At 33.1% G+C, this 116,774-nt stretch overlaps 8 protein-coding genes and 2 long non-coding RNA genes across 12 annotated transcripts; 5 read left to right on the top strand and 5 right to left on the bottom strand.

The window, feature by feature from the left end:
* Positions 1 to 22,688: 22,688 nt before the first annotated feature.
* LOC135130742 (uncharacterized) lies at positions 22,689 to 70,700 on the top strand. 2 transcript variants are annotated; one of them, XM_064058164.1, is made up of 4 exons: positions 22,689 to 22,959; positions 23,300 to 23,366; positions 47,943 to 48,514; positions 68,524 to 70,700. In XM_064058164.1, exons 1-4 carry the CDS (start codon positions 22,894 to 22,896, stop codon positions 68,596 to 68,598), a joined length of 780 nt encoding a protein of 259 aa, XP_063914234.1. In that variant the 5' UTR covers positions 22,689 to 22,893; the 3' UTR covers positions 68,599 to 70,700. The 2 variants fall into 2 exon arrangements, with proteins under 2 accessions (XP_063914234.1, XP_063914238.1); XM_064058168.1 differs by lacking the exon at positions 23,300 to 23,366.
* A 66-nt stretch (positions 70,701 to 70,766) lies between these two features.
* On the top strand, positions 70,767 to 71,938 carry LOC135130729 (uncharacterized). The gene is made up of 2 exons (XM_064058155.1): positions 70,767 to 70,940; positions 70,994 to 71,938. Exons 1-2 carry the CDS (start codon positions 70,869 to 70,871, stop codon positions 71,876 to 71,878), a joined length of 957 nt encoding a protein of 318 aa, XP_063914225.1. The 5' UTR covers positions 70,767 to 70,868; the 3' UTR covers positions 71,879 to 71,938.
* On the bottom strand, positions 71,924 to 76,305 carry LOC135130713 (malate dehydrogenase, mitochondrial-like). The gene is made up of 5 exons (XM_064058154.1): positions 75,999 to 76,305; positions 75,767 to 75,952; positions 75,507 to 75,707; positions 75,232 to 75,454; positions 71,924 to 72,155 (listed from the first exon to the last, which is right to left on the bottom strand). The coding sequence occupies exons 1-5, from the start codon at positions 76,293 to 76,295 to the stop codon at positions 71,944 to 71,946; spliced, it is 1,119 nt and encodes a 372-aa protein (XP_063914224.1). The 5' UTR covers positions 76,296 to 76,305; the 3' UTR covers positions 71,924 to 71,943.
* Positions 76,306 to 77,242: 937 nt separating this feature from the next.
* LOC135122577 (peroxiredoxin-5, mitochondrial) lies at positions 77,243 to 78,252 on the bottom strand. The gene is made up of 3 exons (XM_064046848.1): positions 78,063 to 78,252; positions 77,786 to 77,920; positions 77,243 to 77,705 (listed from the first exon to the last, which is right to left on the bottom strand). Exons 1-3 carry the CDS (start codon positions 78,168 to 78,170, stop codon positions 77,382 to 77,384), a joined length of 567 nt encoding a protein of 188 aa, XP_063902918.1. The 5' UTR covers positions 78,171 to 78,252; the 3' UTR covers positions 77,243 to 77,381.
* A 4,899-nt stretch (positions 78,253 to 83,151) lies between these two features.
* On the top strand, positions 83,152 to 83,759 carry LOC135122582 (uncharacterized). Its single transcript, XR_010279417.1, has 2 exons — positions 83,152 to 83,396; positions 83,451 to 83,759. It is a non-coding gene; the product is annotated as an uncharacterized LOC135122582 (long non-coding RNA).
* A 492-nt stretch (positions 83,760 to 84,251) lies between these two features.
* Positions 84,252 to 85,629, bottom strand: LOC135122589 (growth/differentiation factor 3-like). The gene is made up of 4 exons (XM_064046868.1): positions 85,423 to 85,629; positions 84,971 to 85,363; positions 84,750 to 84,918; positions 84,252 to 84,700 (listed from the first exon to the last, which is right to left on the bottom strand). Exons 1-4 carry the CDS (start codon positions 85,627 to 85,629, stop codon positions 84,369 to 84,371), a joined length of 1,101 nt encoding a protein of 366 aa, XP_063902938.1. The 3' UTR covers positions 84,252 to 84,368.
* A 1,250-nt stretch (positions 85,630 to 86,879) lies between these two features.
* On the top strand, positions 86,880 to 88,346 carry LOC135130755 (RNA-binding protein Rsf1). Of its 2 annotated transcripts, none has more exons than XM_064058177.1 (2): positions 86,880 to 86,990; positions 87,376 to 88,346. In XM_064058177.1, exon 2 carries the CDS (start codon positions 87,380 to 87,382, stop codon positions 87,929 to 87,931), a length of 552 nt encoding a protein of 183 aa, XP_063914247.1. In that variant the 5' UTR covers positions 86,880 to 86,990; positions 87,376 to 87,379; the 3' UTR covers positions 87,932 to 88,346. The 2 variants fall into 2 exon arrangements, with proteins under 2 accessions (XP_063914247.1, XP_063914253.1); XM_064058183.1 differs by lacking the exon at positions 86,880 to 86,990 and adding an exon at positions 86,997 to 87,255.
* On the bottom strand, positions 87,952 to 88,829 carry LOC135130769 (uncharacterized). The gene is made up of 2 exons (XR_010280841.1): positions 88,750 to 88,829; positions 87,952 to 88,698 (listed from the first exon to the last, which is right to left on the bottom strand). It is a non-coding gene; the product is annotated as an uncharacterized LOC135130769 (long non-coding RNA).
* A 2,444-nt stretch (positions 88,830 to 91,273) lies between these two features.
* LOC135129901 (uncharacterized) lies at positions 91,274 to 93,217 on the top strand. The gene is made up of 4 exons (XM_064057193.1): positions 91,274 to 91,892; positions 91,971 to 92,088; positions 92,346 to 92,445; positions 93,194 to 93,217. Exons 1-4 carry the CDS (start codon positions 91,274 to 91,276, stop codon positions 93,215 to 93,217), a joined length of 861 nt encoding a protein of 286 aa, XP_063913263.1.
* A 5,422-nt stretch (positions 93,218 to 98,639) lies between these two features.
* On the bottom strand, positions 98,640 to 101,067 carry LOC135130775 (mediator of RNA polymerase II transcription subunit 17). Its single transcript, XM_064058199.1, has 5 exons — positions 100,892 to 101,067; positions 100,153 to 100,841; positions 99,892 to 100,097; positions 99,627 to 99,843; positions 98,640 to 99,576 (listed from the first exon to the last, which is right to left on the bottom strand). Exons 1-5 carry the CDS (start codon positions 100,978 to 100,980, stop codon positions 98,858 to 98,860), a joined length of 1,920 nt encoding a protein of 639 aa, XP_063914269.1. The 5' UTR covers positions 100,981 to 101,067; the 3' UTR covers positions 98,640 to 98,857.
* Positions 101,068 to 116,774: the final 15,707 nt, after the last annotated feature.

Below are 116,774 nucleotides of genomic sequence, written 5' to 3' on the forward strand. Positions count from 1 at the left end.
AATAATATAAAACGACATATTGAATTTATAAAAATAAAAAATGACGTGTTAATACTAGAAAAAATTACACAACATAAAAAAGTAAATCCAAAATATGTAATATTTCATAATATGGAAAACTTCATTTATTGATTGGACACTGCTAGAACATTTAAAATAAATGTGAAAAATTCAGCCTAACCAGGTACTGTGTTTGGAAATTAAAATGGAACGAAGATTATAATTTGTTTTTTTTTTTCAATGTTCAAATAAAGGCAATAGTACAGATATTTGAAGAGGAGATTTGTCACGGGGTTGTACCCTTTAGCTCCCCTACAGGTCTTTCTTCCGTTAAATGTTTCTAATACATCGAAACATAAAATATAATTTGCGAAAAATTGTATCTGCCTGCACCTCAAGCCTGTAAGGGAGTCTAGCTACGGTTAGACATGGGTGTAACATTTTACATTTTTACATAAGTAGCAGAGACACAAAATAGTAAAAAATATTATGTGGATAATGCAACAGCCAGATGAAATTGTCTTTCTAAGAAAAAAGAAAAACAAAAAGATATAAGAAATAGTTATAAAATTAAATCATTACTTCAAAAAAGAAGATTTAACAGTGAGTGTAGAAAAAAAAACAAAATTAAATTTCCAAAAATAAATCTAAGGGTGTTTAGCCAGAACTTGCCTCGCCTCCAAAGCATGAACAAGTCTAGTTTCTGAGAACAATTATGAAATTGATTTTGTAAATTTTATTTACTTTTTTATAACCTATTTCTGTCGGCTAAAATAAAATATGGAACATTACATTCTAAATAAAGAAGCATATCCCCATTATCCCCCTATAAATTTCAAGACAACTTCATTCTGTTGTCCATTTTCAAAGTTAAAGTATAATTTCTTTTTACTTAGAAAAATTTGAGATGACGTCATCAAATTTTTGGTGGGAATAATTATATAAATTTGGTTAATATTTTACCATCTACACAATGTTCTTAAAACATACCTAAAATTTAAGTAAATCTAGAAGTTCCGATCTCTCTCTCAAAGTGATCATGTTTAAAATTATGTGGAAATGGTGGACAAAATAGTTCTACGTCACAATATCAAGAAGTCTTTAATAAAAAAAGTACGTCGACAAGTCAATTAGAATGCAAAATAATTACACTAACATAGGAAGAAAAACATTAAACATTACATAATTTTTACTATGTACGTTTAATGTTTTTTTTTGTTTTTCTTACATACCGTCGTTTTGATTTTTTTTTAAACGACTGTATTATAGGTGATGGCTGGACATCAGTATTATACAAAAAAAAAAACAGTGGTTAGGGAGCACACAAAAAAGAAAATAGAAATAAAATTTTAACAATGCAGGAAGGAAGAATATACAAAAAAATATTGGTAAACACAAGAACAGCTTGAAGAATAAGAAAAATTATTAAAACAAGATATTGGAACTTCAAAGCATACGAATATGTATCTTTTCCGTTTTCGTCTACACATGTGTGTTGAATTTTTTTTTAATTTTTATATTATCATCATATTAAGATTGGTTAATGATACTTCATTGAAATTTTGATAAGATACAAAAGTGTTGGCCAGAATTCCAGAATTTGCATGTTTATTTACTCCTTCATAAATTTTCTAAAAAAAAAAAAAAACGTTTGAATGGTCTGCAGTACTTGTTTACGCTTTTATGCATCGTCTTTTCACAACTTCTTATACAAAATGTGTAAAAATTTTAAAAACTATGAATCGACTTTTTGTTATGATGATCTCAGAAATCACGCAACCAATATTCCAGAAATTGTGAGGACATAGTAACCTTATACAGAGTCATACAGTATTTATCAAAATAAATATCAACATTCATTATCCCAGGCAGAACATGATGAACTCATCTGAAAAGTTAATATACAAGATTTTGTATTATGTTATTTTACATCAATTTGAACATGTCTAATCGAAGTCCTTTTTAAACAGTAAGAAATGTGAACAAATGATATATATGTCGAACATAAATCTGCTTATCCAGAAGTAATTAAAAAAATTGTAACAAAAACTGAATAATATTAAAACGCTACCATATGTCATGTGTTTGACTAAATTAACGAGGAGTGTAATATTTAACAAAGCTAGAAAAATTAATAGTAGAGCATAATTTTGCAGAAAACGGTCATTAATATTGCATAAAATGTGTAGGGTAGGAAAGTTCTAGAAAAAATATAATTAACATACTTGTTTGTTGTTTGAAATTTCTACCGTGTGCAGCGTGCGTTTAAAAAACTTTAAACCTTTAGTAATCACAATAAAAATGACTTAATAATATCTTGGTGTAATCATCCTTAAAATTGAGTACATATTTTTTACAATTGTATTAGTAGTTGCGAAATAGCAAATTTTGTTTGTATCTTTAAATTTGAATCGATGTTTCCTGCCGCACTTGTCACATGTAATAAAGTGACTCACCTAAACTTTTGCTTCGCTCATCGCTGTGGAGGTATTTTTATCGATTTTATAACACCATTTTGAAAAAAATGCAGTTATTTTAGTCATAAAAACCGAAGCATAATGCAGAGTTGGTAATTATTAATTTTTGCACATTTAAAATAGAACAAAAGAGGAACAGTTAGTTTATTACCAAGAGTATGGTAACTAAGAGTATGTATTATGCGAAATTATAATAGTTAATTCATCATACTTGACACTTGTTGGATTAAAAAATAATAAAAAAAAGATCACTCTGTTATTCATTAGTCGGCTGATAAAACTCCGGTTCAAATTTTTCATTGATTTTGTCACACAGATGGCACTTATAGTATGGTAAAAATTAGAAATGTAAAAACTATTCCAGGTGCATAGTGTTCATAGTATTTTTGTTTATACAATGGTACCGTAATAATTTTGACCTTTATTGTTCGGTCACTTAATAAATTGCGGCGTGTGCTGAAATTACATTGTGTAGGTCATCATAAGTTGCCTTGACCGACACGTTATGATATTTGAGTAAATAAACGGTTTTTAAATAAAAATATATTTCACAAAAAATCGTTTGATTTATGTAAATCACGATAACTTTTTATGAACACATTTATATATTTCTTTCTATTAAACTTCACGCAAAAAACATATCTGCATGTTGCACGTAAGTTCACGCAATAAAGTCCTTGTATATATGTAAAAAATGTTATCACGTATTTAACACAGAAATGAACTGCTATTTGCCTCATTATATTTTGGCAACTTTTATTAAGAATAATTTAGTTCCATGTTCTGAAAATGACCAGGAAGATTAAAATTCTTTCCATTTCAATAATGATAATATTAAATGGGTTTGCTGTTGTTTGTATTGAACCTCCCTCTTCTCTGAAACCAACTATGCTATACGCATACCAGGAAAAGTTTATTTAATATTTTTCTATGGAAATAAACAAGTTAAACTTGATACATTGTATGCACAATCGTAACGTTACTACTATATTTAGCAATCAATTAGCTGAGCTTTTGAAGAATTTTTCCAGACATCTTGTGTTACAATTACAAAAACAAAAGAATGTTCGTGACGAACAAGTAATACCACACTGTAAAAACAATGTAATTTTACCGTACGTAACTGCAACAATTACCCATATTAAAGAAGGAATTTACTTTAATTTTGAGGTAAAATTTATTTTATCTCGAGATTACACCCCACGTTTTGTAGAGAACACAGAAGTTTTAGTTAGAATTTTACACCTTCATAGTAAATTATAAATTATCGATTAACAATAGCAGATTAAAGTGATTAATGATTAAGATTGTCCCAGTTCGTAGAAATTTGCTTTACTTATGCCACGCACACTTTTGAGTAGCTCATGTCTGATTGAGATTCCTTGTTAAAAAATTCCAAGTCTCCTTGATGGGTTAATCCAATTAAATTCAAAAATATGTAAATATATTTACAATAACAAAAAATATCGATAAAATGGACGTCGAACAAAAAACTGGTTTACTGTTCTAAATTTTAATTTATAATACGTGATAACCTACAGAAGGTGAAGTCAACAAAGAAACCACGATTGTGTAACAATTTTCAGCATAATAGAAAAGCCTGGAAGGGTCGAAACGCACCTATAAAATTATTTTATTTCGTGGCCTAATGAAAACACTTCCAATTTATAAATTCTGCCGAAAATACTTATGGCCGTCGTAACTTGTGGTCATTTTTGGCTTTATTGGCATCATAAATTTTCACACAAAACCCGTTCTTTCGTGTCTAAATGGTCGATTTTTATTAATTAAGGTCGGGACTAGAGTTTTATGTAATTACCACCATTACCTTGTCTAATAAGATTAGATCATACACATACATGGCTTGTCTGGGTTGTTAAAGATGCATTTACTGTCGAATACACATTTTTCAAATTTTGCAGATAAAAGTGTTATTTAGATTGTTTTCTTTGGCTTACAACTTGTAACGTTTATATCTTAAGCACCTGTCAAATCAAAATGTTATAAAACTTTCATAAGTAAAAAAGAAAAATAATATTCCAGTTAACATTTAGGAACGCAAGGTAATAATTCCATGAAACAAGAAAACGATGGTAATAAAAGTATGACCTCCAGATTTATCTTTATAAAACAAATAACAAATTCGATCATCAAGTTATAAACGGGTACATTTTTAACAGTGATTATTTACGTTTACATAACATATAGCTTAATTGAGTAATATTATCTGTTAATTTCAAACTAAATAATTTTATCAAAACATTATCTAAAATTATATCACGAGACCGTAGGTAATATTTTATTTACCACATAATGATTACCCTAAAAGCTTTTTACATTTTGTTGTTACAATTTTAAATTCAATTACTGCCATAATACTCGTGATTTATTTCACGAGTTACTCTCTGGGGCGATAAATACAGGTGTTCCAGCGAAAATTCCTAGTGGTGATATGATATGAATGTAACAATGTCGCTTCTTTAACAAAATGATGAACTGTTTCTACGACAATCGTTAACTTAACTTTTTAGTGAAATGACAATATTTGTGTGAAACGCTTTCTCAGACTCTAAACTTGAGATATGTTGACTAAGCGACCATGTTAATAGAGTCGTCTTTTTATACCTTGTTACCCTCACCGTCTTAATTTTCAAATTAGCCATCGCTTAAGTGGTATCAATTATTACTTAATTGGAAATAAGTAGCTAGGTACCTATCTTTTTTAGAAAAACTTTCATTTTTGATTACATTTTATTTCCCGAGGGTAAACCTTCTTGTCATTTTTTTTACAAAATTTTTCTCATATGATAATTCTGCACTATTAGGCATTGATAATACATATCAACACAAAACAAGATTTGGGTAATTGATGCCCTCTAGTGCCGGGGAAAACTTTTTGAAATGGGATGACCATATGTATGCGTCAACGGATAGGAATGAAGTTGATTATGCTGATAACTAATTGCTTGTCAAACTTTGACGGTCTGAACACCGCCTTTATTATAGTGAAATAACCTACCGTGCATTTCCAAACAATCGCTAGTGTAATTTATTCTACAGATTTATCTGTCTTGATTTTTGATAATAACAGTGGTTGTGTTGTAGTTACTGCGGAAAATATCATTAACATAAATATGAATACATTTACGAAAATGTTTTAATGTTATAAGTTATAACTACATTAATTATTATTTTTTATTATAATAAAAATAGTATAGCCACTAGTCTTTGCAAGTTTTGTCACCTCCAGAGTCTCATTTAAAATCTCTATTCTGAAATGCTTCCATTTCTCAAACTCACTTTAACCATAACGTCCCTGACTTCTAACGCATTAATAATGATTGTGGGCAGCCAATATATCTGCTCAAAAGGGTGTTGTGCTTGTGTTTGAACAAATATTTTTTCAAGTTTTAGAATTGCGTATGTACGTATACATATGAATTATTTCAGAACGGGTCTATTTAATTTTCTTATTAAAATTTTAAAACCACGCTGTTAATGTCGACCTCTATACACCTGTTATATATTAATAATGATTCTCTTCCATTCTATTTAATCAACAAAAACTGTGTCTTCATATATCTATATTTCTTATAAAGTATATGTAGTAGTGTTAATATTATCATTTGATCATTCGGTGACCAAACACCATGATTGTTCAAATTCATTAAAAGTTTAACAAGTAGTGGTAAGCTTACTGAAAATAGGGAGCGACATAAAAACTACTATTTATTTTGGAGCACGTAGTAATAATGAGTTACTCACATTTACATCAACAGATGAGTGGACGTGGAACAGACATTTACATAAATTTAGAAATGATACTCAGCCTGATTATGGAAATAAAGCTATATTATCCACAGGATACGACTCAAAATGTATAACAAACTTTTCTAGATTAAAACAGATAGTGCCTCTGTTTCAATACACATTACCATATATAATAACAGGTTATTAAAGTTATCACCATAAGTAAACTACTTTTTTATGAAAAACATACCGGAAAACACACCTTCAAAATGAAATGTTACTGAAATGACTATCCACAAAACAAAAAGTCGAAAGATAACTTTCCTCAAAGTAAAAAAATTTGCAAATTATCTAAATTATGTGGTGGATATGAACTGGTTTTCATTCCTGACAAAATACCGTAAAATTCCATCCTCATTAAAAATATTTTCCTAATTTAAAATAAACAACGGCATCTCGAGTTAATCAACAGTACCGTCGCTACATCATAAAAAAATCTTATTTCTCCGAATATTATTTCATTAACCTGTAAGAAAGTGGAGATATTTCTGAAATTCCGAGTACAAGAATCCCATTCTTAGAATAAAAAAGAACGATATCAGGGAACATTTTTCCCTGAACGAAGTGGAGAAATGGGATAAATATAGAAATAATTTCTCTTTACGGTTTTTATGTTCGTACATTTCATGAGTGAGGCGAAACGCAATTAAATTTGTCCGTTAAATTGATAATCTGCTAATTACGATCAGGCTGCACAATGGTTTCAATTAAACGCTTCGATTTGAAAAAGGCATTATCTAACAGTTCAGTGAGGTAAGAAACGTGAAACGAGTCTCTCGTCTATGTATTTTGGTCCATTGAGTAATAACGACAAGAACGCTTTCATCGCATCAGGCTCTCATCGCAAAAAGTTGTAGGCTGCGTGCAAAGGAAAAATGGCTATCAAACAAAAGCAAAACCTACTTTTACCGCTATATCACTGGGTGGTCAACCCTAGCTTTTGGGATAGGTCAAAGAGAAATAATTCGAGCTCCTAGGAATAAAAAATCGTTGTACGTATAAATACTTTCAGTACACTGTACAATACTTTCCTTTTTTAATTTTTTTTTTTTTTATATTTTGTGTGTCACTGTAGAATAACATACCTGTGTTGTGTATACAATGTTTGTTAATAGAATATTAAAAACTTGAAACGGAGATTGTTTTCAAAGTGAATACAAAATGAAATTTAATTATATGACATGACATACAATTTTTAAAATAGTATGTAAGCTATAAAATGTAACTAAGTTGATATTTTAGAGAGTGTAAATGATCTTCATGTAACATTAAACTTTTGTAAATGTTGGTAGTTACGAATGTACACGTTCACCAGTTGTATTTTTATACTTGGTCGATGCATGATGCAGTTCTTCTAGTGCACCCGCTGATCAATCAGAAGAACCTAACACACGACTTTTTTGTTTAATAATTGCCACCAATATCACGGTAAGACTCACAAGTAGGTCTAGAGCTAAAGATAAGTATATAATTTTTGAAAAACTATAAAGTAGATAAATGTAAAAATCGTGCATGTGCTGACAAGCAAAGGACATAATGTCACAAATTCATTATTAATTAATTTTCACCGAATTAAACTTCCAATTACATGTTACAAATTGCAAAATGTGTACGAGTATGTTTTCGTCAATTAAAGGAGAACCTTTTTTTTCACAACAGAAAAAGTTGAAGATATGAACATAAACGTTTAAGAACCTACTGCTGAAAATATATTTATCCGTCGGGTAACGAATTTACAAAATATTCCACAAGGGAGATTTGTAACGAGTACTCATCAATTCTTTGCAAAATAAAAATTGTTTTTACGTTAAGATAAATAAGGGCAATTAATAATTTTGTGGCTATTATATCGAAAAACTTTGATTACCTGCTGACTTATTTTTTACCTATTAAATTGATAAAAATCCTGTAACTAACAACTACATTAGAGTTAAACTGTATATGTTAAATTTTACTGTGCTAGCAGCAATTATGATATGGGACAGAATTACCGATCATTAATTTTAATTTTTTTATTCGAGAAGATGCCAACATAGGAGTAGAAACTCGTCGACATTTTTGTGTTAAATATGACATGCCAAGATCTCGTGTCAGGATTCTCAAGTAGCTATAGATTAAAATAACTTTTTCCTTTCTCATTATAGTCAAATTTACAGGCACTACAAATCTGTCAGTTGCTTCTTTCACATTTCTCGTTAGATAATTGCAAAAATACAGATTTTGAAGATGTATTTTCTTTGACATTATAATAACTGTTATGTAAAATGACCCGCACTATGAGGTATTATTAAATTTTTGTTTTTGAAATTATGAGAACATTTGCTAAAATAATATTTTCCGACTTTTTGAATGACTTTGGGGAAATTACAGCGGCTAAAACTTGAAAACTGACATAAATCGACTCCTTTTTCAAAAAGGAATCGATTCTGTGGCCCACACAACTAAAGATGCTCAGATCAAACTGCAATATACCACACAAATCTCACAAACTTCACAAAGATTGAGTTTTAGCTGAAATATGAAACTTGTCTGTAGGGTGGCAAAGACGTTAAAAGTTATGAGAAAAAAATTACTACTTAAAATAACACTTTTTTAGTTTCTGGACGATTTTATGGAAGGTACAACCATTAAAATACGAAAACTGATCTAAATCGACTTCTTTTTGGAAAAAAGTCGCTTTGCGGATCACAGGTTGATTTGGCAAATTAAAAGGCCCAAAACAACCCCAAATGTAACTCAATCGTCGCAAATTTTGACAGAAAACTGACTTCTAGCTAAAATATAAATGCCTTTTAGATGTTTTGTAGCCCGCAGGGTGGTGAAATCGTTAGAAATTATAAACAATTTGCTTAAACGAAGAATTTCGTAGTTTCTGAACGATCGTTTATGCTGAAGTTACAGCCGCCAGAACACGAAGAACTGCGAATTATACCTTGTTGATAAAATTTAAATTGTACATAGAAATTTTTGTTATGCAGAAAGATTAATGTAAATCGTTCTAGGGTTTCTTTCAATTTACAAAACAATAAACAAAACATTATGAAAATAAAATGTATTTAATAAATGTGATTCTTATACATCAGACTACACAAAACAATATTTTAGAATATAAAAGTATTGTTACGTTGGTCGGTGATTAAAAATCGGCGTGGGTAAAACTCAACAATTTATTTCTTAGTAACTCGAATTTACACGACTAATTACACAGCGATTATGTACAAAATAATTCCGGCTCGACTGGAATGGATTCGACTAGACTCTACTTCTCCCGTTGTCTGGACATCACTTGTTGGTTGAGACTGATTCGTTCCTCGTTCCCGAAGGTGGCCTCTATTTAAACCCATACATAAACTTCTAGATGTTTTGGGATTGAGGTCTTTCTGGAATACCCAGCGCGACTTCCGCTTCCAGGCTTTTCTTTAGCGACAATGAGTCACCCATCATTGCCGTGCATACTTGAAAGCCCATAGGTGAGGTATCCGGGCGTCATATTGGTTTATTTCGTAACAGTATGCTTGTTCTGTTTTAAAAAAGAAAATCTATGTATAATTAGTAACGAATAATGACTTACCTCTGTAGGCTCTAAAAATTAATTTAGTTTTTGCCAGCTTTTAATAACAAATATTTTAAACCATATTCTGTCGGCTTGTGTAGAAATAGTAACAACCTAACAACTAATAAGTCTTAAAATATTTAGCTGTATAGATATGTAGGTACATAAAATATTCGTGTGATTAGTTTTAGGCTAAGTTTATATGCAAAAATTCCACACCGAATTACTTTTAAGAAAATTTACGTGTTTAATGGAAAAGGCCATTGAAGATTAAGTCTTGCGTTTACCTACATTTTGGTTACCAATAGCTGCCAACACAAAAATCTATATATTCTGAAATTGTTCGTGCCTGCAACCAAGGTTTATTTGTAGCGTCACGTTGTAGGTATTGCCACGTGTACTGTTAGCTTAGACTCTTGTTACACATTTTGGAGAAAAAATAAGCTTTTATTACAATCATTTAAGTAACCATATAAAGAAACTGAAGTATTATTTCACTAATGCAAAATGTATGTTACTTTATCTGCTATCCTATGTATAGAAATTTCCACGTGCGTAAGATTAGATCCTTCTTTACAATTTTTTTTTTTATTTTTTCCATGAGACTTAGTAAACTATGTAAAACAACTTGTATATAAGTATGTAATATACGTAGTAATAATGTATGCTTATTGCACGATTATTCAAAGAATGCCTATATAAATAACATACGGAAGGCTAATGTAAAATAACTTTACATGTAAATGTGTGTTTATTTTCCTGCTAAATACAGTTCCCGTTTGTCATCATCTGATTGCTATACTGGCAACCACTGACAAAGGGAAGATTTCAATTTTGGGCAGCTGCTTTATGAGCATGAGTATGCAAGTTCATGTACAGCTTTTAAAAGGACACTTATTAATAATTTATCGTTTTCTATATGTTTAATAGGAGTATACACATCTATTTTATTTCCAAAATCTATAATTTTAAGTAAGAAACAATAGACAGAATCTTTTATTATTCAACATTCTTGCCTGACCTTGCCAAATAGTTAATAATTCGATGCTTCTTAATACGTATCTAAACCTAATAATAAACAATAATAAAGAAAAATTTATTTTACAATCTAAATGCATCCCATAATTCAACAAAAAATATTTATAAAGTTTTAACCGATTTAGGCATCTTAATCATACAAAATTGAAGGTAATTTTTATGTACTCCTAACATTTTTGTAAGCTGTATAAAAATTTATCTTTAAATTGGAGGTAGAGCGAATTTTCCGCACAAAAAAGTTTCATAATAAATGCAATGTTTATCGGTCTTTTTCTTTTCTTCTTTGTTTGTTATAGGTTGTAATGTTGTTTAAAAAACTGCAATTTGTTAATTCGTTAATTCTAAACAATATTTCTTTATTACTGGTTATTTCATCGGTTTTGAGGTTTAATTCTCTTCTTCAGCCACCTCCGATTTTTGTTTTTTTGAAACGTCGTACTAATTACATGACGCATATTAAAACATGACAATTAATTCAATTGAAACTTTAGATTACAGATTATTTAACATTCAAAGTTTAAACGAAAAAACTACCTACTATTACCATAAACTGATATTCCTAAATATTCATTTTGTAAAAAAAAATAATTCAATGACATAATTTTATTTGCTACATGTGTTAACATATGAATTATGGTAAAAAAAGTAGTTTAATAGTCAGAGTGACGTATAACATGGACAAATGTTAAAGTTAAAAAGTAAGACGTGGGTTGCAATGGTGAACTTGTTATAAGCGAACTAATAATGAAAATGAAAATGTGTCAGTAAATGATATATTATGACGTTAATATTAAACTGGTGGCAAATTTCCCCATTTTTTTCTATGTATATGTATATTTATAACTGACGTTAAAAGGTTTTCCCAGTTATCAATTAAATAACAAGCAATGGAAATTATTTCGTGTTCAAAGAAAAATTTGTTATTGATAACTCTTAAACTTTTCTGTTAAACCCATGAAAGGTTTATTGCAGATGAAGATTCTATTATACTTCTTATTCTGTACATTTCATAAAAAATATATATTTTGATAAACTATACAACACCGTTTTCAATTTTCATAATCATGACATCCTCAAGCATGTTACTCGCAACCACGTACAAAAGTGTAGGTTGATTATAAATCTTTTCTACTCAAAAAGTGTTAAAGAATTTTTTTTATGATTTTTAACATAATGTAATAAATAAATAAATAAATAAATAATCCTTTATTATCCAACAGTTATTACAACTCATTACAGGATAATATTACAGCAAAAAAAAGAAAGAAAGAAACGCGAAGCTAAACAAATAAAAAAAAGAAAAAGAAAACGAAAATCCCTAAACTAAAACCTGGAAATAATATATTTTTTTATTCTATCTAAACTAACTGTAAAAATATCAATTTCAGCGCAAAACTGATCAGTTCTTCTACACATAGAAATAATCGGTGATTGTGCATAATGGCGCGTCGAGGCCGTAGGTAAATAAAATAACTTAGGAGCCCTACAATTCACACGGGGCACTAAGAAATTTACAAATTCCAGTAAGTACCCATCAGAAATTTTACCTTGTATAAGTTTAATGAGAAAAATAACCTCAGACAATATCCTACGATCATGCAGTGACTGGTATAAAAATTCATCCAACAGATTTTGATAAGCATATCCATGTTCCAGAAAAGTTTTATGTTTCCTATAATACAGGGTTTTTAAGAATTTACGTTGTACAGCTTCAATCATATGTATATATTTATCATAATACGGATTCCAGACACAAGAACAATATTCTAATTTGCTTCGAATGAAAGCATTAAAAAATCTAACAAGCACCCTATTGTCAAAATCCCTAGTATTTCTAAAAAGAAAACCCAATAATTTATAACACTGTAAACACAATATTTCAATATGAGCATTAAAGGTCAGTTTGATATCAAAGGTGATACCTAGATCCTTGAATGTAGTACAACGCTTAAGAATCTGACCATCAATATTATAATCATTGATAATTGGAGTATTTTTCCTAGTATATGTCATCACCGTGCACTTGTCTTTATTCAGTTGGAGGCGGTTGAGGGTACACCATTGAAATAAGCGCTGCAGATCAGACTGCAATGTCTCACAGTCTGAGACAGTTTTTATGACATGATATAGCTTTGAATCATCTGCGTAGAATAAGTATTCTGATAGGAAGCATTTCATAATATCATCAATGAAAAGTAGGAACAGCAACGGACCAAGTACTGAACCCTGAGGAACACCACTTTTGCTTTGAAATAACCGAGATTTGATACCCTGATATTCCACATAATTCACACGACCTGTCAGATAACTACGAAGAATTTGTATTATAGCATCAGATAATCCAAAGCGATGCAACTTTTGCAAAAGCAACGAATGTTGAACCATGTCAAAAGCTTTAGAAAAATCACAATAAACTGCGTCAACTTGCATTCTATTTTCCAACACACACGAAACAAAGGTAGTAAAGGAACAAAGATTTGTAACAGTTGACTTTCCTTTGAGAAAACCATGTTGTTTTGGCGACAACTGATGACTAACATGAGGATAGATTGATTTGTAAATTAAAATTTCGAAGACTTTGGCAAAATTGCAAATGAGAGATATCGGTCGATAATTTTTTATCTCATTTTTATTTCCAGATTTAAAAACCGGCGTAATACGTGATTGTTTCCAACAATCGGGAAAAACTTCGTGACGAATTATTAAATTATAAATATGTAATAATGGTTGACAAAGAACATTTCTACAGTCCCTAACTAAAAACGCTGGTATTGAGTCAGGTCCCATAACACAACTGTCTTTTAGACGACCGACAGCCTCTAGAATTTCATACTCGTCAAAGTTTTTTATAATGCAGGTGTCATTTACACAGTATTTGTCAAATTCGCAGTTGTTCCCCAAGTCATCCTGATACACAGATTCAAATTGTGTCGCAAAACCATTATTAATATCAGCAGGAGTATTAAGCAATTCATTATTTACACCTATCATACAACCAGGAATGCGTGTTTGCCCCTTAAGTTTATGAATAAATGACCACAATTTGCCAGGATCTTCTTCAATGCAATGAGATATGGATGCAATGTATGCATCATAATCATTATTTAGACTAGTTTTAACTAATTTTCTATAGTATTTAAATTTTCCAACAAAAATATCAACTCTATGCCTACGTGACATTTTCAAGTAATGTTTTTTAATTCTGATTAATCGCTTAGTCTTAGATGACACTCATACAGGAAACGAGGATTTTTTCGGAAAACATAACGGAACGGTACAGTCTAAATGGGAAAAGAGTAAATTATAGAATGTTTCACAAGCCATATTAACCTCATCATGTATCAATACTGGTTCCCAGTTCGTATTTAGAATAAGATTATACAATTTATTGAAATCAGCCGCTTTAAAATTATATGTCCGTGATGCAGCATTCTTAAAATTCACATGGATGTAAGTTTGATAACTAATATCAAACACAATGGCCGGATGATGAACATCTTCTTGAACCAATGCAATATCAGAGCGATTTAACTTAGCGGAGATATTTTGTGAACAGAGAACTAAATCTAATGACCTATTATTAATATTTTTTACATCATTAATTTGGATAGCATTAACAGAGTTTATAAAATTATTAAGACTTCTGGCTTTTGAACAAGTTACATCGTCAATACAACGCACATTAAAATCACCAGCAAAAAGAAAACTGTCATCAAACAACTCAGCCATTTCCAACTTATGAAGAAAATAATAAGGTCGTTTTAAAATATTTTAAAACAGTAATCTTCGAAACCATTGAACGGATTAAAAACACCAAATTGAAAATTTTTGTTTTAAAATCATGGTAAAGTAAAATGTTCTTCATTCCTTTTTTCCCATCAGAAACGACACACTGTTTTTTTTAACTTTGCTATGACAGTAAAGTTGATTTAACAATTGTAGAATATTAAATATATTTATACTTTTTCTTCTGAAACAACCATGTTCGTGCTTCTGCGTGGAAGGGGAGTTGAAGAGTTCATTTTCCATTTTTTTCCGTACACCAACAAAGAATAAAACACAGAAAGTGAAATGTGTGTTTATCTTACGAAACCCAAATTAAAATATTAATACAGTTTTATTTATATTTGACTGTACTATTTAACATGATAATTCGTAACATTAATTTAGTTTGTGCACGGGACGCGTCAGCATTAATTAGTGATTATTCACATTCTCACTTTGCGACGAAATTATCAGTAGAAGTAAAATGCAGGTGAGGCAGCGCCGTCACACATGTCAGTTGTCTCGCCATTGCTGATTAATATTCATTTCTCTTCACTGTATGCATTTTGTAAAAGGAAGTTATTGACTTATCCTTTCGTCTCTCAGACATGGCAACAAAATTAAAATAAACTCATTATCAAATATTACGAATATAGCAAATATGTAGAACAAAGCGACGCCAAAATCAAGTAGGAAGTTCTAAGAATGACTTAACTCTGTATACGCTTACTCAGAATGACAGATGTAATTTTTTAGAGCGCGGTGATTCAAAAAACCACAACTCGTTATGGTAGTTAGATTTGGCTGCACTTTGCAGTTTATGTAACAATATCAATCGCCTTGACAATGTTGGCAGAACTGATCAAAGACAATTAAATTTTTCAAGTTGCGAAATCGTCGAAATCGGAGCAAAACGATACATAACAAGAGAAAAGGCCAAAGTAGAAATGTCCATAATGAAGATGAGTTTTCATGAATCCAGGATCTGAGAAAGGATTAATCTTGTTCCTTCCCAATTAAAATCGCTTCAGATGAATACAACATAGAATTTGACTGATCTGCCAAAAGTTCTATACTTTATAATAAACAGGAGGATACTCACATCTTCCAGCTGTACACATGTTTACTGGAGCAGTTTAGCACCTACGTAATTTTGAGAAATTTCAGACCCTTGATCAAAATCGAGGCCTTCATCGCACAGATCGGGTACTGGAACTGTAACCCGAAATTTTGGATGTTGTTGCCGAAGAGCCCCATATCACTATTCGTCGATTGGCATCTTGTATGGGTATTTCGACTTTATTGTATGGCGGACTCTTCAAGAATAAGGAATGCACCTACACGACCTTCGACGTGTGAAAGCGCTGGAAGCTTATGTTAGCTAATGGTTAAATCTGCATTTTGAAAGCAACTGCATTGGTAGAAATGGACCAATGCTGTGGTCTCCTCGTTCCTCGAACTTAACTTCCTGTGATCTTGCCAAATGGTGAAGAATTATATATTTCATAACGAAGCCAAATATGTATGGTGATGTAAATGTAAACAAGTACATCATCATAATAAACAAAATGCAAAAAAAAAATGTATTAGTGACTCATATTTTGACGAAGATTCTGAAATATGTCCCAAACATCGAAAGGTGTGTTTATTTCTAGAATGGATTTGCTAAATAAAGGTGTTAAAACTTAAATATAAAAGCAACCCATTAGACAGTAACAAGTGATCGCCTCGTTAGTTTGTTGATTATGTTATATTTGTGAGTAATTTTGCTTTTATAATTACCACACACTAAAATCACAACAACCGTTATTAAATATATTTTGTAAACTCAGTATATTTTTGTCTATTTCATGTGTTTCTTAATCTTTGGAGAGAATTTATAAATTATAAATGTTGAATTTCTAGCTTAATTTCAAAGACAAACTACAATTAACATATATGTTTTCAAGGGTTTTTAGGTGATGTGTTTTGTTAAAGAAATTGAAAAGGAGAATGGTCCAGTTATTACACAAAGACATATGTCTTTTCCAATTGTAAAGAGTTCGTATAATTCGTATAATTTAAAAATATGTATATGTACTTATATGAAATGATTTCTGTGATACATTGACCACGAGTGATATACGAGTACATCATCTCTTGGAACCTGTTTAAATCAGTTCAAAAATCACCGTCCTGTAATTCTCTGTATAAAACACTTAATGACAGAATTTTTAGTAAAAACAATCCTGTTGACGCACTTTAACAACTGAGTTCCTAAACGAATAGGGAAGTCCGTCACTGTCCATGATTCTTGTTGTTTGCCACCTGCTACGACTGTACACAACGACAAAAGTAAATTCTCAGCCCTCGAAATTGTCGCTCCATTTTTTTTGTGAGGAAAAAGTATTTTGGCATTTATTCAGTCTACTACAGATACAGACACATTTTTTAAATTTTACCTACCTTCTTTTTTGTAGTTGATAGTTTAGTTATTGCTACAGACAAAACTAGAGATAAGAAGGTCCACTAATAATTTTCTGTGACGAATACTGAGCCATTTAATCGTCTGTTTACCGAAACTCTCATATTTTAAATACCATCATTTTCTACATTGTAGCCTTCATCTTGATTGGTATTTTAAGTAGCATAAACCATAATTCACTTTTCACTGCATTTTACAGTAAAACTTGTAGGGGCAACGCATTTTACTTGCGTACCGGGGCAACCCGGGATAGGTGAGCCCTCTGGTTGTATTCGTGTTATTAAATAGAAGTAATTTTTTATTGTTAAAAATTTGTGTATACCTGTGGAGCGAGTCTTTAGCAGTGAAAGCCAAATTCTTACACCAAGAAAAATAATTTAGGCAACAACACATTTGAAATATTATTAACTTTAAAAGATTCATTAAAAAGTAAATAAAAACTTATTATTATCAGTTGTTTTATTAGCCAAAGTTTTAAAAAGTACCCGTTTTTTTTTTTTGTATATATTGGGTATCTAGATACATTTCGAAAAAATTAAAACAATCTGTATCTAGATAATTTTAAAAGTATCTGTCCCCAACTCAGCATGTTGTGCTATATTTTTTACACTGTAGGAAACGACAAAACAGTGTTCACAAATATGTTTATTAAATAATAATATGAGTATACAGCGTGTTATTGAAAGGTACGTACAAAATAAAATCGGCAATTGGTCTCGAAGTGTGGATACTAAAAGTAAAAAAAGTTCAGGTGAAAGTATTCTCCTTTTAGAGATAAAAATTATTAAAATTTATGTCCAAATTCGTTGTACGCCTCTGATAAAAAGGTCATCTTTCGTTTCTATAGTAACAAAAGAGTCTCTTATTTTTTTATTATTGTTACAGTTGCTAGGATTTACTAAAATAAACCTATTTATCCTCTAGTAGCGTCTAAAAAGGTTGGATAAGGGTTAATTTTCCCCTTATAATTTTGATAACACAAAATAAGTTTTTCAGACGTCATAGACTTCGCGAAGAACTGTCAATTTTGTTGTACGTACCTTTCAATAACACCTGTATATGAGAAAATATAAAATAAAAAAAATACTGATAAATTAAAAAATATTTTTAATGCCATTTTTTCGCTGTTTATCAAAAACAAGAAATGAGATTATGTAGAGATGGTTTTTGGAAATATGTAATTATAAACGGTAAATTACGTAGTCTCTTTACTTTTTTATTATTTCTATCTCGTGGCCTAATTATTATACGTAATAATGAGAACAGGGAACAGAAATATTTTAAAAATATAGTGGCGAAGAACTAATAATTAAGAATAATAAATCAGTCCACTACAAAAAATTTGTAAAAATTAACAGATTTTGCAAATTAATTTTGCCTTTCATTTTTATAAAATATGGACACTATGTTCATAATCAGGCTTCGGCATCAGGAAAGTGATGCTCATTGCCGTCCGATCGCCAGCACTATTGCAGTTGTGGTTGGTGGCCTACAATGTCGGGAATTCCTAATAATAATGACTACTTTTTCTAGGTTTTCCTCTGTTATACCAGTTACCCTAGTTGTTAAAATTGCTTTAAAAATTAAAAATGATTTGTACAAAAATTGAAAAACACCAGTTCGTACAACAACCTCATTTGACTACCTCCTCTTTACCAGTTTAAAATTTGAGTCAGTGAGAAGAAATTTTCATAAAATGGTGGTTGAAACCGTAAATGGGCATTTTGCAAGGTTTGAAGAAATATAATTTGCTGACGGAATAAAGAAATTGGAAACTCGTTGGACCAAGTGTGTAGCTCTCGAAGAAGATTACATTGAAAAATAAACTTGATTTTTTACAAAAAAATGTGTTTAGGTTGCTTTTTTACCACATTAACCAAACCGCTCTCGTAATTTAGCCTTTTTAGTAGCATACCTTTTTATAGCCGGCTTTTTGAAGCTGTTTTTGCGTCACTAAAATTATCAGTATTTCTAAATACGGTATCTCACTTTGTTTCTATTTTTGTCAACACTTTGTAGTTCTTAAAGCTATGGTATGTCTCACAGGCTGGAGCAGAATTTGTGACTATAGTTCAAGGGCGCAAAAGATGTAGGTATCTAAAAAATTTTCTTACGTAGTTGCGGTTTCGTACAATTGTAAATCAATGTTTGGTTTTACCTCTTTAAAAACATTTCTGCATTGCTTTTACCTGCAAACAGTGGGACATCGATAAGATGAAAACAAATTCCCAGAAAGGTCTTCTTTAGGATTAGAAGTGGAGGTCTTTGAGCTAGTTTGCAAAGAATAGAGATATTTGCTGAAAGGATTATAACTTACCCATAAAATGAGCTTACGAATGAGTTCTGAGAAGAAATTATTCTTTGGCATAATAGCGGCCCAAAACATCCACCTGCCTTTCGTAAACGATAAACCGATGAGTTTCCAGCAAAATTAAAAACAAAGAGTTCGACAGTATATATTTCACCCTCTGAAATGTTATTAATACTCTGTGTCAGAGCGTGTGTTTAATTACTACTACTTACTAGGTATGTGTTGTAATAGGATCCATCCGACGACTTGTTGCTTATCTCGACGTTTCATGACCCCTAAAGTCCGAAAAAATAGGTCTCCCGTTGCCGTCTGTCTGTCGTTTGTGTCAATTTTTGTTGTATGTTAGGAATATTATATATGTGATAAAACACTAAGCAAAAATCATCTAATTATCCTCACCAACAACACACCACGGGATGACGTCATCTTCAAAATTTACAGTTAAGTGCTACGAAAAATAATTGCAAACGCTGTCAATTACTTTATGAGGGGGTCTTAAGTACTTTGGACCGCAACCTGCAATAAAACCATTACGAACCCTTCGCACCCGAGGTACGGCTTCAGCCAAAACTGGACTTCAAATTTTGGAGCGTTCATATATAAATCATGGCAGAGTTCATTTTTATTGGGTTTTTCTATGAAATATGTATTTGCAAAGATTTAAAAAGTTTTAAGAACCACACTTTCATGTGTCGTTAAATTTTAAGATTAAATACCTTGAAAGCGGTCCGTTTAACAATCTACCTGTTCACGTATTGAAACAAATACAGTCCTGGAAAGGTAAGGGTGGCGAGTAATCTTGATTAACAGTTTTATGCTGGGTGTACTTTCCGAAGTATTTACATTTTATAAAATAAGATACTCCTGCATTTGTGGTTTATGAATTCGTCTTTAGTTTTTACACAAGACATCCACATTTTGTAAAATTTAATAATTTAACCTTGAAATTACAAGGCCGAATGCTCTGACATCTTGTAAACGTGTCACGGTTGTCGTAAGCATGACGAATTCTTAATCAATATTTATTCGTTTATCCCTCCTAAAAAAATTGATGACGTCATCTCAAAATTTTGCTGAATAAATTATGCAAAATAAATATTATGACTCTTCAGTTGTGGTTTAACAATGGATTCATAGTTTTTAATATTATTTAAAGAACGGCTCACTACTGTTATTAGTATTACACTGCATCTATTCACATTGATATATGTACGAGTACATGTCTTGATAAAATATTGTTGATGAAATTATCACAAAATTTTGTTACGGAAAAACTCACTTAAAACATATGCACAGCATGTTTATTTACATGTATTTGAACAATCCACATATACCTGTATTTTAACTCATAGAATTTATCATTAAAAATAAAATTTACAAAATTAAATTTTGTAATTATTCGAAGAAGCCGTTTTCTTGTGTAGAAGGGAAGGGAATTTCTGTAAAAATAACCTTCGACGATTTTTTTTATTTCCCTAAAGAGAAAAAACAGAAAAGACAAGCTAAAATTTTCTTAATCCCTTTTTTTATACAATTCATCAACTTTTTGAGATTGGTTCGAAGTTTTCAATGTTGCCGTAAAGTCACTGAAGAGCATTTTGAATGTTTGTTATATTAAACAAAGTTGTTCTTTGTTTTAAAATTGACAATTCCAAGCACCATTATTAACATATGCTTACTTATTTTCAAAGAATAAAATTATTGGCTTTAGAGCTAATTTTAAGGTGACTTGGACGTCTCATTATCTATCAATTATTATTATTATTATTATTATTAATGAAAATACTTTCCTATACAACAAAAATAAAAGAAAATTATGCATCATTGAAAATTATTCTATATCGCTATTTAAAAATGTAAATTATTTTCTTTTAATCCATAAGCACATCGTTAAAAGTACAGATACTTCAGATAAAGGAGCATGCAAAATATAAATGTCAAGAAGAGATAAGGTTTGGTTCACGTTTAAGCTACATTATGTACTTTAAAATTATCTACACGATAATCTTGAAGTACAACTAAAAGTTCAATAAGCAGTCCAACAGTGTCGATGATTGTATAATAAAATCGCTAACAGACAGACAGACGATGATACACAGGCGGTAATAGAAGACTGACCTTTTCGTATCATGCAAGCTCTGCAAGCAGGAATTGTTAAGTAAATATGAAGTTAAACATTCATCAAAATGATCTTCATACTTCATACTAATACTAATTTTCGTTACTTACCTTGAAAAAGTTTTAACTGTAGTCAGGTTTATGTCTATCTTTTTAATCAAAATTTTTCCAAGTGGTATATTCTTTAAGAGGGCGGTAACATCAGTCAAAGCCCTACCTTCTCAACCAAACCTCTCTACGTATTGCAATTTATAGTCTAAAAGAAATGAAGGTTTTTGTTACTTCTAAATAACATAACACATCCTTCTTTAAAACAGTCTGGACATTTTATTACTCGACATCGATTCCACTGCTTATCAAATACTAGTTTTTCCGAGTGCTAACTAATAAATATATACGTGTGCGAATTTAAGCTGTTCCAAATATAACAAAAAAGGAATAAGGAAGAGATGAAATATCCTGTATAGAAGTTCTAGTGCAGTTTCGTTTTGGCAGCATCAACCGCATTTTCGAAGACTTCCAGGAAGCGAAAGTTCCGGCGCCCCAACGAAGATGAAGATCCCCCTTTACCGCCTCCTCTCAATGACAGCCTTTTAGAAAAAAGCTCGGAAAGCATACTAACACATATAAGTTCATACGTCCAAGTTTACTCAATTTTACATCGTCCGTCTCTCTCCGACTCATGTTGAACGTGTACGCACTCCAGTCTTCGACCGGTTTTCCGCACACTAGCTTTACACTTGTAGTTTTCAGCTTACGCTACGCCATACGATGGAAGTCGCTTCGGCTATTATGCAACTTCTCCGTGTGAGACAGAAAAGCATTATGCAGACGAGAAGAGAGCATAACAAGCCGGCGAAGACCAATCACAGACCGCTTGGGAATCAGACCTACCTTTGTCATCAATGGGTTACCGACGAGTCCACGTTCGATCCGAGGGGAGGCCGCTACTGCTCAACGGCAAATCCTTTATGAAAAAAGCCGCCGTTTTCACTAAAAGAGGCCTTTTGGGTTAATTTTGGTGGTTCTGGTTGTCGCACGGCGTTGAAGGGTCTGTGAGAGACAATATCTGGGCGATTTTGAGGGAGTTTCGGAGCGACCTCCCCCCGGTAGTATTAATAGACTGTTTACGGCACGCAGCGCACTTACTAGACGTACAATCAGTAGTAGAACGTCTCCGCTGGAGAGAGGAGGTTCTTCGTGTTGGTGCTCTGAGATGCAAACCGGTTGCCTGTAGGTCGAATTTTCCGGCTCGCCGATGATGTTTTCGCGAGTTTGTGAGGATTTTCAGTGAAATCGTTTCGGAAAAATCGTCAAGGTGGCGACGAAAGCAGGAACCAAGTCCCGGAAGGAAAATATGCTCAAGTTCCTCACTCACAAGCTCCGGACGCACTCGATAAACGAAGATAATTACGTGGAAAAGGTGTGTATTAATCGGCGGAGATGCGATTTGTAACAATATTAACCTCATTGAAGGTCATATCCGAGTGAAAAATGGCTGCCCCCGACAAAAGCTCGGAACAAAGGAATGCATGTTCCGGGTCCATTTTTAGACGCTTTTAGGGACATTCGCTGTCCGGAAAGCGCTCCGGGTGACTATTTCGCCGTCAAACCGGCCGGATTCACGAAAATCGCCGCAGTCCGAGCGGCATTTCTCGCGATTATTTATAAACCGGCTTGCGATACAATGGCTGATATTTGTTAATGTTATTCGTGGTTCCATGAATTTAACCGTTCTCTCATTCTTACTTTCTCTAATACAGGCTGATGAAGATCGCGATTCCGGGACCGAATCCGACGAGGAAATAGATGACCCGGACTTACCTTCAGGTAAGTCCATTTTCATTTTCTCGTTCACTTTCACTCTTCATCTTCCCGAAACATTCAAACAAACTATTTTTACTCCCGATACCGGCGAATTCAGTTATTCTTCCTTCGGAGAGATCGCTGGAACACCCGACTGCTCCAAATGAACTTGTTAGCCTATTCAGCTGCCCACTAATCCTGTTTTCGGTTCTTGTCACGCATCATTACTTTCTAATAACCGTATAAATATTTCTGCACCCTACCCTATCTAAATATGGATTTCATGAGCGAGGTCATGACCCGTGCAGCTTTTCTATTTGCGATAAGCATAATTCAGGATCATGCATCAAAGGTAGACTTGTTTGTTCTTGTATCCTGCAGACACGACACGTCACCACTACACACTACTTTGTTTATACACGCATACTTATTCATACATGACAATCAAACGAATTTAAAAATTAAATTCATACCAATACGTCCGTTACAATGCAATAAAAACACGCCGCTATTATGTCGCCATCGTAAACGACAAACAACAATGCCGTTATTGAAAACTTATCACAAATAGTTCGCAAACTTTCCACGACGAGATTTTTCGTTGGATGCTAAAAGCAAAACGTTTCATATTCGTAACGAACTGAATTATTCTTTAACAAGGTTGTTCGTGCTGTAACAACTCCAATTTCCCTGTAAATGATAATGTGGCCCAGTAAGCGTTTTTTGTATACTAAATTATAATTACAAACTTTACTTGTTAGCGAATGTTTTTGTAATATATACGATATTGGTTTCAACATTCGAAAGAAATTTCGAAATGACTTTAACAATGTGGAACAGTGTGCCGCAAGTGCAACACAAAAATCAACACGCAACTGAACTTAATATTTTCGACAAATATTGAAAGAAGGTTTAAACCAAAATAAAACGCGACATCTCGCACGGCAGATTTTCCTTAATTACTAGGTGATGCACTGTTGCGCAACATAATTGTCAATAATATCCACTGACATTACTTTCCAACAGACTTACTTCATTCATTAATGGATTTTTAACCTTCTCAAGTAGGTACGTACGAGCTAGCGTTTGTTGTAATTCATGCCATTTCATAAAGCGTGTTCACTGACGAAAGTAAAAAAGTGTGCATTTAATTTTAAACTGTTAACTTTTTTTAAATATACATTGACGCAATAGATGCAAAGTTCCACATAGTAGGCACTACGCTTCAAATATTGTCAATTTTTTGTACGAAAGCTTTCTAAAATTAATTGCTATTAAAATCGTAAAAGTTTTTTCAATATTTGATATAATAGTTTGCCACAATTTTGTGAAAGTCAGGAAATTCACTACGACGTTGTTAATCAAAAGAACTCTGTTGCATTAATATATGCATATCTACATTTGGGGTCATCCAAACTAGTTCTTTTTTATTTGTAGATATACACCATGACAACTTGTTTTGTAGTTTTCAATTTTTCTATTTCTAGATTAGTCCTCGGTTTAATGAGAACGTAAAATTTCATTATTTAGACAATAGGTCATGAGACAAGTTTTTTTATTTACACGAAATTGTGTAAAATTACAAAATATGATTGCACAGTATAGCTAAAAATTGTCTTTCTTATTTTTCAAGATTTTCTATATTTGTTAATTTAGTTAATAAACCAGTGAAGGTTAAATAGTAAACAAAAAACCCATCAAGTACTTAAATAATTCATTTAATTCAGTTTTGTAATCCTTTCGGTGAGTCATAAGTCGTAACAATGATTACATTTAAAATATGTTACGGATAACATTTTGTAGCCTTTTTTTTTGAAACTAGAACCAAGTTAAATTTCCCTGAAGGCAAAAGTTTTAAGTTGGTTATAAGAGATAAGCTCAGTTAAGGTATATATTTTTTTTGTTAATAATAATAATAATATATTCAGTCTTGATTAAAAAGACACTAACAACACCATTGATCGAAAAATTTACAAACATTTTTAGCAAAGGGTCCTAGGGAATTTTGGTTTTTTCTAGTTCACTGATGCGCAAACCTACAAATAAAAATATATATTTTCTGTTACGTAATTGTTTGTTTAGATCAGTCATGAAATCCTGTAGGTTGCATAATAGGTTGCTATGTTCACTCTTGTTTAAGGTACTAACATCAAATGTCTAGAATTACAATCTTTCACAGTAACTTAGATGGACAGATTTTTTTTTTTTGGGTTTCACACGTTGCACTTGCGCAGATAAGACCCAATTGTCTCTTTTTTTCTAATGACTTCAACTTTCTTTTACATTAAGTTGAAAGAAGGAGGAAAATATTGGTGTTGAATATTTTAAACTTGTATGTTAAAAAGTATTAAATGTACGGGTGTTTATTTACGGAATTAACAAATTGTAGCAGTAACATTAATTCAGATTCAAGATATAAAATTATTTTTGGGCCAAATTTGTGTGTGTTTAATTTAATGAAACAAAAACTATAATATGACTACTATGACTCACTTCATATTTCCGAAAATTTGGAAATACAGTACTGTTATTGTTAGTATTACACTGCATCTATCTAAATTGATATACGTATCTTTGTAAAATGTTGATAACGTCATCACAAAATTTTGTAATAGAAAAACACACATATCTTTATTTTGATTTATAAGGGTTATCATAAAAAATAAAATTCGCAAAATCAAAACTTCTAATTTTTCGAAATACATATCTGGATTTGTTCTACTGTACCTCAGGAGCGAAGGAAGTTCTGTTGAAATAACCTTCGACCAATTTTTTAGTGGCTGTAAAACACTGACTAGTTTGCTTATCACCTAAGTTTGTGAAAACTGATGCAAAATAAAATAAGAACACTAATCAAAAACAACTAATTAGATAAACATTTGTTCATACAGTAGTCACTATGATCACGCTATATGTTTGATAGTTAATAATAAGATAAAAATAGTAATATTTAGAATCCGTACTATAGAATCAGTCGAATTCACTTTTGAGGTAGGCGTAAATCCTGTCATTAGTTCATTACCGTTATCTCTGCCTAAAACGAAACATATTTATTTATAAGCAACGTATATCAAATAATACAAGAGATTGAATTAAACCGTTTCAAATATACTCCACTTGCTATCAATTATTAATACTTACGATTAAAGGATCGAAACATTTTTAGGTAGCTTAGTTTTATCAGATATATAGAATTGATGCCGGAAACTATAAATAAAACCATTAAGTAATACGATTCATTTTCACTGATAAAAACATTTTCTTTAGTAGGAAATAAGTATCTAATGGTTGAGTACTTTGATTCCGTTGTAACGTTAATTGTGCGAACTTCAAAGGAATTGCAAAAACAATGGCGTTGTCATCATTACCAGACCACATTAAAATAGTTTTTAGATATCTTTTTTCCTTTAAAGGCAAAGCGTGTTTCAAATATTCAGTTGAAATGAAATTCTCGCTTAATAAATATTATACGTTGTTAAAATATTATGAGACCTGCAAAAAGTCGTCGAAGTCCAATAATAATTATTGTTTCTGTGGTACGATAACAAGTTTTATTTTATATATGTATATATATAGATAACGACAAAACTCAAATAGTTGTGTGAAAAAAGGATTATAGCAACATAAATATTCAAGTATACCACAAAAAAATTTCCAGCATTTTTTAATCTATAATACTGCTATAAAACATAAAGCATGTAGAATATAGGGTTGATTCCATTTGATAGTATCAATTTAGTTATTCTTAATTAATTTTCTTGATCGATGGTATGAATAGAATATATTTGAACTATGAATGTACCTATTGACATTTGAAGTTTTGTAGTGGTGTAATAACCATTATGGATAGGTAGATTTAAATATTAGCATTGTGACAGAAGTAGACAGATAAATATTATCAGTGAACAAAATAACAAAAGTGGAGAAGTTTCTAGCATCTTTTTCAAATTAGAAATGTGTCAACAGGTGCACTTGATTTTTCAAGATAAATTACATCTGTTGAAATTACAAGTTCAAGAGTGATACACTCATTTAACAATCTAAACTTACGACATAGAAAAATTAGTTTTTTTTTTATTTTTACAGTTTCTAGATTAGGAATGAACTTACCACCTATAGTTTGTTATTGTTTCACGGCAAAACTAAACTGCATTTACAGAAGTAATTTGCAACGAGAAATTCTAATTGAATAAAAATATAACATTAATGAGCAAAGTCGGAAGTATTTATTATTTTGTTGTCATTTAAGCTTAAATGATTTTGTTGTGTATTTTGGAATAGTATTGAGGTTGTACATACATTTATAACAATGATATATTTTGTATGTACATGTATGCCTATAATATTGTATGAGTTGTGTTGTTTGATTTTTTTTATTTTGCCGCAAATTTTCGTGGTTAAGAAGAATTAAATTTTGTTTATCCAAAAATTTCTTCCCTCGGAATGTACACTTTATTGGTTCGGTGCCAATTGCTTGTTTTTATATTTTGAATAACTGAAATAACTGAATGAGAGTGTAAATAGAAAACAAACATCTGTTTTTCCATTAATCTTTAACTTGGTGACTTCTTCGTAGATCTGATTGTGCCAAATATTTAATCAAAACTGATCTAACCACAAATTCTCGTTTAAAACCCACAAGGAATAATGAAGAAGAGCTCCACATATAATTAAAAACTATTTAATAAATACCTGCCATTTTAATTATAAATATTAATACCGACATGTTGGAAATAAAAAAGTTGAAGTGTTATCATAAAATAGAAAGTTCCATGTTCGTTTGACAATGAACGAGTGCTTCTGCAGTTCGTTACTCCACTTCATATTAGCCATATCCTTAAAATACTTAACTGAAAAAACAAAACAGCATGTTATCAACAATACGTGTTTTGACACAAAGTAAATGGAAAAACTTGTTGATGTGGATAAATGATTGAAGTGTTATGCGGTCTGAAAAAATAATGTCGTTGATCTTTGAATTTTGGCCAAGTTTCAAAAGAATGCATACTTCTATCTGTACACAGAATAAACAGGAGAGAGAACATTTGTCAACAATTACATGTTGCAACAAACCGTGTCATGATGGATTTGCTTGATACAGTCTTTTAGTTTTTATCGATTCGCGTTAAAGAAAATTCAACATGATACATTGTCTGTGATACGCTTTCTTAATGTTTTGAAACTGTGTTGTGTGTGTTACTGATAAAGTTATTACGTAATTACTTCGTAAAAATCACTAAACATTCAGATTTATGGAGTTGTATCGCTCGTGTTATTTGAATAAACATTTTTTACGCCGGTGGCGAAGCGATATTTTTTTGTGTTTACTGAACTTATTTCTGTTTTTGTGTGATATTGTCGGAGTTATTTTACCATTAGTTTTACAGGGATTTTTCAGATCAGAGTTATAAATAATATTCTTGTCACGGGAAAAATTACACCAACTATTTTTAAAATCTAAATTGCAAATGCTGGTTTTATGACTAATATTGGAACATATGTAGGTATCTCATTATTATGGAAATGAATTTTTTGCATGAAAAATGTTGCTATTTACCAACTTTTTTCTGAATTCATTAACACTGTGGCATAAAGTTACAAACTTTTTTTTATTAATTCGCTTTTCCAGTTATTTCGGCGTGGGAGCAACGTGAAAACTCTAAATTTCATTTTTTACTGCAACAGTTATTACTTCGATTTCTGACTATAATTCCTTTTATTGTCTATTGTTTGCTCAGCATTGTTTGCTGATGGGTCCATGTGGAGGATAATCACGTAATTTTAGATTTTGTTATTGTTATTATTATGTGCTTAGTTATTTTTCTAATCTAAAGCGTTAAAATAATTAAACAATATCCTCCGCTTTTTTCTGATTCATTATTGAAATATAAATCTAATATAATTGTTTATGACAAAACAAACTCCTCCTACACCGTTCTGCAAAACCGGTTTTGATTATTTCCTTAATTACGTAGTGAGGAAATACCCAGAAATAATAGCATTTGATTTTTTTCTATAGTTTTATTGTTCTTTGTTAAACCAATTAACAAAACGGTTTTATACTTAATTTTCTCAATTTGTATGGGTACTTAATTGGCCACTACTTGATAATGACTTTAAAAATTAGACAAGTTATGATAAGTAAAGGTATATACTTAGCTGCAACAAGTCTTGAATATTTTTAGAACCAGTTTAGATGTTGTGTAACTGTTTTGCTTTTCTAATACTTGTGCTTCGAACATGACCTCTGCTAATAATTATTCGGAGTAAGCAGATTTTATTACTTTTGTGATTGCACCATTTTAAAAATGACTGTGGAGTATATTTGCACATTTGCAGTGGATGAATTATTAATAGTTGCGCGATGTGTTGTTATAAACTCAATTTGTTATATACTTGCTAATAGGTTTGGCTAAATTTTTAGTGGAACCTGTTTCTGACACTTCTGCTAATTGTTGTAGTAGGTATCAATTTATCCGTGACAGTACTTTGAAGTTCTATAAATAATATAACAGCTAACGAGCTAAATGAATTTGATATTGACATAGTGTAGTAAATTTTTAAAATCTTTTGCCTTGAATTGTTAATAAAAGTATCGATTTAATGTGAAATGAGTTTTTAAATAAATCTGATTAATAAAATTATTATTAATTCATTTCATAAACAGCACATTAGCTTATCACGGATTCTAAATTCGCTTACCAATATGTATTTATACGAATCATATGCCACTTTAGTAAAGTACGTTTATGTACTGCATTGAAGTTATTTAAGCGAACGCATATTTTTTAATCCTAGTCTGTGAATTACAACAGAAAAACATCTTTTGATATTACATAGGTATTCAGCATGAAAAAGGGGAAATTTTTCTCATTACTTACGTGCCTACTGTTTCGAATGAAGTAAACGGATTATTAGAAGGCAAAATTGAAGTGAATTCATTTCTAGTACAATTACTCCGATTGGAAGGTAATTTTGAACTGAAGTATGGAAAAAAGTAGTATGAATTTATTTCTCCGGGATGTTATGAGTTTTTTCGATGTTCGATGTTCCGTTCTCTGTAATTCACAGATTCGCTGAATTCAAAGCATCACCGAAATGATAAAAATGTTTTTAGCTGAACGTAACAATTGAGACCGTGAAACTGGTACTAGACAATAGATATTGATCGTTGCAGATGTTTCACAGATATGGTGAGCATTTAAGTACTTTATTGTAATTGATTATTTTAAATGTGTGTAGACATTTGCTGTAATAATAAAACAAATCGAGGGAAGCTACATTATATGATTCTATTATTACGGTAACAGTTACGTCGTAAATTTTTAATTTTGAATAAAGTGTTTGCGATGTAGCCATCGAGCTTTTACTAGGAAGAAATGTCAATATTTCTGCATAGCTGCTGAAAAATTCTTATTGTGCTTTAGGGAGATCCTATCGAAATAACAAGCTCATTATAGTGAAAATTTTCTACCGAACCAGACACACCTACGATATTTGCTCCAACTTCAAATAACGCTTCAAAACATCTTTTAATATTAAGTGCTATTGAAGTCTTACTTCCGCGAGTTTGATAATTGGTACAAAGGTGAGTAGAGAATACTAATTAAGATATAGATATTTATGTAATTAATTTTAAAGCCCGTTGGCTATAAAATAAATCTAACTTTGTGCCTCTCGGTGTACTGGATTTTAACCGGAAGGAAATGGAGACGCAAAAAGAACTTTAAATTGTTGCTACGGGTACCATAATGATCCGCAAACGTGTGAATTTGGATCCATGTATGTTATACATTTATGGAAAGCTGGATGCCATTTGTTTAAATCCATCCGTGAAAGCAACGATTCTTCCGGGAGATGCTAAGAGAAGTTACGGTCACTTTCGCAACATCTAGTGGACAAAACGGAACAATAAATGCCCATTGCGAAGTGTCTTAATTAGAAAACATGGTTTTTAATAGTTGTAACTTCCTTTATGGTGGTCCCGAGTAGCAAGACAATTCTGTTAAAATTTTCACCACTATAAAGCAAACTTTTTCAATTAATTATTTAAAATGAATCAATTTTCAGTTTTCGGTCAGCGACTGCGAGATTTGCCAATTAATGGATGCGAGTAATTATTTTTCGAATCGAATATTACGCGGTTTAAATTTGCAGCTGGATTCAACGTTTAAAAAGCAATTTAATTATGACGTAAAGAATTGTTATTAAATTGCAGGCTATTTCATACCGTATTGAATTTTTTAGAATGGAGCTTTATTGAATATTATTTTGTCATATTTTTTAATGAAGAAATTTAAATTACTTTATTCATATGCCGGTTGACAGAGTGCGTCCGCTCACCCATTTTCTTTGTTTCATAAATATAGAGTGAGGTATTAACTCTAATACCTCTTTATCCCAGCAAGTTCGCGAGAATTGTCAGGAAGATTGTATTCAAAAAATGCATAGACTGGATAATTTTATGAATGCATCGTGTAAAGTCAAATTAATTCGAGCTTCTAAAATGTAAGGGAGGGTTTTTCAGGTCCAATTTGTATTCATTACATATCTGCAGGCTTGTAGTAAATTTTTCCGAGCTTCTTTTTTCAACTTAGTGTGATGAACGGCTACTATAAAGTAGATTTTTGCCTTCTCAATTTTTAATGCTCGAAGGCTCATATTTATAATTTGCTACGAGGAAGAAAACTTGGCCAAATAAACTGAAATGTTTAGTTTGAGTTAAAATGAAACATTTGCAGTTTTAAAAACGATTTAAAACGAGTTCTTTGTTCTTTTCCCTCTGATCAATACGTCAACATACTAGTCTGACTGAAAATATTTACACCTCTATTGTATAGAGGTAACCATTACAATTTGCAATTACATGACTTTGGCGTTCCTGTTGGTAAAATTGCACGATAATTACTGATAACTGGAGCACATTCCTTTTTTGAAATATTCGGGTCTGATCTGCTGTCGCAAACATGGAATAATTCCATGTATATTAAAGCGATATTTGAATGCTCAGCTATATAGGATTACTCTGGATTACTCCAATTAAACGTCATCATGTTCCTTTGAGCTCAAATCTATTTAGCAATACAGACTTAATAACATGATCATTATGCATTTCCAGTGTTGTGAAATAACAATCGATCGGTCGAAACTAGCTTATAAATAATATATATGTGCCGTAATTAATAATTAATTTAATTCGAGATTTCCACTTCACCTTCCCATTGGCCATTTTGCCCGCAGTTTTAATCAGGATATGAATTAGTTAGCACCAACCATCATTTCATCGCTAATAGCATAAACTACTGTCAGAAACGAAGATATATTATTGCGGAATTCCTGCTGTACCCATTAATGTGCAATTCAAGATGATTAGGATGTAAAAAAAACCGCTTGCAATTTTCTTCGGGATAAATCAGGTGGTTGCAGACAAAATGGCTCTACGAAAATTTATCGTCTTGAATTTGTGCAGGGAATAGTGTATTAGCACCTCCATGTAGAGGAGTGTCTTATTAAGCTGAAGTTGCAGCGACATTTTCTGCATCGTTACCTTTACGATTTCAGGTTACCAGACAACTGGTCGGTGATACTAATAATAAATTCACATCATAATTCAATTAAATTGGATAACCTGGACGCATTAGTTCCAATTAGTTCTCGCCAAGTTGGACTGTTTATTTCTGTGATGTTTCTTCCACTAAATTACAAGGTGCAATTTGGAGAAAGTTTGTGCTAGAGTAACGGTTTCTATTATTAATTCCTACCTTTATCTCCTGCCTCCTCGTGATGAATATTGACTAAATTTTTTCACTCTGTTTTCTGTAGGCGCTTTACTCATTTTTATTAGTTTACTTGGTGTTTAATTAACATTAACAGTGTTGAATACACGACGCGATCATTATTTTACACATAATATATTCATTGCTCGGATTACTTGCGTGATCGCCCTCACTTTATTAATATAGTAATTAACTTAGTGCGCAAGGCCTTTTTATTTAGTCTATATTGCCGATAATAACGGCATGGTACAGTATTTTTGTTTTTGACGCAGTATTCGAACTGGAACTAACCTACTATCAAACGAAAAATCAATCTATGCGAGTTGGGTAGTATCGTTACTTTAATGTTTAACTGTCAAAAAGAAAATGAGGTTAGAATCACAATCGCACGTGTCTTCCCATGACAACAACGTACATAATTTGTTAATTATAGATCCGTTCACGCCTTATTATTAAAAAACAGATGTGGGTTATTAGCTGCTTCTTAAATGAAAAATGTGTAATACATAGTTTGTAACGCATGATTTAAGTTATGGTTTTTAACTTAATTTTTTAGTTGTGATTTTTTGCTGTTACCGTTATTAGAAACAAAACTTATCATTATTGCCCTCATAAAAATGCAAGTATCGTTCGGAAAGTAAGAATTATAAGTTTTTTATTGTATCTCAATTGTTCAGCTAATACTTAAATGGCACTTTATTAAAAGCTATGGATGAATGAACAAATTTTGTCACTCTTGCTTCTTGTGGGAAATTCTTGTAAATTAGCAGTTGGTTATAGCGTAGTAGTAGTAAGACATTTTCTTACTTTTATGTATTTTGCAAAAGATTACGTCTATTATTCAAACGTCTGAGATAAAAAAATTGAATTAAAAACCGTGATATAGAAATTTAATATTAAATCACAATTTATTTTATCCATAAAAAATCCTACATTTAACATGTAAAAGAGCCTGAAAAAAGAATTTAGTAAAAAATGTAAAACACGTGTTATCAATTACTAATTACCCTCACCAGATTTCAGTACTACAGCTTGCACTGTTTTAAATTTTATTATTGTAGCCTTCAGGGAAATAATAATCCCTGAGGCATGTGATTAATGTTTAATTTTCCCTACAAAAAGATATATTTTTTTAAATACCGATTTATATATTTACAGCTATGATAATTGTGCGATGAGGATGTCCAATTATAATGAGCTATAAAAATCTTTGGAAGTTACGGATTCGCGAGAATAATTATTATTTAAACTCTATCAATGATTTATTCGTATTTTTTAAGTTAACTTTTATACGACGAAAGGCGAACTTTCCTAACTTAACTCCACTGTAACTTGTGTTGTGTTGACTTTGACATTTCGAGGTGTGCAGTAGCTGAACCTAAAACCTTATAATATTTAAGGAAATGTATCACTTTTATGAACTCTTTAGATGTAAAATAATTTTGAGAATTAGTAATAGATACTTCGATTTATTTTCTATGGCGTCATCTATCATAAAAGGGTGGAATTACAACGTGAAACGTCATATTCGTGTATTGGATTGTGTGTCGAAACAATCTGTTGACTGTTATGTTCTCTATGTACATATGTGCAAGGTTTTGCACCTAAGATTTACCTCCTGCCCCTTCTTCTGGTTTAGTTGGATCTAAAACAGGTTTGGATTTTGTGCATTCCTCACATCTGCAACGATCACACTTATATAACATCGAATGATTCAGAACTCGTAGCAGGCACTTTTTAGATAGGACTAATACATTATACATTATTATTCAAGGGAAGAGCTATCTGCGAATTAACAAAATGAGCAGTTTTGCCCAACTCGTCTTATAGGTCTTTTAGAAACGTATAAGTTACTATTAATCAAATATTGTTATCAATCATCACATGGTTTTTATATTGTTCCATGTCCATGCAAATCTCCGAAACATTTGACCACAAAACCACAACTAAACTTTCAAAAATTCATTAATTTTGTTCATATTTTTAACTTTTTGTTTGCGAAATTAGTGTTATTTTAACTTTAGCAATATACAAACTTCCGAATTATGTATCATCTCCAAAGTTAAGTCTCCGGTGAAACACCTTCTGTATAGTTAGTCGTAAAATCCCCAAATGGATGGAAAATTTGCAGATTGGCCGCTGATCAGATATTCTACGAAACGACTAGTTTATGTCGGATAAACCCAACTATGTATTAAAACGGATAAAGTTGAAACTTCACCAATGAACCTATAGCTGGTGTTCTACATATTGTTTTTTAGCTCGTACACATGTATGTAGTTCTTGACCCGTTAAATGAAAGTTAGTTAAAAAGTGTAATCACGAGTAGTATATGAAAATAGAGTCAAAAATGTTGTGACGGTTACAGTCCCCACGCCATCGCCCCCAAACTTGCTAATTTTAAATTAAACATGATCATTTTGAAAACTAGAAGCATTTGAAATGAGAACTGTTTTTTTTTTATTTGGAAACTTCATATGTTTGTGCAAAATAAATGAATACATTATCTGACAAATGTACATTTATAGATATGTAATTTGTTTTATTGATATCTTATGGTATAAGGTATAGTTCTTTTATGCTGCACTCATATGTCAAGCATGCGACATCAAAACAAATACAGGTAACATTAAGTTGTAATTGTCAAAATATATAAATTTTGTTTTTCCTTAAATATGTATTCGAAATGTGTAGTATATACCTACATGTGCCGATAGGCCAAAAAAAGAATATGATTGTATTTAACATCAAAAAGTGCGAATACATACTCAGCTTTCACTTGGAACTCACCACTGTGGACAAATACTTAAGTAAAACAGAAAATGCATGAAATGGCCACCTATTAAATAAAGTGGTAAGCAGTGTTTAAAGAAAGTCTTCCAGAATTTGAAAAACAACTTTTAAGCTCAATTATCTTTCTTTAAAGCAATCGCGATGGTTTCTATGAGATGTTTTTTAAGTGTAGCCAAGCGTTCTGCACATATTTCATGTACTACCTACTTGAATAAAATTGTTGAATGTTTCATTAGCGAAGTAAAAGTACCTAATCATAATTTTCACATAAATCTTATATACTAAATATCGGTAGGTATAATTAAAAAGGCAGATTTTACTTAGAGTGAGAGCTCGTTATTTTAGTTTCTGCTGTTTTAGTGGGCGTTTTCAGCTTTGTCAGAAATACACCAGATATTTCGCAAATTGTTTCATTCGGTAGCTACACGCATATTTTCGGCCGCTTTCATTTCAAAGATTGTTCAGGCGTCTACGAATTGCCTAATTTTTTTACTTTCCCGGTAACATGTATACACAACTAACACTGACGTGATAAATGATTCAAAGTGCTTCAAGGCAACTAAAAATATAAAATTTTGTTACAATTACTATGTTTGATTATGTAGATATGAAAGTAGACGCCCACGCAGACGGCACAACTATAATTCACAGATTTCAAGTTTTTCCAGAGAAATGAGGCACTTGGAATAATTTCATATATACCTGCAAGATGCTCTGTCATGACTTTAGATAGGACTGACGCCCTAACTAGCAATTTGCGTCCATTTTTGTTGTGTGGAAGGCTAAAGGGCAGAACGAACGTCACGATTTTAGCAAAGTTCTCAAAGCCTGTCATAATCACAAAGCATTAAAACGTTGGCATAATTGTCCATAGAAACCACACCTTTAGCCAAAGTGAAGTTAACTACTCGAAGATAGTTCAAGTTAAAATGTTTATCGTCATACGTGCTTTGAACGTAGCCGTCTATGAGGTCTGGGGGTCTTCAATTTTATAGGCTACCATTTTCCACTTAGTGTTGCATTTTGCACCTTATTGGCGAAGAGTACAAGCAAGATAATTTATGACTAAAGCGACTGCAGACATGCAACCGTCAAATGTGTTGTTATTAGTGTAATGATTTTAAAGTGAAAGCCGACGTGCTCGAGTTATTCCATTGTCATTCTATTTTTGCGATTATCTGTTTGCTTTTTGTATTTTTTGTTAGGTGCTTATTTTCTGTAATGAGGAAAATTGAAGCATGAAGCTTTCAATGTTAAAATTACAAGAGTGTATTCTGTTCAGTGGAATGGAACATCAGGTTGATTACATAGTATCACATGACGTAAATGATTGTTCTAGGATGGGTGAGGGATAATACGACAGCGATACAAGTGGACATGGTGATACACGAGTGATTTCTTATGGTTAGAGATACCTAAACTACTCAAGAAATGCATTAACTTGTTTTTAAATATGTCAGAATCCAAAGACATAATACATTTTTACAGGTAGACTAGTTAATGGAATTTTTAAACTACAGTATAAATTACAATAATTAAACGTTGTACGCCCGCGACATTTTACATACCTGTGTAATTGTTTAAATGATAACTTGATAACCAACAGAATATTTTAATGGTGTTGTTAATCGAAGGTCGTAGGAGCGAATAAAAATTTATAACATGGAAAGGACTGCTAGGTATCGCAACTTTGTGTAAACCGAAACATTCAATAATATTTGATGATGCAGTATAGTATATAAACTATAGACAGTAGTCATTTTGGCAGTAGTTTCGTATATAAACATTGATGGTTATGTTGTTGAAGCTATAGATATTTAATTGATCAGTGTTCACTGCCGCCCGTCAATATTTCCAGTGTTCCATATGTAATAGCTAGTAGCTATTACCCTAGTCTTCAACGTTATGTTTAGTTAATATAATGTTAATATTCGCCCGTGCAACGTTAGTAAATGCTTTATTGTAAATGTAGATAGCGTTTCAGTCAAATTAAGTTTCCGATGCACAAATCAAATGACATTCTATCTTGAGTACTTCAGTAGAAGTTCAGGAGTTATAAGAATTTGATTGATAAAACTTTTAAATTTTGTTGAGTGGGTAATTTTGTTTCAACAAGTGAAACTCGAGAACACCTTATTAGTTTTTTCATATGTAATCTAGAAACACATGTTCTCCAGTTAGAATAACTAACAGTGATGGGAATTGTTAAAGGTTGCCACTTTATGAGAGCAAAATACTTGTGTAACAGCTATTTATTTTTCAATCGGATAAACATCATCAAAATTGTTAGGATAACAAACTACGACGAAGTTGGTTGGTTCATCTGAAAAATGTAGTTTTAAATTGTAATTTATAACACAATGAAAATATTTTCAAAACAACAAAATCATCAACAAAAACGAACGTGATGAAATTATAATTTAATACTAATTAACTATAAACTAATCAAATTTAATACTAATGAACTAAACAAAAATAGATTTCTATAATAAGTAATACGATAATTGAATAATGTAATTCATCAAAAAATATCGTTAAATATATCATATGAAAAGAAAACTTGTCAGTGTCACACGATATTGACGAGTGAAAGTCATCCGAGGACCCTAAAGTTGCACATTTTTTTGTATCAGGCGAGCAACATAATAATCGAGTCATCCCTGGAAATGATTAGCATATCAGTGATTAAACCATGCTGTTAAATGTCAGAAAATGATAAATGTAAATAAAGTTACAAACAAAATTGGTAAAAAAGGAACTGAAATATTATTAAATGAAATTAAACTACAGTAAATGCAGAAAATGTTGGCCACTTTGTTATAAGTACAAAGGAATTCTTCGTCTAACTCCATTGATCACGTGCCTCAATATATCTGCATTATTATGTATCTCATTAATTATTACATCCTTTGGTATTGGGTAAATAATGTTCTTTCAGTAGAACCACAAAAAAAGTTTGCAGGAGTAAGTTCACAAAATTTTGGGCCAGATAATTTCTGCATTCCGGTTGTCAAAAAATTCCTGCAACATTGCTCTGGTGGCCCTAGCCGAGTCCACTGTAGCCACATTTTGTTGATAATAACTTGCTGCCATTTCATCATTGCAACAACGGGTATAGTCGGCAATGTTTTTTGGGAAATTCTTTCCGGAATTCATCCCAAGCCGTTTGAATTTAGTACTCCCACGCACCGTTTCCCTTCTATCCATTTCGAAAAGACGACTCAAATTATAAACGCTTTCTGTTCCAAAGGAACTACCATTTTTGGATGATTCCGCAAATAAGGTTCTGAAAAGAACTGTTTTTAATAATGTAAAGATTATTTTTCGTAAAATTTAAGTGAAAGTTAAAAGTGAGTTTATAAGAATTTTTGCCTTTATGGGTGTTTGTTTCAAATATTGATTTTGTTAAAAACTTTCATAATACGTAGCTAGCTTTATACGCACCGTCAAATGTATCATTTTAGAGACATACGGATTCTTTTCCAAGGATGACTCGATTACAAATGCTCACCCGGTACAATTAACTATCGTTTAATAAAAACAGTGTGGTAGAATATTGATTTGCCTATGACAGTTGTTTTTATGTATTTCATGTTAATTTTTTTTTTCATTTCTCACTTTCATATTATAAATATTACGTTTTAATAAATTACTTTATCATGCACTAATTTTCTTGAAAGTACGAAAAATGTGTTAATAATTTAATTACTTGAACAATGAATTTTACTGTATGCGTTAAAAAATCACCATTGAAATATTTTTGGATAAATACTATATGAACAACTTTGACACGGAAAGGATAGAACAGGATCTAACATGAGCAGTACGAGCAGTAGTAGTCTGGCAACGGACCAGCAGGGCTAGGCAGAGTGACACCCTCACTCTGTGTTTCGGTACAATGCTTTAGCTATTGTTGGATTGGAACCGATCCTAGCCAGTCCGCTCCGTTCTCAATGGAAGTCGTGCTTAAATAAGGAAACGAGATGAGAAACTTTGCACAATTGTGCAAGAGTGACAGTGATATCGGAGAAGCATTCAGGATTCCTCCGTTCAGAATTAAAGTACGTAAAATTTTCACTAATTTATTGTCCATAATTTTAAGGAAATGCGTTTTGAATACATTCAAATAGTTGACTGCGGTGATGTACAAGTATGTATTAGTTTTTGAATAAGTCATGATGTACTAACGGGATGTGTTGCAGTTGACAAAAAAAAAAACACTTTTCAGATTATTGATAGAAATTTTGTTGCAATTCTTCAGAAATAAGATCTGTGCCCAAGACAAAAGAGCTCATTGACTCGCAGTGATTATTATTCCGTTGCACAGGAGAAAATGTGTTAAAAAATAACTCTTCTAAACAAATTTACACAGTACTTATTAATTAAATAACGGAATATCCCATGACAGTCAGATTTGTAAACACAAACGTTTACTAAAAGAAAATAATCACGGACATAATTTTAATGTACCACTGACATTTTGTGCACTATACTGATAAGCTAAATATTGTTTGTTAAATAAGTAAATAAACTTTAAGATACAGTATCTGGTGTATGTACGTTTACGGACATATGCTGAAGGTTGTAGAAAAATAAAATTTCGGTGCTGTGTGTATTCGTACCTCAAAAGAAGCGAATGAAAAACTAAAAATATTGTCCAATCATCGTTGTCTGTATAACATCAATGTTATATTATGTTTAAAAAATATTCTGATAATAGAATTTCTTTTTATTTTAAATATTGTCTCGTGTTTCTGATAGTTAAATCAGACACTCATGTAATGAATTCACTATACCAAGGTCGAAAAGAAACTCGAGCGGTATACTCTTCACATTATCGCTGCTAGACCGCTCAACTCTGGTTTCCTCGAACAGAATATTATACCACCTATCTTTCTAAAATATTGCATGCCGACCTCACCCTCAAGTCTGAAATATATTGCACAATAATAATTCTTTTGGGGTAAAACGCGATCTAGTGCACAAATATCTTCCTATATTTTCACTAATAAAAATGTTTAATGTTGTTTAGGTTTTACGACTTCCAGGTTACTATATTAAAGATAACAAAAAAAGTGTTTAATACTTTTGTCTACTTATCGTTATTCCCTAGAGTTAATAAAATGTTGCAAATCATTTGCAAAGAATAATAAATTGTTAAAATTTACGATCTCTTGTTTAAAACAACTTTGTCCCTATCGTGCGAAATATTTCAGTTTTATTATTATATTTTTTAAACGACCAGAAACTGATTGTGTATAAGTTGAAATGTAGTCGTAATTGCAACGGCTACATCAAAGTGAAAATTTAATTTTCGGTTTGACTATCTTCTTTAGTTACTTGTTGTGTGCGTTATTTTTCGAAAAAAAAAGCATGCTATCAAAAAAAGGGGAAATATTTTCTCGATGAATATATAAATGATTGACACTAAACTATTGCCACTTTAATAAATATCAATTTGTGCTGATTTCCAACACGTGGTTTCTTTTGAACATTATCCAGTGAAATCGTTGCTAAAATAAAATGAATATTGTTTTCAGAAAAATGATAAGATAATTTTTTTTTTATCATGTGTAGCAAGTGCATACCAGATTTAAGAAAATTGTATTCATTACAACATACAATACAACGTGTTCGTTAATAAAGGAGCATGTATCTTTATTTTTCTAATAGACCCATATTAGAATTATTTTTCAGTTTGTTGTTGTTATTTTGATGCGATTGACTCAATTCATTACATAACTGCATTCGCATCGTTAAATATACTTCTCACCATTTCATTATTTCTAGCGGCGTACTTCCCTGTAAAATCAAAAGACATCTAATCTACAGAGTGTGACAAAATTAAAATCCAAAAGTCAATATTTAATCAAAAATGTATGTTGCGGTATTCTGTGATTGATTTTATTGGAGTGTATATCATGCTTAATGATTTTTTAATTTATAATTTTAGGACACAAGTAACATTTTCGTTAATTGTCATTGAGAAGAATATTTTAAATTATTAAATTCTGAATAAAAAAAGTACTAATAACATTATTCTGCTTAATACTGGTTTTAGATACTAAGTATACTATAAAAGTATATGACAACAATATGGGGAATGCAGTAATTAGAGTAAAGTGTCTCAAAACATATGTTTTCGCTTCAGCTGATAAACAATAACAAAGGATTGTTAAGGGTACATCATATACTTCAGTTACCCGAATATGCGAACATAGTGTAACGAGATTAATAAACCACATTCTATTGTTTTTGAAACTATCAATTACAAGTAGTCGATATTTTAAAAAATTCTTATACGTGTTATTATTCTCTCGTTTGCATTATGAATATATTAATATAAAGCAGAAAATATCTTATTGCAACGTAATTATAGTATTTTATGAACCTTTCCTCGAAGAGTTTTTATTTTTAATTCTTTCAGTGTCAGTCTCCTTTATACTGTATCTAGGTCCAATTAAAACCACAAAGGCTGAAACGCTATTGTATTTAGGTTTAAAAAACCAACGTGATTACAGTGCAGCTGAACGAGCAGTTGTAATAAGAATGTGAAGATGCAACCAATTAGAGATGCTGACTTTGAAGATGTTGATCGAATTCAGATCTCACCATGTCTTGCCAATCATCGTGCTGTAATTGATATCCTAGATTTGTATAGTACTCTCTTGTTTGATAACCCAAACAATCCCTATTATACTGATCAGAATACATCATTGGGATTTACGGTGGAGTTCATTACGACTATTACAGTTGCAGTAGTGGTTCGATTAACCACACACACTGAGCTTAACTCAAAGTAATCCTAAATTCATTTTGAGTTTTCTGTAAAATACAGCAGCGGTCTGCAGTTGCCGTAAATTGCACGGTAAAGGATTGGCTGAAATGCTTCTAAGTAATTATAACGTTTGTGATTTGCACATCTTTTCTACCATTCGGCTAGCCGTCCTCGGTGTAACATAGTGCTAGTGTGCAGGATTTATGTTTGTGTTTGAAATTAAGGTTGCTTCTTCACGATAATGAAAAAGATTCCCCTGAATTAGCCCCTTAACCACACAAGAAGTGTGTACGTGCAGAATATAAAATTAATTGTTCAACCGCTTGCATCCGGTTAAAGAAAAACGAAGTGAGCGACCTAAGCGAAGGTTCAAGTTGTGGTTTTGCAAAATTTGGTTTTTCGTTCGAACAAAACTGATTAATTATGAATTTGTATAAAGTAGACTAATAACGAAGACGGAGCAAACTAACTTGTGATTCCCTCGTCCCCTTTTCGAGGGATTTCGTTGATTAAGGAAAAGGCGTTTCCTAAAAGCAAGTTTGCTCGAATGTGTTCGACGTAAAAACTGATTTAGAATGTGTTTATGGAGATTGTAGTGGCGGAAGAGAATCAGAGCCGGCATAGAAATCGGGAGGTTTGCGTGATTTCGGGAAAGGTCAAATCTGGGAAGAAAGATTGGTTTTAATTTTGGTTTGTTATTCATATCGTGAATCGGGGCACTCCCATCGTTTGTTCATGCACATCGACGTCTCTGGATTTATTGCGTTCGCCATTCAGCCCATAACCATTCTTTCAGGTGTGCATTGTTTAGAGTTGGACATGATTTACATTAAAACAAGATTGATGGCGTATTAAAAAAGCAACGTGGTCGCAGCGCATATAATGCAATGTGAGCCATATAATATTATAGTTAAGATAAAGGGCAGTGAATTTGTTTGTGAGATAGCGTTGTATTTATGAGGATTCCAGATAAGAATGCCGTATGATATCGGACGATGGTTTACGCGAAGTTTACGGGCCGTATCTCTGCTGTTTCATAACCGCATATGGCATTTGGGAATTTATCTCGATTACTCGGGATTTCATACAAGACCGGTCGGTTCCACAATATTTATCTTCGGAAGGTACACTTTATTATAGGACATGCGCCACTTCGATATTTATCTCCACTCTGGTCCAGTCACTGCGGTTTCAACGAAATTCGAAAAAGTTGGCAAACCACACTATTAAAATGCAAAAAATAAAATAATACTTAGGTATATTAAATGCTCACAAGAAAATATTTATCTAAAACCGTGACAACCTGAAGGAGTAAGATTAAAATAAATGATAAGACACAACAGACAGAAAATAAGACTAGCAAAAAAGCCAAGACGGGACTAATTAAAGAGAAACGGTGTAATCAATTACGTCTTAAATATACTGCTTTCAAGAAAACGGGGATGTTTGCGTATTTTTTAAGTGTAACCGTAACGGCAGCAGCGTTAGGCAAATTTACTACCAGCCAAATTTTAAATTAACAAAATATGTACTCTTTTTATGTACTGGCTGATGACTTTGTTTCTGTTGCGATAACGAAATGAACACTGTAGGAGACCAGAACATAAAAATGTAGATTTCGCATTTCCATTGGTCTGTGGCCTGTTCATAAACGCTTACTTAACTACACGTGAAGATGGTAAAACTGATTTGTTTATTCATCCCCTCCAAAGTTTTATTACATAAGTTGCACTTGAAGTGTGCCACGTGACATGACCCCAAACATTTTTTTTAAGTGTGTAAGATCAAATTAAACAAGTTGTCGGAAAAACTACATAACATACTTATGAAGTTTTGGCAACATACTAACATTTATTTAGTGATTACAGCACGTGAACTAAAATTCGTTCATTCATTTTCACCTTACGGTCGATGAAATCACTGCAATTTTTTAAAATAAATTAATTAAATTATACGTATTAATTGAAAAATACGCCTGGAAGTGCCGTATTCCTTGCTCGTACACCGCTAGTCCAAAAAAAAGTAGTATCCGATTTATTGTATCAATTAAGTATTTTAGGAAGCGTTAATTTAATTTTCTATAGTTCTGCCAAGTCAGCACACGACAAATTTAATATTTTTGTTCTACTAATGTTTTACGACAAAAAAGTATTACATAAATCTCTAGTGCAAAGTAAGCTCTGAGAATCATGCCGTTTATATTATACCTACTTCAAAGGCGAGGAAAGTTCTGTATAAGTAATTTTATCGATTTTTACTTCTCGAGCGAAGGCAACTGCTCAGCATGCAGTGTTGCTTCTGCTACAGAAATGTGATTTTCCTTACGTAATAATGAGTGTTGCATTCTGTATATCAAAGTTTTACGTGAATAAATTAAACTTATAGTAAAAATACCACATTTTTAATGCAAATTTTTGCATAGAACTTGTTTCCTATTTGTTGCACCAAACATATACCTAATCGACAACTTGAAAACATTTTTTTCGATTTGTCTTTTTGCGTAACAAAAACGGGTTTGAAATGGTACACCTCGTATTCACAAAAATAAAAAGTGTATCCGAATTAAAGTTATTTAATAAGAGATTAAATCACTACTGATCGTTACCATATATAATTAATTGCTTAGTAGTAATTTACGGAGAATTGTGACTTCTGGCTATGCAGGTATTTGAAATAGTTCGCAATAAAACAAACTGTAATTTATGGTAATTCGTTACCAAACACCAAAAGACAAAGACCCGAACCTGAAATTGCGATTTTTATCACGTTTTCTGCGTTATTCCTTACTTCAAGTACATCATTTCCGTGAATTATTTTAAAATGTACACTGAAGCAGTGATTATGTTAACAAATAGAAGAAATTATTTATTAGTTTGACGTCCTTAATTTTAAATTCGATACCTACGTGTTTGAGTTTTTTAGCTCATTCATATTTCGGATGAAAACCAAACCCCTTTAACCAAGGAGATACCCGTTGTTTGAAATTTGGAAAAGCAGTTCATTTCGGTTTTGTTTATTTATTTTGAGTTTTGTATAACGGAGCAGAGAATGTTAACTAGAAAAACCTGATTTGGACGATCATAGTTTCTGATCAGTAATAGACTTGAAAAGATTATCAGAGAAAAAAAGAAAAAATAATTATGTTGCAAAATAAATGGACTTTTTTGCAGATTCTCTATAATATAATAATTATACATTTTATACAGATGGTAATTTAACAGTAATTTAATCGTTCTTTAATTAATTTAATCTTCCACCTGCTACCATAACTTGCCTTTTATGTTTGTTTATTCGCAAGTTAATTAGTATTTGTTCATTAGTTTACTCTTGTCAGTTTAGTTTTTATCAACTTTTAACTTCCCGACCGATGGCTAGACGAAGTATTTTATGTAACAGGTCATTGTCGAGAATATTTAACTTAATGTTTCTATAACGTTTCATAATTCGTTTAAGCGCAAGTTTCCCGCTTCCATCTGTTTGTCTGTGGTCCACTTTATTAGACAGATATTCTCATTAAATACGAATACAAATCGTTTACTTGGGAATATTTTAAGATTATCATTACAATAGTAAAATACTAACATTTGAAACCCTACATTCTGTGTGCGCTTTTATACTCCACCTCAATAAATACATTTTGGACCATGAAATTTTACAGGTGACATGTTGACGATATTTTGTGTGGTGCAAAATCTCGAAAAAAATTTCCAATAACTTAAAATCATGTGAAAATATTTTTGAAATTATCTGCTTTACGTAACCCATATTTATTGATCTTCTCAAATAATATTTGCTGCATTTTAACTCGCTCGTGGTCGTGAAATGTCGTATTTACATCATATCTCAGACGTTTTCAGGAAAAACCGGAAAACAATAGTCTCCATAAAGTTCATATTTCTGAAATCGACATTAAAGTCACACTTTTTCTACGATTTTGTCTCTGATTTTAGTGCTAGCAGCTCGTGGAAAATCTGATACCGTTAAAGTAAAAATGTGACGTTTTGGAGTTTCAGAATGGTTTAAATGGTCACCGTGACAGTTTTATTGCTCACACGATGAGCGGTTAATTTGTAACTAAAAATTTATTTTAATATCTTGATGAACAATTATATTATGAAAAAAAAGTTATAACAGAATTACCAAAAATGACATTGTGGTTACGACAAAAATAAACAATATAAAAATTGCGTGATGTTGTTCATCACAAGTTGATTGGAAAGATAAAAATAAGTGGAATATGTATGGATTCATTACTTCATTTCGTTTTCACTGATTCACTCAAATAGATTAGGTAACAAATTGTCGTATGTTACTGTTGAAGTCTTCTAAAAACATACATTTCGTTATAAGTATTGAATTATGGAGGTCGTACTTAGGATTAGTACAAATATAAATGAGAAGAAAAATTTGACTTTATGTGGGGTTGGAAATTGTACGGATAAAAACACATTTACAAGATTTTTCAACAAACAAGAGCACAGTTTCATATCAATTCGTCGGCCAGTGGTCGAACATAAAAAAGATGAATGTTGTTAACACTTTTACTTTTTTGGCGACTATACAAAAAACACAGTTGTTCGAAGCCTGTCAAACTTAATTAACGTAAAAATACGCTTTTAAATGAAATTTTATCAATACAGGTTTTAAGTGAAAATGTAAATTTTCAAAAAATCATAATCAAATTAAGTACAATAAATTCAGAAGAATAACCATATTTATAATATTAAATGTCACTGAACAATAATACATAGATCTCACCACACTGTTCCTAAAAGGTTGCAAACAGAAGCTTCACAGACACAGTTACTATCAAAATTCGGCAATTTTTTTAGCTGTACCACTGGCAGAGAATGTAATACGTAATACTTACGAGACAGCTAAATCCTAGATTAGTGATATAATGTTGGAACATTGATTTCTTCTTTGGAGAACAAATTCTGCAGCATAAATTGCCCATCCCACGTCCTACTATTTTTTTTAATTCTTTTAGTTGGCATCATGTTGCGTAAAAATTTAAAACTTGCTATCCAAACGCCATTATTAAACAAAATAATTTATGGCCTATTCTTGCATAACGACTTTCTCCATCGTGGCAGCGACTTAATTGTTGCCCAAATCTAAATCTGCCACATCCATCCGATTGTGTCTCTGTAAATACCAAACCTGTCCGACCAACTCTTATCCAAACACCGTCTATGTGCTCATCTCTTAACACTTCGTACACAAACTTCAACAAGTCCTCTGTTGTTCTAGTGATGTCAGACCGCATGTGTAGCGTCTCGCCCGCAGACACAGGCTGTTCGATGGAGAGCCCCGCACCGGACCAGCACGACCCCCACAGTTCAGAGGAGGAGCTGGAGGTGATCAACAGCAACAAAGAGGAACGTCCTACTCGACCGCTCCGAGCCACGTCGGTCTGTCTGCCGGAAAAGCGCAAGTGGTCCCAAGTCGGCGACTCGTACTCTCGCCACAAATACACGCCGGAGAACGAGGAAAACATGTCGCACTACGGCAACCTCAGCCCGTCGTCGCCGTGCTCCCCGTACAAGTGCTACGGGGAGGACGGCATTCACATCGAACATTCCGGCTCTTCGGACGAGGAAGTGCACAATCTGTTGGCCAGTATGGCCACCCCGGTGCAGTTCCGCACCTCGCCGCCCCTGGAGGCGGTCAAGCCGGGCAGGAGGACGCCGATGAATAAGGGCAGGTCGATGAGTCCACCGCCGAAATTGCTGCATTACGAGGAGTCGCCGAGGAAGAGGTCCAAACACACGAGACATGCGCATATTCAGAGGCCCTACTTGGACTTCGAAAAAATGCAACATGTAAGTAGACGACTGCTAGAGACGCTAATTTTTTTGCTAAAAAATAGGTCAAGGTCTTACTTAGCGAGGCACGCACTCCTTTGTATCACTGTTTATAAAACAGTGACAACGTCTTAAAAAATATTAAAATTTAGGGTCATCAGGATGTTGATATTGCTACCTGCTGCCTCTTCCTCTACTCTCCATGAAGCTGATGAAGTGAAATGGCTCAGCGTGGGCATTAAACACACTATTCATATTTTTAATAATTTCTGGAGATTCTAAAATATCTAGAAAGTTGCAGTTACTCTAGTTAATTTGACACAGTAGATTTAGATATCTTTTTTTTAAATCTAAATTTATTAACAATTTTAATTACTGGATTTATATTGCATCTTTAATCGTTTGAACTTTTTAGCATTTTTATTTATTGATTTAAAGAAGTAAAAACTCTTCTGTAACGAACAGTAATGAGAGTCAGAAATGACGTAAGGAAACGAACGAGTGTGTTTTCTGAGTACGTCGAATTCTAACCAAAAAACTATTATTACTTACAACAGCTGTGTCCAAAAATGAAATTTCGTAGTTCATTTCGTTGGGGTAGTATTTCATTGTTGTAACGACCGCACCAAGTGGTCAAACATATTTTTAACTTGGTGAATTTTAATAGACTCTTAATTTTCCGTAAGTAAGGTTAAGTAAGTTTAAGATTTTGTAAGCGAGATACATTAAAAGAGAAGCTGATGCTCTGGAGGTGTTAAGGTATTGTATCGATCTTTGTGAACTTTGGTATGTATCGGATCTAACAGTGTAAGGAAAATATATATGTTTTACAACATTTTACAGTGGGTGGGAAGTAAAATCGCGCGTCGAAAACACATCCATTTATTATATACTATACAACGAAACAATTTAGATGAATGGTGTAGTTACGCTGAGCTGAGCCCAAGATGAATGAAATGGATAGTACTTTCACGATTTTTCGTTGCATTTCACCTCATTTGGTATTAATTTTAAATAGATTATTATTTTTATTTAAATGGTCTGGTCTATCATCATATAACGATAATTAATTTATAACTTAGGGTTTTGTACAAGGAGTGGATCGTTTAATAATGGATTTAAAAAAAACAAACAATGTTTGACTTTGTTAGACATCAGGAATTAAAATTTAAGAAGAAAATAAAAATCTTATTGTGTCTAAGCTACTTCTCGTTGTTTTCGATAACAGGCTTGTTTTCTCAGTATGTACCATACTGAGAAAACAATTTCAAATTTATTTATTATTATTTATAGAAAAAAATCATATGATTTACTTCCATCTTTGACTAAGCCATGACTTTACTGATTTTCTTTTTAGTTATTATTCTTAAAACGTGAACACCGTTGCGTCTTTTAACGCATCCCGACATATTTTCAGAGATTGTTTGTAATTGCAAATATAAACTGAGAATAACACTCTTCATAATTTATACACTAAAGGTGACTACAGTGTTAGTCCTTGTATTTTTTTAGGTGAAAGATAAATAAGTCAAAAATGGGCCAAACAGACTTGTTCAGTTTTAAAGCTTTTAAAGTGAGCTCCTTTACACAGGGTATTGAATCCTATAAGTTTATCGTTCACAACATGCCTTTCACTAACTACTTAATAGTCATATCTCGTGTTCCAACACATCGTAATATTACACAAATTACCATTAAAATACAAGCTAATTCATATGTTTTAGTTTTTTGTATATAAAATTGCAACACCTAACAAAATGTGTCAATTTATATTTGTAAAGTTCCTATAGTATTTTAAGATTATTCCATAGTTCATGCGCATTAATTTTGAATTTGAAATTTTTGGCGCCAGTGGACAGTGAGAGGTACAGTGTGTAAATACAAAAAGCAGTGAATCCACATTGAAAATTATCACCGACGAAAAACAACCTATTTGCATGGGAAACAAGAGTTTAAATGGAACAAGAATGCTAACGGAGTCGGTGGTTCTTATTTTATTTTGGCAGACAGGTGTGCAGATTGCCGTCAACCAAGCTCTAGAAGTCAGTCACATTCATTCTAACTGATAGTTTCCATAAACGACAATGTGTTGGAGACCAGCAATAACTCAAATTGCTTGCAGCGAGAAGTAAAAGTCCGGACATTCATGGACAATAAAACTGTACCTCTTCAGGAAACTAACTAATTCTCAATATCCCTACTTTTTAATGACCGTCTGACATGCAACATTTTTTTTTCCGCAGCATCATCAGTGACGTTACAGCGCATTTTAAATAAATATTTTCACTTAATACTATGCTGTATTAACATAGTTGTATAAACCACACATCTTTAACACTGTTCTGCATTGCTTTTGCTCCGATATTTCGGTGGTGTGTGAGTTGAATTTGTACTTGAAACAAATTTGATAGATAACAGTTGCGTTTTTTTGTGCTGGTGTGGGGCCATAATAAATCAGAAGTATATTTTCTGACAGAAATATTAAAGTGCAATCGCCAGAAAATAGTGAGATCTGTGACGTTCACTTGAACAGCGGTAAAATGAACTGACACAAAAATATATAGTGAATGAAACAGCTTCAGTTGTAAAGTTGTCAGAATGTTGATCTATAATTTTTCTTAACGCCAGTCGTTACACATTCAGAAAGTAATATCTTCATTATCAAACGACTTATTACTATAAAATTTCAAATATAACCTCTGCACAGCTTTCTCTACATAACGCAAGGGCAGTTTTTAACAGTACTTGATTATCATCTGCTTTTTAAAATTTTGGTGAAATTTTTTATCATGTAGGTATCTATAAAAACCAACATCTCAAATATTTAAAGAAATTTCGAAACGCGGTTTTCACCACTGTTTTCAATGTACTATTTTAAGTTCTATTCGGAAGAACAGTTCAACATTGATTCTCCCTGTTGAAAGTTCCTCTTATAACATTTCCATTGGGAGACACTAGATTGCTTCAGTTATAATTTTTAACCCCGATTTGAAATACTACTGCTAAGATCGTACTGCTTTCCAATTTATCATACTTACTCTAATGAAGACATAGATGTAAAATAGCTGATTCTCCAACCAACATCAGTAATCGTTTGAATTTTGCTGCTCTAATTTTGAAGGAATTGTACGACAACGATAGACAGGTGTCCCAGATAAAACTCCACGGCATTATATTTTGAAAGCGGATATTGAAATTCTGTAAACGCTATTGTGTTAAGCTTTAAGGGGGAAGCTGAGCTAATTTTTTATTTGAAACGTATATTTTTAACAGATTTTGATTGATTAATAAATTACGGTTAGAATGGCATAACACATATGTGTTATATTAGTTTTAACTGTAAATAATATATCTTGTTCCTATATATTGTCGTGGAAACAGATGTGCAAATACAACTAGACTACTACAATATTTCCTTGCTGCGTGTCGAAAATGCTTGAATTTTTTAATTCTGAAAAATATTTATTATGAAAACTCGATGGTCAGCTCGTAGCCTAGACTTAACACCCTTAAGATTAATTTTTTTGGTGATATATAAAAGATTTGGCGTATTTATGACGCCTGCGTGATTTAGAAGATTAAAAAAAATTGAATTAGCATTAGGAATGTTTGTACCTCGGTAACACGAGATGCTTTTTTACCGCGAACTAATAAGTTTTGTGTTCGGTATGAAGGACGACAATTTGAGTATATGCTTAAATTACTGCTTTTGAAACAGATCTTATTAATTGTTTTAAAATAAAGTGGCAATACCTTATTTCACTCAACTTCATTTGTTAATATGCATACATTTCATTCTATTTGCCAAATTAAGCTTCCCCTTTCAAGCTAAAAGCAATGGCGTTTACCCTTTTTCAAGACATATGTAGGTATATCTATATTTTCTTTACCGTGGGTCGTGGTGTTTTGTTGTATAACTTCTAAGAAACCATCTACCCAAATACCTTCGGTAGGTTTTTTTGCTTTACCGGGGGATTATAGTCAACAGTAGAAAAAAATGACCTCTTAAGCGCCATACTGAGTAGTGTAATTTTTACAGCTTGTGATATTTAAATTTTATGAAATATGAGACGCGATGATTTTTCAAGATATTTAGAAATGTCGATGTGCAATTTCTTATTCGTACGCCCACTCGGCTGCTGCCGACAAAAATTAATCAAGTCGAAACCTTTTAGTTTTCGCATTCGTCGTTCAGTTACATAGAGGGCAACATACTTGGCAGACAAATGTGTTTTATCACTGTATTTACATTTTTCTGTAACACTGGTAATTTACCAGAAGTAATTACGTTTTTTTTTAGCTCACAGAGTTACAAAAAATGGTAGATGATACGTGCTGTTAGGTTAAAGGGTAAGATGAAATCTTTAGAATGAGGAATATATTTATAATGATTATGACTAATAGTTATAATACGACTCGGACCATAAAGAACCTACGATAGTACAAAACAAAATTGAAACAAAGTGTATTTATTATTGACTTATTTCTGTCTATGTATTTGATAACACTGAATAAACTACGTACACAAAAATTTGTTAATGATATGATGAACCCATGAAAATTACCGTATCGATGAGAGGTTTGACGTGATTAAAGATTTCTTGTTTGAAGGTTTTTTGAGATACCATAGTTAACGATCGTGTGGAACAACTTCTATTTCTTATACATTTCATATGTAATTATGTGTGATTAATGAATAATTACACATACACGTTCTTTATAACTAATTAAGAAGATAGAAACAGATATAAGACATAAGCAGCACGTTTTTCGATTTGTGATATTGGCGTTTCACTAAGCAGTAATGTGCATGTGTATTTTTTATCGTCATCAGCATTTCAGTGTGCTTTTCATAATTGCGATTAGAAAGTGGATAAGATTTTTTTTTCAGCAAGTTAATCCCAAGTTTGTTCACACGATATGATAAGAACGGCAATTATATACGTAAAAAAATATTCAGAATAATGTAAGTGGAAAATATATTTTTATTCTTTTTTATTAGGTCGGCCAATTAGAAATTTTTAGAACGTGACGCACTTTTTGGTTTGTTCTGTAGCATGTTTTCTTCAACAATTGATTTCGTATTTCCTAGAAACAAACACATTATTGCCTTCTGCACTGATGTGTTATTCATGATATAGTTGTTAATGTAGTTTTTTTTTCAACACGAAAACCAACTGATCAGCCTAGGATCAATAACACCTTAATAGAAATTTGACAATTTTTATCACATTTTGTTTAGTGCGGGTCGAGAAGATGACAGCGTAGCTGTTGAAACGAAATTTTCAGTATCGTAGGGATAGTAACGTGCTTTTGATGTTTGCATAGTAAAGGTGGACATCGTCTTACAAAATCAGATTAACGTGTCAAACCTGTTAAAGTTTGAGTTTTTCGAGTTTAAAATTATTTAATATGCATTTACAATGTAACGAGACCTGTTCGTGCACTTGTGGTTTAATAGTCCACTCTTGTTTTCACAATATCAGTGTAGATCTTTACTCGAAGTATGCGCAAAACTACAGTAGTATTTATACTTCATTAATATGCTTTTATTTTTAAAAATTATTTCTAGGTACAGGATATCTCAAAAAGAAAAAAATTGGCCGATTTATTTTATCAGATAAATGCTTTGCTTAATTTTTCTTGAATTCTTATAATGAAACAACACTCCATGTTAAAATTAAAAAGTTATGCAATGAATTAAAAATACTACATAACCGATATATTCAGTGTTTCAAGTTTTAGTGTAACATTATATAATATCTTAAACAAGTACACAAATAATCATGAAAAAGTATATCTATTCTTCAGGACATCGCTGGCGTGACCGAATAGACATTTTGATTAGTGTTCATTATTTCTTAGGTCTTTTTTTCTTGAGACACTTCCATAAATGGGTTTGCGCTTTGTTGTTTAAGTTCATCTATCATTTGTTGCATAATTATCTAATTTGAAGTGATAACCTGATTTTATGTAGTAGGTATTTTTAATCTATTAACATTGGGTCAATAATTTTAAATTATTCGTAAACCTGGAAACGTAATGAAAATTTTTTAATGTAAAGAAAATCGAAATTTGGAATACGAAAATGAACAGTCGAACCGCGGTGGACGCAAATCATTTTCATTATTAAAAAAATCAATACAGTTAATTTGCCTCCTCCATGAGCTTGCTTGCATACGTTGAAATGGTTTCAAATTCTGACAATAAATGCAAAAACTTCAGTCGCATTTAAATAAGATAGACATCTGGTCATTAACTTTGCATGAAAATTAGCTACCTGTATTTTTAGATATATTTAGAAGTGGAAACATACTTTTCTAAAAATAGTGTAAATTATTCATTGTATTTTTTTTATACTAAGTTCTTGCTCCTATTCAAAGAAAAACAGATGTTAGTCTTGTGTTACCTAAATAAAATGTTTAGTAAGAGTTTTAACAACTCATTTGACCATAAGGCGACAAAATGGTATCGAAGTATGAAGAATTGATCAATAAATCAATTTTTCGAATAAATTGTGCCACCGAAAAAGTTTCACGGTTTGCTGGTATAGAATTGTATAAACGACTGCAGATGTGTCACGTTGCGCGTTTAATATTAACCAAGTAAACGAAAAGTTTTTTCTAAAATGCTGTACTGTTTACTAAACAAAAACAACAGACAGTTTTTGCTAACTTCAGGTCGCCAACCAAAATTGAATAATCCCTTGATGTTTTAAAGTGTGCCGATTCGATGAAGTGCTCGTTTCAGTATTAAAATGTTTGTCGTAGGCAAATCGTGCTACAAAAATTTGTGAGATCAAGCACGCTTTAAACCATTTCACTAAAATCCCCTTTTAGAAAAACGTTTGATTAAACTCCAAAACCCTGAAATTTAAATATGTAGTATGTTTATATTTATGTACCGAATATCCATTGAACATGAAATAAAAGTCCACCTTGGGAATCTAAACAAGCTCAACGTCGTTTTCATTGATGTCAGTTTTCATGGTTTTTGCTCTTGTTATTTTTCATCAACTGTATAATCGTGCAAAGGGGATTTTGCAAAAGCAACTATTTTTAGAAATTTGCCAGTTAGATAAACTTAGATTTCGTCTGTTTCACGGGTAAATTGCACAATAACGGTACCACCTGGGAGAAAACAAAGTAAAACTTCGTTTTTCCTCACATAAAATTCTTTCGATTGTTTCAAATTTTTTATTTGAAAACTTGACGAATTAAAAGTTTTAAACTTTGTTAGCGCATTGAAAAACAGTTAAAGCATGAAGGAAAATTCAAGATCGTAGAATTGATTTTAGTAGCAATTAAAAGGAAAAATCTGTTTCGAATCGATTCTATTATAACCAGTTTAATGTTCCGATAAATTGTGCCTAAATTGAGGAATAATTACTAGACGCACCTAGTTTCAGACTCGCTGACTAAGGATCAAATAGCCCTGCAAAATTATTAAAGTTGTTTCAATTTTTGGAAACCTATTAACATTTCTCATGCTCCATATGTACTCACTCCACAGATTACATAGGGACATTCCATAATTTCCAACGCTAGTTACGGAATAGAGCATTAAAGGAACAAGCAGTACCAGTTCCCAGAGCGTCTTTTTCAGTAAAGATTGATCTAATTTTCACTTTTAAAGAGACGAATAGTAACAAGCACCGACAGACTGATAGAGAAAATCTACATTTTCGGATTCTACGACTTGTAAAACGGCAAGAAAACGTGAAATTAGACATCGCCAGAAATATCTAGCTGCAATATTTCACTTGGTTATCGCTCGAGGAATGAAAAGGATTTCTGTCTCATGTTAATTTGCAATTCCACAGTACTGAACCTAATGCAGAATTGTTTATTTCTAACAGAAATTGTAAATCCTGCACCGAGAACATTGAGCAAATAACGCATGGAGTTTCGAATAAGCTGGAACTTTTAAGCAACGTTTAATAGCCTCATGAAACATTACTCTTTACAATGCAATTAAAAGTTTCCAAATAGATTTTAATAGCTTATGGTATGGTAAAGTTTAAGCAAAAGAGAAGTGAGCTACGTAAATGACATACAATTTTCACTTTTTGTACAGGATGTTAATATTTTATGTAGACACCACAGACGATTTAATGCATTTTCAATGTCGTCAGAAAGACTTAAATTGACTGATAACTAATTGAAAAAGGGTAGTTGTTGCATAATGCATGCGACGGTTCGTTATTGACACGTCATTTTTTTAACAGCCAGAGAATCGAGTTGCGTAAACAAATGTTATTTTATTGAATGGTGCCATTAAAAATCCCTGTGTGAGCGAAGTATTGACAGTTAAATTTATCGAATAAATCGTTTAGTCGTTTTGGTAAAATAGCGCGTATTTCGAATAGGGAAGCAGTTAACATAAAATTTTAATTTTGTTTATAATTTTTATTTTGTTTATATTCAGTTGCGTGAAGAGTTTCACGTACAACTTTATTACTGACATCATTTCCGCTATTAAATTTGTACATTTGGCTCATTTTGAATGTTTTTTCAGATTCGTTTTATTGAAGCTGTAAAGCCGCCTTTTAATAGGTATATTATTTGGGAATAATTCACCCTCCTGTGTATTTTATAGAATATCGTTTTCTTGATTCGGCTATAACCGTCACAAATTACTTTGATGTAAAATTTAATTGAAAATACTTCCAATTCCGGTCGTTAGTAAATATTTTAGGAGAGCTATGATGGTAGAGTTAATAGGTTTCGTGTACTTTGCAGCTATTATAAATTTATAGATTTATTAGAGCCGATATTATCGAAGCGACAATTTTTTAGTCTGTCCACTTTCGTATCAATTGGTGGTAGGGTAAAATTATCGTCAATACGGTTCGCCACGATGTTGCAACCAATTTCCTATTTCCCTGAAACTGCAATTTTCTCTCAGGAAACGTTTACCGGTAGTTTATATATAAATTTATGTGCACTTCACAAAAAAGGAAAAATTGCTGCCATAGTTCCACGACTGAAAACATATTTCAGAGAAGTCGTAAGTTTTCGAGGGATGATTTTTTTCCATTGTGAAAAATATCTCGAAGCTTTCTTCTCATTTGCGGACGCTGTAAATAATTCCGCTGAGTGACTTCGTACTCGAAAAAATCCTTCAACTTTGCAGGATATTTTCTTAGCAAGGCCAGAAGTGGGCGGCCGTAATTAAACTAATTAAAACTGAAATATTTCGCGATGCAACTGCTTCTGAAAGAACTTTTCGGATGGTTGACAAAAAAGTAAGAAACCAAAGGCGCACTTTTTATCCTTTTTTGTCATTACCACCGTGAAGTGTTCAGTACTCGAAATATTTTAAAAGCTCTCGAGAGTCTGGTAAAAATTCACGCTGAAATGACCCCTAAACTCGTCTATTATAAAGGCCGGAATTAGGAACGCGTTTTGTTGAAAATCTGCCTTACCGAGCGCTATTCATTTCAGTGTAAATAGCAATGAACTTTGGGCCTCGCTATATTCCGCAAGAATGGTTTGCATGTGTGCTGTAAAAATATAACTTTCAGTGCGAGTAGGATGACTTCATCAAAGTGTTCTGCTGCTTTGTATGAAAATCGATGGTTTAGTGGCACTTCAACAAGTTCGTTAATATTTTATAAGACTGACTGCCACTCTTGACAGGGATGCGCGCTATTCTTTCCCAAATGCCACTCGTTTTTATACAGCTGAATAATTAACGTTCATTATCAATAGTGGAGTCGGAGATAACGCACAGATTAAAAATAGGTTACTGAAAATTCTACTGCGCATTGCAGGTTTACTTATTAAAGCATCCAAGTCTACAGGAAATTCGTTAATAAGGCAACGAACCGACTCAAAAAACTGTTTGATATTTTATTCTCATTTAACGTTTTCATCGATTTGGATGAAACTGTACGCCGGATGCCAAATATCTAGAAATAGATTTAAAACATTACGGTAATTACTGTTAATCGATCAAAGCCATACGTTTTTTCGACACTACGGAGCCTGCTTAAAAAGTTCTATATGTACCTAAATGGCGTATGCGCCCTTGCGAATTCTCTACACACACAAATCCATTTACTAACTTTGCTCAGCTTTACTGCAATTAGAACCCTCTAATGCCATTTAAAATTTTGATGTGTCAAATGTCGCATTGCAGTCTGTCGCCATTTGCCGATATACAGTTAAAAAGAGTCGACCGAACATTATTTACATCTTCGTTATGCATTTAAATAATCGTATTGTAAAATATATTCATATAGTTTCGCCAAGTATTAAGAAAAGCACGAGCTTCGCTCGCTCTCGCCACTTTTTACATTTGATAAGTTCCTGAAATTATTTTACCCATAATGTATAAACAAAAACATGCATTCCTCACAGTTATAATTACAATGTTAAAGTATATCTATATAAAATAAAAGTTAAGTTTGTTCTCTTTCTTGAATGATCGGATTTTCTGCCGTCACAGTTATATGTTGATCGTGTTTATATTTTATCATTCTTTGCTACACATGATTGTACCGAACTCTATATATAAGGTTTTCGTTGATTTTGTTAACCATAACGACTATTGCAGACGACATAAAAGTCGTCTACATAAAACCTTGCTTTCTATCATTTAAATATAAGGAATGTTTCGTCTTTGGTGAACGGCTCAATTTATGGTACCTGTATACGAATGCATTTGGTTGCAATACACATCAAAAAACTGAATGCAGCAGTATTAGTTTCACCGGAAATAAAAGACCACTTTTGTTTTTTAAATAAAACTACCTCTTTTTTGAAATATTATTGTTTGGTTAATTATACGTGAAATTTACAGGTTTCCACACTGTTTGTTAGAATTTGAATCGATTTTTTCCCAAACACTTTAAAAAATGTTACTTGTTTGGAAGTATGATCATTTCTCGCCCGACAAGGTTCGATCTTTTTAAACTTTTATTGTTACTACTGCTACCCCAAAAACGTCAACTTTCACACGTTCTTTGTTCCGGTATTTACCTACTATTTCCAGATGATGAAAGATTTCTGGGCGATGCTGCGGTCGTTGCCTTAAATTTGCTTAAGCTTCTAAAAAGTTGTCGCTTAGATTTCTGTTTCAACAAAAAAGGTGAGAAAATTGGTCTAAAGTTATTCAGGTAGAACTTGCCTTACCCTTGAGGCACAATCAATGAACACGTCCAGTTTCTTCATCCATAAGCTACTATAAAATTAATATACGAATTTTATATATTTTTCTTTTTTAGTTGTGATAGCTTCAATAATATAAAATATAAATAGGAGTGGGTTATTAAACTGCAAGTAAAAGAGCATACAACTCTTTAGAAACGACAAATATACTACTTTAGATAAATACAGTGCGATAGTGTTTTATTAGACGTTTCAGAAAATGAGACAAACCGTTCTTGATTTAATCAATAAAATAACCAGACGTACGGAAACGGGAGACCTCCCTTCTCATATTTTAGAAGCTACGAAATATCAAGAAAATATTAGTTTAGCCATTCGTCGAATGGATTCTGTTATAACATTTCCCTACCTTTAAATTATACGGTAAAATATTTCCAAGGATTTCTAAACTAAAAATGTAATTAACAATTTTTCATATGTATTATAAAGATAAAAAGAAAGAGATTCAAATGAGGTTCCATGTGAAACTCCAAAATTTATGTTTTTAGTTCAAAATTTGTATGTTTTGCAATATCTTAATTTTACAATCATTTCATCAATTAATCTGACATCTGCGTCGTGTCTTTGTCCTTGTTCGTGATAACTACAAATTGTCATGTTTTCTGAAAAGGCTTAAAACAAAAAAAAAAAAGCAAAACTACTCAACGCAAACAATGCATACTTTTTTAATTCCACATTCAGATAGCTACATATAAAAATTTACAATGTCATTCCCTGTGGCGATAAATGTTAATACATATGATAAGATGCCAACCTGTATGTTTAGACCAACACTACTTGATATGTACAGCGTAAAATTAATCATACACTTTTAAGAAATTTAGGTAAATCCTTTCCGAGATTGTTGATAAAACAGATTACTTCATACATAAATTTTTTTGGGGCAACCTGTGTACACAGTTCCAGAGATTAAAAACATACACAGTTGTAGTATTTACCATTAAAAATGTATTTACTCCTAATATTGTTTTGATGACATTAATGACTTACTAAAATTTCTAAAATATATATAGATAGGTATAATGCAGTCTAACTATATTTTGGGACATCTTTAATTCTTAATGAACAAATCTTGTTTACTCATCTTCGTGGTAGTCTTAAACTTGAACTTTCAAATGCAATCGATTTAGAAGTTGCAAAAATTGTCTATATAATAAAATCTTTAACAGCCGACAAACAGAAGCTGCATACTCATATTCAACAAGGGTGAAATACTAAGGAAACATGAAATTTGATTAGAGATTTGTCAAAGCGGCCGTATTGTAAAACTTCCCATGTCTGGAAAAGTAACAAAGCAAACATCATTTCAAGAGAACAAAAGAAAGTTTTGTTAAATCCTAAATGCTTACGTAAAATTGGCGATAATGCAGTTAATCTTGCGGTTACGATAAAACCATAAATATAACTATTTGCTGTGGGCAAAGTTTACTTCACCTTCTTTGGAAAAAAGATTTTCGATTTTTTACTAGTTACTAGTTACTAAGTAGTTTTCGTCAGCTTGTGTAATATATTCCTGTTTTCTCGACTGCAGTCTTCTTAAGTCGGTTTTTCTTTACTTATGTTAAGTGAAATTTAATACCAGGCGATTTTAATCTACGTTTTTTTTCCATCTCATTTCTTATATTACCTGCTCTTTTGATCTTTTCAGTTTTTATGGCGATAATTTTGTAAATATAGTTATTTTCACCGGTTCGACTAGTCGATTTGAAGCTATAAATTTTCCATTAAAAAGTATTTCAGGTTGCTTCTGCCGAAGTTTTCGCGCACGTACTTACCACGTAAAACGGTTGAAGGAACAGCTCCCTAGTTGTATGAGCCATTAACTTTTCTGAGTGTGCCAATGAATTTTGAGAACGAAACAGTTTTTAGTTCGGTAAATTAGTAATGGTTCTCTTTTTTTTTTCTCCTGACGAAAGTTCTTAGTCACCGAAACTTCGCCTTTATTGTAGAATTGACCTTGACCCAACCAGTTATTTGTGTGATGTTTTTGTATTTTTTTGCATTTTCTGGAGAGCTCTAATACCGAATACTGTAAATTGATTTCGTTATTGGCAAGGTATACCGAAAGTCATCAATAAAATTAGCAAAATAACATGAGCGATATGATCAAATTACTTAGTTTGATGCAAACTAGAAACACGGGAAGCTTCATATACCGTCCGTAGCTTCCAAGTTAAATTCGATGTTTTGTTTAGGAAAATGTAGCAGTGCGTTTTAATGTGTTTCACATGCTGCGTTAAAGTTGATTAAGACACTCATTTTCACGAAATAATAAATCTTCAAAGTAAACCGTACCAGATAAGAAACGGATACTGAATGATTTATGAAAATAGCAAATTAAGATAGTAGTAAATGTATTTTTGTTGTTATATTATTATTGTAAGATGTTCCGATTTTCGTCTTCGAATGTGTGACCCTCGAAAAGTGCGATAACGAAGCGAATGTTGTCAATAAGTACAATAATGGACAAAGAATTTGAGACAATTTTAGATGTGGATGTAAAATTTGCATGCCTGCTTTCCGGAGTAAAAGTATGTATGTATAAATTACCCGCAGCCTGAAAAAACCGTTTTGGCTTCACATCATGTTGATTTTGGCCGGTATTAACGTCATACAAACCGTCGTTCTTCTCGAGTTGTATAAATTACATGTAGTTCCCTTATCGATCGCATTTTCTTTGATAGTCGTCGCGCAGAAGGTGCGATTTCAAAATCTGATTTGGATTATTGCACTTGATGGATTAGGTGTTGTGTAATTTCTTGGTATCAGACTCTGTGGTTTTAAGGTCGGCTGGCCGATGATGAGCTGTGGAATCGCTGCTGCTAAACGATTTTGCAGCATGGAGCGGATCCGCCGCCGCCGCCGTCGGTTGTATCTCATTGGTATTTTAGCGTAATGTTTGTCATTACAGGAAGTCGCTGCAGCGGGCGATTTTATGAGGTGCAGACTAGAACCGAAGTCTATTGAGGTTGAAAAATTTTACAGCAGACCGTCCAATGAGGAAGTCTGTGGCACGGTAATAATAATTTCATAAAGTAGATATAAAATGTGTATATTCACGTTCCGTTTTTGTTCCACATCGCATCGCATTAATCCGCCATAAAAGTGACGTTCACGCGATTATTTTAAACAGCAAGTATAGTATTTAAGATACAATTTGGAGCTGGTCCAACAACATTAACAGATATCCGGTGATTACGCGAATTGCGATTCCACAAACAAAAAACCTGCCTCAATACACGGCTTGACCTTCACCGTCAAAATGTTCCACGAATTAGCAACATGTTCACGAATAAAACCACGCTTTCTTTTTGCATTCAGCTCGATGGAATTTATACAACCTATAATTATGTAACGTTACTCATTCTCCGGTGCCAAGTTTCAATCGGGTCCACTTTTTTTGCAGGGGCGTCGGAATTTCGCGCCCAAAAACAAGAGGACAATGCATTTCATTAGACCCCGATACAACTTAAAAGTCCATTTCATTTGCTTTTTGATTTATCGCTCTGTCTCTTTAATAACTTTACTAGCATTGTTCGGTCACGAAATACAATGTGACGTTGACTCTTTGTTGTGCTGTTTTTAGTTCACATTTGGCACTAGCACAAAACTCATAATGCTGAATGTCCTCCAACTTGGAATACACATGCCTACCGTGCACACCAAATGGACAGAAATGTTGGATTGCATCATGGCTGACAAACCTGCTCTTTTCTATAAGTCGACTCACCAAATATGAGAATGCCATTTCGAAGAATTCGTTAAAGGAAACCGCATAAAACGCCGATATTTTACCAAATACACTAAAATATTCACTTCGTAGTTGTATTTTTTGCATACTCGAACCTATGAATTACAAATATACGCAAATTGTTGCAGTTTAAATAAGATGCAAAGCATACATTACAAGGTGCCAATAAAAATTAACCTTGAAGGAATTTCGACTAGTTTTACAACTGTTCTTTTGCCAACTCGCCTGTAAGTCTCCCAAATACTTAAAATTCTGCATCTGCTTCAAATGATGCACAACAGAATAAAAACCAAAAACGCTTACTTTATCGAAATGTATTATAAACGTAGACTTTATTTTAGGAGCATTTGTATATTTATGTTCTCTTGTGATACAAGCTGCAATCAGCGCTTATATTAATTATTATTACTGATGTAATATCTTGGAAAAACTACTACTTCATAGTGTAATAATATCGGAAAACCTTCATCTGTCTTATGTAAGACAAAATACTAGTTTTTGAAAACCTAAATGTTATTTAATCCCGGTCTTTCTAGAAAAAGTACATATAACTGTATGACAATTACAAGTATTTTCTATGTTTAAGTGTTTTTGTGGAAATATTGCAGAATTTTCTTCATATGACGTTATACATTTTTTGCTGAGAAGAAATTATTAACTAATCTTAAACTTAATCAATATCCAACAAATGAAAACCTATAACTAAAGTGCAAGCATTAGCATCTCAGGTCTAGTTTTCAATAAAGACTTGTTTAAAGAAATTTTTGAGATTGCGTCATCAACTTTCTAAAGGCAGTTAAATTATGTTAACATTTTGCACTCTAAATCAAAATATTCTGGAGTCGTTAAATTTTTAATATTGAACTTACTTAAAATCTAGAACAAGATTAATAACATTTAGTAGTGAGTGTAAAAATAAATTAAATACTACTCCTATTTATTTCGAAAAATAAAAAAAACTATACGATATGCAGTATGTATGTTGAAAAATCATTAAGTTGGTATTATTATTTTGACAGAAGAAAACGTAGCAAAAAACGCATTTGTTTTATTAATACCTACTGTTGTGTATAACTGAAATTTGACAGAGTTGTTAAAAAGCGTTAATTTTATTATACGAAAAAGTGTGATTAAGTTGTACCACTTGGATTTTTGACGTGGACTGCTAAAAGATAAATAACTTATTCGATATTCACATGTTTTGAAACTATTTGGCCGTCAGATAGGTACGTCATATTTTTTTGCAATTTTCAAAAGTAACTTTTATATCTTTCTTTAAAGTAAGCAGAGAAATATGGTTTCTGATTCAAGAAAATGGCAAAAACAAATAATATCAACGGACCATCGGAGAACAAGAACGTTACAGTCAATTTGATGTTTTTTAGTCTGTGCATTACCATGGAACGTATAGATGAAATTGGCCAAGGTTTACGACGTACAAATTCGACGTTGACACTATAGACAGTTGATTAGAATAGGTGAAACCAGAACAATTAATTTATTATGTATCGCATTTATTGTGATGAACAAATCGCCTGTAATGTTATTAAGGTTTATAATTTAAAAAACTAAATCAAAAAGGAGCCGTGTATTTTAGTAAAAAAACAACTCTGTCACGAAAATGGTATACTTATTTAAAACTATGTACATTATTATTTTTTATAAAGTTTAGTTAATGTTTTAGGGGCACATTGATATAAAATTATACTACAAACGTAAAAGATTTATTTAATGGTGCGGTGGAAATTACTGTCACTCTTATCAGATTTATAGTACAGTTACAGTTACATAATTTGATACCGCGAAAGTAGTGGTATGTGTATTCTGTCTTCTACAAAGCTAAATATAGTGCCACTAAATTTTTACTAGAATTGTGTGAGTAATCTATCTAATTTTTTTTTTTTTTAATTTTTATTTATTAATAAATAAGTGTACTACACAAATACACGCAACTGCCTAAAATATTTAATGATAGTTTTTTCGTATTAGTTCACAATATCATTAGGTCATAACTTTCGACAAGAAACATTTGACGCTTTATTTACTTTTATCCAGAACTAAGTCGTAAATTTGACAGAGCTTTAAATTTTCTTTGTGAAACCCACTCCTCATACTCGGCATTAATTGCTGCCTGTCAAAATAATGTATTCAGTCTGTAAATATCGTTTGCAGATCGATACATTGATGATATGCGAACAACTTTCATTGTGGTTTAGTTAAGACTTCAAAAACAAAATTAAAAATAGCAAACTTTCTCTAGCATGTTCGACAATCGCGATTTTAGGAAGAACTAACTACTGGTGGTGTAGATGGTCTTGGTACCGAAAGGATTAAGTCGGGGAAATCAGAGTGGTTTGGTATTCCCCTGAACGTGCACATCAATTTGGTGCAGTTGGATAAAGCATTTTTGAGAGTAACATTTTAGCAATGGCTATGGTCGATTCCTTGTAATTAAACTAAACATAAAAAGTTAGCAACTTTACACTTCATTAAGTTAATGCCAAATAAAACTTATTTAATTTTGCTTGCATAACCACACCATTAGTCGATAAAATAAAGTTAAATAATAATATTAATCTTATTTCGTTGTGTCAGCAACATGAGCTCGCATATTTTTGTTTCACCGCTATAGATAACCAAAGTTAACATTGTCATTACGTTACCATACGCAATTAATTTTGTTTGGCTCAAAAAAATAAATTCCTGTAATTTATAAATGACATATAAAATAAATGAGCTAAAAGGTTTAAGTTGCAGTAAAATTATAATTCAGATGTTGTAAACGTATAGCAGAACAGCAAAAAAATGTGACATAAAAGAACTTCACAAATTGAAGACAAGGAAGACAAACAAGTAATGTTCTTTCAATAGTAATGATGAAGTTCGCCAGTTGTAAGATTCATCGTGTACGTGAAAATTCTATCCGTAGTTTAGCCTTGGATGGGTGACCAACTAGGCTCTGATCGCCCGTCCGTCTGTACGTCTGTGATAAAAAAGAAATCATAGTGGTTAATATTAATAATATTGTTGAAAGTTTTTTCAAAAATATTTCATATTTATAATGTGGGTTGTTCCGATTTAAAGTTAATTTTTAATTTTTTTAGAGTAGGTGTGTCCATTGTGTTGTATTTTTAGACTCTCATGGCTTTGTTATCTCTGTCAAATGCATTCACGACAAGACGTGAATTAAAAGTCCTCTGTACAAAGAATCGTCAATGCTCTAAATTTACATTGTAAATTTGACCTCGTTTTAGGATGTGAATGTAAAGAAAAACCACTTGGAACTAAGAGACTATACTTTTTAAAAGAAATTATGCTCAAAATTTTGTTGGAAATGAAGAATTTTGAACCAGTATTTTTATATTGGAGTTCATTTACAGACAAAACAATGTTAAAATGTATACTTTTTCCAAAAGAAGTAGGAATAGGTCGTTTGTCAATAAGGTTGGTAACTTCCAGATGGATAGTATAAAACAAGAAAAGTATAAATGATTAAAATTTAATTGAAAACGAGTGCTTAGTGTGAGTATTAGACAGTTACGGTTTACTGTAAAAAAACACAGATAGCAGTTGTAAAATGCATGACAAAACTGACTAAAACTTCTCTACACTGTGTAAACTCGAATTTAAAGTTAAAAATATCTTGTCCGTACGTTTGTTTACTTCAAATCACACTTTTAAAGTGCAAATCCGACTACAATTGTTTATATATGAATTTAAATAGTAATGCAGCAATGACAGTAGTAGGTACGCGTCCAAGTAAATAATTACACAGCTAAGCTAATAGCAATAGAAGCTTGACAGTGATTTGTTTTTGACATTTATGCATTATTACTAACTAAATGGGAAAAAATCAAATTTATATCATCCTTAAAACCCGCAATAATGATTTCTTTGTCCCGTTTTTGAGCAGATTACAAAGTGTGTGAAGTCTGTCATGATTGAATCATTGGAAAGCATTCTAAACATTCACTATTATTGTTTTACAACAAATGTAAAGGTAAAAAATCAGTTTCAAATTATAGGTAATTGATTGTTATGCGTGTTACAAAATGAAAAATATTGTAATTTGTTACCAGCTGTAGGTGCATTTGACATCTAAACATTACGTGCTATTTCCTATTAGCAACTAGCTGGTATGTACATGACTACCTGCCTATCAATTTGTTTGTAATATCGACTGCCGGCCCTGCAGGTGCGTGGAAATATGCCATAGATTGATAGTAACATTTTTAGAATATCTGTTTATATTTGTGTGTAATTCCAAGTAAATTGTTTTATCTAAGAACACGAGCATCTGGGAAAATTTAACAAAAATAAAAGTGATTAGTATTTTCTTCGAAATCGTGTGTAGTGTTTCCTGCAAAGTTTCATTTTATCAACAGTGTAGTCAGATCTGAGAATCTGTGATTCTCAAGCATCAATACTCTATTGAAAGCTTGTGTGGAATAAAAAGCTCTCAAAAAGTGCATGTAACGAAAGGATCATTCAAGATTTATAAATAACCTAAAACAAATATAAACATGATTAATTAAATGCAAATTTTAAATAGTCGACGATCTTAAATTTAGTATTTATCACAAGATTTTTGTGCTCAAGTAAACAAGTAAGGATAAGACCGTCTCTATCTCCAGGAAGACATACAATGTTTTAATAAACGTATCCCTGAAATATCTGTTATTATGATAAAACCCGTTTGTAGTTTGAAGTAAAATATATGTAATTACAATTTCACAATATCACATTTGGATGAGTGTACGTTGTTATTATTGCACAGTGCAAATAAACTTTCGCCTCATCATCTGTAAACCACATTTGTTGAAACGAGTGTAATATCAAGTAATAAATTATCTATGATCTTGAACCACAGCTTCAAGGACTTTTTTTGCATAGATATTTGCATAAATTGTTTTAAAATACGGCCATTGTTCCAATTAGCATAAAATTACTATAGTGGATACTTTGATTTCTGTTTGCCATGTAGCAAAACATGGTACGTCACACCTAGATTGTACTTTTGTAAACAAGATTCATAAAAACTTGTCAAGTTCAAGGCTTTAGTCTATTCTGTTTACATATGTATAATGTTTTTTCTTTTGCAGTTGAAAGCCCGTTCGGTGCGAACATGGCGTCATAGTGGAGACCATGGTGGTGAGCTTTCCGTATTTTGCTGGTGAGAAGAGCTTAAAGGGCGGTCACCCTCGCCCTGTGAATTGTCAAAAACTCCATGTATGAGCAGTTTACCAGCATTATGGCCCGATCATTCTTCAAACGAATAAAAGTGCTGTTTCGTCAAATTTGGTCAGTAAATAATGGGAATTTTTAATAACGTGACACAGTGGTGGCCTGTAAACTTAGTGCTTGTATTTATGACTGTAAATAATTTAAATCAAATCACCTGAAGTTCAATGTGGTACATCTACATGGTCTGAATAAAATTGACTCTCAATTGCACTACAACTTACAGCACAAAATTTGTATGGCATTACTATCATTTTTGTACTAAATAGACTCTTGGATACTGAAGATTATCGCCTGTGAAGCGGCCTTTCTCTTAATTGCTATAGACTCGCATAATTTTGCCTAATTTACCGAGGAATACATAAAACAAATTTGGACAATATACTTGATTTGTATGTAGAAAACAGCGCTACAATCTTCAGTAACATCAATGTTGTAATAAACCATAGTTGTAAAGGAATATTTAGAGGGAGGAATTTTTATAAATTCGAGATGGTGGTTGGTCCAGATTGATACACAATTCAATAATTTGGAATGTTTCTTGTTACCAACCTCCACTATATAAAAGGGATTTCGGTAGCTCATACATATAAATACATAATAACAAAACTTGGTGTTTATAAAAATTGTAAGGTTCCCAGGCCTACAGACTAGGTTTTTTGACTTGTGAAAAGTTGTGTTGTATATTTTTATGTACCTATGTAAGAAGTTTAAAGTTGAAAGTGTTTTCAATGTACAAAATTATATTTCGGCCAAAATGAATAAAATCTACATTTATTACGAATTTATATTGTAGATATTGTGAGAAAATTTTCGTGCAATTTACAAAATGATGTCGACTTTTTTGTACATATAGAATTTTAAATCTGTGCATTTAAGAAAAATGTCGCATTATATAAAAACAAAAGTTTAGAGAAATGTGCTTTGAGATTGTTTGTACATAACAACAGTTGTTTTTATATAATGTTAATTACTGCAATATTTTTACACAGTAGTTAAATGTCTGTAATAGATTTAGTTTGTCTTAAGGGAGATGCGTAATAGTTTCGTTGTAGTAATCTAATGCTAATTTTAAAAGTTTGGTTTGAAGAAATAAGTTGCCTTTATTAGAAAAAAAATTACTGTGCATATTACTGCCATTTGGAAATTTTCGAAATTTCAACTACGAACGAAACTTTTAAAGTTGGTTAGTTGCTATGAGATTTTATACTTTTAGGATTTATTTTAAGCCATGTTGTTGCCATATTACCGCTTACTGAACTTTAACTGGCCACGAAAGTAGAAAACAACAATGCTGCCGAACAACTGCCCTTGTTGTTGAAGGAATAACAAACAACAACTCGCTATCAATGGTAACTGCCATCAAACTAAAGTTGCGCGGTGGATTGGTGAAATCAAAATTAATTTAAAAGTGGGTGTTGATTTTGAACTTAAAAAATCTTGTTTTTAAATATTAGGGGTAAAGATAGTAGGACTTTTAACAAATTGAAAGACTTTTTTTAAATTGTGTGTGAGTGAATTGTGTTTTGTAAAACGGATACGCTGCGATTTTGTAGGAATGGAAAAAACTGAATTTGTCAAAAAATGTATAATCTGAGTAGATACTACTATAGGGTGTGCATAGAACATATAAATTTTTTTTATATAAAACAATCTTGTGTGTAGGGTAAAATTATAACATATTATTTAAAGATATTACCCATTTTTGTAAACATGAATGTTGCACGACATACAAAGGTCTATTATTTTTTGTTAAATTTGGAAAATATAAAGAGCTCGAATTTAATTTTGTGTGATTTTTGAGATCTACTAAGTTTTATTGTACCTATGAAATGGGTAATAAATTACATATAAAAAACCAGTGATATGTTTTAAGTATTTTTGCACCATTACGTGCAGTTGTGAGTAAACATTATTCTTGTGATACAAGCTAATAGCCATATAGAAAATAATTATTACAAAAAAATATTTCTTTTACTTTCTATATGACTATTTTTGCACGTTGTAATACTTAGTTGCAATACACATATTATAAGTTTATTGATTTTTAATAACTAACAAAAAATTACCCAATAAAAATATTTTTTATCATCGAATTTAATGGAATTATTGCTCTCCTGGTTTGTCAAGTCGACCGAGGTCATCATTTTTTGTTTTTTCCTGTCATTTGAAAAGTCAAAAATTACTCATAAATATAGGTTCAAGAATGGCGTATTCTATGTTTGAACGTCCCAAATTACATAATGCAAAGTCCTTAAAATTTTACCCAGAAGAATACGTAATTCCATTTTATTAACTAAGCTGCAACATATTACTTTCCTCTTCTTTAAGGATCACCATGTTTCGTTTCGGCATAAAAATTTACCCCCAGATTTTGAATTGACGGTGGAAAATTACAGCAATCATCAGGTTAGTCATATTAAGGACAAAGATAAAGGAAATTACTCAATTCAAGCGCAAAGTTCAACACATAAGAAGTGTCCAATCTACATTCACAATTTCACTAAAGTGCATCACAACGATGGTGATTTCGTTCCAAAGAACGGCAAAAAAATTCAAAATAAAAAAAAATCAGTAATGGATAAACTCGAAGAAACCTATTGGGCGAACTGGAAACCTGACAAAACTGAATTGAAAAAGTCAATGTCTCCTCTATTACCAATGAAAATTCCAAAAACTCCAGAAATTCAAGTTATAAAGAGCGCTCCCGAAAGACGGAAAAAAATTAAAGTGTATCCACCATCAGACGACAGTGTTCCAAAGGACCAAGCAGAAAAGAAAGAGAAAAATAAAAAGATATCTAGCAAATCTCAAGAAATACAGACCGAGGATCTTCCCACACTTCCAGAAATTGTAGAGAAACCAGAAGAAACGAAAAATGAATCTGCACTAGAAATTGTCGATGTCAGTGCTTCAGAGGAAGCTCCTGTTGACAAAAAATTTCTAAAACACACCGATTCTTTCATTATCAATGTTAAGAAACATCAAGCGGAGAAGGAACATTTTGAACAACCGAAATGCATAAGACTATATAGAAAACCGGGGAAGATCTTGTCCAAAAATTTCGTTAAAGGTGGTTCTTACCCTCTAAAGTCGTGTTTAAAAAAGGAAAGTAACTTCTCGAAAAGAAGTAGTAAACATAACAGGCCTGGAAGTCCAATAATAGTTTCGAGTAGTTTTGGTACGAAGAATAGGTTCGGTAAATTTCATCGCTGATAATTAAAATTACATTCCAACATGTATCATTGAAAACAATAAAAATAATAATACTCTTTATTTTGTTACATATTTGCTCGCTGATTACATTCTTGTACTTTTTGCTTAAGAACTTCGTCACAAACTTTTCTGGGTTTGAATGGTAGGTCAAAGTCTCCATGTAAAAAGGTTTGCCCTAACAGAATATTTTCTAATATGTGGGGAACCGCAGCCTTCAGACGAGCAATTTCTAATTCGTTGGTTCTTGGCATATGTGTGGAAGACACGCCTTGAGGTCCTTAAAATAGAGTTATAAGGTTATCGTTTGATCAATATGGCAGTTAAACGGATGTTTTTGTTGTTTGGCACATGTAAATTATAAGTAAAATGCTTGGTTTTGACTTAAAAAATGTTTCGTTTTATTTTGGAAGAAGCCTATGTGGACAATTTTATAGTACTTCTCAAAAGTCACTTCCCTCTCTGTTTTAATTATCCAGTTACATAAACGAGGTGCTAGATTTTGACTTGCAAAAAAGTGGCGTTAAGTTCAAAGTTTTAAATGAAATATTTCAGTTTTAAGTAAACCGTTCCAATTTCCCTTCAGTTCTCAATATGTGCGACAAGTTTTATGTCATGTGGTCAATAACGGTTGACGAGGCGATCTTCAAAATTTTAAAAGAATTGTAATGAATGTTCCAAGTGTTCGTCATTCACCTCTCGAAGCAGAAAAGGCGGATTTCAAACTGTTGCCCAACATTACGTAATATTTCAGGGGTCAACTGAGTACACACTTGCGTTATTCGTTGCCGTAAATCTTGTAAATTTCGTGGTCGTGTACGATTTTACATCGAAAAAAATGCACTGGAGTGAAATCTGGGCCACTTTATGGATCCATCCCTACCTTTCCACCGACAACCATATATCTCATGTAGAAACGCTCTTCCCGTTCGAAAACAATGCAATGGTGTCCCGTCTTGTTGAAAAAATATGCTTTAGTAATTAGCGAATTGATCATTAAGATGCTCCACACAGAGTGGAAACGTTAAAATATCATTTCTTTGCTGAGGTTGAATCTCAAATAACGGAAATCGAATAATCAAATGTTCATTCGGCTCAAAGTATCTAAGAAAAACTTAGAACCAGCGATTCCATGGAAAGTTTAACTGGAATATTTGGGCTACTTGAATCGGAAAAAAGCCTATTTGATTCACTTAAAGTATTTTTTCCGATGAAAAAATTCGATTAATTTACCAAGTACCTACATGGAAGATGAATATAAAAATTTCAAATACTAATGGATATGGAGCGAGTAATATTAGACACTTTTTGACTCACAAAAATACCATCAATTGTGTCCTTATAATTCTAGGAAAGCTGAAAAATCCTTTGGTCCTATAATGTAGGTAAGTACTGCAATATAACATCTCTCCACAACAAATTTAGCGATTTATCTGTGCATGTTCAACTTTAGAAGGATTATAACTGTACTCTATATTGTTTTGTTGTAATGGTCTTTGGTCATAACACGCTTGCTCTCTGGTCTGTATTTTAATAATCGGTAATAATGTAGCCCCTGAGGATTCTTCTCCAGACGTCGACTTTTGTCACGAACTGAGTCTGCCTTTCTCTACTTTTCGCTTCATAGTTGCTACAGAAACATCACATGCTAAAGCTACAGTTCAAAGGGATTGCGCAGGGTTCAATACCTGAAATTTCAACCTTTTCTGATAATCTAGGTCTCTCAACGCTACTTATTTTTCTAAATATGTCTAATATTATCTAGTTCTCAGAGATGCGTTTGACATTCAAGATTTTCAGAATAACTGACTGCCCATGCAAATGTTCACTTGCTTCCGTGTGGAACACTACGGCACCTACGCCTTTTTAAGTAGAATATTTATATCATGTTAGTCTAAATTGTGAGAAAATATGATATGCCTTGAAGACAACATATTTCAAAAGTACAGAGTTGGGAGAAAGGAATTATTTCAAAAATTTGATCTGTTGTAGTTTCTAACTTTATGTGATTTGAACCTTTGAACTTACGAAAAATAACACCAACAAGTTTTCAAATGGATCATGTGAAACCTCCCACCCATTTTAAAATTTTTAAGTGAATGTATCTTGTTGCATCATTTGAAGTATGAAGGGAATGATTTAAACAAAAATGAATCGCATTCGACGCCACAGCCCCCAACTATTGTCACTTGTTAAATTTGTTGTTCACAGTTCATGCTAAGATTTTAAATTCTTCATGGTTGTAATATCGTTTAATTATAATCGTATAAATGGTCCTATAAAAACACGTGGTGGAAATTTACTTATTCAGGTTCAGCTTATTTTTTATAACAGTGGTACCTAAAAATTCTGGATATTTTTATACAAGTTATTACATTATCCAAACTTCATAACGTCTCTAACACTTTAAAATAGTTTATTCACGGCATTGAAACCATTCTCAAACGTTGATCCATTTTGCGAGAAAGAACCGTAAAAATTACCATATATCTGTTAAATTATATTACTGTGGACTCTAAATGACAGGGGTATTTCATGTTTATGTTGTCTTCTATTTACGAGTATGTACTATTTACCTATATCCTAATTATTATTTTCTCACAGTTTGAATTTGAACATTTATTCTCGAATTATTATTTTGACTTTGGTTTGCTACGTGTACTTCATTTGTGCTTTGTTTTATGTGCTGTGTGAATTCTTTGAATCTATGATGTAATCTTGATGAGCTCGTTTTTTACTTAACCTGTGTAAAGGGATGTCGACATGGAGAGCTTTTTGATTTGTTCTTAACTAAGCACGTGCCGGACCTCCGTTAATTAACAATAATAAAATGTCCATCGATCAATTGCAGCTATGGTAATAGGAGGGATTTATTTATTAGTTATCTCAAAAACTTTTTTTAAATATCATTCCAACTAGGGTACCTACTCCCTCGTGGAATGAGCAGGGCGCTGGTAATCAGTTTGCGAGGCGCAGTGGATTATTCAGTCAATTATTCAACATGCCTTGTCCAGCGAGGGTGTGTGTGTTCTGAATCTCGAACGCAACTCTGAAAAGTGACGAAAGCTCGATCGCCTTGGTCAGAGTCATCGCATCTCGTTTTGTTTATACTTAAATTTGTGGCAGATTTTCCTTCTCCGCAATGGAGAAATAAATAATATTTAAATTGTGAAAACTTTTTCCCAAACCAAAATCAATCATCTTATGGTGAGTAGTTTAATAATGCCAAATTTCTTCGTAGTCATTCAAAAAATCAAAGGGAAGATGACTTATAAGAACTCCTGTATATAGCTACACAAAATAGAAGTTTGAAGCTAGTGGTCAAAACTAATGACAACTGAACATACTCATATTACCTAATTGAACGATAGAAGTCATATAAGGCAGCAAATCTCCAATGTGGCCAGTCTGGGCCACGTAAGCACACTCTACACAGTTTCGTTCACCTCTGAACGCCTTAAGAAGTAAATTTATAAATCTGGTAATCGCTAGGGCATTAGAGTAACACATGGGACTGCCCTTAGTTAATAAAGTTTCCTCAGCGTTTGCTATTTCTTCTTGTAATTGTGCATACACTTTCTGAAGCAGGACTTAAGAAAACTATAATATATATCTCTTTTTAAAGTCATACGGAATTATACTCCAATTTAGGTCTTGCTTGCGATATGACAGGTACTGTAGACACTGGACTCATTCCACCAATTATGGGACAGTACAGACATCCCGGATCTACTTTTAAATGCTCAGCTATCATAGTACTGGCAATTACTGAAAAAGGTGTCGTTACTCCAATAATTTTTCGCGGATCATACGTTTCAGTTTTTTTATATTCCTATAAATTTGTATTTGAAATAAAATGTATAAAATAAAAATAAATCGATAAACACAAACTTCTGTCACCATTGGGACTAAAGCTTCAACTGGTGGTTTCGCTATACAAAATATAGCTGCTGGGTTAAATTCAGACAGGAAAATGGCAGCATTTCTAACATTGTCAATATTTTTGGCAAACAGTTCTTTTTGGGTTTGTCCAGATTTACATTGACAGTCACCAGTAGATATAACGATGTGTGCTCCCTTCACATAATAATTGTAAGAATGTACAGAATGTTGAAAATGTTACCTTTATAGCGTCTTTCATTGCTCGACAACTAAATGAACGTATGCAAGTACGTGTATCAATGGAGTTCAGATCTTCGGCCAGTCCTAAGGTGTTTTCTTGTTCATCATATACTCTTAGCTCTTTAACAAGCGGATGCTGCTTTAATAGGAAAGCAAGGTTACTACCAACGGTACTTAACGAATCCAAAATAGTAACAATGGGTTCAGCGGGCGGTGGTAGACAGATTGGTGTCGAGAACCGACGCCCAAGAACTTTTGTTAAGGTGTAACACGTAATTTTTGATCTACACAAAATCATTTTGACGAAAATTTTGATATGACAGCAATAACAAATTTTAATAGATGTGGATTTGTTTAAGGTAATATTGTTGATTATGCAACCACTGATACTGTCAACACTAAAACCAGAGTAAAACCGACCTTTATGTGGGTTTGCAGAAACTTTCTCCTGGATTATAAATGCGCAGTTAGCAAAAAAGTAAAAAACAACAGCAGTACAAGTTTTTTGTCAAATGATTCATAATTGGTCGTAATTAGTTCATGTAAATGAACAAATAGTAAAATTAAAACTCAATAATAACAACCTTCAAGATTCATTAGAGACATGTATTAAACTCTAGAGGAAAAAGTACTGCCATTTTCCACTCACGTTAACCTGGGCCACCCTGGGCCTGTCTAATTTGCAGGCCACTGTTGACCTTGCGATCTTGCAGAGTGACGTATTGAAATACTTAAACTGCGTCCTAATTTTTGTATTTGTTTATTTTTCTAGTAGAGAAGTGTTGACAAAACAATATTGTAGACTTTTAGCCTTTAAAATACTCCAATTGAGTTGAAATTTGGCATTAGCTTATAAGTTTACACAAAAAGTGTCGACGCAAAATTTCGGTCTATTGGGATACTTTTAAGTCCCAGTCTGTAAGGTTATTTTAGAAGTGGTTTTTAAAGGTTCCTTCAAAAAGCTTAAATTTAGTATTAACATTTATAAAGTAAATAAATGCCAAATATGTAACCTATATAAGCATTTTTATGTTCCAGTTTGCAAGATTATTTTAGGGGTTCTTTCAAATAGTCTAAAAATTTGTTATCAGCATTTCTGGTGTGGACAAATAACAAATACTAAGTTGGGACGCCAGATCAACAGTGATTTGCAAATTACAAACGCCTTGTTAACCTTCTCAAATTTTTAAATAATTATCACTTCAATTTCATTTCTCGCAATGAGAATTTTAACAAACAAACATATTTGAATCAATTCCTTTATTAAAACAGATAAGATATTAAAACATACTCATTATTACCTAAAGTTACTAGGTAGTGCTGACATGTATTTAGTTTCCTTAAAAAGTTTTCTGGATAAAAATAAAGACTCCATTTTTCACAATTACAATTTAATAGCATCTGCTAGTGAGCATGACAACCCTGTACCATCAGGCTCGACTTGCAAAGAAGTGATCTTTCCATTCTCTACAACCATGGAGTACCTCTTGCTCCTGACACCTCCCAAAGGAGCAATATCGACAGTCAAATCAAGTGCTTTTGTAAAGGCGGCTGCTGGGTCTGCCAAGAGTCGTACTTTACCAGAAGTATTTTGATCTTTAGCCCATGCAGACATCACAAAGGGGTCGTTAACAGATACGCAAACAATTTCATTGACTCCCTGACTTTTCAATTGATCAGCTTTCTGAACGTAGCCAGGTAGATGAGTCTATAATTATGATTTGTATAATCAATGAAGGTTGTGGTTAATGCAAAGTATTGATTCATGGTAATTCAAGGTTAGCTTACCTTCGAGCATCCTGGAGTGAAAGCACCAGGGACGGCAAAAATGATAATTTTCTTCCCGGCTGAGAGCTCAGCTAAATTGACTTTGTTCGTAGGAAGGTCTTCATAGAGATCAACACTTGGAATAGAATCACCAACCTAAAGAAATCAGTTTTGAAAATTATTATAAAATCAAATAGCATGACATGGTGTAGTGACTTAATTAAAAACAAACATGATCGTTTGACTTTTTGACATTGATAATTATTACATAATTCTATTATTGAAATGTTGTTTTTACCTGTGCCGGCATGTTGAGTGATGCTGTGGTTTTCAAAGACCTTCGAACTACTTGACTTACCAACGACTTGACAAATACTCTGTGTCTGCTCAATAAACTTCCACTCATTTTATACAAACCGGCTTTTTATTAATTCAAAACAGCAGTGTGCGTGTGTGTGACGAAGATAGCTGATAACCTTGATGTTGATGGTAATCGAATGCGCATGTGCAGTGCATACAATTATTGATAAATATAAGATCAGAGGCGTATCACAACACGGGTCAAAAAGATGTGTTCCCCAAAAGTTTTTCTTACCAAGATATTATTCAGTTGTTTTCACTACTTACGTTTAAAATAATAATATGGAAATTACCGAATGTATTACATTTACATTTATACAACATGGTGTATTGTTAATGATTTCCAAAGTTAATTAACAGTGACAGATAAGAGACATATTACAGTAAATTTATTCACGTCTGTAATTCAAATTTCTGCATGCGCTCTAAAATTTTGACGTAATCTCAGAACTCCGTAAAGTAATGGTCATTTCAAATTTTAATTTGATTTATGCCAACTACCTACCTTAGAAAAAGATACAATTTTGTTAGTATTATTGTATGTTGGATTACAGGTCAGTGACGTAACTACCGGTGTTCCATGTGTTCGCCGGAACACGGGCCCGCTTCTTCAAGGGGCCCGGTCTGGTCACACGAAGATTTTTTTTTTATTAGATTTTTTTATATTATTGCCCAAATTACATCCCGAAATAAAAAATTCGAAAATGTGCGGTAATCCCAGGATCGATGGTTCATTGCTATTTACGATTTTTTTGCTGCTAAGGGCTGGATTTTTGGCGCATCTCAATATCATAGACTCAATAAACTCAGGTTTTAGCGACCGGCACCGACGGTCGAAAATGCATCTGTTTCTAATAAACCTGTCGCAGTGTCGCAATCCCATTGTGGCAAATCTAACACCCCATGTAGTACATTACCAATGTTTATCCGACAAAAGTATGACTAATTTATGGTGCGGGACAACAAAATACTTAAATTTTGTCCTCAGATCTACAGTGAAACTTCATGCTGTAATAAGAGATGAAAAAAAATTCAGTTTCAGTTGTTTTATGAAAACTTTCATATTTTTAAAACTATTTTAATTTTGTACTTGTGGTGCTTTTTTGGAATTATAAAATGTATCTGATGTATGTTACAACTAGTAGAAAAAACTGGACTGCGAAATTATTACAGAATGAATATCTAGTACCTGCACTAGTTTCATTGCAATTTTCACAGCATGTTTCACTTCTTTTACAATACCTCTTTCGGTGGCTTCAGCGGAAAGACCTTTTTCGAAATTAAAAATGACTAAAAAATTTTTAAGAAACACAATGGGCCAATGCAGATTATCTTCACTGAATCTCTCAATTGGAAATCAAATTGCCAAAAGCTTAGATGAGTCAAATTTTGTATCAACTTGTGCCCATTGGAAAGCAAGAAGAAAACAATTTTGAGATTAAAAAAAAATTGGCATTTTTATCTATACTTCTATACTTCTATACTTACTCATATTATAAAGCTGAAGAGTTTGTTTGGTTGAATGCGCTAATCTCAAAAACTACTTATAGGCTATATATAACATCACGCTACAATCAATAGGAGCGAAGTAGAAATGAAAAATTCGGAAAAACGGGAAAATTATTCATCCTTTGACAGCTTCCGTTGTTTAAACGGTTAAAGTTACGTAAAAATCATGTATGATGAAATTGTTCCTTTCTAAAAGTTCTAAAAACAGCATATGTCTATCTTTTAAGGTCAACTCAGGCTTGACCGATTTTTATGAAATTTTTTGTGTATATTCGGTAGATCTGAGAATAGGTCGTGAACAATTTTTTATACCCCTAAATGATAAGGGTGGCCACCAATTTTTTTTTTTTTCGACAAAATTTGTATTTTTATTTTTTTAAGATTTGGCATCAAAAAATACATATAACCCTAAATTTTCACCCTTCTACCACTAACCCCCATTTTTTAATAACGATATGTGTATCTTTGCTTTCATCCACAGATGCGCAGTAGGGTTGCAAGATGGCTATTGAATATAATCATTGTCGTAGGATAAATTTTTATGTATAATTTATAATTTAATTTAATTATATTAACATGTATTTATTTTAATTTAATTTTTTATTTAACTACCAAAATATTCACTAGAAATGCCAAAACAACGTTTGTTTGGTCGGCTACTTTCTAATATGTATAATTGTATATGTTTTAATTCAGTGTTTCAGGTAGAATGATTTTATTAAAACGTAAGCCCTAATTGCAATCTACTCATACTTTACTCATTATACTCGTGATTTTAAATATTTTTATTTCGCTGTTCATTAGGGGCCCCACAGAGTTGTAGAACACAGGCCCGCAGTTTGATTGTTACGCCACTGTTACAGGTGTGTGAATTCATTCACAGACCAACAATGAATTGTTATCATAAGTCAACAGCAAGCAATGACTGCTTTATCCAGATAGGGACTGTTAAGCAATTTCGAAAATAAAGAATATTATATGCATTAAACAGTGGAAAGAATCGTAGGCGAACAACTAAATAAAATCTTTCTAAATATGTCAAAAATATAGTACATCACTAGGCAATAAAAACAGGACAGAGAATGATGATCTTGTAAACCAAAAACATTATCTACTGAGAAGATTAAAACAGTAGCTACTATCAAAGTGTCCTGTGTGGCAACTTTTTAAGAAAATTAGTGGCTAAAAATTAATCCAGTTTTGCATTTCGCACTCCTTCATTTTTTTTTATTTCGACAACGCATGGCTAAATCCATAACATAAAACATCTAGAAGTATTAATACCGCAGTAGAACTGTTCAAACAAGTCACACAGTGACTAATGCTGGGGGTTTTTTATATCTTATATAATGTATTATTCTATTAATGCTTGGCAACGGTCTTTCTTCTTCAGAAAATAAAAATTTTGTAATCTATATTACATATAATTAATGTTTCACTTAAATAAGTTAGAGCAAGATTTTCATCGATGCAGTCATATGCATCCTATTCGGCTACGTAGGTAAATACTGGGTGACTATTAATGATTGAAGCAAATTTTTGCTTTGGTAATTTTGAATTACTGATATCCATGCTCTACGTCTGTTCACAGTTCAATTTTGACATGAACATGCCTAACACACGTGCTGATTGGTTGAGAATAGAGCAGCTATCATAAATGTCACTTTGACACTTTCTGTTCGACCAGCAGTGTAAACAAATCCACTGGTAGGTAATAGTTATTTACGTGGCAAGCTTAGTAAATTAGCCTTTACGGGCGAGCCGGAATGTTTGCAGGGCGAGCGACGTAGGAGCGAGCCCTGTAATCCGGTGAGCCCCAGTAAAGGCTAGTTGCAAGCGAGCCGCGTACAACGTTTTACTTCCTCTTGCTGAAAATCCTGAAAATGAACAACTTTGGCATCTCTAGAAATTTTACTTGAAATTACAGTCATGGAAATTATAGTTATTTTTCATAGTTTGCTCTGGTAACTATGGAAAATTGAATTGTTTGAAAATAACGGGACTGTCAATTTGTAAATTCGATTAATAATTTAAATAGTTTAATTTTGTTTCTGAGCTCTGTTAATTGTGGAATTCGATGAAGATGAAGAGTTTGAAGGTGATTTTAACGTTAGTATTAGCACAGTATTAGTGAGATTAAGAAAAAGGCCGACGCAGCGAATGTGTGTTTGATTCCGGTGCTATCATGACAACGTTTTACAGGCACGGTGCCTGTAAAGCTGCCACGGTAACGCTTTACAGGCAGGGTGCGTGTAAAGGCTAATTTACCGAGTTAGTTCAGACGACAGTAAACGAGCTTTAACAAGACAAGACGAAGTAAACATTTTGAGAGCCACCCATAAGATTTTGATATTAATGTGATACAGATAATTTTAAATTAATAGAAGGTACAACATTAGCTGGTAGGTACGTGATTCTAATTGTGCCCTTAGATCATATAATAAATAGATACCACCACGCCGTGTTCTTTCCCTAGGACAGCCTGTGACGACATCCTCCTGTCACACATCTCTCTCGTGCATGGAGGGATTACAATGAAGCTATCCTTGCCTGATCACTATTTGAATTTTGCGCGCCTAAATTTTAGGAAGTATGTCTGAACCCGTGGTCTGAACTAACTTCGGAAGAAAGATGTTGACAGCTTGATTTTATAAATAATTCACAGTAGATAACGGAAAGGAATAGTAAATTATTGGGCAGCAATTGTGATCCTTTATGACTACATCACTTAAAATAGGATCTTTGTTCTAAATTCTAAAATTGTTTTTTGTACAACAACTCGAAAGAGAGGTTAGAAGAAACATCTGTCAAAAGCGATTTGTTGCGCTGGTGCGGTACAAGGATGGAAGTGAAATAGACATATACAGATGAAATGCATATAACAAAGATGAAGATGTGGTGATCACACAAGGATAGCATTATACTACTCCCCTTGACGTAGAAAACGACAAGAGATAGCTTCATGTCTAGTCACAGCTTTCAGTTTGAGTATTGGTATCTATTTATTATATGATCTAAGATTGTGCCGTAATTTTATTTACAGGAAATATACTACATTAACATTAACTGATATTATAAAACAGTACTAAAATAGAAACAATTGTCGATATGGAAAAAAACAAAGAAAATTGATTGGAAGTTGGTTGTTTATATGTATATGTACGTTCTGATGCTACTTAAAACACGCGCATTTTACGTGTTGCCTAACACCGTCGGTGACGAAGTGAAAATCATAGTTCCAGTTCAGTTGAAACATCCTGTACACAAGTGAGATTTTGCCACGAACGAGAGCTTTTGAATAACAGGTTAACTAATATTTGAAATTGTAAGTCATAAACACAAAAAGCCATCAGTCTTTACGTTTTTAATACCTATTTTTAAATTTAACAACCAATAAAAAAATCAAACAGTTGATATATTACAAATTCCTATTTTCTTTGTTACAAAACACTGTAATTAGCTTAGGAAGTAAGTAACTTTCAAGCCAAAAAAAAGCCATTCTGCACTCTTGCTTACGAGTAGCTTTTGGCTGAATTTCTACTCATCTCACCACTATAACTTCTTTAACGTTGCGACTTTCCCTATTTTCAGATCGCCACCCATCTCTTACAAATCTGAAATAGTCAACAGACTCTGGTCCAGTGTTAACCAACAACTTTGGTGCTTCTTCATTTGAACTCATATTGGCTATTGAAAGGTTAAAATCAACTGTTGATATATCTGTTTGATTAGTGGTTTGACAATTTGGATTGATCACGTTTGCGTAACTTTGCTGTTTTTCTTTGTTGAATCTCAATAAAAATTATTGGTTTTCTAGTACGTGCGGCGATGATGGGTGACTCATCGTCGGTGACGGTGGCTGGACGGCGTTCGCTAACGAAAAGCCTGGAAGCGGAAGTCGCGAATGGGTGCTCCACACAAGTCTAGAAGCAGTGACGGAGGCGTTTCGAGAAGGAACGCGTGGCTGTTTAAATGGGAACCACCGTCGGGAACAGACAGTGTGGTCCAGACAATGGAAGAAGTAAAATCTAGTCAAATTCATTCCAGTCGGATTTATTTTGTACATAATCGCTCTGTAATTAGTCGTGTAAATTTGAATTACTCAGAAATAAATTGTTGAGTTTTACCCACGCCGATTTTATTCACCGATCAACGTAATAATATTTATAAACTTAAAATAACATGTTATTAGCTACTTCTGGAACCATTTTCTTGTTGTGGCTGGGTTCTAGCGCAATTGGAAAATTCTATGGATGGACAGGTATAATACATAAATGCTTTACAATTTCAAGTTAAATTATTTTTATATCCACTAAATAAATAGGTTGCATATTTTCTAAATGCTCACCACATGGAAAAAGAACTTTTGCTAATGAGTTGGTCTTACTCAGAGGAAGTATACCTTAAAAACTACGTTACTCCCTTACTCTAATCATACTATTACATACCAATTGGTATCAGTCCACTAGTGTTTTCCTGCGTTCCTTTCAACAACCCTGTTATAACTTCAGATAAAGTACCATCACCAATATCATCCGTGCTTTATAAATGATTAATGAGAGTCTTTGCGTGCCCTTCAGATTCAGTTTTAAGGTAATGCTGAATAAAAGGTACCTACTTTGCTTTCAATGATTGTTTAATAGAAAGGTTCTTTTGTTACAGTATTTTAAATTTCAAAACATTGTCTTTTGTTTGTTTGCTTCTTAATAAAGTTTGTTTTTGAGTTACAAATTGTTCACCTGCAACCACAAGCTGAAATGATCATATTTTCATAAACCTTGATTACAGCGTTGCCATATTTATCGTAAAACATTATTGGAAGAGGAGAGTACTTGGTTGGCGCGCAACACAGAGGTTTTCGAATAACCTCTGGAGCAAAGTTAGTGATTCTCACATGGTTGGGTAAATTGTCGTCATTTCTATAACACGTACCATAACAATTACGAGCATTATAACGTGAAGGAGCTATTATAAATTTCATCCAATTTAATTTTTCAAATTCGATGTGTAAGTCATGTCTTCGACACAGGCTGCTGTGTAAGTCGCTTTCATTATGTCGGAAGAATCCTATAATTAAAAATTGTAGTTTTTGTGAAAAAAAAAAGGTTGATGTTACCGTTATTTGATGATTCTGATTTTAAAATCAAAAACGTTCTCAAAATGTCTTTACTAGTTTCCTTAAAAATACTAAACTGCTCCTCATTTGGTTTAGAAATTGTAATAAATAACGAAAGATCTGTTTTGTTTTTAAACCAGTTGACGAGAGCATTCGTTAATTTAAATATCTATAACAAATGCAACCATTAAAGTTTTATAAAAGCAAGGGTTTTCATTTACCTGCCATCCGCTTTCTGCTTGATAAATGTAAATCACGTTTAATAGTTTGTGCGCGTCTGGATTAACCAAAGTGGTTTCGTTGATATACTCGTTTTCCAGTTGATAAAGTCGTAGTATTAAAGACTTCTGCAACAGGTTTTTCTCAACTTTGTGGAAAAAATGTAATTCCACTTCAGAAATATTTTCAGTTATGTCTACATTGCTGATGTTATATTTAATGATACTTGAATTTTGCGGTTTAGTATTGAAAAGGAACCGTATCGGACTTGTTACGTTTTTTGAAAACATTTCATAATATTTACTGATGTAAGTGGGTAGTTTTGGTCTAGTGACGTTTTTCCAGTTGTAGTCCCACTCTGGGTCCAAAAGTGGATGAGTCAGAATTTCCGTTAACTAGAAATTGACAGTATCAATTACCATTTGTCCATAATAACACACCATATCCAACTTACAGCCTTTTTTCTCGAAACATTATTTCGTAATTCACTCAACTGAATTCCTGACTGATATCCATGAGTAGCATTGTAGGCATTCAAACGACTGCGAATTACATATTCGTTGCTAGTTTTATTTAAACTGAAATAATAAGTTTTGGCCTCACATTCCAAATTTATAACTAGAAAACAAAGAGTACAAAAAGCGGCTTTTATTGACCACATTTTAACTACAAATGTGAGTGATGTAATTTAAAAATTAAGTCCCATTAGATACGCCCAGGCAGCAAGGGAAGTTGTAAATTCTTTAATCTGAGAAGTAATTTGAAAAATAACCCGTTTTGTGTTGATTGTGATTGTGAGATTAACTAGCGGCATGAAACTACAAACCGCGCATTTTTTTTTAAACTGACCTAGTCAAGCATGTAGTAAGGTTATGTTTACAATTATAGAAAGAACACTACAACAGTACCTAGTAAAATTTTATTGGTATTTCAAAGTTAATCATGAAGGTTGGACCCACAAAATCACAAATCACAAATTCAATGCAACCCTGGATGTTTCTAGCCCACTATACAGTGGCGGCACGCTCCTTTTATTGGCGTTATTGTCCCCCTGCATTGTCCGAGAATCCCTCAAAGTAACAGTTGTAAAATTTTACTAGGTACTGTTGTAGTGTTCTTTCTTTAAGTGAATTTATTTGTATTAGGAATATATAAAGTATAAATCCCTTTTTGAACCTCTGTAATGTTACAGAGCCCCCATAAAAATGCAGTTTAGTTTAAATGAAATGGAAAATATTAAAATGCGTACGTATTTAATATATAAATTGAGTGGTTCTTTATTTTCTTTCATCAAAGTATTTTCTAATCTTGTTCAACAACGAAATATCAAACAATGTTTAAAAGAGCAAACTTTTTTTACGAATAAAATAATTTTAGATAAATATTTTTGTTAATTTTGTAATATTCATATTAGAAATATAGTTTGATTCTTCCTCTTTCTATAAAATAAAGTAGCAAGTAGATTTTTAAGGAGGACCAATCAACGATCGCTATTTCTCAGCCATCTCAGCATAGCAACAGCGTCATAAAACTGTTGATCAGAACAAACCAGAGTCAACTTTCTTTCAACCTGACAATATTTAAGGCACCACTCTGTATATTGATTCTGACTGTTGAATGTCATAAATTCGCTTTTGTCGCTAACATAGAAATTTCATTGGCGCATTTTTTATTAAAGAACCGTCGGTTATGAATAATAAATGATTATAATCGTATTTGCGTTGCCAGTTGCCACGGCTTTCACAACGTATCTATCGATCACTAATTTTGTCGTAATTCATATTTTGGCGGGAGACAAATTTGGTAGTGACGCCACTCGTGGACCAATCACAGTACGTCCTGGCCCGGGAAGTGAGTTTATTTTTATACAGCGCTACGTGATTGGTCGTTCGCAGCTAGATGGTTTGTCAATTTTGTCCGGCTTCGCATTTAAGACGCAAACGCCAAAGCAGCCTTCGATTAGATTGCACTGTGTATTAAAAAATCACCGTAAATCTCCGTTGACCGACGCTTCGAATTTGGGTAACTAATTGTAAAAATAGTATCTGCGACAGCGCAATCACCGTATTTATAATTTCTTGTAACCAAATCGCCGTTTTGGCTGCGAATCTCGTCAGTACAGTAATCTTAAACCGACGCCCTGCCATACCCGACATTTTGTTTTTGATTTGCTTTGCAATACGAACACAGTGCGTCAACACCACGAATTGGGTACCCCGCAAAACAATCGCCGTTATTTAGTTAAGTATTCTTCCAACTTAGCGAAATGCATCATCCGCACACAGTTGTAAGTTGCACGTTAACCTCCGCTATCGTTTTGACATTGTACCCAAATCGCTTAAAAACGTACGAATTCGCCCAAACGACTGATAATTTGACCTTTTCTACGCAATTCTACGTTCCACAGAAACATGGGCGAACGGGAAGATGAGCGAAGCGCAAGGGTCTACGTCGGGGGGCTCACAGACTCCGTCAAGAAAGAAGACCTCGAAACAGAGTTCGAAAAGTACGGCAAACTGAACTCAGTCTGGGTGGCTTTCAACCCGCCAGGTTTCGCTTTTATCGAGTTTATCAATCACAGCGACGCTGAGACAGCTTGTGATAACCTGAACGGAACTGACTTCTTGGGCTCGAAGCTACGGGTGGAAATAGCAAGAGGAAAGGCCCGCCGGGGGGGCTTCAGGGGCGGCCGCGGCCGCGGAGGACCTCCCTTCCGCGGGGGCGGCTATGGGGGCGACAGAGGATTCAGGGGCAGCCGGGGAGGAAGACCCGGTGGTCGATTTGATCCATACGGAGGAAGACGCAACGACGGGAACAGGTCGTACGGGGGCAGAGATTTTAACAGAAGGAGTGACGGCTTTGGACGCGACAGTTACGGAGGAAGAGGTGGCGGAGGTCGAAGATTTGATAATGATTCAAGATTCAGGTCAAGATCCCCAGCTGGGGCTCCTCAGAGGCATTAGTTCGTAGAGTAAGGTTAAGATTGTATATTTTTTCCTTTTTTTTTACGTATTTTTTAATTATGATGTAATGAAAGACATACATACCTGTAGCGTTAGATCTTGATGCTGAAAAATCGCAATTTAACCTGCACTACATGCGTGTTTCCCGCTGCTCTTGAAAGTACAATTCTTGTAGTGAGTTTATTGAACCGTACATGCAGGTTTGGATTCAAACTCGCCAACGGTTTTTTGTGTTGATCAACGTTTTGAGAACTTTGCCACCCACTATTTGGAGTTGTAAAGTGTAACACTTGATTGTTGTCATGTGTCAAGTTCATAAACTAATAATACTGTATTTTTTTTTATTATTAATTATATTACATTACATTATGGAGTGAAACTTTTGAAATAGAGTTAATAAATTATTTGAAATGTATTGAAAGTATTTTATTTACAAATAGAAATTAAAATAACAGTGTGTTGTACCATTGAAGCAATGTGTTTATATTAATTTAGGCGGGAAGAATGTCTTAGTATTTTACACGTTTGTTAGTTAGGTTATGTGCAGGATGGTACAAATCACGGATAACTGCCATTTTACCAGCAGAAGTACATAGTGGTTATAACAAATATCTAAATTTGCTATCACAAAGGTACAGCATCGACCTGTGTATTATACATTGGCATTTGGCAACGATATTGGGATAGAAATTACCAGTATGTGCCGCCATTTTAGCAAGCGTGAGTTCCAAGTTTGCATTTCATTAGTCTGTAATTTAGTCCAGTCACTTAAAAAAGGGATCAACTGAGAGATAATAAGCTGTTGTTTTTATATATACCTTAATTTTGGCTTTCTAAAAGTTGTCTCAAAAGTCTCATAAAATCTCGTGTCTGCGTCGTAAGTTATTCAAGGTCAAAGGTCAAGAAAACAGTTTTTTGCTATTATCTCGGTTTCTATTGCTCCAATGATGTTAACATGTAGTATCATAAGTGTAAAGCACAAAATTTGGGACAAATTTTGTTTGAAACATTTTTTCATGCGCTCAATCGTTTTTGAGATACAGGGCATCCATACGTACCGTAATGCAATCAACCGTGAATATTTGTGAATACTACCTTGAATTTTGAATAATTTTTATTCTTTACCAATTAATACATTGTATTTAATAATATTTTACATATTTTCAATATATTCATTGAATAATACTTACCTACTTTGTGGAATTAAAAACTCATTTAATGAAATAGTTATTATTATTTTTCCATCATGATTATAACTGGAAGGTCTGGAAACAACGATTCAGGGCACCGAAGATGATGATGACGATGAAACAGAAATTCTCGAACGTCCAGAAGATGACGATGAAGAAGAAAATTAATACTTTTGTTCTTTAAATTATTAAAGATTTATAGATTTTCACTGCAATTCAATTTCAATCGTAACAAATGTACAACTGCTGAATAAAGATAAAATTAAAATATATTAACTCGTTCTACTTCCTTCAAATTTACTTTGAATAAATTAATATATCTTTAAGATATATAATAATATAACAAGCATAATATATTATCTAATATCTAAAAACTTACACATTTTAAAGATAAAGTACTTCATTATTTTTCTACTTAAAATCTACTTTCAATAAGTTAAGATACCTATACAATAAGTATTGCTTCTCTTATTTAAATATGTTTCAGACTAATTATTTACCAAATAGTATGAACACTTTTCTTGATTTAGTATTTTCCAATGAAGTTAATTTTACAACCAAGTATGCAAATACACCTATTGTAAATGAATCTACGAGGTAAGCGCCAAATATTCTCGGCCTGATATATTTGCGATTGCGCGTCGGGAAATTTGTACAACTCATAAAAGACTAGAGGGTCCCCGCAGTATGTGTGTAAAATTTCAAGCCCCACTGCCCATTAGTTTTGATACATTTGAGGAGTAATATTTGAAAAATTATGGACTCATCATGCCTGTTTAAAATTGAAAATCGAACGGCAATAAAATTCTTATCAAAAGATGGAATTGCTCTAAAGGGTATTCAGGACAGGATGGTTTTTGTGTTTGCTGAAGCTTGTCCTTCACATTTTACTAAAAAAAATGATCACAGTTATTTCGCATGGGGTAAGAAACCCTTGAAGACGAACCAATCTTCCAAAAAAATCATGGCCACAATTTTTTGGGACTGTAAAGGCATGTTGTTGATTAATTTTAAAGGATGAAATACCACTGTCAACGCTACATATTATGCTTACTTACTGCATAAATTAGGAGACCGTATTTAGGAAAAAAGGCCGAGAAAATTAACAAGAGGCGTTCGATTGCTTCATGAAAATGCGCTCGTTCATACCGCATGTCGTTCTCAAGCTGCTATAGGGGCCTGTGACTTCGAGTAACTTGATCATCCACCCTACAGTACTGACTTAGCTTCGAACAATTATTAACTGTTCTCTAAGATAAAAAACGACTTGCAGGGAAAACGTTTTGGACGGATAAAGAGGTGCAAACGGTAGTACTACATCATTTTAGTGATAAAGATTCAAATATTTTTTTTAAACGCATAGAGCTGTTAGTTGAACGTAGTTTTGAATGTATTGAATTTAACAGAGATTATGTTGAAATATAAATATTTAATTTTTTTCCATCAGGTCTCTTTCTTTGTTAGGCCGAGAATATTTGGCGCTTACCTCGTATGTTTCACTCAAGCTACATAGTCCAAATTAATTGTTATGCCAAATTTCGAAATCTTGAGATAGAAGAAATTTATTTTGACTTTAACAATGCAAATTTTGAAGAAATAAATTATCGGCTTAATCTATTTAATTGGGAAACACTCATTTTATCTCAAGATTTAGATTAAGCGGTGAACACATTTTACTGTATAATATACGATATAATTCAAGATATGGTCCCTGTAAAGAAATTCCGATCTTTCTAATACCCTAAGTGGTTTTCTGGAGAATTGAAAAAACTTATTCGACAGAAAAAACAACTACATACCAAATATAAGGAAACAGGTCACTGTAATGATTATTTTAAATTCTCACAAATCAGAGACTTTGTAAAGATAAAACACAAGAATGTTATGATGAGTTTATACGTAGAACCGAACAAGACATAAATTCTGATCCCAAACTATGTATATATTTTGGAAGTAATGGAGAAATAAAAACAATGTCAATAGTTATCCCAATACGATGAAATATAATGAAACGTCGTCTTGCGAACCAAATGAAGTTGGCAATTTATTTGCACGCTATTTTCAAACAGTTTACAGAGATCCATCCAAAAGTATTGACCTGAACAAAGTACAGATATCTGGTAAAACAAATTTTAATTTCAGTTTAGTAACTATGGGAGAAGTATTTAATGGAATCTTAGCCTTGAAACCTTCGGGTAGTGCAGGTCCGGATGGGATTCCAACACAATTTTTAATACCGTGTGTGTTTAGCCTATGTAAGCCCATTCAATATTTATTCAATTTATCCATTTCCTCTGGTAAATTTCCTGATTTTTGGAAAACAAGTTACTTGATACCAATTTACAAATCTGGTGACAAGGAGCTTATAACAAACTATAGGGGGATTTGCAATCAGTCTGTGTTACCAAAACTTCTAGATCGATTAATTGCTGAGCAGTTAAAAGTAGTATGTAAACAGATAATCGTCGATGAACAACATGGATTCTGTCAAGGCAGATCAACTCCAACAAATCTACTTATTTACCAAAACTATATTGTAAGCAGTCTTGAGGGGGGTAATCAAGTTGATTTGGTCTATGAAGATTTTTCAAAAGCGTTGGATAGGGTTAATCATCAAATTTTAATATATAAACTCAATGCAATGAATTTTGATGATAGGTTTGTTAAGTGGGTAGAAAGCTTCAATACAACTCGTTCTCAACTAGTAAAAATCGGCAAATTCCTCTCAAAGGCAGTTATTGTAAAATCCGGAGTTCCTCAGGGGTCCCATTGTGGGCCTCTTTTATTTAATCTCTTTATAAATGATATAGGCAATTCGTTAAAATATTCGAGAATACTTCTATTTGCAGATGACTTGAAAATATTTAGGAGTATATCTTCGGTACTGGACTGTTCGCTTCTCCAGAGTGATCTCCTAAAGGTTGAAAATTGTTGCAAATGGAACGATATGGAAACAAATTTTGACAAGTGTTATAAAATCTCTTTTTATAGGACTAAACATAGCATTGTTTTTTCATATAAAATCAATCAGATACCGGTAAAGGTGGTTTCGGAAATTCGTGATTTGTGTATTATAATGGACTCCAAACTGTGTTTTGTTCCACATATACAGTACATTGTTAGTAAGGCTTACAGAATGCTTGGATTGATTAATAGATCATTGAAATTATTCTCCGTCAATTCGTATAAATTAGTATATAGCTCCATTGTAAGGTCTCATTTAGAATATGCAAGTGTGGTATGGTCGCCTATGTATATGACCCATATCAAAAGTTTGGAAAAGGTTCAAAATTCGTTTCTACGCACTTGTGCATGGAAATTAGGGTACACAAGAGAAGAATATACTTACCAGAATATAAGGGACATACTAAATTTAAGCACTCTTGAAAGCAGAAGATTACATACTGACCTTATTTATGTTTTTAGTTTATTTAATGGTTATATCAGCTGTTCAGAACTGTTAGCACTTTTTAGTTTAAACTGCCCCACAAGACAGATGAGAAGCAATCCAACTTTTCACACGAAGCTGCATCGTACGAATTATGGATTTTTTTCTCCAATAGCTAGATTAACTCGGGAAGTTAATGCACATGATGTGGAAATTTTTGGTCCGTCCTTATGACAATTTAAATCTAGCATTGAGAATTTAGTTATTTAATGTATGTAATAATGTAATTTGAGTTTAATTTTAAGTTTATTTAATCTGATTCACCTACATCAGCACTAATTATTGTAATGTGTACTAAAGGGGTCTCCCGTGAATAAATTTATTTATTTATTTATTTATAAGTATTTCATTTAAAGTTTTTAATTACACAAAGTAGGTAAGTATCAGTGGCGGCTCCTCAGAGGAGGCAGGGGAGGCTGAGCCTCCTCTGTTTTTTGGAGCTGAGCTTCCTCTAATTTTTTTCGATGAAAGAATTTATATTTTTGTAGACATTTGTTATTTTTCAGAATATTTTGCTGGATTTCATTTACTTTCATCATATATCAGGTTAAAATGTCGCAAAAATTTATATTTACGCCCTCACAATCATAATTCACATTCACACCACTCCGCGTTTGGTTTCAGCGGCAGAGGCTTGTTAGCCGCTAGCCTCCGCCGAGAATGCATCTTGCTATTGAGACCGTAGACCTTGACGCATCGTCAGTCTGTATTGCATTGGCTAAAACGTTCATCGGACTGCCGCTCCAAGCCGCTAGCCTCCGGCCAGTTCATCTCTTTTCAGATCAAGTCGTACAGATAACTTTATCTCTTTCTTATTAGTTGGCGCAATCGGGTGTAAGTAGGAAAAACTTTGAGGTGGTTTCGCGAGCTCCCTGTTCAGTGATGGTGATGTTTAGGCTTTACGTAGGTAAGGGTACAAAAGGGGAGACCAACACCATCACTCCCATTAATTGTATTGACAGTTACAATTAGAAATAAAACAGAGCATTTCATGAAAATAATTATAATAAAACTAAATAGTTAACGGCTTCGGTTTTAAGAAACAAATTATACTGTTGGAATTGTGTATTATTTATAAGTGATAAATCTTCCGTTTGGGGTAAAACAGGCTAAAATAATTTACAAAATTTGTCACGAGCTATAGAAAGGCATGAAAAATCATAGGACCACATATTTTCTTCGATTAAATTAGAAATGCTTGGTAAACAAAACAATGCCAATCATTTAGATTCGGCTCATAAAAGGGAGAACTATTACGAGAAAGTTGGTGAAAATTGGGCAATTTTGAAAAGACTAATCGATGCAAAAGTTTATTTATCTATCAACGCACGAGTGTTCTTTTCGTGGGCATGACAAAAAAAATATTCAGATAATGAAAGATATAAAAAGTAGTGCTTTTCAAATTTGAGCCTCCTCTGAAGAAAACTTCACGAGCCGCCACTGGTAAGTATCATTAAATGAATGTATTGAAAATATGCAAAATGTTATTAAATGCAATGTATTAACTGATAAATAATACAAATTATTCAAAATTCAAGGTAGTATTCAGATATTCACGGTTGATTGCATTACAGTACGTATAGACGAACGCTGCGCGCTCACTGTCCTCTATCTCAAAAACGATTGAGCGCATGAAAAAATGTTTCAAATAAAATTTGTCCCAAATTTTGTGCTCTACAATTATGGTAATAAATGTTAACATCATTGGAGCAATAGCAACCGAGATAATCGCAAAAAATTGTTTTTCTTGACTTTTGACCTTGAGTAACTTACGACGCAGACACGAGATTTTATGAGACTTTTGAGATAACTTTTAGAACGCCAAAATGAAGGTATATACGAAAATGTAGCTGATTATCTCTCATTCCGAGGTTGATTGCTAATTTGACTGGACTAATTGCCATATTTTGCGTAAGTAATAATAAAGTACAAATTTTCAGATAGTAAAAAAAAAAAACGACTAAGGAGCTTTTCTACTTAACATATAATTAATGATTAAATTATCAATTGCTTGTCGACTAGTATATCAGATTCAATTGTATTGTATAGGTTCAAAAAATTCGCGCACCATTGTTGAGTAAATTTTACAGCTAGAATTACTTTACAACTCGACAGTTTGGTTTTAGGACAACTCAACAGTGATTACACTGTAACTTTAGTAAGTAAATGATGTAAGCAAGCAGAGAGGTTTTTATGGGATGAAAACCTGTAAGTTGGAACTTTTTGATATACTTTATTTAAAACGATAAACACGTGTGGTAACAACTACTGTGACGAACCAACAACTCGAGACTAATTTTCAACTGACTTGAAGTATCGATGATAGGTTTTTTTTGTTGTTGATGGTGAGGGGGCCCTATTATAATATATAGATCCGCGTACGGAAACCTGGTTTGTTGCGTGCTACCCCCATAGTGTCGAGTCCTACAGGACGCCTGTGTATTTGATGAAGCCCAGGATACAATTTGAAGCGCTGCTTGAATCTCGTGCACTCGTTGAGTGTGTTCCTTTGGGCACTTTTAGGAACTGATACCACACCTACAAACACCCCCACAGTGGTCTGGCTTGCATTGCATTGACACTTTACTACCCACGCATTCAATTAAAGTAAAAGTTTCTGCTTGAGAGACATTGGTGTGCTTACCCAGTGTTATCGAGACATTGAGATTTCCCTTATTAGAGTATCAATAACATATAATGAAAAAATATAAGAAATGTGAGTGCCCGCGTGCTTAAATTCTTTGCTTACAGAGCAATTGGGTCAAGTTGACAAGCATGAGAACAAAGAATTTAGAGCTATTAAATCTACATTAGCTTCGAAGATTATTTACATAACTTTCAGAATATTTGCTCACATTACCTTAATGAGTGGGAATAATAAAATGATTTAGAAAATATGTGAACTGGACTTGAGATACCAAATGGGAGGTAGTAGGAATGTGAAAGTCTGCGTTGTTGCATTTGAATTTTGGAATCTCCCCCGGTGCACTGCAAGGACATTATTCTTGTACAGTTTTTGTCAGTGACTTAACCATCGTTGGTCTGACGGCGCTGCCGATAAACGCAGATACACAAATACAGACTGTGATAAAAACGAATTTGTAAATACGAAAAACAAACAATTTTATCATTCGCAAAACAGTTGTTCTCTGACTTATTTAGAAAAATAATTTTTATCGTATATATTCAATTTATTGTTAGCAAGTTAATTATATATGTTCATTCTCGAAGCGCCTACTTACTCAAAAAGAACTGAAAAACTTCCAATTACCTACCATAATGATAATACTGATACCGCGCCCTTAACTAGGGTCATAAATTGCTCTCCAGCTCCTCCAAGAAACTAGTTGTTTCAATGGCGTGATGAACAGCTTTTGCCGGGTACTGGGCATTAAACACAAAAATAAGTTAATAAGACATAAGCAAATAGTAAAACATTTTTACTCCCTATATGAACTCATTTTACCAAAACGCACTGCCCTTGATCCTCTGTTGTAGACCGACCGCTCCCAATGTACGGAAAGGGTCATAAATGGCATCGAGCTCTTTTGCCGGTGTTTCTTTAACGTTGGTTCAATGAGGCATGCTCCCTCCTGTAATTCTACTTCCATGGTATAAACAAAGAAAACTGCACACTACCCTTTCATCGGTTAGAAAATATAGCAATCTGATAATTTTACATTTGCCAATTTATTTAGTGCCCTCTAATTTCTTTAAAATACAAATCGATTATCAAATTTATCTCTGATATGCGGAAAATTTTGGACAAAAATCTTTTGTAGTGTTATGGTCCATTTTAGCGTAATCATGGAGGTAGGATGACAGGAGGGAGCGTACCTCATTTGACTAATGTTAAAGAAAGGCCGGCAAAACAGCTCCACGCAACTGCCATTTATGACCCTTTCTGTACCATATCGGGAGCGGTCGCTTGTCAGCAGAGGATTAGAGGCGGTACCATTTGGTTTAAAATAGGTTCGTATGGAGTAAGAATGTCTTCCTATTTGTGTAATCATGGCATAAAAACAAAGATGTTTCTAACAACATAAAAACTGAAGTAAATTTTACTGTTACTGCTTTTGTATTTTATGTGCAGTAGCCGGCAAACGCTTTGCAGCACGCCACTGAAACAATCGGAGAACCTGGAAGAGACATTTATGACCCTGCTCGAAAGAAAGGAATTATGCAAAGAACAAAAACCATAGAAGAAACGATCCTCATATCCTTTGACATAAAAAAGTTATTCCCCTTAGTATCTACTGACCAGTACTACCAAATCATCAAAGAAACATTATATGACTACCCAGTCATTAATTAAACCGTCTCCAACTCTCTTCTCGAACTTCTAAATATCACACTCAAACAAAATTTTTTCAAAGTTAACTACCAGTACTGTAAACCAAACAACAGACTAGCGATGGGCAGCCCTCTTTCACCTCTTCTAGTTGAAACCTTTTTAAACCACATACAAACAAAATATTCTAATCAAATAAGACCTATATAAAAAACATGTCCAACTATAGAAAATATATATAGAATTGTAGACGACATCCTTTGTCTCTTCAAAGGCAACACAACCGAAATAAACAATTTCTTAAGTTACATCAACACTTTACACCCAAATATCGAGTTCACAGTCGAAATACAAAATAATAATTCTATTTCATTCCTTGACCTTCTACTAACTATTAATACACACAGAAAATTCGACTTCGCTATTTACAGAAAACCCGCTAACACAAACCACGTCATCCTGTATCACTCATACCATCCTTTTAACCATAAAATAGCTTTTTACTCTCTCTACCATAGACTACTTTCCATTCCTCTCAATAACTCGATCCCATCTTCCAAATTGCAGCGACTACCGGGTTCTCATATGACATAAATAACATATAGGTAAACAAAAAACATAAATACACAATTCTTAAACAAAAAAACTCTAACACACTCAGATGACCACAACGTAGTATTTTTTGCCGCCTGCTATATATAGAAAACGCCACACCCAAAATACAAAAATACTTTCAGGACTTTCACCAAAATCACACTAAGAACCAAAAAAACCCTACAAACATATTTGTGCCAGGAAATAGATAAAACAAACAAGAAAGAATGCAGCGCAATTGCCACCGTGTCCAAAAATACATAGCTAGGTAGAATCTTTAGATCCATCGATACTACATAGAACTAAAGAACACCTCAACCCTATTAAAAAGAAACACATACCAGACACAACGTCAACTTTCGTACATCACATCTTTACAACCAAACATAAATTTGATACAGAACCCTGAATTCTACACGCATTTAATCCCCACTGGCCAGATTACGTGATTTGTTGGAAAATATGGTTATATGTATTATTATCGGTTCTTGTTAATTTCCATAGAAAACTCTTCTGTTCTGTTGGCTACTTATCGGTATTTGTTTCCATTGTTTCATTATCTTTATTTTTAAAAACAGCCGCTATTAAAACGAACTTTTCGAAACTTAAAACGCCACGAAAAAAGAGAATACCTTAATGCAAAGTGGTCAATTTTGCAATATCATTTGAAAGATTTTTGCCAACCCATCTAATCGAATAAGGCAGTAGTAATAAATTCCATTTTTTGCTGCGTCTTGTGCGAATTTGTCGTGTGTTGTGTGAACTTCATTTAGTGCTTTGAACTAAAATTCTTTGAGTAGTGGTGTTTGTTCAAAGTAATTGAAGAAAAAAAAACGGTACAAATGTTATTTCGATAGCTCTAATGGCGTAAATAACACCCTTGTAGCTCCTGCGCCGCGAGGACGCAAATTCCAGAGGGCGCGGTCCGCACAAGTGAGGACAATATGAAGTATATTTAAAACAGATAAACAACGGGCAATAATTTCTCAGTACTTCTTTAACTTTGACTGTTTATATCTATACTTTGAAAAAATTTGACCATTAGCACATTCATTTCGTATTAATGCTGGCATCAAAGTATGCATTTGTGTTAAAAGACACTGAAATTTGATTCGGCTTTTTTGCTCAGGAAGTAAACATTCTTGCGTGGTTAAATTAAGCACAAAAAGTAAAAAAGAAAATAAGTAATTTTTATCCTCATGCATTAAGTAGCCATTTTACAGGGAATATTATAAAACATTTGCTTGATTTGTTAAAATCTGCTGAACATGATGTTTATTATTTACAAAATACTGAAGTCAACAAACAGATGGAAACTTATAATTTTAAGATCATATATATGTATATATATATTAAGTAATTTTCTTATTACATATGGTATGTACAAAATAAAAACTTTAAACCTATGAACTACTGGTTAAACTAGCCATAAGCAACTCCATTTTATGTAAAAAATTCCTACCTTCCATTTTTTCCAGTCTAACGTCCCTAAACTGCCCACCCAAGTGTTCCCACTTTCTTTCAGTTACTAATCTACTAGGGAAAAAGTCGCTTCTAGGCGAGTGTGCCACAGAAACTTGAATTCCACTTTGTGGTTCACATCTTACAGCAATTATTCTGTCACCTGTAGGTGAAGCTAGCAGACATGAGCTTGCATTACCTAAGGGTTCAACAGCCCCTGTACCTAAATGATTTGAATTAGCTAAAAATTGCCAACCCATTGTTTTGGCCAAAGCTTGAACCGCTAAAATTTGATGTTGATTAATGTGACAAAAAATTAGATCTCTTAATTCTTGTGGCTCATAACTCATGTGCATTACTTTACCATCTCTACAAATACATTTCAAGCTTTTTTCACCTACATGGATGACTAAAGGAGTTCTGCAGAGAGCGTCATAGCCATGAGTGGATATGTTAATTTTCACACAGGACTGAGTTGGGCTGTTTAATGTGTTCCAGTGGGAGCTTATGAGAGGGTCTTTTACTTCTTTTGCTATGGTATCTAAGACGTATTCAGTGCGCAGTCTCATAAAGAAATGCTGGGCTTGTTTAATTATTTGTTCTAGGAGAGTTTCAGATTTTGTCATTTCAAGTAATTCGTATCTATCAGCAGCCATTGGACCTGAAAATCATACCATACACATGTGAAACTTTTAAAGATTATTTTAATACCTGCAAGCATTCGTTTCTTTGAAGGTCCAAGAGGTCCTGTTGCAGGATGGGGAAATGGATGATGTGTATTTCTATGATGTACTTCTCTAAGCAACTGATGGAGTGAGTGTTCAAGTACGTGATCATGATCAGTTTTTGACGTTGCTGCATTTGCGGGCTTTTTATCGCCAGTTGTTGAATGACATAAACCTATTATTAATTGAATTCCTGGAAAAACCTAAAAAAGAAATATTAAAAACTGAATACAAAAATTCATCCTAGTTACCGTGGCCATAATCTGATTTCCGACAACCATGTGAGGAATAGGAGCCTGTAGTTGAACAGCTTCTTTAGCCAGTTGATTAAAAAGTTCCTTACAAAATAAAACATTTTGTGCAGCTTCTAGTTTTTGTTGCCAGTGCATATCAGGATTTGATGCAGGAGGACCAGACCCCAGTAAATTAACATTAACACTGCAAAGATCCTCTTGATCTGAAAAGAGATTTAAAATTTTAGAATAATAACAATCTTACAACTTGCGACTTACCTTTCTGACACAATACTTCAATGTAAGCAACGCCCTGCAATTCTGATGGAATTGATACTCTCAATGCTGAATTAGTTTTACTAGGAGTAGCTCCACCAGGGACAGGGCTGCTTGGTGGACTATTAGTTTTTTCATCATCTTCAGCTTTTGTAACTTCAAAAGTTCCTGTCTGCGTAAACTTAGACCCCGCAGTACGATAACTGAGATCACCAATGATAGTATTGGACACCTTTTTCAATCTCCAGTTTTGTCTTAATCGTAATAATTCAATATGAAAATCAGGAACTGCCCTGTTTCTAGCAGCCTCATTTTGAGAAGTTTTCAGTCTTTCAGCGCCAGTAAGCAAAACACTAGCTGCTCCAGCAAGAGCTTTCTTACGAGCATAAATTTGTACCATTGGCTTGGTCTCGATTGGATCTTGTGGCACTGGGTCAAGAACCATATACCGTTTGTCTTTAGCTATAGCTAACACGTCTGCTAAAACACATACTTCTTGGAAAGCGTTCCGCAGTTTATTTCTTGCGGAATCCCATGGCCACAAACTCGACTGAAAAGCGTCTTTGCTGTCAGAGTCTGACTTGTTATCATCAATTAAATCCCCGGATTCCTTTTTAATGTCAACTTCACCAGTTTTACTGAAGTCTATCTTTTGGGCAAATTTTGCGAGGCTTTCGGATAATGTGAGAGGACTAAAAGAAATTTTTTGGAAAACGAAAATTAAGGTTAGATATAAACTTACGGTTGATATATTTCAGTGCCATCGTAGGTGATTTCTTGTATTTGATTTTCTATGGGTGCTTCCACTGATATATTCACAGAGTATGACATTTTATTAGTTTAAATAAATAAATTACGGTTAAAAACAAACATTCGTTTACAGGTACCGTTGTTTGGTTTGTCAAAATATATTCTGACAACTTATTATTTATTGCTCATTTTTGACAGCTATCGGTAAAGTAGGATTCTTCCATAGTCGATAAATTTAAATTGAAGTGGAACTAAAAGGACTGGAATAAATTCACGTATAAATAAAATTTAACTAGTTATGGCTCATTAGTCATTAGTAACAAAACTTTATTGATCTTGTCACGTACACGCTTCTGACTTGTAACAGATTTTCATAAAAATTTGAGAGTAAAACAAACTAGTAATTCCAGGCTTGTGTTTGGACCTTAAATAACTTCAATAATATTTTGTTTCTAAAAGATAATAGCCTGTTAGCCAAATTGTCCCTGTTACATTCGAGAAGTAAAAAAAAACACGAGGGAAATAAAGCAGGAATAAACAAAAATTCAGACCACGTTGTAGATCAAGGTACACTGACCGAAATTAGAGATAAGATTGATAAAGGGCTTGAAAATGAATTTGAAGGTTGTGGACAACAATGTCACTATATAGAACAGTTATTTATGATAAAAGTGTTAAAAGTGAGATTTTATTTTGTGAGTGTGGAAGTTCGGGGAACGAACGAAGGAAATAAAATCACTTTTAACGTGAACATCATACACTCCTTTTTTACAAACACTGTAAAAAGTAACAGAAACGTTCAATTATTATTAATTTTTGCAAATGAAACGATAAGACATCGGGGTAGACGTGAACAAATTCATAGAAACTGTCAGTTTGTTGTCAGTTGCAAACAAAACGTTGCATACCTATTCCTATATACATAGTTATATGTTTACAAGCTAGAATACTGAAGAAAATGAAGAAAACGATGCAGTATCAGAGGAAATCGAAGAAATAGCTAACATAACTACCCTTGATTTGCTCCCGACGAAGTGGATTTTTATTAATTTTTATGAACAATTTTACTTTGAACATCAGGGTTAAAAGTAGTTCTTGTTAACACCAGTGGCATAAAGTAACACTTTTAACGTTTCATGACAGACGTCAAAAAGCCTGCTTTTAATATTGTTCGTATAAAAATGTTGTTGTCTACAATTGTCAAAAAATGGCAACTTTTAATATTTCATTAAGGATACGCAAGCTCTAGTTAAAAAGAATTAATTTTTTCACTGTTACACGTTACACTGCGGTTTTTTTTTCACTGTTACCCAACGTAATTTTTTAAACCGTAGCGTTTAAACGACACATTTTTAAGTTAGAATATGTAATTTATTAAAAAAACAACAATTTTTGCAAACTAATTTTTATTAACATTAAAAATAATCTGAATACTGAAATAATTATTGCCAGTTTGAACCATTGGTCTGCTAGGCACTATTTAAATTTTCTTCAATATTTTCTTTTCTAATGTTTTCCACAACTTGATCTCTCCTCCGAGTAGAATCTCCGGCAGATGTAGAGGATTGGCTATCAAAGATTTTGTTATAGACCCCAATTTTGTTATTTATACTATCTTCAATGTACCCCTCCGTCACGGTGCTAGATTTCTATCCTCCGTGACGTTTGATAGAAATTAGGTCTCCTCCTGTATTTGCCAAGAAAGTGGCAGAACTGCTTCTGAAGCAATGGCTTGTGTATCTTTTAAAATCTTCTTTTCTTAGCCACTTTGCAATTAGATTCGGTGTTTCCCCTATTTTATTAATACCTACATGTTGATTGAAACATTTGCCATTACTGTATTTATAGAATAAATGCCAACTTGAGGCATGGGGTGGCCGCAGAGCTCTATAAGGTATTTTAGAAATATTTCTATATATCCAGGGTAAGAACTGTAAACGTTCTCTTAGCGTGTGTTTTTGAGTCTGATATTTTGATAACTAACAAAGATCCTACATTTTCAATGTTATCAATTGTCATCTTCACGGCGGCACTGATACGAGGTAAGCGCCAAATATTCTCGGCCTAACCAAGAAAGAGATATGATGCAAAAAAATTAAATATTTTTATTTCAACATAATTTCTGTTAACTTCAATATATTGAAAACTACGTTTAAATAACAGCTCTATCCCTTTAAAAAAATAAACTTAATCTTTATCAATAAAATAATGTAATACTGCCGATTGCACCTTTTTATCCGTCCCAAACGTTTTCTCCGCAAGTCTTTTTTTAACTTAGAGAACAGGTAATAATCGGTCGAAGCTAAGTCAGTACGTCAGTACTGTTGGGTCGGTGATCAAGTTATTCGAAGTCACAGGCTCCTATAGCAGCTTGAGTAGGACGTGCGGTATGAACGGGCGCATTGTCATGACGCAATCGAGCGCCTCTTGTTAATTTTCTCGGCCGTGTTTCCCAAATACGTTTTCGTAATTTATGCAGTAAGGAAGCATAATATGTAGCGCTGACAGTGGTATTTCATTCTTTAAAATCAATCAACAACATGCCTTCAAGTCCCAAAACATTGTGGCCATGATTTTTTTGGAAGATTGGTTCGTCTTCAAGGGTTTCTTACCCCATGCGAAACAATTGTGATCATTTTTTTTAGTAGAATATGAAGGACAAGCTTCAGCAAACACAAAAACCATCCTGTCCTTAATATCCTTTGGAGTAATTCCTTCTTTTGCTAAGAATTTTATTACCGCTTGATGTTCAATTTTAACCAGGTATGATAAGTCCATAATTTTTCAAATTTCACTCTTCAAATGTGTCAAAATTAGTGGACAGTAGTCTGTTGTGAGTTGTAGAAATTTCCCGACGTGCAATCGTAAATATATCAGGCCGAGAATATTTGGCACTTACCTCGTACCTACGATTGGTAGTACCTGCAACAAATATCTATTCTAGATAAGTACAACAGAAAAATTAAACGTTATAATACATGTTTTATCGTCCGCTTCTTTGATTAATTTTATAACAGCTCCTTTTTCTAATACTTTAGATTTTCTTCCTCCATAACCGTCATACTTGCCTTTAGGGTAAGGAATAAGATATGGAAATTTCGTCACATCAATGTTTTCCTTTAGGTACATTTAGGGCACTTTTTAACAATGAGTAGGCGGTTTAAATTTACTACATTTTCCCTCCAAATATGCAAGAAGACTGTTTCTGTTATTTTCATAATCTTTTTTAGATTTTTCGACCAACCTGTTCCTATCGTGTCTTATTGCTCAACAATCAGGTTCATTTCCTAAGTAATAAGTAATATTAAAAACAACTTAAAACTAAAGAAAACTGTAAACATAGATGCTTCCATAATACGAGTAACAATACAACGTGTTTCAAAATGATTTTCATCTAGTCGCCTATGGCTGCAGATTTTCATCAAGGGAAAGATAGGAGTTAAAGCGATTTCAAAGCTAACTATTAGATGAAAATCATTTTGAAATACCCTTTATATTCTACTTGTATCATTACTTACAGAAAAACTAAGACACCAAATAGAAAGCACCTGACATGCCAATCTTTTTGGAGTTTTAACGGTAAATTTCAAAAGGGTAATATATCATGATTCCACAAATCTCCAAGAAATGGTAACGCGTCTTTTTCCAAGTATATGTTCAAATAACCTACCGTTCTGAATTATAGTTAGTAATTTTCACAACGAAAAAAATGTTTTCAATAAATTAATGGCCGCTGATGATCTAATACAAATTTTTTGATTTGAGATAGTGGCTTTATGAATAAACAAATATCTTGATCTTTGAAAGATTACAAGAATTGATGCTATTGTGAAAAAAGGCAATATGTAGTCAAATTTTCAACAACTGTTAACCTATAACCATTTTTTTTTATTTTTTGATGGTGGAACACTAATTATATATAACACATTTACTACAAGGTTTATTTTTACTTGTCATCAAGAAGGTTTCTTTTTAATGATAGATCAATTTAACGGTACAAAGAGAGAATTTGAGTGAGATCGTTGACTGTTATTTAAAATTAAGACGCTGCTATACTGAGTTTATGAAGACAACTCATTAATTTTTGTATTGGGTTAGTGAGGCGACCTATGTGTTTACCCCCACTTGCCGAAAGATCGTACTTTCGTGCTATTTGGGAGAAACCAACCAGTGGACGGAAACAACTACTTCCCGGACAAAAGCCCCTCCGGACGCTGAATTACACCTGTGCAGACAGGCCACACTAACATCTCACTAACACCTGGTTGCTAAGCTTAAGCACATAAGTGAAACACAATGAATGCTAGACAATTTGATGGGATGGGCTGTATTGAGGAGACACAACAGATCGAAACTGCAGTCTACAGCTTCCCAACAGGTTGTTGTCTAGCCTTCAGTGTGATTAAACACTTTGCAATTTTTGTATTATTATTTTTTATTTCGGCCTGGTATTACATAGTACGACGAAACCCGGGGGTGGCGGTGTGGTTGGCATACGTCAGCGCCACGCTCTTTGGACCGACTAGGTGCCGCTGAAGACACGCCTGGCGGGGATTGACGCCGTCTATGGGAACGGTTGCTCGGGCGCCAGCTCCTTCTTTAGAGAGGAAGCGGGATCTCCAGTCGATCTCGTAAGCGGTCGCACGAGATAAAAATTACACAACGGTTAACTTAAAAAGTATTCGACTTTTATTCCCAACTATCAGTTATAAAACTAAATAAGAAAAACTAACTAAAATAACTTAGCAGAAAACAAAAAGGTATGAAGCCCGCTCAAGGTCGTCTTGTAATCATTCTGAGGGCGGCTCCTACCTGGACGGTTCTGCTTTAGTTCTTGGGGAATTGACAACACTGAAACGGGAATGGTACGGGCATGGTATACCGAAAGGGGTGGAGTACTTACTGGACGTGGACGGTGTTTTTTTTTCACACTTTTCCTTTTCAGTTGTCAGAAAATCCCCTGTCCATCGGTAGCCTAATTTATAAAATGTACCTATGTTTCATAAAATATCGTTGAACCGTGTCCAGTTTTAAATCATATGATGTATACCTACAACGGAGACCAAACCAAAATGGCATATTCTGTTGTTTCATCAAATTAATAATATCAGTAAATTGAGATTTACACGCATTATAACAGCTAAGGACTTTGATGCAGATGAAAATACATTATATTAATGTACTCTAGGAAAGTTAACTCTGAGTTAAAAATGACTCCAAGATCCTTCATTACATGCTTCTTTTTTATGTAATAATCATTAATTGAATAGAAGTATTAGTAATAGTAACATGTCGTCAGGGAATCTGACTGATAAATGTAATTTGATGTCATCAACATAGGTACCCTAGCACAGTATATGATAGTAAAGATAGTAGGTCATTTATAATAAGTATAAATATATATGGTAAAGAATTTAAGTGGGAACCTTGTGGTCCACCCGAAGTAGCCAAACATTCTTTTGATGCAACTAAATATAACAAATTCTATTTTGCTAATATTACCTTCAAAATTTTATAATGTAAACCAAAATTATAGAGCTTTTTTAAAAGAATGCTGTACTAGATCTTGCCGAAACCCTTAGTAAATCGGCGCACGGAACGTCGACACAGCTAAGATTATCTGACAACTAATAAATAGTCCTTAATTAGTACACGTTGACGATTCAGGTACAAAACCATGTTGGCAAGACGAAATAAGATTTTTGACATTGTAATAGGCAACACGATAGAGAAGTATATCAAAAACATTAGTAAAGTTAGGCAAAATTGACATTGCAAGTCAAAGTAAATATGCATAAAAATAATAAAAAATAATAGATTAGATTATCCACGTTTCTAAATACAGGAGAAATACGAACACGTTTCCATTTGTTTAGGAATGTACTACGTAGTTGTGACAGCCAAATTAAAAAGAACTGATAATGGTCTAGCAATAACAAATCTGTAGTCACGTACAAAAAAGAACGGAACTAAGTGGGACATCACCACAGATAAACTTGTTTATTTCTGAGCGATCTGCGATCACCCCCCAAATTGTCCGTTTCTCTTCTGTACGAGTAATCTTAAGAAACAGTGCAGGAAAATGTTTCTTTGTGTCTTTGACTTGTAAAAACACACTTGAACTTTTTCTGTTAGAATGATAGTTTTGACGAAATCTACAAATTTAGGTAATGTGAGAGAATGCAAGTCAAACTCAATTCTGTAGCTTCGTATTAAGCAAAATACGTGTTAAATTTGGATTTTTGTATCCATTGTAACGAATCAAATTTTCCCACGGAAACGCGTACCGAGGGTCGAAAAGGAATTTGAATTACCAATTAGCGATTGAGTCGAAAAGGTGAAAAATTAAAATTCTGCGTAATCTGATGTGGAAGTTAGGAGTGCAGAACGACGCGGTTAGCCGTAAGTGCCGCTTTGGATATTCTGCTCTGTTTTCGAATCGCCCGCCAGGAGGAGCCCGTCCGGAAGGATGCTGCCGTTCAGGAGCGCGGAACGACCGTGTCGGATATTTTGTTCTCTTTTGTATTCAACTGTAATTTTATTTTAAAAGTAGCCGTAAGATTATTTTAGCCGTGTAGCTGGTGGCAGGAAATAAAAAACCCTTTATTGTTAAAAATTCCGGAATGTTATTTCTTGTTTCCCCGGGCGCCTACGAGACTACCTAGAGATCCGTGTCTCTGGCTTTAGAGCCCCTGGAAGGAAGGGAGCACCGTTGGCGTGAAGGTGACCTCATAGCCTAAGTTGGCTAGACGTGTTTGTTTTCTACGGCACTAGTCGGCGCAGGGCTTGGCACCGAGGTACGCCACCCCTACGCATTATCGGCGAAACTCCGAACCGTCACCGACGGCGCCCATTCACCGGAGTTTCGTCGCAACATACGTCGCAACATTTTGTTGTCGACAGAATTCAGAGAAAGTAAATTACCACTTTTTACTATTCCCAAATGTAGTGATATATAACAATCCGAAGATGCAAACCAAAATACATTTTTAGAGATTGAAAATTTTAATAGTTATTTGTGTATTAAGGTCATAAAGAAGAACTTTTTTGGCCCATCTGAAGTTTAAAGCCTCATTATATTTGATTTGTGATCAAACTTCAAGTCGGCAGCGAAAGTTCTCTTTGGTGTTTTTTAGGCGACCAAATAGAAAAACATTTGGTTATGTACGTGGTACTGAAGATAGAAAATCTTCTTTTGTTGTTGGAAGAAAAGTCCTGCAGATTTGATAAAAACTAAAGTGCTACTTTGTCCCTCTATAAAAAAAAAACCGCCATGTTTCATAATGATATTTAGTAAAGGTGAGTTCAAATAATAGCGCCTTTGCCATTTTTATAAAAAAAAATGTTGATCAAAAACACAAGGTTAAGGGAGCAATAGTATGTATATTGTTTTTTCCCACGACCACTATCGAAAGTTGATAATTTCACACAGTCAAGATAAAACGAAATTTGGCTCTAACCTAAGCGTGTGATAGAACACATATCGCACAGCTTGACTGTGACTTGATTTACTTTCGCACATTAAAATAGTTGGCTTGTTTTGGTTTGACGTTTAGTTGACAGTTTGCTTTTCGTGCTTCGTTTGTGTTGTTTTAGTTTGTGAAAATGACTTTGAGAGTGATTCTTCTATGGAATGCACTCCACCAGAGGTTGTGAAAGCGGCTAAGCAACAAAATTTGAAATTATACCCTGACAAATCAAAAAAATAATATTTGATTGATTTTGTCACTAATGTTTAAATAATAATAGTAATATAGAATTATAAATTAATTAATATTAAAATTGCATCATTTTTGTTGATACAGCGTTGATAAGTAATAAAGTTTTTGAAAATATAGTGACTTTTAATCTGAAAAATGCATAATTGGTTTGCCAAAATAATAATAGCATTTAGTAAAAAAATGCGCTGTGCCGTCGTCGTGGGAAAATTAGCGTACATAACTCGTGCGAAAGTGGCAAATATCGCACTCGCTGGGTTTTTCAAACTCGCCTACGGCTCGTGTGAAAATTCCCACTCGTGCGATATTTGCTACTTTCGACATTTGTACTGTAAATAACTATATTAGGAAGCAAAAATGATATTTTGCGTGCCGAACTTGCAGGTTTGACGGCCGAGCGTGCGAGACCGGCAATTACAGATGGGCAACGAAAAGTCATGCTATTTTTTCTTCAAACGTGAAAATGGATCTAATTTACTAGACTAGACATGAAAATGTTAAAATATAAAAGACAAAAATCAATTAGAGCTGATTCTTAAAGCACTAATACGATAACGAAAATGTAAAATGTATTCGAAGATCTAAAAAATTCAAAGACACTTTCAATCATGTTCAAAATCCAAATAGGTAGGTATATACTTACCCCTCATGTTTTCTACCGCTGTTAGATAGAAAAAGTGGACTCACTATACTCTATACCAGGGGCGGCTGGTGTCGGGGGGCACAAGGGCACGTCCCCCCCCAAAATTATAACGTCTACAAACACACTGGACATAGTAAAATCGTAATTTTCAATATTTAAAAAATTATCCGGAAATTTGCGTCATAATTATCAAAACTAATTTTTTTATCCCTCTCCACTTGTATAAAATGTATCAAAACGTATTTCCACTTACATCTAAGATGTGTCTTGAATATATGATATGTTATTTCTGATGAAATGCTGATAAAAGCCGGGAACAGAGACCGAATCATGGCTGATTTATACGTTTTGTTTACACCGCTGCCATGAAAACCTCACGTCCTAGCCACTTGATTCACCTGGACTGGTGGTCCCATTTCGACAGTGCTCGGCAGGATTGAGTTACTATCGCAGGTTTTAATTTTCATTCTGCGCGAACACGTATGATAAATATTCTTGGATAAGCTTTTCGGTAATACAGACATTCGGAAACAACTACACACCGCTTATATTAATAATATTCGGGCACATAATGCAACGATCGACAAAAATCGCCATATAGTACGCCGATTGATAATCTACATAAAATTTTGTGGAGTGTTTGAATTTGCTTTACGTGGACAAGACGAAAGTAGGGAATCACAAAATCCAGGTATATTTTTATGGCTGAATTGGACTTTATCAGATCATTTGAAAGAAGCAACGGTTTTTAAAGGAATACCTAGGTGCCATGAACGTAAAATATTGACCGAAGGCAAAAAGATATGTGGAGACATCCTTTTTACTTCGCGAGCGTAAGCAAAGGAAGTATTGTAATCGAGTCCGTCGGCCGACTCTCTAGTTTTACGTTTTCTCGACCTTTCATGACCTCTAGAGGACGAAGAAATAGGTCTCCCGTTTCCGTCTGTCTGTCCGTCTGTCTGCGGTCCCGGATTTCTATTTGACAGATATTCTCCGAAAGTACTGAACCGATTGTTGTGAAATTTTGTGCTTTTATTAGGAATGTAGATGGTAAAACGCTAACCAAAATTTGTCTAATGATCCCCACCACTAACGCGATGACGTCACTTCAAAATTGTAAGTACATAGTAAATGGGTTTTAAATTGTATAAAATAACATAGTCCTACATATGTAGTTTATGACTCCGAATTGAGTTTTTACCCGAAACGTCCAGATTTTTTGAAAAAAAATCAAAATTATGAAATAACATTTTGCACTTTAAGTTTGAATCTGCAAAACTGAATGGTTTGAAATCTTGCAGATGGTTTACAGTTATGATAAGCATGCTAACTTATAAAATTTAATCCATAAGGTTGTGACTTCCAGATTAAATTTAGAAAACCTTAGAGGGTAGATATCCTCAAAACTTTATTGTCGGATTATGAGGGGTTTAAAAGGACGGGCTCTATCGGTTACCTGTTACAGATTTGAGTGGACCATAAAAATGGCTACAGTTTGTTTGACCACAAAGTTTAAATATTCTGCCCCTGTTTATTCAATTATTTATTAAGATATTTTATTTCTGTAAAGCGCAATGGATTTTTTAATACAATTTCTAATAATGTACCTTTTTAAAAATTTAAAATTGATCCATAAATAGCGAAAACTAGATAATGTCATACTCATCACAATTTTATCGCTTTGTAGTTTTTTTGACAACAAAATTAAAAAAAACGGAAAATCAGTCTGGGTAGGGTTTTTAACGCTGGAATATGCTTTAGCTCACCCTTAAAATGATGAAGAGCTTATGTATGTTATGGTTACTTGATTTGTTAACAAATTTTGTGCCAAACTCGTTTTAGAATTTAACTCCCTACTGGGTTAATGTTCTCTTTGTGGGAACGAACGTATAATAATCCCAGCAGGTCAGGTAAACGATTCCTAGAAAAAAACAAAACAATATTTTTGAGTATTTGGGTAAAAGTAATTGCAAAAAGTAATTGTAAAAGTGACTGAATTACTCAAAAATAGTAATTTGTTACAATTACTCATTGTTTGACAAGGAATTGAATTACTTGTAACATATCGTCAAACATTTGAAACTCTTATTTCACTGCAAACAAATATTTGCAAGAGAACTAGGTATGTGTATAAAAAAATCGATCGAAGTTTATTTCGACAGAACATTCCTCACCCCCGAACTACAATAAAACATCCAGATTTTTCGAAAAATTACAAAATTTGATTTTGTGTGTGGCGGCACAATAATTCGTAGTAGTAAGCGAGGAAAGATAAGCTCCTCCGTAGTCTAGTGGTTTCAGTTCCCACCGGAGAAGCAACAGTTTTCTTCGCTTACCTACATGTGAATCTGATTTTTTTTTAATGAGAATTTCTATAATAAAAAATATTAAATACAGAATTCAGTTAATCAAGCCAATTAATGGAATGAGGCATAAACGTTTGAAAGGCACTCTTGTAACTATTCGGACAGACGGATATGACTGGTGAACCGCAGGCGAGCCAGTAACCTTCTGGAGCCAGTAAAAACCCGTTACCTTGCGTGTATTGTTCAATATTTTATTTGTTTCTCACTTGTAAATAACTATTATAAACTATTAAAAACTCTCCAATATTTGAAGAAACATCGTATGAGCTTTAGACCTATTGCCTTGGAAACGCACGTCAGCATAGCACTTATCATAGCACTTATTGTGTTCTCTAGTTCTGTCATTTAGATTTTTCGATTTATCGTTTTCGATGTATTGAAATGAGTGTGGAGCAAGCTATATTACTGAGGAAGCAGCAATTGTGAGTGAAAATTTACCTGAATCAATTTTGGCTGTCATTTCAACTTATAATAGTTTAAAATGTTTAAAATACATGGCTGTATGAGCACGAGCAGGGCTGTAAAAATTTTACTGGCTAGCCAGTAAAATTTTTACAGGCTGTAGCCAGTTAAGTGACATTTTCATGTTGAATACAGTGACTTGGTAAATTGATGTTTACAAGTGAGGAACAAATAAACATTATTAATTTGATGGTTTCGCAACGTTTACACTTTTTTGTGACAAAAAAAACAGCAATTTCTACAAAAACAATGCTACAGGGTCATTAATCAGTTCAACATTTGTTAATAAAACTAAAAAATCTTGCCGATCGTCTCCAAGTTTCTTGTGGCTCCGTAACTTTTGTAACTTTTTTTTTTCAGTTCACGAACGGTGAGTTTGCAACTTCAACTTCTGAAAAAAATTTGAGTCCATTTGAGAAGATACCGTTTGATTAAAAGTCTGACAGTTCATACCCCAGTCACCCTATTCAGCAAATTTGTTATCCACAGATAATCCCTAGTAATGCAAAATAAATCTCTTTTTCCACTTATTGCAGACAGAATATGTACATATTTTATTATTTCTGTTATTGCGTCATTATCTCCAAAAATAACAGTACGGAAGAACTTATCCAATTTGAAACTACTAGATTTAAAAATTACATATCTAAACTCTCGCATTCAAAAGTTTTAGTTCCTTATGGGAACTTAAGTATTTATCAGGGAACAGGTATATACTCCATTTAACTTTAACTCTTCGTTTGCCGCATTACACTACAAAAGTTAATACATATAACAACAGATTATTTGTATGTATTTCACGTTTTTAACGAATAAACAATTCGTCATATTTGGGAAATTTTTAATGGCAATTTATAAAGGCCGAGTAGCCTTTGCTGGGTGGTAATTACGTTAGGCGCGTCGAGAAACTGGAGAACATATTTTTCGTCGGCAATAACCATAATATCGACGAGGTCGTAATATAATAGTCCTAAATGCATTAATCCTGCGGGTCGGGCTGTTCTGGGAGATCCTGGGAATCTTATAAGTCCTGGAGAGGAGGAGAGAACTGGAGAGAGAGCGGCCATGTTGAGTCTTGGCAATCGCACGGTCACATTATTGATATTCTACTTCGAGTCTGGTTCATGTCGTATCCCTCCTTCCACCCCCGCGTCGTTGGTCCTGCGATCTCCCACCACCCCCACAACTCCTTCCTGCTGAATTATAATAACTTACAAAAACGTCAATAAAATAAAACCGCTCTTCGGCGCGAAAGAAAGAAAGGTGCTAACCTCGGTGCCATCAAAAGCCCATAATGTCCACTTATTCATAATACATTTTTATACCAGCTGCAAAAAACACAATCCTGCAGCGCACGTTTTATTCGAGGAAAGAAGAAAAGGGCGAATGCAGAGAGAAATAACACAACAACTGCGTGGCTTCCTAACCAGTGACAGGTCTTCCACATTGATTTATCGTTCGTATTTGTGTACTTCGCGTAAAAAAGCTTCAGGGTAAGGCATAAGATTGATGCTGTTCCGTTTACAATCTCACCAGCCTTTCATTCTGCAAACTATATCGAAATTGTTCCACCATTTACTAAACAAAAATAAATTCGGTTTGGGTTTTATCTCAAACCACCAACATCTGCGCGCAAATGGATCGAAAAATTTTGACGTTTTTGATTCAAAAAGTTTGTGTGAAATGTGTTGCAAACTACACGGTAGACGAAGTTAAATAAGCACTTCCAACACTAAGCAGATAAGCTGAAGATGCTGCAGGACACATGCATGAATGCGTCGTAACATTACTGCGCGGCTGGTGGGATCCCGAATGTGTGTGTTTATAGAATATTAAATTAATCCTAGTAATAAGAGTAATAATATAATAATCGCTGTTAACAGTATATATCGATTTAAACAAAGCTGTTGATAAATTAATATTTTTTTATACATAAAAAACTATCTATGATTTTTTTTATTCGGTTTTGAAATGGTTTATAAAAATAATGTGTGTGTCGGAAGTCAACAAATCGCATTAAACCACTACTTTTCAGATTTTCGGTGTCTACAATGGAACGTCCTTCAGGGCTCTATACTTGGTCCAGTATTGTTTTCAATAATGATCTAGGTTGCGATTGTTCATCTGAGGTGAATTTAGAGCCTTTATGCGGAGGATCATACGTTTTTATAGAAAGTGTGTAAAGATTACAGTAAATAACTAATATAATATTTATATATGTTTTTGCAGTATGTCAAAATTAGTACTCATTGTGCTTTCAGTCACTAAAAACCTTCTGTATAGTATTTTAATAATAATCGAGGCCCATACATGATGAATGATGATGATATTTATAAAAAATTTTTAACTACGTTAGAAAGAGTGGTTTTATTTTTCTTGAACGTCTTCTTCTACTCTGTGCCCGCCACGCTACAAGATCAAAATTATGCGAAACCAGATGTGGTAATAAATTTTTTTTTTTTCAATATACGTATATACTTTTTTCTGAAAATACAAACATGGTTTTATGTAACTTTTTTGCCGTAAACGTATTTTTATAAGTTTACTTGTATAAAGCTTTATATTTGCTTTTGAATAAACCCAAACAATTAAAGTGAACAAAGAGCTATAAGGTTATATGGCCATCATAAAATCATCCCATTGTGTCGAAGTTAAGTTGTTTACAATAGAAAAGGTTTTAGGGTCGTAAATAACGAGTCCACTACAGCTCGACCGGTTCTTGCGGTTTCGTTCAGGGGCGGCTTTCACTAAATATGAAAATCCACCACTCCACTATTTCTTTGCTACCTGCAGCCGCTGAGGGTTCCGAAATAACCACTCGCTTTGAAAACCGGCCCTGTTAAATATGAGCAAGAAATGTTTAGAAGATGATTTATTGCCAACCGGTAAGCTTAGTGCGAACCACACAAAGGGGGTATTTATTTGCGGTCAACTAATTTTATGATGGCCATATAACCTTATACCTCTTGGTTCACTATACGTCCTTGTGTAATGAGTTTCTAGTGCAAAACACCGCTACTGTCTTTTAACAATCCTAATATTTGAAAAAATTAAATTACTGGAATTAATGTCTATAAAGCTTAGAAATAAACAAGTTTAGCTTTGGAAGTGCTAAAAAAACATTTAAATATTGCAGTGTACTATCTGGTTTGTACCCTATTCCGCAAGGTAAAATCTGGTAGCACCTAATCAATGCACCTAAACATCAAACATCCATTAAGTTTCTTACATTTTCAATTATCTGGTTGTGAAGTAATGGCAAAGAACTCCAGAACCAAAGTTAAACTGAACTCTAACGTTCTGCTTCTTTTGTATATAAAAGTTGCACGTGTTTTTAAAATTACATTTTTCTATATCCATATTGTTTTTCGTTCTCTAGCTTGAATGCCTTCGACGCCAAAAAATGCAGCTTCCTTGCTTTATTAATTGTCTATCGCAATACAATTTTTAAAAAATTAAAGTAGGTAAGTATGGAAGATATTTACATAACACTCCAAGAGTCCAAGATCATACTCAAATTTCAAAATTTTGGTGTTCTGAAATTTGAAATGGTCATTAATATTAATCATCAGTGGTTTGTAAGATGCCAAAATTTTAAAACTTAAATTGGGACCTTCATATAAAAAGTTCTCTTATTGATTTAAGATTTTCAAAAATGTGTAGGGAAGTAAGTAGTTCATAACTACAAAACTTCGTCTAAATGTGTTGTATAAAATAAACTCTTAAATTGACGTTATATTACTAATTTATGGTCTTCTTTTACATACACTCTAGTTGTAGCAAATCAAAGTGAACTTAGTTATATTGTGCTACTAACTAAATAAATAAATAAATAGGTGTGAATATTAATTATGTAAAACTAGACAGCGGTTCATACGAGGGTAATTTGATAAATTGTTAGCCCAAGTACTTTCCACTGCACAAAACAAATTTTATTACCATGGTAATAAACAAAAACTTATTAGAAATGTCGCTGTCAAATTTGACTTCGAAAAATTCAAGCAATGCTGTATACGAGAATTTTGAAAAAGCCATGTCTAGTGAAAATGTGGAAATCAGTAAAACTGAATATAGATCGATTATTAAGTATCTGTGTTTAAAGGGGTTGACGGCTAAAGAAATTTACGATGATATGTCTAAAACACTTAGTGAAGTTTGTCTTTCTTATGCCACTGTAAAAAACTGGGTTGCTTAGATAGACCAGGAAGACCGATTTCGGTATCCACTCCTGAAAATGTTGACGCAGTGCACAATATGATTTTGTCAGATCGTCGAATTTCCACAAAACAGATATCTGAGGCACTAAAGATTTCCTGTGAGTGTGTGCATCACATCATTCACGCCGATTTGAACATGAAAAAAATTTCCGCAAAATGGATTTCAAAATGCCCATCAAAAGTGTGCAAGAGTGGAAATTTCGCGCTCTTTGTATGCCCTTTTTGATAAGGACCCTGACTTTTTAAACCATGGATGAAACCTGGCTCAATTTTTACGATCCAGAAACAAAGCAACAGTCCATGGAATGGAGACACTCTAGATCTCCAAGGCCTAAGAAATTTAGGGTGCAACAATCTTCCTGAAAAGTATTCGCTTCGGTTTTTTGGGATTCGCATGAAGTAAGTATGATTAATTATCTAGAAAAGGACAAATCCGAAACAGGAGAATACTACTCAAGCCTATTAACAA

This window comes from Zophobas morio, unplaced genomic scaffold (genome assembly GCF_036711695.1).
Source record: "Zophobas morio isolate AGI-343-1 ecotype UQ-CSIRO unplaced genomic scaffold, CSIRO_AGI_Zmor_V1 ptg000002l, whole genome shotgun sequence".
NCBI classification, from domain to species: Eukaryota; Metazoa; Arthropoda; class Insecta; order Coleoptera; family Tenebrionidae; genus Zophobas; species Zophobas morio.

Bases quoted from the DNA above. Each gene is read 5' to 3' on its own strand.
- LOC135130742 (XM_064058164.1), top strand. From the start codon at position 22,894: ATGCTCAAGTTCCTCACTCACAAGCTCCGGACGCACTCGATAAACGAA. The intron at 23,367-47,942 runs GTAAGTCCATTT...CTGTTGTTCTAG, and splicing joins TGACCCGGACTTACCTTCAG to TGATGTCAGACCGCATGTGT. The intron at 48,515-68,523 runs GTAAGTAGACGA...TTTCTTTTGCAG, and splicing joins ACTTCGAAAAAATGCAACAT to TTGAAAGCCCGTTCGGTGCG.
- LOC135130729 (XM_064058155.1), top strand. From the start codon at position 70,869: ATGGCGTATTCTATGTTTGAACGTCCCAAATTACATAATGCAAAGTCC. The intron at 70,941-70,993 runs GTAATTCCATTT...CTCTTCTTTAAG, and splicing joins AATTTTACCCAGAAGAATAC to GATCACCATGTTTCGTTTCG.
- LOC135130713 (XM_064058154.1), bottom strand. From the start codon at position 76,295: ATGATTTTGTGTAGATCAAAAATTACGTGTTACACCTTAACAAAAGTT. The intron at 75,708-75,766 runs GTTTGTGTTTAT...ACAAATTTATAG, and splicing joins TAGTCCCAATGGTGACAGAA to GAATATAAAAAAACTGAAAC. The intron at 75,455-75,506 runs GTATGACTTTAA...GTCCTGCTTCAG, and splicing joins CTAAATTGGAGTATAATTCC to AAAGTGTATGCACAATTACA.
- LOC135122577 (XM_064046848.1), bottom strand. From the start codon at position 78,170: ATGAGTGGAAGTTTATTGAGCAGACACAGAGTATTTGTCAAGTCGTTG. The intron at 77,921-78,062 runs GTAAAAACAACA...TGATTTCTTTAG, and splicing joins CACTCAACATGCCGGCACAG to GTTGGTGATTCTATTCCAAG. The intron at 77,706-77,785 runs GTAAGCTAACCT...TCATAATTATAG, and splicing joins TCACTCCAGGATGCTCGAAG to ACTCATCTACCTGGCTACGT.
- LOC135122589 (XM_064046868.1), bottom strand. From the start codon at position 85,629: ATGTGGTCAATAAAAGCCGCTTTTTGTACTCTTTGTTTTCTAGTTATA. The intron at 85,364-85,422 runs GTAAGTTGGATA...GTCAATTTCTAG, and splicing joins ATGTTTCGAGAAAAAAGGCT to TTAACGGAAATTCTGACTCA. The intron at 84,701-84,749 runs GTAACATCAACC...TTTTAATTATAG, and splicing joins ATCAGAATCATCAAATAACG to GATTCTTCCGACATAATGAA.
- LOC135130755 (XM_064058177.1), top strand. From the start codon at position 87,380: ATGGGCGAACGGGAAGATGAGCGAAGCGCAAGGGTCTACGTCGGGGGG.
- LOC135129901 (XM_064057193.1), top strand. From the start codon at position 91,274: ATGGGAGAAGTATTTAATGGAATCTTAGCCTTGAAACCTTCGGGTAGT. The intron at 91,893-91,970 runs GTGGGCCTCTTT...TTCTATTTGCAG, and splicing joins AGTTCCTCAGGGGTCCCATT to ATGACTTGAAAATATTTAGG. The intron at 92,089-92,345 runs GTGTTATAAAAT...GGTCTCATTTAG, and splicing joins ATGGAAACAAATTTTGACAA to AATATGCAAGTGTGGTATGG.
- LOC135130775 (XM_064058199.1), bottom strand. From the start codon at position 100,980: ATGTCATACTCTGTGAATATATCAGTGGAAGCACCCATAGAAAATCAA. The intron at 100,098-100,152 runs GTAAGTCGCAAG...ATCTCTTTTCAG, and splicing joins TGAAGTATTGTGTCAGAAAG to ATCAAGAGGATCTTTGCAGT. The intron at 99,844-99,891 runs GTAACTAGGATG...TTTCTTTTTTAG, and splicing joins GAAATCAGATTATGGCCACG to GTTTTTCCAGGAATTCAATT.